Below are 144,179 nucleotides of genomic sequence, written 5' to 3'. Positions count from 1 at the left end.
GAAATATCTACACCGCTATCTCTATAAACATGGAAATATCTACACCACCATCTGTATGAACATGGAAATATCTACCCTGCTATCTCTATAAACGTGGAAATATCTACAATGCCATCTGTAAAAACATGGAAATACCTATACAGTCATGTGTATAAACATGGAAATATCTACAATGCCATCTGTATACACATGGAAATACCTACACGGCAATCTGAGTATAGATGGAAACGTCAACACCGCCATCTGTACACACATGGAAATATCTACACCGCTATCTGTATAAAGATGGAAATATCTACACTGCGGTCTGTATAAACGTGGAAATTTCTACACCGTGATCTGTATAAACGTGGAAATATTTACACTGCTATCTGTATAAACATGGAAATATCTACACCGTTATCTGTATAAATATGGAAATATCTACACCGCTATCTCTATAAACATGGAAATATCTACACCGCCATCTGTATAAACATGGAAATACCTACACAGTCATGTGTAGGAACATGGAAAAATCAACACTGCCATCTGTATAAACATGGAAATATCTACAGAGCCCTCTGTATAAATATGGAAATATCTGCATAGGCATCTGTATAAACATGCAAATATCTGCACCGCTATCTGTATAAACATGGTAATACCTACACCGCTGTCTCTATAAACATGGAATTATGTACACCGCTATGTGTATAAACATGGAAATATCTCCTCTGCTGTCTGTATAAACATGGAAATATCTACACCGTGATCTGTATAAACATGGAAATATCTACACCGCTGTGTGTATAAACATGGAAATATCAACACAGCTATATCTATAAACATGGAAATACCTACACCGACATCTGTATAAACATGGAAATACCTACACAACCATCTGTATATACATGGAAATATCTACACCGCTATCTGTATAAACATGGAAATATCTACACCGCCTTCTACATATCCATGGAAATATCTCCACCACCTTCTGTATAAACATGGAAATATCTACACGGTCATCTGTGTATAGATGGAAATATCAACACAGCAATCTCTATAAACATGGAAATACCTACACCGCCATCTGTATAAACATGGAAATACCTACAAATTCATCTGTGTAAACATGGAAATATCTACACTGCTATCTCTATAAACCTGGAAATATCTACACCGTGATCTGTATAAACATGGAAATATTTACACCGCTATCTGTATAAACATGGAAATATCTACACCGTTATCTGTATAAATATGGAAATATCTACACCGCTATCTCTATAAACATGGACATATCTACACCGCCATCTGTATAAACATGGAAATATCTACACTGCTATCTCTATAAACATGGAAATATCTACAATGCCATCTGTAAAAACATGGAAATACCTATACAGTCATCAGTATAAACATGTAAATATCTACACCACCATCTGTATAAACATGGAAATATCTAAAATGCCATCTGTATACACATGGAAATACCTACACAGCAATCTGTGTATAGATGGAAACATCAACACCGCCATCTGTACAAACATGGAAATATCTACACCGCTATCTGTATAAACATGGAAATATCTACACTGCGGTCTCTATAAACATGGAAATTTCTACACCGGTATCTCTATAAACATGGAAATATCTACACCCCGATCTGTATAAACATGGAAATATTTACACCGCTATCTGTATAAACATGGAAATACCTACACCACTGTCTCTATAAGCATGGAAATATGTACACCGCTATGTGTATAAACATGGAAATATCTCCACTGCTGTCTGTATAAACATGGAAATATCTACACCGCGATCTGTATAAACATGGAAATATCTACACCGCTATCTGTATAAACATGGAAATAACTACACAGCTATCTCTATAAACATGGAAATACCTACACCGCCATCTGTATAAACATGGAAATACCTACAAAGTCATCTGCATAAACATGGAAATATCTACACAGCCATCTGTATACACATGGAAATATCTACACAGCCATCTGTATATACATGGAAATATCTGCACCGCTATCTGTATAAACATGGAAATATCTACACCGCCTTCTACATATCCATGGAAATATCTGCGCCGCCTTCTGTATAAACATGGAAATATCTACACGGTCATCTGTGTATAGATGGAAATATCAACACCGCCATCTGTACAAACATGGAAATATCTGCACTGCTATCTGTATAAACATGGAAATATCTACACCGCGGTCTGTATAAACATGGAAATAGCTAAACCGCTATCTGTATAAACATGGAAATATCTACACTGTTATCTCTATAAACCTGGAAATATCTACACCGTGATCTGTATAAACATGGAAATATTTACACTGCTATCTGTATAAACATGGAAATATCTACACCGTTATCTGTATAAATATGGAAATATCTACACCGCTATCTCTATAAACATGGAAATATCTACACCACCATCTGTATAAACATGGAAATATCTACCCTGCTATCTCTATAAACGTGGAAATATCTACAATGCCATCTGTAAAAACATGGAAATACCTATACAGTCATGTGTATAAACATGGAAATATCTACAATGCCATCTGTATACACATGGAAATACCTACACGGCAATCTGAGTATAGATGGAAACGTCAACACCGCCATCTGTACACACATGGAAATATCTACACCGCTATCTTTATAAAGATGGAAATATCTACACTGCGGTCTGTATAAACGTGGAAATTTCTACACCGTGATCTGTATAAACGTGGAAATATTTACACTGCTATCTGTATAAACATGGAAATATCTACACCGTTATCTGTATAAATATGGAAATATCTACACCGCTATCTCTATAAACATGGAAATATCTACACCGCCATCTGTATAAACATGGAAATACCTACACAGTCATGTGTAGGAACATGGAAAAATCAACACTGCCATCTGTATAAACATGGAAATATCTACAGAGCCCTCTGTATAAATATGGAAATATCTGCATAGGCATCTGTATAAACATGCAAATATCTGCACCGCTATCTGTATAAACATGGTAATACCTACACCGCTGTCTCTATAAACATGGAATTATGTACACCGCTATGTGTATAAACATGGAAATATCTCCTCTGCTGTCTGTATAAACATGGAAATATCTACACCGCGATCTGTATAAACATGGAAATATCAACACCGCTGTGTGTATAAACATGGAAATATCAACACAGCTATCTCTATAAACATGGAAATACCTACACCGACATCTGTATAAACATGGAAATACCTACACAACCATCTGTATATACATGGAAATATCTACACCGCTATCTGTATAAACATGGAAATATCTACACCGCGGTCTGTATAAACCTGGAAATATCTACACTGCTATTTCTATAAACCTGGAAATATCTACACCGTGATCTGTATAAACATGGAAATATTTACACTGCTATCTGTATAAACATGGAAATATCTACACGGTTATCTGTGTATAGATGGAAATATCAACACCGCTATCTCTATAAACATGGAAATATCTACACTGCCATTTGTGTAAACATGGAAATATCTACACTGCTATCTCTATAAACATGGAAACATCTACAATGCCATCTGTAAAAACATGGAAATACCTATAAAGTCATATGTATAAACATGGAAATATCTACATCACCATCTGTATAAACATGGAAATATCTACAATGCCATCTGTATACACATGGAAATACCTACACGGCAATCTGTGTTTAGATGGAAACATCAACACCGCCATCTGTACAAACATGGAAATATCTACACTGCTATTTGTATAAACCTGGAAATATCTACACTGCGGTCTGTATAAACATGGAAATTTCTACACCGGTATCTGTATAAACATGGAAATATCTACACCACGATCTGTGTAAACATGGAAGTATTTACACCGCTATCTGTATAAACATGGAAATATCTACACCGCTATCTCTATAAACATGGAAGTATCTACAAAGCCATCTGTATATATATGGAAATACCTACACAGTCATGTGTAGGAACATGGAAAAATCTACACTGCCATCTGTATAAACATGGAAATATCTACAGAGCCCTCTGTATAAATATGGAAATATTTGCATAGGCATCTGTGTAAACATGGAAATATCTGCACCGCTATCTGCATAAACATGGAAATACCTACACCGCTGTCTCTACAAACATGGAAATATGTACACCGATATGTGTATAAACATGGAAATATCTCCACTGCTGTCTGTATAAACATGGAAATATCTACACCGTGATCTGTATAAACATGGAAATATTTACACCGCTATCTGTATAAACATGGAAATATCTACACAGCTATCTCTATAAACATGGAAATACATACACCGCCATCTGTATAAACATGGAAATACCTACAAAGTCATCTGCATAAACATGGAAATATCTACACAGCGATCTGTATACATATGGAAATACCTACACAGCCATCTGTATATACATGGAAATATCTACACCGCTATCTGTATAAACATGGAAATATCTACACCGCCTTCTACATATCCATGGAAATATCAGCGCCGCCTTCTGTATAAACATGGAAATATCTACACGGTCATCTGTGTATAGATGGAAATATCAACACCGCCATCTGTACAAATATGGAAATATCTGCACCGCTGTCTGTATAAACATGGAAATATCTACACCGCGGTCTGTATAAACATGGAAATAGCTAAACCGCTATCTGTATAAACATGGAAATATCTACACTGCTATCTTTATAAACCTGGAAGTATCTACAACGTGATCTGTATAAATATGGAAATATCTACACCGCTATCTCTATAAACATGGAAATATCTACACCGCCATCTGTATAAACATGGAAATATCTACACTGCTATCTCTATAAACATGGAAATATCTACAATGCCGTCTGTAAAAACATGGAAATACCTATACAGTCATCTGTATAAACATGGAAATATCTAAACCACCATCTGTATAAACATGGAAATATCTACAATGCCATCTGTATACCCATGGAAATACCTACACGGCAATCTGAGTATAGATGGAAACGTCAACACCGCCATCTGTACACACATGGAAATATCTACACCGCTATCTGTATAAAGATGGAAATATCTACACTGCGGTCTGTATAAACGTGGAAATTTCTACACCGTGATCTGTATAAACATGGAAATATTTACACTGCTATCTGTATAAACATGGAAATATCTACACCGTTATCTGTATAAATATGGAAATATCTACACCGCTATCTCTATAAACATGGAAATATCTACACCGCCATCTGTATAAACATGGAAATACCTACACAGTCATGTGTAGGAACATGGAAAAATCTACACTGCCATCTGGATAAACATGGAAATATCTACAGAGCCCTCTGTATAAATATGGAAATATGTGCATATGCATCTGTATAAACATGCAAATATCTGCACCGCTATCTGTATAAACATGGAAATACCTACACCACTGTCTCTATAAACATGGAATTATGTACACCGCTATGTGTATAAACATGGAAATATCTCCTCTGCTGTCTGTATAAACATGGAAATATCTACACCGCGATCTGTATAAACATGGAAATATCTACACCGCTATGTGTATAAACATGGAAATATCAACACAGCTATCTCTATAAACATGGAAATATCTACAATGCCATCTGTAAAAACATGGAAATACCTATACAGTCATGTGTATAAACATGGAAATATCTACAATGCCATCTGTATACACATGGAAATACCTACACGGCAATCTGAGTATAGATGGAAACGTCAACACCGCCATCTGTACACACATGGAAATATCTACACCGCTATCTGTATAAAGATGGAAATATCTACACTGCGGTCTGTATAAACGTGGAAATTTCTACACCGCCATCTGTATAAACATGGAAATACCTACACAGTCATGTGTAGGAACATGGAAAAATCAACACTGCCATCTGTATAAACATGGAAATATCTACAGAGCCCTCTGTATAAATATGGAAATATCTGCATAGGCATCTGTATAAACATGCAAATATCTGCACCGCTATCTGTATAAACATGGTAATACCTACACCGCTGTCTCTATAAACATGGAATTATGTACACCGCTATGTGTATAAACATGGAAATATCTCCTCTGCTGTCTGTATAAACATGGAAATATCTACACCGCGATCTGTATAAACATGGAAATATCTACACCGCTGTGTGTATAAACATGGAAATATCAACACAGCTATCTCTATAAACATGGAAATACCTACACCGACATCTGTATAAACATGGAAATACCTACACAACCATCTGTATATACATGGAAATATCTACACCGCTATCTGTATAAACATGGAAATATCTACACCGCGGTCTGTATAAACCTGGAAATATCTACACTGCTATTTCTATAAACCTGGAAATATCTACACCGTGATCTGTATAAACATGGAAATATTTACACTGCTATCTGTATAAACATGGAAATATCTACACGGTGATCCGTGTATAGATGGAAATATCAACACCGCTATCTCTATAAACATGGAAATATCTACAATGCCATCTGTAAAAACATGGAAATACCTATAAAGTCATAAGTATAAACATGGAAATATGTACATCACCATCTGTATAAACATGGAAATATCTACAATGCCATCTGTATACACATGGAAATACCTACACGGCAATCTGTGTTTAGATGGAAACATCAACACCGCCATCTGTACAAACATGGAAATATCTACACTGCTATTTGTATAAACATGGAAATATCTACACTGCGGTCTGTATAAACATGGAAATTTCTACACCCGTATCTGTATAAACATGGAAATATCTACACCACGATCTGTGTAAACATGGAAGTATTTACACCGCTATCTGTATAAACATGGAAATATCTACACCGCTATCTCTATAAACATGGAAATATCTACAAAGCCATCTGTATATATATGGAAATACCTACACAGTCATGTGTAGGAACATGGAAAAATCTACACTGCCATCTGTATAAACATGGAAATATCTACAGAGCCCTCTGTATAAATATGGAAATATTTGCATAGGCATCTGTGTAAACATGGAAATATCTGCACCGCTATCTGCATAAACATGGAAATACCTACACCGCTGTCTCTATAAACATGGAAATATGTACACCGCTATGTGTATAAACATGGAAATATCTCCACTGCTGTCTGTATAAACATGGAAATATCTACACCGCGATCTGTATAAACATGGAAATATTTACACCGCTATCTGTATAAACATGGAAATATCTACACAGCTATCTCTATAAACATGGAAATACATACTCCGCCATCTGTATAAACATGGAAATACCTACAAAGTCATCTACATAAACATGGAAATATCTACACAGCCATCTGTATACATATGGAAATACCTACACAGCCATCTGTATATACATGGAAATATCTACACCGCTATCTGCATAAACATGGAAATATCTACACCGCCTTCTACATATCTATGGAAATATCTGCGCCGCCTTCTGTATAAACATGGAAATATCTACACGGTCATCTGTGTATAGATGGAAATATCAACACCGCCATCTGTATAAACATGGAAATAGCTAAACCGCTATCTGTATAAACATGGAAATATCTACACTGCTATCTTTATAAACCTGGAAGTATCTACAACGTGATCTGTATAAATATGGAAATATCTACACCGCTATCTCTATAAACATGGAAATATCTACACCACCATCTGTATAAACATGGAAATATCTACACTGCTATCTCTATAAACATGGAAATATCTACAATGCCGTCTGTAAAAACATGGAAATACCTATACAGTCATCTGTATAAACATGGAAATATCTACACCACCATCTGTATAAACATGGAAATATCTACAATGCCATCTGTATACCCATGGAAATACCTACACGGCAATCTGAGTATAGATGGAAACGTCAACACCGCCATCTGTACACACATGGAAATATCTACACCGCTATCTGTATAAAGATGGAAATATCTACACTGCGGTCTGTATAAACGTGGAAATTTCTACACCGTGATCTGTATAAACGTGGAAATATTTACACTGCTATCTGTATAAACATGGAAATATCCACACCGTTATCTGTATAAATATGGAAATATCTACACCGCTATCTCTATAAACATGGAAATATCTACACCGCCATCTGTATAAACATGGAAATACCTACACAGACATGTGTAGGAACATGGAAAAATCTACACTGCCATCTGGATAAACATGGAAATATCTACAGAGCCCTCTGTATAAATATGGAAATATGTGCATATGCATCTGTATAAACATGCAAATATCTGCACCGCTATCTGTATAAACATGGAAATACCTACACCACTGTCTCTATAAACATGGAATTATGTACACCGCTATGTGTATAAACATGGAAATATCTCCTCTGCTGTCTGTATAAACATGGAAATATCTACACCGCGATCTGTATAAACATGGAAATATCTACACCGCTATGTGTATAAACATGGAAATATCAACACAGCTATCTCTATAAACATGGAAATATCTACACCGACATCTGTATAAACATGGAAATATCTACACTGCTATCTCTATAAACATGGAAATATCTATAATGCCATCTGTATACACATGGAAATACCTATACAGTCATCTGTATAAACATGGAAATATCTACACCACTATCTGTATAAACATGGAAATATCTACAATGCCATCTGTATACACATGGAAATACCTACACGGCAATCTGTGTATAGACGGAAACATCAACACCGCCATCTCTACAAACATGGAAATATCTACACCGCTATCTGTATAAACATGGAAATATCTACACCACGATCTGTAAAATCATGGAAATATTTACACCGCTATCTGTATAAACATGGACATTTCTACACCACGATCTGTATAAACATGGAAATATTTACACCGCTATCTGTATAAACATGGAAATATCTACACCGCTATCTCTATAAACATGGAAATATCTACAAAGCCATCTGTATAAACATGGGAATACCTACACAGTCATGTGTAGGAACATGGAAAAATCTACACTGCCATCTGTATAAACATGGAAATATCTACAGAACCCTCTGTATAAATATGGAAATATCTGCATAGGCATCTGTATAAACATGGAAATATCTGCACCGCTATCTGTATAAACATGGAAATACCTACACCGCTGTCTCTATAAACATGGAAATATGTACACCGCTATGTGTATAAACATGGAAATATCTCCACTGCTGTCTGTATAAACATGGAAATATCTACACCGCGATCTGTATAAACATGGAAATATCTACACCGCTATCTGTATAAACATGGAAATATCTACACAGCTATCTCTATAAACATGGAAATACCTACACCGCCATCTGTATAAACATGGAAATATCTACACAGGTATCTGTATAAACATGGAAATACCTACACTGCCATCTGTATAAACATGGAAACACCTACAAAGTCATCTGTATAAACATGTAAATATCTACACTGCTATCTGTATAAACATGGAAATATCTACACAGCCATCTGTATATACATGGAAATATCTACACCGCTATCCGTATAAACATGGAAATATCTACACCGCCTTCTACATATCCATGGAAATATCTGCACCACCTTCTGTATAAACATGGAAATATCTACACGGTCATCTGTGTATAGATGGAAATATCAACACCGCCATCTGTACAAACATGGAAATACCTGCACCGCTATCTGTATAAACATGGAAATATCTGCACCGCGGTCTGTATAAATATGGAAATAGCTAAACCGCTATCTGTATAAACATGGAAATATCTACACCGATATCTGTATAAATATGGAAATATCTACATCTCTATCTCTATAAACATGGAAATATCTACACCGCCATCTGTATAAACATGGAAATATCTACACTGCTATGTCTATAAACATGGAAATATCTACAATGCCATCTGCAAAAACATGGAAATACCTATACAGTCATCTGTATAAACATGGAAATATCTACACCACCATCTGTATAAACATGGAAATATCTACAATGCCATCTGTATACACATGGAAATACCTACACGGCAATCTGTGTATAGATGGAAACATCAACACCGCCACCTGTACAAACATGGAAATATCTACACCGCTATCTGTATAAACATGGAAATATCTACACTGCGGTCTTTATAAACATGGAAATTTCTAAACCGGTATCTGTATAAACATGGAAATATCTACACCACGATCTGTATAATCATGGAAATATTTACACAGCTATCTGTATAAACATGGAAATTTCTACACCACGATCTGTATAAACATGGAAATTTTTACACCGCTATCTGTATAAACATGGAAATAGCTAAACCGCAATCTGTATAAACATGGAAATATCTACACTGCTATCTCTATAAACCTGGAAATATCTACACCGTGATCTGTATAAACATGGAAATATTTACGCTGCTGTCTGTATAAACATGGAAATATCTACACCGTTATCTGTATAAATATGGAAATATCTACACCGCTATCTCTATAAACATGGAAATATCTACACCGCCATCTGTATGAACATGGAAATATCTACACTGCTATCTCTATAATATGGAAATATCTACAATGCCATCTGGAAAAACATGGAAATACCTATACAGTCATCTGTATAAACGTGGAAATATCTACACAACCATCTGTATAAACGTGGAAATATCTACAATGCCATCTGTATACACATGGAAATACCTACACGGCAATCTGTGTATAGATGGAAACATCAACACCGCCATGTGTACAAACATGGAAATATCTAAACCGCTATCTGTATAAACATGGAAATATCTACACTGCGGTCTGTATAAACATGGAAATTTCTACACCGGTATCTGTATAAACATGGAAATATCTACACCACGATCTGTATAAACATGGAAATATTTACACCGCTCTCTGTATAAACATGGAAATATCTACACCGCTATCTCTATAAACATGGAAATATCTACAAGGCCATCTGTATAAACATGGAAATACCTACACAGTCATGTGTAGGAACATGGAAAAATATACACTGCCATCTGTATAAACATGGAAATATCTACAGAGCCCTCTGTATAAATATGGAAATATCTGCATAGGCATCTGTATAAACATGGAAATACCTGCACCGCTATCTGTATAAACATGGAAATAACTACACCGCTGTCTCTATAAACATGGAAGTATGTACACCGCTATGTGTATAAACATGGAAATATCTCCACTGCTGTCCGTTTAAACATGGAAATATCTACACCGCGATCTGTATAAACATGGAAATATCTACACCGCTATCTGCATAAACATGGAAATATCTACACAGCTATCTCTATATACATGGAAATACCTACACCGCCATCTGTATAAACATGGAAATACCTACAAAGTCATCTGTATAAACATGGAAATACTACACAGCCATCTGTATACACATGGAAATATCTACACAGCCATTTGTATATACATGGAAATATCTACACCGCTATCTGTATAAACATGGAAATATCTACACCGCCTTCTACATATCCATGGAAATATCTCCGCCGCCTTCTGTATAAACATGGAAATATCTACACGGTCATCTGTGTATAGATGGAAATATCAACACCGCCATCTGTACAAACATGGAAATATCTGCACCGCTATCTGTATAAACATGAAATTATCTACACCGCGGTCTGTATAAACATGAAAATAGCTAAACCGCAATCTGTATAAACATGGAAATATCTACACTGCTATCTCTATAAACCTGGAAATATCTACACCGTGATCTGCATAAACATGGAAATATTTACACTGCTATCTGTATAAACATGGAAATATCTACACCGTTATCTGTATAAATATGGAAATATCTACACCGCTATCTGTATAAACATGGAAATATCTACACCGCCATCTGCATAAACATGGAAATATCTACACTGCTATCTCTATAAACATGGAAACAGCTACAATGCCATCTGGAAAAACATGGAAATACCTATACAGTCATCTGTAAAAACATGGAAATATCTACACCACCATCTGTATAAACATGGAAATATCTACAATGCCATCTGTATACACATGGAAATACCTACACGGCAATCTGTGTATAGATGGAAACATCAACACCGCCATCTGTACAAACATGGAAATATCTAAACCGCTATCTGTATAAACATGGAAATATCTACACTGCGGTCTGTATAAACATGGAAATTTCTACACCGGTATCTGTATAAACATGGAAATATCTACACCACTATCTGTATAACATGGAAATATCTACACTGCTATCTGCATAAACATGGAAATATCTACACATCTATCTCTATAAACATGGAAATACCTACACCGCCATCTGTATAAACATGGAAATATCTACACCGCCTTCTACATATCCATGGAAATATCTGCGCCGCCTTCTGTATAAACATGGAAATATCTACACGGTCATCTGTGTACAGATGGAAATATCAACACCGCCATCTGTACAAACATGGAAATATCTGCACCTCTATCTGTATACACATGGAAATACCTACACGGCAATCTGTGTATAGATGGAAACATCAACACCGCCATCTGTACAAACATGGAAATATCTACACCGCTACCAGAATAAACATGGAAATATCTACACTGCGGTCTGTATAAACATGGAAATTTCTACACCGGTATCTGTATAAACATGGAAATATCTACACCACGATCTGTTTAAACATGGAAATATTTACAGCCCTATCTGTATAAACATGGAAATACTTACACCGCTGTCTCTATAAACATGGAAATATGTACACCGTATGTGTATAAACATGGAAATATCTCCACTGCTGTCTGTATAAACATGGAAATATCTACACTGCGATATGTATAAACATGGAAATATCTACACCGTTATCTGTATAAATATGAAAATATCTACAACGCTATCTCTATAAACATGGAAATATCTACACCGCCATCTGTATAAACAAGGAAATATCTACACTGCTATCTCTATAAACATGGAAATATGTACAATGTGATCTGTAAAAACTTGGAAATACCTATACAGTCATCTGTATAAACATGGAAATATCTACACCACCATCTGTATAAACATGGAAATATCTACAATGCCATCTGTATACACATGGAAATACCTACACGGCAATCTGTGTATAGATGGAAACAACAACACCTCCATCTGTACAAACATGGAAATATCTACACCGCTATCTGTATAAACATGGAAATATCTACACTGCGGTCTGTATAAACATGGGAATTTCTACACCGGTATCTGTATAAACATGGAAATATCTACACCACGATCTGTATAAACATGGAAATATTTACACCGCTATCTCTATAAACATGGAAATATCTACACAGCCATCTGTAGAAACATGGAAATACCTACACAGTCACGTGTAGGAACATGGAAAAATCTACACTGCCATCTGTATAAACATGGAAATATCTACAGAGCCCTCTGTGTAAATATGGAAATATCTGCATAGGCATCTGTATAAACATGGAAATATCTGCACCGCTATCTGTATAAACTTGGAAATACGTACACCGCTGTCTCTATAAACATGGAAATATGTACACCGCTCTGTGTATAAACATGGAAATAGCTCCACTGCTGTCTGTATAAACATGGAAATATCTACACTGCAATCTGTATAAACATGGAAATATCTACAACGCTATCTGTATAAACATGGAAATATCTACACAGCTATCTCTATAAACATGGAAACACCTACACCGCCATCTGTATAAACATGGAAATACCTACAAAGTCATCTGTATAAACACGGAAATATCTACACAGCCATCCGTATAAACATGGAAATATCTACACAGCCATCTGTATATACATGGAAATATCTACACCGCTATCTGTATAAACATGGAAATATCTACACCTCCTTCTACATATCCATGGAAACATCTGCACCGCCTTCTGTATAAACATGGAAATATCTACACGGTCATCTGTCTATAGATGGAAATATCAACACCGCCATCTGTACAAATATGGAAATATCTGCACCGCTATCTGTATAAACATGGAAATATCTACACCACGGTCTGTATAAACATGGAAATAGCTAAACCGCAATCTGTATAAACATGGAAATATCTACACTGCTATCTCTATAAACCTGGAAATATCTACACCGTGATCTGTATAAACATGGATATATTTACATTGCTATCTGTATAAACATGGAAATACCTACACAGTCATGTGTAGGAACATGGAAAAATCAACACTGCCATCTGTATAAACATGGAAATATCTACAGAGCCCTCTGTATAAATATGGAAATATCTGCATAGGCATCTGTATAAACATGCAAATATCTGCACCGCTATCTGTATAAACATGGAAATACCTACACCGCTGTCTCTATAAACATGGAATTATGTACACCCCTATGTGTATAAACATGGAAATATCTCCTCTGCTGTCTGTAGAAACATGGAAATATCTACACCGCGATCTGTATAAACATGGAAATATCTACACCGCTATGTGTATAAACATGGATATATCAACACAGCTATCTCTATAAACATGGAAATACCTACACCGCCGTCTGTATAAACATGGAAATGCCTACAAAGTCATCTGTATAAACATGGAAATATCTGCACAGCCATCTGTATAAACATCGAAATACCTACACAACCATATGTATATACATGGAAATATCTACACCGCTATCTGTATAAACATGGAAATATCTACACCGCCTTCTACATATCCATGGAAATATCTCCACCACCTTCTGTATAAACATGGAAATATCTACACCACGATCTGTATAAACATGGAAATATTTACACCGCTATCTGTATAAACATGGAAATATCTACACTGCTATCTCTATAAACATGGAAATATCTACAAAGCCATCTGTATAAACATGGAAATACCAACACTGTCATGTGTAGGAACATGGAAAAATCAACACTGCCATCTGTATAAACATGGAAATATCTAAAGAGCCCTCTGTATAAATATGGAAATATCTGCATAGGCATCTGTATAAACATGCAAATATCTGCACCGCTATCTGCATAAACATGGAAATACCTACACCGCTGTCTCTATAAACATGGAATTATGTACACCGCTATGTGTATAAACATGGAAATATCTCCTCTGCTGTCTCTATAAACATGGAAATATCTGCACCGCTATCTGTATAAACATGGAAATATCTACACCGCGGTCTGTATAAACATGAAAATAGCTAAACCGCAATCTGTATAAACCTGGAAATATCTACACCATGATCTGCATAAACATGGAAATATTTACACTGCTATCTGTATAAACATGGAAATATCTACACCGTTATCTGTATAAATATGGAAATATCTACACCGCTATCTGTATAAACATGGAAATATCTACACTGCCATCTGCATAAACATGGAAATATCTACACTGCTATCTCTATAAACATGGAAACAGCTACAATGCCATCTGGAAAAACATGGAAATACCTATACAGTCATCTGTAAAAACATGGAAATATCTACACCACCATCTGTATAAACATGGAAATATCTACAATGCCATCTGTATACACATGGAAATACCTACACGGCAATCTGTGTATAGATGGAAACATCAACACCGCCATCTGTACAAACATGGAAATATCTAAACCGCTATCTGTATAAACATGGAAATATCTACACTGCGGTCTGTATAAACATGGAAATTTCTACAACGGTATCTGTATTAACATGGAAATATCTACACCACGATCTGTATAAACATGGAAATATCTACACCGCTATCTGCATAAACATGGAAATATCTACACAGCTATCTCTATAAACATGGAAATACCTACACCGCCATCTGTATAAACATGGAAATATCTACACCGCCTTCTACATATCCGTGGAAATATCTGCGCCGCCTTCTGTATAAACATGGAAATATCCACACGGTCATCTGTGTACAGATGGAAATATCAACACCGCCATCTATACAAACATGGAAATATCTGCACCTCTATCTGTATACACATGGAAATACCTACACGGCAATCTGTGTATAGATGGAAACATCAACACCGCCATGTGTACAAACATGGAAATATCTACACCACCATCTGTATAAACATGGAAATATCTACAGTGCCATCTGTATACACATGGAAATACCTACACGGCAATCTGTGTATAGATGGAAACATCAACACCGCCATCAGTACACACATGGAAATATCTAAACCGCTATCTGAATAAACATGGAAATATCTACACTGCGGTCTGTATAAACATGGAAATTTCTACACCGGTATCTGTATAAACATGGAAATACCTACACCACGATCTGTATATACATGGAAATATTTACACCTCTATCTGTATAAACATGGAAATACCTACACTGCTGTCTCTATAAACATGGAAATATGTACACCGCTATGTGTATAAACATGGAAATATCTCCACTGCTGTCTGTATAAACATGGAAATATCTACACCGCGATCTGTATAAACTTGGAAATATCTACACTGCTATCTGTATAAACATGGAAATACCTACACAGCTATCTCTATAAACATGGAAATACCTACACCGCCATCTGTATAAACATGGAAATACCTACAAAGTCATATGTATAATCATGGAAATATCTACACAGCCATCTGTATAAACATAGAAATATCTACACAGCCATCTGTATATACATGGAAATATCTACACCGCTATCTGTATAAACATGGAAATATCTACACCGCCTTCTACATATCCATGGAAATATCTGCGCTGCCTTCTGTATTAACATGGAAATATCTACACGGTCATCTGTGTATAGGTGGAAATATCAACACCGCCATCTGTACAAACATGGAAATATCTGCACCGATATCTGTATAAACATGGAAATATCTACACCGCGGTCTGTATAAACATGGTAATAGCTAAACCACTATCTGTATAAACATGGAAATATCTACACTGCTATCTCTATAAACCTGGACATATCTACACCGTGCTCTGTATAAACATGGAAATATTTACACTACTATCTGTATAAACATGGAAATATTTACACCGTTATCTGTATAAATATGGAAATACCTCCACCGCTATCTCTATAAACATGGAAATATCTACACCGCCATCTGTATAAACATGGAAATATCTACACTGCTATCTCTATAAACATGGAAATATCTACAATGCCATCTGTAAAAACATGGAAATAGTTATACAGTCATCTGTATAAACATGGAAATAACTACACCACCATCTGTATAAACATGGAAATATCTACAGTGCCATCTTTATACACATGGAAATACCTACACGGCAATCTGTGTATAGATGGAAACATCAACACCGCCATCTGTACAAACATGGAAATATCTACACCGCTACATGTATAAACATGGAAATATCTACACTGCGGTCTGTATAAACATGGAAATTTCTACACCGGTATCTGTATAAACATGGAAATATCTACACCACGATCTGTATAAACATGGAAGTATTTACACCGCTATCTGTATAAACATGGAAATATCTACACCGCTATCTCTATAAACATGGAAATATCTACAAAGCCATCTGTATAAACATGGAAATACCTACACAGTCATGTGTAGGAACATGGAAAAATATACACTGCCATCTGTATAAACATGGAAATATCTACAGAGCCCTCTGTATAAATATGGAAATATCTGCATAGGCATCTGTGTAAACATGGAAATATCTGCACCGCTATCTGTATAAACATTGAAATACCTACACCGCTGTCTGTATAAACATGGAAATATGTACACCGCTATGTGTATAAACATGGAAATATCTCCACTGCTGTCTGTATAAACATGGAAATATCTGCACCGCTATCTGTATAAACATGGAAATATCTACACTGCGGACTGTATAAACATGGAAATAGCTAAACCGCTATCTGTATAAACATGGAAATATCTACACTGCTATCTCTATAAACCTGGAAATATCTACACCGTGATCTGTATAAACATGGAAATATTTACACTGCTATCTCTATAAACATGGAAATATCTACAAAGCCATCTGTAAAAACATGGAAATACCTACACAGTCATGTGTAGATACATGGAAAAATCAACACTGCCATCTGTATAAACATGGAAATATCTACACCGCTATCTGTATAAACATGGAAATATCTACACTGCGGTCTGTATAAACATGGAAATTTCTACACCGGTATCTGTATAAACATGGAAATATCTACACCGCTATCTGTATAAACATGGAAATATCTACACCGCCTTCTACATATCCATGGAAATATCTGCGCCGCCTTCTGTATATACATGGAAATATCTACACGGTCATCTGTGTATAGATGGAAATATCAACACCGCCATCTGTACAAACATGGAAATATCTGCACCGCTATCTGTATAAACATGGAAATATCTACACCGCGGTCTGTATAAACATGGAAATATCTAAAACGCTATCTGTATAAACATGGAAATATCTACACTGCTATCTCTATAAACCTGGAAATATCTACACCGTAATCTGTATAAACATGGAAATATTTACATTCCTATCTGTGTAAACATGGAAATATCTACACCGTTATCTGTATAAACATGGAAATTTCTACACCGCTATCTCTATAAACATGGAAATATCTACACCGCCATCTGTATAAACATGGAAATATCTACACTGCTATCTCTATAAACATGGAAATATCTACAATGCCATCTGTAAAAACATGGAAATACCAATACAGTCATCTGTATAAACATGGAAATATCTACACCACCATCTGTATAAACATGGAAATATCTACAAGGCCATCTGTAAACACATGGAAACACCTACACGGCAATCTGTGTATAGATGGAAACATCAACACCGCCATCTGTACAAACATGGAAATATCTACAAATCCATCTGTATAAACATGGAAATACCTACACAGTCATGTGGAGGAACATGGAAAAATCTACACTGCCATCTGTACATACATGGAAATATCTACAGATCCCTCTGTATAAATATGGAAATATCTGCATAGGCATCTGTATAAACATGCAAATATCTGCACCGCTATCTGTATAAACATGGAAATACCAACACCGCTGTCTCTATAAACAAGGAAATATGTACACCGCTATATATATAAACATGTAAATATCTCCACTGCTGTCTGTATAAACATGGAAATATCTACACCACGATCTGAATAAACATGGAAATATCTACACCGCTATCTGTATAAACATGGAAATATCTACACAGCTATCTCTATATACATGGAAATACCTACACCGCCATCTGTATAAACATGGAAATACCTACAAAGTCATCTGTATAAACATGGAAATATCTACACAGCCATCTGTATAAACATGGAAATATCTACACAGCCATCTGTATATACTTGCAAATATCTACACAGCCATCTGTATATACATGGAAATATCTACACTGCTATCTGTATAAACATGGAAGTATCAACACCGCCTCCTACATATCCATGGAAATATCGGCGCCGCCTTCTGTATAAACATGGAAATATCTACAAGGTCATCTGTGTATAGATGGAAATATCAACACCGCCATCTGTACAAACATGGAAATATCTGCACCGCTATCTGTATAAACATGGAAATATCTACACCGCGGTCTGTAAAAACATGGAAATAGCTAAACCGCTATCTGTATAAACATGGAAATATCTACACTGTTATCTCTATAAACCTGGAAATATCTACACCGTGATCTGTATAAACATGGAAATATTTACACTGCTATCTGTATAAACATGGAAATATCTACACCGTTATCTGTATAAATATGGAAATATCTACACCGCTATCTCTATAAACATGGAAATATCTACACCGCCATCTGTATAAACATGGAAATATCTACACTGCTATCTCTATAAACATGGAAATATCTACAATGCCATCTGCAAAAAAATGAAAATACCTATACACTCATCTGTATAAACATGGAAATATCTTCAATGCCATCTGCAAAAAAATGAAAATACCTATACACTCATCTGTATAAACATGGAAATATCTACACCACCATCTGTATAAACATGGAAATATCTACAATGCCATCTGTATACACATGGAAATACCTACACGGCAATCTGTGTATAGATGGAAACATCAACACCGCCATCTGTACAAACATGGAAATATCTACAACGCTACCTGAATAAACATGGAAATATCTACACAGCGGTCAGTATAAACATGGAAATTTCTACACCGGTATCTGTATAAACATGGAAATATCTACACCACGATCTGTATAAACATGGAAATATTTACACCGCTATCTGTAGAAACATGGAAATATCTACACCGCTATCTCTATAAACATGGAAATATCTAAAAAGCCATCTGTATAAACATAGAAATACCTACACAGTCATGTGTAGGAACATGGAAAAATCTACACTGCCATCTGTATAAACATGGAAATATCCACAGAGCCCTCTGTATAAATATGGAAATATCTGCATAGGCATCTGTATTAACATGCAAATATCTGCACCGCTATCTGTATAAACATGGAAATACCTACACCGCTGTCTCTATAAACATGGAAGTATGTACACCGCTATGTGTATAAACATGGAAATATCTCCACTGCTGTCTGTATAAACATGGAAATATCTACACCGCGATCTGTATAAATATGGAAATATCTACACCGCTATGTGTATAAACATGGAAATATCTACACAGCTATCTCTATAAACATGGAAATACCTACACTGCCGTCTGTATAAACATGGAAATACCTACAAAGTCATCTGTATAAACATGGAAATATCTACACAGCCATCTGTATAATCATGGAAATATCTACACAACCATCTGTATATACATGGACATATTTACATCGCTATCTGTATAAACATGGAAATATCTACACCGCCTTCTACATATCCATGGAAATATCTGCACCACCTTCTGTATAAACATGGAAATATCTACACGGTCATCTGTGTATAGATGGAAATATCAACACCGCCATCTGTACAAACATGGAAATATCTGCACCGCTATCTGTATAAACATGGAAATATCTACAACGCGGTCTGTATAAACATGGAAATAGTTAAACCTCTGTCTGCATAAACATGGAAATATCTACACTGCTATCTCTATAAACCTGGAAATATCTACACCGTGATCTGTATAAACATGGAAATATTTACAATGCTATCTGTATAAACATGGAAATATCTACACCGTTATCTGTATAAATATGGAAATATCTACACCGCTATCTCTATAAACATGGACATATCTACACCGCCATCTGTATAAACATGGAAATATCTACACTGCTATCTCTATAAACATGGAAATATCTACAATGCCATCTGTAAAAACATGGAAATACCTATACAGTCATCTGTATAAACATGTAAATATCTACACCACCATCTGTATAAACATGGAAATATCTACAATGCCATCTGTATACACATGGAAATACCTACACAGCAATCTGTGTATAGATGGAAACATCAACACCGCCATCTGTACAAACATGGAAATATCTACACCGCTATCTGCATAAACATGGAAATATCTACACTGCGGTCTCTATAAACATGGAAATTTCTACACCGGTATCTGTATAAACATGGAAATATCTACACCCCGATCTGTATAAACATGGAAATATTTACACCGCTATCTGTATAAACCTGGAAATACCTACACCACTGTCTCTATAAGCATGGAAATATGTACACCGCTATGTGTATAAACATGGAAATATCTCCACTGCTGTCTGTATAAACATGGAAATTTCTACACCGCGATCTGTATAAACATGGAAATATCTACACCGCTATCTGTATAAACATGGAAATATCTACACAGCTATCTCTATAAACATGGAAATACCTACACCGCCATCTGTATAAACATGGAAATACCTACAAAGTCATCTGCATAAACATGGAAATATCTACACAGCCATCTGTATACACATGGAAATATCTACACAGCCATCTGTATATACATGGAAATATCTGCACCGCTATCTGTATAAACATGGAAATATCTACACCGCCTTCTACATATCCATGGAAATATCTGCGCCGCCTTCTGTATAAACATGGAAATATCTACACGGTAATCTGTGTATAGATGGAAATATCAACACCGCCATCTGTACAAACATGGAAATATCTGCACTGCTATCTGTATAAACATGGAAATATCTACACCGCGGTCTGTATAAACATGGAAATAGCTAAACCGCTATCTGTATAAACATGGAAATATCTACACTGTTATCTCTATAAACCTGGAAATATCTACACCGTGATCTGTATAAACATGGAAATATTTACACTGCTATCTCTATAAACATGGAAATATCTACACCACCATCTGTATAAACATGGAAATATCTACCCAGCTATCTCTGTAAACGTGGAAATATCTACAATGCCATCTGTAAAAACATGGAAATACCTATACAGTCATGTGTATAAACATGGAAATATCTACAACACCATCTGTATAAACATGGAAATATCTACAATGCCATCTGTATACACATGGAAATACCTACACGGCAATCTGTGTATAGATGGAAACATCAACACCGCCATCTGTACAAACATGGAAATATCTACACCACTATCTGTATAAACATGGAAATACCTACACTGCTATCTCTATAAACCTGGAAGTATCTACACCGTGATCTGTATAAACATGGAAATATCTACACCGTTATCTGTATAAATATGGAAATATCTACACCGCTATCTCTATAAACATGGAAATATCTACAAAGCCATCTGTATAAACATGGAAATACCTACACAGTCATGTGTAGGAACATGGAAAAATCAACACTGCCATCTGTATAAACATGGAAATATCTACAGAGCCCTCTGTATAAATATGGAAATATCTGCATAGGCATCTGTATAAACATGCAAATATCTGCACCGCTATCTGTATAAACATGGAAATACCTACACCGCTGTCTCTATAAACATGGAATTATGTACACCACTATGTGTATAAACATGGAAATATCTCCTCTGCTGTCTGTATAAACATGGAAATATCTACACCCCTATGTGTATAAACATGGAAATATCAACACAGCTATCTCTATAAACATGGAAATACCTACACCGCCATCTGTATAAACATGGAAATACCTACAAAGTCATCTGTATAAACATGGAAATATCTGCACAGCCATCTGTATAAACATGGAAATATTTACACTGCTATCTGTATAAACATGGAAATATCTACACCGTTATCTGTATAAATATGGAAATATCTACACCGCTATCTCTGTAAACATGGAAATATCTACACCGCCATCTGTATAAACATGGAAATATCTACACTGCTATCTCTATAAACATGGAAATATCTACAATGCCATCTGTAAAAAGATGGAAATACCTATACAGTCATCTGTATAAACATGGAAATATCTACACCGCCATCTGTATAAACATGGAAATATCTACAATGCCATCTGTATAAACATGGAAATACCTACACGGCAATCTGAGTATAGATGGAAACATCAACACCGCCATCTGTACACACATGGAAATATCTACACCGCTATCTGTATAAAGATGGAAATATGTACACTGCGGTCTGTATAAACGTGGAAATTTCTACACCGTGATCTGTATAAACATGGAAATATTTACACTGCTATCTGTATAAACATGGAAATATCTACACGGTTATCTGTGTATAGATGGAAATATCAACACCGCTATCTCTATAAACATGGAAATATCTACACCGCCATTTGTATAAACATGGATATATCTACACTGCTATCTCTATAAACATGGAAATATCTACACCACGATCTGTATAAACATGGAAGTATGTACACCGCTATCTGTATAAACATGGAAATATCTACACCGCTATCTCTATAAACATGGAAATATCTACAAAGCCATCTGTATATATATGGAAATACCTACACAGTCATGTGTAGGAACATGGAAAAATCTACACTGCCATCTGTATAAACATGGAAATATCTACAGAGCCCTCTGTATAAATATGGAAATATTTGCATAGGCATCTGGGTAAACATGGAAATATCTGCACCGCTATCTGCATAAACATGGAAATACCTACACCGCTGTCTCTATAAACATGGAAATATGTACACCATGATAGGTATAAACATGGAAATATCTACAATGCCATCTGTATACACATGGAAATACCTACACGGCAATCTGTGTATAGATGGAAACATCAACACCGCCATCTGTACAAACATGGAAATATCTACACCGCTATCTGTATAAACATGGAAATATTTACACCGCTATCTGTATAAACATGGAAATATCTACACCGCTATCTCTATAAACATGGAAATATCTACAAAGCCATCTGTAGAAACATGGAAATACCTACACAGTCATGTGTAGGAACATGGAAAAATATACACTGCCATCTGTATAAACATGGAAATATCTACAGAGCCCTCTGTGTAAATATGGAAATATCTGCATAGGCATCTGTATAAACATGGAAATATCTGCACCGCTATCTGTATAAACATGGAAATACGTACACTGCTGTCTCTATAAACATGGAAATATGTACACCGCTATGTGTATAAACATGGAAATAGCTCCACTGCTGTCTGTAGAAACATGGAAATATCTACACCGCGATCTGTATAAACATGGAAATATCTACAATGCTATCTGTATAAACATGGAAATATCTACACAGCTATCTCTATAAACATGGAAACACCTACACCGCCATCTGTATAAACATGGAAATACCTACAAAGTCATCTGTATAAACATGGAAATATCTACACAGCCATCCGTATAAACATGGAAATATCTACACAGCTATCTGTATAAACATGGAAATATCTACACCGCCTTCTACATATCCATGGAAACATCTGCGCCGCCTTCTGTATAAACATGGAAATATCTACACGGTCATCTGTGTATAGATGGAAATATCAACACCGCCATCTGTACAAACATGGAAATATCTGCACCGCTATCTGTATAAACATGGAAATATCTACACCGCGGTCTGCATAAACATGGAAATAGCTAAACCGCAATCTGTATAAACCTGGAATTATCTACACTGCTATCTCTATAAACCTGGAAATATCTACACCGTGATCTGTATAAACATGGAAATATTTACACTGCTATCTGTATAAACATGGACATATCTACACCGTTATCTGTATAAATATGGAAATATCTACACCGCTATCTGTATAAACATAGAAATATCTACACCACCATCTGTATAAACATGGAAATATCTACACTGCTATCTCTATAAACATGGAAATAGCTACAATGCCATCTGGAAAAACATGGAAATACCTATACAGTCATCTGTATAAACATGGAAATATCTACACCACCATCTGTATAAACATGGAAATATCTACAATGCCATGTGTATACACATGGAAATGCCTACTCGGCAATCTGTGTATAGATGGAAACATCAACACCGCCATGTGTACAAACATGGAAATATCTAAACCGCTATCTGTATAAACATGGAAATATCTACACTGCGGTCTGTATAAACATGGAAATTTTTACACCGGTATCTGTATAAACATGGAAATATCTACACCACGATCTGTATAAACATGGAAATATTTACACCGCTCTCTGTATAAACATGGAAATATCTACACCGCTATCTCTATAAACATGGAAATATCTACAAGGCCATCTGTATAAACATGGAAATACCTACACAGTCATGTGTAGGAACATGGAAAAATCTACACTGCCATCTGTATAAACATCGAAATATCTACAGAGCCCTCTGTATAAATATGGAAATATCTGCATAGGCATCTGTATAAACATGGAAATACCTGCACCGCTATCTGTATAAACATGGAAATACCTACACCGCTGTCTCTATAAACATGGAAGTATGTACAACTCTATGTGTATAAACATGGAAATATCTCCACTGCTGTCTGTATAAACATGGAAATATCTACACCGTGATCTGTATAAACATGGAAATATCTACACCGCTATCTGTATAAACATGGAAATATCTACACAGCTATCTCTATATACATGGAAATACCTACACCGCCATCTGTATAAACATGGAAATACCTACCAAGTCATCTGTATAAACATGGAAATATCTACACAGCCATCTGTATATACATGGAAATATCTACACCGCTATCTGTATAAACATGGAAATATCTACACCGCCTTCTACATATCCATGGAAATATCTGCGCCGCCTTCTGTATAAACATGGAAATATCTACACGGTCATCTGTGTATAGATGGAAATATCAACACCGCCATCTGTACAAACATGGAAATATCTGCACCGCTATCTGTATAAACATGGAAATATCTACACCGCGGACTGTATAAACATGGAAATAGCTAAACCGCTATCTCTATAAACATGGAAATATCTACACTGCTATCTCTATAAACCTGGAAATATCTACACCGTGATCTGTATAAACATGGAAATATTTACACTTCTATCTGTATAAACGTGGAAATATCTACACCGTGATCTGTATAAATATGGAAATATCTACACCGCTATCTCTATAAACATGGAAATATATACACCGCCGTCTGTATAAACATGGAAATATCTACAATGCTATCTCTATAAACATGGAAATATCTACAATGCCATCTGTAAAAACATGGAACTACCTATACAGACATCTGTATAAACATGGAAATATCTACACCACCATCTGTATAAACATGGAAATATCTACAATGCCATCTGTATACACATGGAAATACCTACAAGGCAATCTGTGTATAGATGGAAACATCAACACCGCCATCTGTACAAACATGGAAATATCTACACCGCTATCTGTATAAACATGGAAATATCTACACTGCGGTGTGTGTAAACATGGAAATTTCTTCAACGGTATCTGTATGAACATGGAAATATCTACACCGCGATCTTTATAAACATTGAAATATTTACACCGCTATCTGTATAAACATGGAAATCCCTACACCGCTGCCTCTATAAACATGGAAATATGTAAACCGCTATGTGTATAAACATGGAAATATCCCCACTGCTGTCTGTATAAACATGGAAATATCTACACCGCGGTTTGTATAAACATGGAAATATCTACACCGCTATCTGTATAAACATGGAAATACCTTTAGAGCTATCTCTATAAACATGGAAATACCTACACCGCCATCTGTATAAACATGGAAATACCTACAAAGTCATCTGTATAAACATGGAAATATCTACACAGCCATCTGTATACACATGGAAATATCTACACAGCCATCTGTATATACATGGAAATATCTACACCGCTATCTGTATAAATATGGAAATATCTACACCGCCTTCTACATATCCATGGAAATATCTGCGCCGCCTTCTGTATAAACCTGGAAATATCTACACGGTCATCTGTGTATAGATGGAAATATCAACACCGCCATCTGTACAAACATGGAAATATCTGCACTGCTATCTGTATAAACATGGAAATATCTACACCGCGGACTGTATAAACATGGAAATAGCTAAACCGCTATCTCTATAAACATGGAAATATCTACACTGCTATCTCTATAAACCTGGAAATATCTACACCGTGATCTGTATAAACATGGAAATATTTACACTTCTATCTGTATAAACGTGGAAATATCTGCACCGTGATCTGTATAAATATGGAAATATCTACACCGCTATCTCTATAAACATGGAAATATATACACCGCCGTCTGTATAAACATGGAAATATCTACAATGCTATCTCTATAAACATGGAAATATCTACAATGCCATCTGTAAAAAAATGGAAATACCTATACAGACATCTGTATAAACATGGAAATATCTACACCACCATCTGTATAAACATGGAAATATCTACAATGCCATCTGTATACACATGGAAATACCTACAAGGCAATCTGTGTATGGATGGAAACATCAACACCGCCATCTGTACAAACATGGAAATATCTACACCGCTATCTGTATAAACATGGAAATATCTACACTGCGGTCTGTGTAAACATGGAAATTTCTTCAACGGTATCTGTATGAACATGGAAATATCTACACCGCGATCTTTATAAACATTGAAATATTTACACCGCTATCTGTATAAACATGGAAATCCCTACACCGCTGCCTCTATAAACATGGAAATATGTAAACCGCTATGTGTATAAACATGGAAATATCCCCACTGCTGTCTGTATAAACATGGAAATATCAACACCGCGGTTTGAATAAACATGGAAATATCTACACCGCTATCTGTATAAACATGGAAATACCTTTAGAGCTATCTCTATAAACATGGAAATACCTACACCGCCATCTGTATAAACATGGAAATACCTACAAAGTCATCTGTATAAACATGGAAATATCTACATAGCCATCTGTATACACATGGAAATATCTACACAGCCATCTGTATATACATGGAAATATCTACACCGCTATCTGTATAAACATGGAAATATCTACACCGCCTTCTACATATCCATGGAAATATCTGCACCGCCTTCTGTATAAACATGGAAATATCTACACGGTCATCTGTGTTTAGAGGGAAATATCAACACCGCCATCTGTACAAACATGGAAATATCCTCACAGCTCTCTGTATAAACATGGAAATATCTACACCGCGGTATGTATAAACATGGAAATAGCTAAACCGCTATCTGTATAAACATGGAAATATCTACACTGATTTCTCTATAAACCTGGAAATATCTACACCGTGATCTGTATAAACATGGAAATATTTACACTGCTATCTGTATAAACATGGAAATATCTATACCGTTATCTGTATAAATATGGAAATATCTACACCGCTATCTCTATAAACATGGAAATATCTACACCGCCATCTTTATAAACATGGAAATATCTACACTGCTATCTCTATAAACATGGAAATAGCTACAATGCCATCTGGAAAAACATGGAAATACCTATACAGTCATCTGTATAAACATGGAAATATCTACACCACCATCTGTATAAACATGGAAATATCTACAATGCCATCTGTATACACATGGAAATACCTACACGGCAATCTGTGTACAGTTGGAAACATCTAAAATGCCATCTGTATACACATGGAAATAGCTACACGGCAATCTGTGTATAGATGGAAACATCAACACCGCTATCTGTACAAACATGGAAATATCTACACCACTATCTGTATAAACATGGAAGTATCTACACTGCGGTCTGTATAAACATGGAAATTTCTACACCGGTATCTGTATAAACTTGGAAATATCTACACCACGATCTGTATAAACATGGAAATATTTACACTGCTATCTGTATAAACATGGAAATATCTACCCCGTTATCTGTATAAATATGGAAATATCTACACCGCTATCTCTATAAACATGGAAATACCTACACCGCCATCTGTATAAACATGGAAATACCTACACTGCTGTCTCTATAAACATGGAAATATGTACACCGCTATGTGTATAAACATGGAAATATCTCCACTGCTGTCTGTATAAACATGGAAATATCTACACCACGATATGTATAAACATGGAAATATCTACACCGTGATCTGTATAAACATGGAAATATTTACACTGCCATCTGTAAAAACATGGAAATATCTACACAGTCATCTGAATAAACATGGAAATATCTACACCACCATCTGTATAAACATGGAAATAGCTACAATACCATCTGTATACACATGAAAATATCTACACAGACATCCGTATAAATATGGAAATATCTACACCGCCATCTGTATAAACATGGAAATATCTACACTGCCATCAGTAGAAAGATGGAAATAACTACACCGCTATCTCTATAAATATGGAAATATCTACACCGCCATCTCTATAAACATGTAAATATCTACACTGCCATCTCCATAAGGATGGAAGTATCTTCTTCGCCATGTGTATAAACACGGAAATATATACACCACCATCTGTGTAAACATGGAAATATCTAGACCGCTATCTATATAAACATGGAAATATCTACACCGCCATCTGCATATCCATGGAAATATCTACACCGCCATCTGTATAAACATGGAAATATGTACACGGCCATCTGAGTATAGATGGAAATATCAACACCGCCATATGTACAAACATGGAAATATCTACACCGCTATCTCTATAAACTTGGAAATATCTACACCGCCATCTCCATAAATATGAAAATATCTGCACTGCCATCTGTGAAAACATGATAATACCTCTACTGTCATCTGTATAAACATGGAAATATCTACAATGCCGTCTGTATATACATGGAAATATCTACACAGCCATCTGTATAAACATGTAAATATCTACACTGCTATCTCTATAAACATGGAAATATCTACACCGTCACCTCTATAAACATGAAAATATCTACTCTGCCATCTCCATAAACATGGAACTAACTACTCCGCCATCTGTATAAACATGGAAACATCTACACCGCCATCTGTGTGAACATGGAAATATCTACAATGCCATCTGTATAAAGATATAAATATCTGCACCGCAAGCTGTATAAACATGGAGATATCTACATCACTATCTTTATAAACGTGGAAATACCAACAGCGCTATCGGTATAAACATGGAAATGCCTACAACGCCATCTATATAAACATGGAAATACCTACACCGCTATCTCTATAAACATGGAAATATCCACACCGCCATCTTCATATCCATGGAAATATCTACAACGCCATACGTATAAAATTGGAAATATCTACACGGCAATCTGTGTACAGATGGAAATATCAACACCGCAATCTGTACAAACATGGAAATATCTACACCGCTATCTGAATAAACATAGAAATACCTAAACTGCAGTCTGTATAAACATGGAAATATCTACACCGGTATCTGTATAAACATGGAAATAGCTACACCGCGATCTGTATAAACATGGAAATATTTACACCGCTATATGTATAAACCTGGAAATATCTACACTGCTATCTCTATAAATATGGAAATATCTACACCACCATCTGTATAAACATGGAAATAACTACACAGTCATGTATAGGAACATGGAAATATCTACACCACCGTTAGTATAAAGATGGAAATATCTACAACGTTATCTGTATAAACATGGACATATCTATACAGTGATCTGTATAAACATGGAAATATGAACAGCACTCTCTGAATAAAGATGGAAATATCTACACCGCTACCTGTATAAACATGGAAATATCCACACCACTATCTGTATAAAGTTGGAAATATTTACACCGCTATCTCTATAAACATGGAAATATCTACACCGCTATCTCTATAAACATGGAAATATCTACACCGCTATCTCTATAAACATGGAAATATCTACACCGTCATCTGTATTAACATGGAAATATCTACACAGTCATCTGTATAAACCTGGAAATATCTACACTGTCATCTTTATAAACATGGAAATATCTACAGAGAACTCTGTATAAACATGGAAATATCTGCACAGCCATCTGTATAAACATGGAAGTATCTACACCGCTATCTGTATAAACATGGAAATATCTACACCGCTATGTGTATTAACATGGAAATATCTCCATTGCTATCTGTATAAACATGGACATAACTCCATCGCAATCTATATAAACATGAAAATATCTACACCGCTATCTCTATAAACATGGAAATATCTACAATGCCATCTGTACAAACATGGAAATAACTACACAGTTATCTGTGGAAACATGGAAATATCTACACCGGTATCCCAATAAACATGGAAATAACTACACCGCTATCTCTATAAACATGGAAATATCTACACTGCTATCTCCATCAACATGGAAATACATACACCGCCATCTCTTTAAAAATGGAGATATCTACAACGCCATTTACATAAACAAGAAAATATCTACACTGCCATCTATATAAACATGGAAATATCTACACCGCTATCTGTATAAAGATGGATATATCTACACCATTATCTGTAAAACCTGGCAATATCTACACCGCTCTCTGTATAAACCTGGAAATATCTACACCGATATCTGTATAAACAAGGAAATATCTACACCGCCATCTGTATATTCATGGAAATACCTACACCGCTGTCTGTATAAATATGGAAATATTCACACTGCTATCTCTGTAAACATGGAAATACCTACACTGATTTCTCTTTAAACATGGAAATATCTACACCGCCGTCTTCAGAAACATGGATGTATCTACACCGCCATCTGTATAAACATGGAAATATCTACACCACTAACTGTATAAACATGGAAATATCTTCAATGCCATCTGTATAAACATGGAAATATCTACACTGCCATCTGTATAAAGATGGAAATATCAACACCGCAATCTGTATAAATATGGAAATACCTACACCGCTACATCTATAGACATGTAAATATCTACACCGCTATCGGTATAAACATGGAAATACCTACACCGCCATCTGTATAAACATGGAAATACCTACACTGCTGTCTCTATAAACATGGAAATATGTACACCGCTATGTGTATAAACATGGAAATATCTCCACTGCTGTCTGTATAAACATGGAAATATCTACACCACGATATGTATAAACATGGAAATATCTACACCGTGATCTGTATAAACATGGAAATATTTACACTGCCATCTGTAAAAACATGGAAATATCTACACAGTCATCTGAATAAACATGGAAATATCTACACCACCATCTGTATAAACATGGAAATAGCTACAATACCATCTGTATACACATGAAAATATCTACACAGACATCCGTATAAATATGGAAATATCTACACCGCCATCTGTATAAACATGGAAATATCTACACTGCCATCAGTAGAAAGATGGAAATAACTACACCGCTATCTCTATAAATATGGAAATATCTACACCGCCATCTCTATAAACATGTAAATATCTACACTGCCATCTCCATAAGGATGGAAGTATCTTCTTCGCCATGTGTATAAACACGGAAATATATACACCACCATCTGTGTAAACATGGAAATATCTAGACCGCTATCTATATAAACATGGAAATATCTACACCGCCATCTGCATATCCATGGAAATATCTACACCGCCATCTGTATAAACATGAAATATGTACACGGCCATCTGAGTATAGATGGAAATATCAACACCGCCATATGTACAAACATGGAAATATCTACACCGCTATCTCTATAAACTTGGAAATATCTACACCGCCATCTCCATAAATATGAAAATATCTGCACTGCCATCTGTGAAAACATGATAATACCTCTACTGTCATCTGTATAAACATGGAAATATCTACAATGCCGTCTGTATATACATGGAAATATCTACACAGCCATCTGTATAAACATGTAAATATCTACACTGCTATCTCTATAAACATGGAAATATCTACACCGTCACCTCTATAAACATGAAAATATCTACTCTGCCATCTCCATAAACATGGAACTAACTACTCCGCCATCTGTATAAACATGGAAACATCTACACCGCCATCTGTGTGAACATGGAAATATCTACAATGCCATCTGTATAAAGATATAAATATCTGCACCGCAAGCTGTATAAACATGGAGATATCTACATCACTTTCTGTATAAACGTGGAAATACCAACAGCGCTATCGGTATAAACATGGAAATATCTACAACGCCATCTATATAAACATGGAAATACCTACACCGCTATCTCTATAAACATGGAAATATCCACACCGCCATCTTCATATCCATGGAAATATCTACAACGCCATACGTATAAAATTGGAAATATCTACACGGCAATCTGTGTACAGATGGAAATATCAACACCGCAATCTGTACAAACATGGAAATATCTACACCGCTATCTGAATAAACATAGAAATACCTAAACTGCAGTCTGTATAAACATGGAAATATCTACACCGGTATCTGTATAAACATGGAAATAGCTACACCGCGATCTGTATAAACATGGAAATATTTACACCGCTATATGTATAAACCTGGAAATATCTACACTGCTATCTCTATAAATATGGAAATATCTACACCACCATCTGTATAAACATGGAAATAACTACACAGTCATGTATAGGAACATGGAAATATCTACACCACCGTTAGTATAAAGATGGAAATATCTACAACGTTATCTGTATAAACATGGATATATCTATACAGTGATCTGTATAAACATGGAAATATGAACAGCACTCTCTGAATAAAGATGGAAATATCTACACCGCTACCTGTATAAACATGGAAATATCCACACCACTATCTGTATAAAGATGGAAATATTTACACCGCTATCTCTATAAACATGGAAATATCTACACCGCTATCTCTATAAACATGGAAATATCTACACCGCTATCTCTATAAACATGGAAATATCTACACCGTCATCTGTATTAACATGGAAATATCTACACAGTCATCTGTATAAACCTGGAAATATCTACACTGTCATCTTTATAAACATGGAAATATCTACAGAGAACTCTGTATAAACATGGAAATATCTGCACAGCCATCTGTATAAACATGGAAGTATCTACACCGCTATCTGTATAAACATGGAAATATCTACACCGCTATGTGTATTAACATGGAAATATCTCCATTGCTATCTGTATAAACATGGACATAACTCCATCGCAATCTATATAAACATGAAAATATCTACACCGCTATCTCTATAAACATGGAAATATCTACAATGCCATCTGTACAAACATGGAAATAACTACACAGTTATCTGTGGAAACATGGAAATATCTACACCGGTATCCCAATAAACATGGAAATAACTACACCGCTATCTCTATAAACATGGAAATATCTACACTGCTATCTCCATCAACATGGAAATACATACACCGCCATCTCTTTAAAAATGGAGATATCTACAACGCCATTTACATAAACAAGAAAATATCTACACTGCCATCTATATAAACATGGAAATATCTACACCGCTATCTGTATAAAGATGGATATATCTACACCATTATCTGTAAAACCTGGCAATATCTACACCGCTCTCTGTATAAACCTGGAAATATCTACACCGATATCTGTATAAACAAGGAAATATCTACACCGCCATCTGTATATTCATGGAAATACCTACACCGCTGTCTGTATAAATATGGAAATATTCACACTGCTATCTCTGTAAACATGGAAATACCTACACTGATTTCTCTTTAAACATGGAAATATCTACACCGCCGTCTTCAGAAACATGGATGTATCTACACCGCCATCTGTATAAACATGGAAATATCTACACCACTAACTGTATAAACATGGAAATATCTTCAATGCCATCTGTATAAACATGGAAATATCTACACTGCCATCTGTATAAAGATGGAAATATCAACACTGCAATCTGTATAAATATGGAAATACCTACACCGCTACATCTATAGACATGTAAATATCTACACCGCTATCTGTATAAACATGGAAATACCTACATTGCCATCTGTATAAACATGGAAATATCTACACTGCCGTCTGTAGAAAGATGGAAATATCTACAATGCGAGCTGTATACACATGGAAATATCTACACCGCTATGTGTATAAACATGGAAATACCAACACCGTTATCTGTATAAACATGGAAATATCTACACCGTTATCTCTATAAACATGAAAATACTTACACCACCATCTCTATAAGCATGGAAATATTTACACCGCTATCTCTATAAACATAGAAATAACTACACCGCCATCCCTATAAACATGGAAATATCTACACCGCCATCTGCATAAACATGGAAATATCTACACTGACATCTGTAGAAAGATGGAAATACCTACAAAGTGATCTGTATAAACATGGGAATTTCTACACCGCTACCTGTATAAACATGGAAATACCTACACCGCTATCTGTATCAACATGGAAATAACTACACCGCAATCTGTATAAACATGGAAATATCTACAATGCTATCTCTGTAAACATGGAAATATCTACACAGCTTTCTGTGTAAACTTGGAAATATCTACACCGCTATCTGTGTAAATTTGGCAATACTTACAACAAAATCTGTGCAAAGATGGAAATATCTACACCGCTTTCTCTGTAAACATGGAAATATCTACACCGCTATCTGTATAAACATGGAAATATCTACACTGCCATCTGTATAAACATGGAAATATCTACAGCGCCATCTGTTTAAACATGGAAATATCTACACTGCCATCAGTACTCACATGGAAATATCTACACAGCCATCTGTATAAACATGGAAATATCTCCATCGCTATCTGTATAAACAGGGAAATATCTCCACCGCTATCTGTATAAACATGGAAATATCTACACCGCTATCTGTATAAACATGGAAATATCTACACAGCTATCTGTATAAACATGGAAATATATACAATGCTATCTGTGTTAACATGGAAATATCTACACAGCTATCTGTGTAAACTTGGAAATATCTACCCAGCTATCTGTGTAAAATTGGAAATACCTACACAGCATTCTGTGCGAAGATGGAAATATCTACACCGCTATCACTGTAAACATGGAAATATCTACACCTCTATCTGTATAAACATGGAAATATCTATACCGCAGTCTCTATAAACATGGAAATATCTCCACCGCTATCTGTATAAACATGAAAATATCTACACCGCTATCTGTATAATCATGGACATATCTACACCGCAATCTGTATAAACATGGAAATATCTACCACGCTATGTGTGTAAACATGGAATTATCTACACAGCTATCTGTGTAAACTTGGAAATATCTACACCGCTATCTGCGTAAACATGGAAGTGTGTACACGGCAATCTGTGCAAAGATGGAAATATCTACACCGCTATCTCTGTAAACATGGAAATATCTACACCGCTACCTGTATAAACATGGAAATATCTACACGGCTGTCTGTTTAAATAAGGAAATATCTACACCGCCATCTGTAGAAACATGGAAATATCTACTACGAAATCTGTATAAACATGGAAATACCTACACCGCTATGTGTATAAATATGGAAATATCTACACCACTATCTCTATAAACATGGAAATACCTACACCGCTTTCTCTATAAACATGAAAATATCTACACTGCTATCTCTATATACATGGAAATATCTACACCTCCATCTCTATAAACATGAAAATATCTACACCGCCATCTTCAAAAACATGGATGTATCTACACCGCTATCTGTATAATCATGGAAATATCTACACCACTATCTTTATAAACATGGAAATATCTTCACTGCCATCTGTATAAACATGGAAATATCTACACCGCCATCTGTATAAAGATGGAAATATCTACACCGCAATATGTATAAATATGGATATAACTTCACCGCTATCTCTATAGACAAGGAAATATCTACACCGCTCTCTGTATAAACATGGAAATATCTACACTGCCATCTGTATAAACATGGAAATATCTACACCGCGAGCTCTATAAACATGGAAATATCTACACCGCTATCTGTATAAACATGGAAATACCAACACCGTTATCTGTATAAACATGGAAATATCTACTGCGCTATCTCTATAAACATGAAAATACTTACACCACCATCTCTATAAACATGGAGATATTTACACTGCTATCTCTATAAACATAGAAATATCTACACCGCCATCTCTATAAACATGGAAATATCTACACCGCCATCTGCATAAACATGGAAATATCTACACAGACATCTGTATAAACATGGAAATATCTACATTGCCCTCTGTATAAACTTGGAAATATCTACCCTGACATCTGTAGAAACATGGAAATGTCTACAAAGCGATCTGTATAAACATGGGAATTTCTACACCGCTACCTGTATAAACTTGGAAATATCTACACCGCTGTCTGTATCAACATGGAAATAATTACACCGCAATCTGTATAAACATGGAAATATCTACAATGCTATCTCTGTAAACATGGAAATATCTACACAGATATCTGTGTAAACTTGGAAATATCTACACCGCTTTCTGTGTAAATTTGGCAATACCTACACCGCAATCTGTGCTAAGATGAAATTCCTACACCGCTATCTCTGTAAACATGGAAATGTCTACACCGCTATCTGTATAAACATGGAAATATCTATACCGTAGTCTCTATAAACATGGAAATATCTCCACCGCTATCTGTATAAACATGAAAATACCTACACCGCTATCTGTATAAACATGGACATATCTACACCACAATCTGTATAAACTTGGAAATATTTACAACGCTATGTGTGTAAACATGGAAATAACTACACAGCTATCTGCGTAAACATGGAAATATCTACACGGCAATCTGTGCAACGATGGAAATAACTACACCGCTATCTCTGGAAACATGGAAATATCTACACCGCTACCTGTATAAACATGGAAATATCTACACCGCTGTCTGTATAAACAAGGAAATATCTACACCGCCATCTGTAGAAACATTGCAATATCTACACCGCAATTTGTATAAACATGGAAATACCTACACCGCTATCTGTACAAATATGGAAATATCTACACCGCTATCTCTATAAACATGGAAATACCTACACCGCTTTCTCTATAAACATGGAAATATCTACACTGCAATCTCCATATACATGGAAATATCTACACCGCCATCTGTATAAACATGAAAATATCTACAACGCCATCTTCAGAAACATGGATGTATCTACACCGCCATCTGTATAAACATGGAAATATCTACACCACTATCTGTATAAACATGGAAATATCTTCATGGCTATCTGTATAAACATGGAAATATCTACACCGCCATTTGTATAAACATGGAAATATCTACACCGACATCTGTACACACATGGAAATACCTACACAGCCATCTGTATAAACATGGAAATATCTACACCGCTATCTCTATAAACAATGAAATATCTACACCGCTATCTGTATAAACAGGGAAATATCTCCACCGCTATCTGTATAAACATGGAAATATCTACACCGCTATCTGTATAAACATGGAAATCTCTACACAGCTATCTCTATAAACATGGAAATATCTACAACGCTATCTGCGTAAACATGGAAATATCTACACAGCTATCTGTGTAAACTTGGAAATATCTACACAGCTATCTGTAAAAATGGAAATATCAACACAGCAATCTGTGAAAAGATGGAAATATCTACACTGCTATCTCTGTAAACATGGAAATATCTACACCGCTATCTGTATAAACTTGGAAATATCTATACCGCTGTGTCTATAAACATGGAAATATCTCCACCGCTATCTGTATAAACATGGAAATATCTACACTGCAATCTGTATAAACATGGAAATATCTACAATGCCATCTGTATACACATGGAAATACCTACACAGCAATCTGTGTATAGATGGAAACAACAACACCGACATCTGTACAAACATGGAAATATCTACACTGCTATCTCTATAAACATGGAAATATCTACACTGCGGTCTGTATAAACATGGAAATATCTACACCGGTATCTGTATAAACATGGAAATATCTACACCACGATCTGTATAAACATGGAAATATTTACACCGCTATCTGTAAAAACATGGAAATATCTGCACCGCTATCTCTATAAACATGGAAATATCTACAAAGCCATCTGTATAAACATGGAAATACCTACACAGTCATGTGGAGGAACATGGAAATATCTACACTGCCATCTGTATAAACATGGAAATATCTACAGAGCCCTCTGAATAAATATGGAAATATCTGCATAGGCATCTGTATAAACATAGAAATATCTGCACCGCTATCAGTATAAACATGGAAATACCTACACCGCTGTCTCTATGAACATGGAAATATGTACACCGCTATGTGCATAATCATGGAAATATCTCCACTGCTGTCTGTATAAACATGGAAATATCTCCACCGTTATCTGTATAAAGTTGGAAATATCTACAGCGCCATCTCTATAAACATTGAAATATCTACACTGCCATCTGTAAAAACATGGAAATATCTACACAGTCATTTGAATAAACATGGAAATATCTACACCACCATCTGTATAAACATGGAAATACCTACAATACCGTCTGTATACCCATGGAAATATCTACACAGACATCTGTGTAAATATGGAAATATCTACACCGCCATCTGTATAAACATGGAAATATCTACACTGCCATCTGTAGAAAGATGGAAATATCTACACCGCTATCTCTTTAAACATGAAAATATCTACACTGCCATCTCCATAAAGATGGAAGTATCTACTCCGCCATGGGTATAAACACGGAAATATCCACACCACCATCTGTGTAAACATGGAAATATCTACACCTCCTTCTGCATATCCATGGAAATATGTACGCCGCCATCTGTATAAACATGGAAATATCTACATGGCCATCTGTGTATAGATGGAAATATCAACACCGCCATCTGTACAAACATGGAAATATCTACACCGCTATCTCTATAAACATGGAATTATCTGCACTGCCTTCTGTAAAAACATGGAAATACCTATACAGTGTTGTGTATAAATATGGAAATATCTACAATGCCATCTGTATACACATGGAAATATCTACACAGCCATCTGTATAAACATGTAAATATCTACACTGCTATCTCAATAAACATGGAAATAACTACACCGCCATCTCTATAAACATGAAAATATCTACACTGCCATCTCCATAAACATGGAACTATCTACTCCGCCATCTGTATAAACATGGAAACATCTACACCGCCATCTATGTGAATAAGGAAATATCTACAATGCCATCTGTATAAAGACATAAATATCTGCACAGCGAGCTGTATAAACATGGAAATATCTACATCGCTGTCTGTATAAACATGGAAATATCTACAACGCCATCTACATAAACACGGAAATATCTACACCGCTTTGTCTATAAATATGGAAATACCTACACTGCTATCTCTATAAACATGGAAATATCCACACCGCCATCTGCATATCCATGAAAATATCTACAACGCCATCTCTATAAAGATGGAAATATCTACACGGCAATCTGTGTACAGATGGAAATATCAACACCGCCATCTGTACAAACATGGAAATATCTACACCGGTATCTGTATAAACATAGAAATATCTACACTGCAGTCTGTATAAACATGGAAATATCTACACCGGTATCTGTATGAACATGGAAATATCTACACCACGATCTGTATAAACATGGAAATATTTACACCGCTATATGTATAAACCTGTAAATATCTACACTGCTATCTCTATAAATATGGAAATATCTACACCGCCATCTGTATAAACATGGAAATAACTACACAGTCATGTGTAGGAACATTGAAATATCTACACCACCGTTTGTATAAACATGGAAATATCTACACAGTGATCTGTATAAACATGGAAATATTTACAGCACTCTCTGAATAAAGATGGAAATACCTACACCGCTATATGTAAAAACATGGAAATATCTACACCACTATCTGTATAAATATAGAAATATTTACACCACTATCTCTATAAACATGGAAATATCTACACCGCTATCTCTATAAACATGGAAATACCTACACCCCCATCTGTATAAACATGGAAATATCTACACAGTCAACTGTATAAACCTGGAAATATCTACACTGTCATCTATATAAGCATGGACATATCTACAGAGAACTCTGAATAAACATGGAAATATCGGCGCAGCCATCTGTATAAACATGGAAATATCTACACCGCTATCTCAATAAACATGGAAATATCTACACTGCTATGTGTATTAACGTGGAAATATCTCCATTGCTATCTGTATAAACATGGACATAGCTCCACCGCAAACTTTATAAACATGAAAATATCTACACCGCTATCTCTATAAACATGGAAATATCTACACCACGATCTGTATAAAAATGGAAATATCTACATTGCTATGTGTATAAACATGGAAATATCTACACCGCTAACTGTATAAACATGCAAATATCTACACCGAGATCTGTATAAATATGGAAATATCTACACCGCTTTCTCTATACACATGGAAATGTCTATACCGCTATCTGTTTAAACATGGAAATATCTACAAGGCTAACTCTATAAATATGGAAATACCTAAACCGCCTTCTGTATAAACATGGAAATAACAACACAGTCATCTGTATAAACATGGAAATATCTACAACACGATCTGTATAAACATGGAAATATCTCCACTGCTTTCTGTATAAACATAGAAACATCTACACCGCTATCTTCATAAACATGGAAATACCTACACCGCTATCTGTATAAACATGCAAATATCTACAACGGTATCTGTGTAAACTTGGAAATATGTACACCGCTATCTGTGTAAACATTGAAATATCTACACTGTTAACTGAGTAAAGATGGAAATATCTACACAGCAATCTGTGCAAAGGTGGAAATATCTACACCGCTGTCTTTGTAAAGTAGGAAATATCTACACCGCAATCTGTGCAAAGATGAAAATATCTACACCGCTTTCTGTGTAAACATGGTAATATCTACACCACTCTCTGTATAAACATGGAAATATCTACACTGCTATCTGTATAAACATGGAAATATCTACAACGCCATCTGTAAAAACGTGGAAATATCGACACCACCATGTGAATAAACATGGAAATAACTACACCGCTAACACTATAAACATGGAAATATCTACACCGTTAGCTCTATAAGCATGGAAATATGTACACCGCTATCTGTATAAACAAGGAAATAACTCCACTGCTATTTGTATAAACATTGAAACATGTACACAGCTATATCTATAAACATGGCATTATCTACACCGCTATCTGTTTAAACATGGAAATGTCTACAATGCTATCTGTGTAAACATGGAAATATCTACACCGTTATCTGTGTAAACATGGAAATATCTGCACCACAATCTGTGCAAAGATGGAAATATATACAATGCTATCTCTATAAACATGGAAATATCTGCACCGCTATCTGTATAAACATGGAAATATCTAAACCGCTATCTCTATAATCATGGAAATATCTACACCGCCATTTGTAGAAACATGGAAATATCTACACAGTCATCTGTATATACATGGAAATATCTACAACACCATCTCTATAGACATGGAAATATCTACAACACCATCTCTATAATCATGGAAATACTTACACCGCCATCTGTAGAAACATGGAAATAACTACACGGCCATCCGTATAAAGATGGAAATATCTACACTGCGAGCTGTATAAACATGGAAATATCTACACCACTATCTGTATATACATACAAATATCTACACCACTGTCAGTATAAACATGGAAATAACTACATCGCCTTCTGAATAAACAGAGAAATATCTGCACCGCTATCTGTATAAATATGGAAATATCTACACCGCTATCTCCATAAACATGGAAATATCTACACCACGATCTGTAAAAACATGGAAATATCTCCACCGCTATCTGTATAAACATGGAAAAATCTACACCGCTATCTGTACGAACATGGAATTATCTACACCGCTGTCTGTATAAACATGGAAAAATCTACAACAATATCTGTGTAAACATGGAAATATCTACACAGCTATCTGTGTAAACATTGAAAGTTCTACACCGCTATCTGTATAAACATGGAAACATATACACCACGATCTGTACAAAAATGGAAATATCTACACCGCCATCTGTATAAACATGAAATTATCTTCACCGCCCTCTGTATAAACTTAGAAATACTTACACTGCCATCTGTATAAACATGCAAATACCTACACAGTTGTCTGTATAAACATGGAAACATCTACACCACTATCTGTGTAAACATGGAAATATCTACACCGCAATCTGTGTAAACATGGAAATATACACACCGCTATCTTTGTAAAGATGGAAATATCAACACCGCAATCTGTGCAAAGATGGAAATATCTAAACCGCTATCTGTGTAAACATGGTAATATCTACACCACTGTCTGTATAAACATGGAAATATCCACACCGCTATCTGTATATACATGGAAATAACTACGCCGCCATCTGTAAAAACATGGAAATATCTACACCGCAATCTGTATAAACATGGAAATAGCTACACAATCATCTGTATAAACATGGTGACATCTACACAGCTATCTGTATAGTCATGGATATATCTACACCGCTATCAGTATAAACATGGAAATACCTACAACGCTATCTGTGTAAATATGGAAATGTCTACACAGATATCTGTGAAAACATGGAAATATCTACACCGCTATTTTTGTAAAGATGGAAATAACTGCACCGCAATCTGTGCAAACATGGAAATATTTACACCGCTATCTCTATGAACATTGAAATATCTGCACCGCTATCTGTATAAACATGGAAATATCTACACCGCTATCTCTATAAACATGGAAATATCTACAATGCTCTCTGTATAAACACAAAAATATCTACAACACTATCAGTGTAAACATGGAAATATCTACACCATCTGTATAAACATGGAAATATCTACACCGCCATCTGAATAAACATGGAAATATCTACACCACTATCTGTATAAATATGGAAATATCTACACCGCTATCTCCATAAACATGGAAATATCTACACCACGATCTGTATAAACATGGAAATATCTCCACCGCTATCTGTATAAACATGGAAACATCTACACCACTATCTGTATAAACATGGAAATATCTACACCGCTGTCTCTATAAACATGGAAATATCTACAACACTATGTGTAAACATGGAAATATCTACACCGCTATCTGTGTAAACATGGAAACATATACACCACGATGAGCATAAAAATGGAAATATCTACACCGCCATGTGTATAAACATGAAAATATCTGCACCGGCATCTGTATAAACATAGAAATATCTACACTGTCATCTGTATAAATATGGAAATACCTACACAGTTATCTGTATAAACATGGAAACATCTACACCACTATCTGTGTAAACATGGAAATATCTACACCGCAATCTGTGTAAACATGGAAATATCTACACCGCAATCTGTGTAAACATGGAAATATCTACACCGCTATCTTTGTAAAGATGGAAATATCTACACCGCAATCTGTGCAAAGATGGAAATATCCAAACCGCTATCTGTGTAAACATGGTAATATCTACACCACTGTCTGTATAAACATGGAAACATCCACAATGCTATCTGTAATACATGGAAATATCTACGCCGCCATCTGTAAAAACATGGAAATATCTACACCGCAATCTGTATAAACAAGGAAATACCTACACAGTCATCTGTATAAACATGGTGACTTCTACACAGCTATCTGTATAGTCATGGAAATATCTACACTGCTATCAATATAAACATGGAAATATCTACAACGCTATCTGTGTAAACATGGAAATGTCTACACAGCTATCTGTGTAAACATGGAAATATCTACACCGATATTTGTGTAAAGATGGAAATAATTGCACCGCAATCTGTGCAAACATGGAAATATTTACAACGCTATCTCTATAAACATGGAAATATCTGCACCGGTATCTGTATAAACATGGTAATATCTACACCGCTATCTCTATAAACATGGAAATATCTACACCGCCATCTCTATAAACATGGAAATATCTACACTGCCATGTGTATACACATGGAAATAACAACACAGCCATCAGTATAAACTTGGAAACATCTGCACCGCTATCTGAATACACATGGAAATACCTACAACGCTATCACTATAAACATGGAAATATCTACGCCGCTATCTGCATAAACATGGAAATACCTACACTGCCATCGGTATAAACATGGAAATACCTGCACCGCGAGCTGAATAAACATGGAAATGTCTTCAACGCTATGTGTATAAACATGGAAATATCAACACCACTATCTGTATAAGCATGGAAATATGTACACCGCTATCTGAATAAACATGGAAATACCTGCACCACCATCTCTAAAAACATGGAATTATCTACACCGCTATCTCTATAAACATAGAAATATCTACCCCGCCATCTCTAGAAACAGGGAAATATCTACACCGCCATCTGCATAAACTTGGATATATCTACACCGTGATCTGTATAAATATGGAAACATCTACACCGCTATCTGTGTAAACATGGAAATATTTACACCGCTGTCTGTATAAACATGGAAATATCTACAACACTATCTGTGTAAACATGGAAATGTCTACACAGCTATCTGTGTAAACATGGAAATATCTACACCGCTCTCTGTATAAACATGTAAACATATACACCACGATCTGTATAAAAATGGAAATATCTATACCGCTCTCTGTAAAACATGGAAATATCTACACTGCTATCTGCATAAACATGGAAAAACCTACAATGCCGTCTGTATATACATGGAAATATCTACACCGTGAGCTGAACAAACATGTAAATGTCTACACCACTATGTGTATAAACATGGAAATATCAACACCACTATCTGTATAAACATGGAAATATCTACACCGCTATCTGAATAAACATGGAAATATCTACACCGCTATCTCTATAAACATGGAAATACCTACACCACCATCTCTATAAACATGGAAATAACTACACCGCTATCTCTATAAACATAGAAATATCTACACCGCCATCTCTATATACATGGAAATATCTACACCGCCATCTGCATAAACATGGAATTATCTACACCACGATCTGTATAAACATGGAAATATCTACACCTCTACCTGTATAAACATGCAAATATCTACACCGCTATCTGTATAAACATGAAAATATCTACACTGCTATCTGTATAAACTTGGAAATATCTACACCGCCATCTGTATAAAGATGGAAATATCTCCACGGCCATCTGTATAAACATGGAAAGATCTCCACCGCTATCTGTATAAACATGGAAATATCTAAAACACTCTCTGTATAAACATGGAAATAACTACAACACTATCTGTGTAAACATGGAAATATCTACACAGCTATCTGTGTAAACATGGAAATATGTACACCGCTATCTGTGTAAAGATGGAAATATCTACACCGCAATCTTTGCAAATATGGAAATATCTACACCGCTATCTCTGTAAACATGGAGATATCTAAACCGCTGTCTGTATAAACATGGAAATATCTACACCACTATCTGTATAAACGTGAAAATATCTACACCACTACCAGTATAAACATAGAAATATCTACACCACCATCTGTATAAACATGGAAATATCTACAACACCATGTGAATAAACATGGAAATACCTACAAAGCTATCTGTATAAATATGGAAATATCTACACCGCTATCTCCATAAACATGGAAATACCTACACCACGATCTGTATAAACATGGAAATATCTCCACCGCTATCTGTATAAACATGGAAACATCTACACCGCAATCTCTATAAACATGGAAATATCTACACCGCAATCTGTATAGACATGGTAATATCTATGCCGCCATCTCTATAAACATGAAAATATCTACACAGCCATCTCCATAAATATGAAAAAATCTACACTGCCATCTGTGGAAACATGGAAATTTCTACACCGCTATCTGTAGAAACATGGAAGTATCAACACCACTATCTGTATAAACATGGAAATATCTACAGCTCTATCTGTATAAACAGGGAAATATCTACACCACTATCTCTATAAACATGGAAATACATACACCGCCATCTCTATAAACATGGAATTATGTACAACGCTATCTCTGCATACCTTGAAATATCTACACCGCCATCTCTATGAACATTTAATTATATACACCGACATCAGCATAAACATGGAAATAACTTCACCGCCTTCTGTATAAACATGGAATTATCAGCACTGCCATCTCTATAAACATTGAAATACCTACACTGCCATCTGTAGAAAGACGGAAATATCTACACCGACATCTGCATAAACATGGAAATATCTACAACTCTATCTATATAAACATTTAAATATCCACACAGCTATCTGTAAAAATATGGAAATATCTACACCGCTATATCTATGAACATGGAAATGTCTAAACCGCTATCTTTATAAACATGGAAATATCTAAACCGCCATCTGTATAAACATGGAAATAACTACACAGTCATCTGTATAAACATGGAAATATCTACACCACTATATGTCTAAACATGGAAACATTTACACTGCCTTCTGTATAAACATGGAAATATCTACAAAGCCATCTCTATAAACATGGAAATATCTATACCGCTATCTGTTTAAACATGTAAATATCCACACCACCATCTGTGTAAACATGGAAATATCTACACCACGATCTATATAAACATGGAAATATCTCCACCGCTACCTGTATAAACATGGAAATATATACACCGCTATCTTTATAAATATGGAAATATATACACTGCTATCTCTATAACCATGGAAAAGTCTACACCGCTATCTGTATAAACATAGAAATATCTACATGGCTATCTCTACAAACATGGAAATATCTACACCACCATCTGTATAAACAAGGAAATACCTACACAGCCATCTGTATAAACATGGAAATATCTACACCACTATCTGTATCAACATGGAAATAACTTCACCGCTATCTGTATAGACATGGAAACATCTGCACCGCTATCTGCATAAACATGGAAATATGTACAACACTATCTGTATAAACATGGAAATATCTACACTGACATCTGTATTAACTTGCAAATATCTACACAGCAATATCTATAAACTTGGAAATACCTACACCACCATCTGTAAAAACATGGAAATATCTTCACAGTCATCTGTATAAACATGCAAATATCTACACCTCCATCTGTATACACATGGAAATATCTACACCGCCATCTGTATAAACATGGAAATATCTACACCGCTATCTCTATAAACATGGAAATACCTATACCGCTATCGGTATAAACATGGAAATATCTACACCGCTATCTGAATAAACATGGAAATATATACACCACGATTTGTATAAACTTGGAAATATCTCCACCGCTATCTGCATACTCATGGAAATATGTACACCGCTATCTTTATAAACATGGAAATATCTACCCCATTATCTGTATAAACATGGAAATTTCTACACCGCTATCTGTATAAACATGGAAATATCTACATCGCTATCTGTATAAACATGGAAATGTCTACACCGCTATCTCTATAAACATGGAAATATCTACACGGCTATCTTTATAAACATGGAAATATGTACACCGCTACCAGTATAAATATGGAAGTATCTACACCGCCATCTGAATAAACATGGAAATATTTTACACCGGTATCTCTATAAACATGGAAATATCTACACCACGATCTTTATTAACATGGAAATACATCCACCGCTATCTGTATAGACATGGAAACATCTTCACCGCTATCTGCATAAACATGGAAATATCTACACCGCTATCTGTATAAACCTGGAAATATCTACAACGCTATCTGTGTAAACATGGAAATATCTAAACAGCTATCTGTGTAAACATGGCAATATCTACACCGCTATCTCTGTAAAGATGGGAATATCTACACCGCAATCTGTGCAAAGATGGAAATATCTACAACGCTATCTCTATAAACATGGAAATATCTACACCACTATCTCTATAAACATGGAAATACCTACACTGCCATCTCTATAAACATGGAATGATCTACACTGCTATCTCTATAAACTTAGAAATATGTACACTGCCATCTCCATAAACAAGAAAATATCTACACCGCCATCAGCATAAACATGGAAATAACTACACCGCCGTCTGTATAAATATGGAATTAACTACACCGCCATCTCTATAAACATAGAAATATCTACACTGCCATCTGTAGAAAGATGGAAATATCTTCACTGAGATCTGCATAAACATGGTAATATCTACACCTCTACCTCTATAAACATGGAAATATCTACACAGCTATCTGTATAAATATGGAAATATCTACACAGCTATCTCTATGAACATGGAAATGTCTACACCGCTATTTGTATAAACACGGAACTATCTCCATGGCTATCTCTATAAACATAGAAATATCTACACCGCCATCTGTATAAACATGGAAATACCTACACAGTCATCTGTATAAACATGGAAATATCTACACCAGTATTTGTAAAAACATGGAATATTTACACGGCCATCGGTGTAAACACGGAAATATCTGCACAGCCATCCCTATAAACATGGAAATATCTACACTGCTATCTGTATAGACATGGAAATAGCCACACCGTTATCTGCATAAACATGGAAATAACTACATGGCTATCTCTATAAACTTGGAAATATCTACACAGCTATCTATATAAACAAGGAAATAACTACACCGCAATATGTATAAACAAGGAAATATCTACACCGCTATCTGTATAAATATGGATATATCTACACCGCTATCTCTATAAACATGGAAATGTCTACACAGCTATCTGTATAAACTTGGAAATATCTACATTACTATATCTATAAACATGGCAATATCTACACCGCCATCTGTATAAACATGGAAATACCTACACAGTCATCTGTATAAACATCGAAATATCTACACCGCTATCTCTATAAACATGGAAATACCTACACCGCAATTTGTATAAACATGGAAATATCTACACCGCTATCAGTATAAACACGGAAATATCTACACCACTATCTGTAAAAACATGGAAATATATACACTGCCATCTGTATAAACATGGAAAGAGCCACACCGGTATCTGTGTAATCATGGAAATATCTACACCAACATCTGAATAAACATGGAAACATCTACGCAGCTATCTGTACAAATATAGAAATAACTACACCTCTGTCTGTATAAATATGGAAATATCTACAGCGCTATCTCTATAAACATGGAAATTTCTACATCGCTATCTGTATAAACATGGAGATATCTACAAGGTTATCTATGTAAACATGGAAATATCTAAAGTGCCTTCTGTATAAACATGGAAATAACTACAGTGTCATCTGTATAAACATGGAAATGTCTACACCACCGTCTGTATAAACATGGAAATATCTACACTGCCATCTGTATAAACATGGAAATATTTACAAAGCCATCTATATAAAAATGGAAATATCTACACCGCTTTCTGTATGAACATGGAAATAGCCACTCCGAAATGTGTATAAACATGGAAATATCTACACCGCCATCTGTAAAAACATGGAAATATCTAAACGGTCATCTGTATAAACATGGAAATATCCACACCGCCATCTGTATACACATGGAAATGTACACAGCACTATCTGTATAAACATGGGAAAATCTACATCGCTATCTGTATAAACATGGAAATATTTCCACCGCTATCTGTATGAACATGGAAATATCTAAACTGACATCTGTATAAACATGGAAATATCTACACCGCTATCAGTATAAATATGGAACTATCTACAACGCCATCTCTATAAACATGGAAATATCTACAACACCATCTGTATAAACTTGGAAATATCTACACCGCCATCTCTATAAATATAGAAATATCTACACCGCTACCTGTATAAATATAGAAATATCTACAACACTGTCTGTGTAAACATGGGAATACCTTCACAGTTATCTGTGTAAAGATGGAAATATATTCTCCGCAATATGCGCAAATATGGAAATATCTACACCGCTATCTCTATAAACATGGGAATATCTATACCGCTATCTGTATATACATGGAAATATCTACACTGCTGTCTGTATAAACATGGAAATACCTACATCGCTATGTGTGTAAACATGGAATTATCTGCACCACTATCTCTATAAACACAGAAATATCTAAAACGACATCTGTATAAACATGGAAATATCTACACCGCCATCAGCATAAACATGGAAATAACTATACCGCCATCTGTATAAACATGGAAATATCTACACTGCCATCTCTATAAACTTAGAAACATCTACACTGGCATCTGAGAAAGATGGAAATATCTGCACCGAGATCTTCATAAACATGGAAATATCCACAACTTTACCTGTATAAACATGGAAATATCTTCACCACTATCTCTATAAACATGGAAATATCTACACTGCCATCTGCATAAACATGGAAATATCTACACTGCCATGTCTAAACACATGGAAATAACTACACCGCTATCTGTATAAGCATGGAAATATCTACACCGCTATCTTTATAAACAAGGAAATATCTACACCGCTGTCTGTATAAACATGGGAATATCTACAACAATATCTGTGTAAACATGGAAATAGCTACACAGCTCTCTGTGTCAACATGGAAATATGTACACCGCTATCTGTGAAAGATGAAAACATGTAAACCGCAATCTGTGCAAATATCAAAATATCTACACCGCTATATCCGTAAACATGGAAATATCTACCACGTTATGTGTATAAACATGGAAAATCTACACCACTATCTGTATAAACATGGAAATATCTACACCACGATCTCTATAAACATGGAAATGTCTACACCGCTATCTGCATATACATGGAAATATCTACACCGCTATCTGTATAAACTTGGAAATACCTACTCTGCTATCTCTATAAATATTGAAATAGCTACAACGCTGTCTCTATAAACATGGAAATGCCTACACCGCTATCTTTATAAACATGGAAATATCTACATGGCTATCTCTATAAACATGGAAATATCAACACCACTATCTGTATAAACATGGAAATATCTACACTGCCATCTGTATAAAGATGGAAGTATCTACATGGCGAGCTGTATAAACATGGAAATATCTACACCGCTATCTGTATAAACATGGAAATACCAACACCGCTGTCTGTATGAACATGGAAATATCTACACCGCTATCTGTATAAACATGAAAATATCTACACTGTTATCTCTATAAACTTGGAAATATCTACTCCGCCATCTATATAAACATGCAAATCTCTACACAGTCATCTGTGTAAACATGGAAATATCTACACCGCTATCTCTATAAACATGGAAATACCAACACTGCTGTCTCTATAAAGATGAAAATATCTGCACCACAATCTCTATAAACATGGAAATATCTACACCGCCATGTCTATAAACATGAAAACATCTACACCACCATCTACAGAAATATGGAACTATTTACACCGCCATCTGTATAAACATGGAAATATTGACACCACTATCTGTATAAACATGGAAATATCTACACGGCCATGTGTATAAAGATGAAAATATCTACAACACGAGCTGTATAAACATGGAAATATCTACACCGCTATCTGTATAAACATGGAAATACCATCACCGTTATCTGTATAAACATTGAAATATCTTCACCGCTATCTGTATAAAGATGGAAATATCTACAACGCTATCTGTGTAAACATGGAAATATCTTCACAGCTATCTGTGTAAACTTGGAAATATCTACACAGCTATCTGTGCAAAGATGGAAATATCTACACCGCTATCTCTGTAAACATGGAAATATCTACACCGCTATCTCTATAAACATGGAAATAACTATACCGCTATCTGTATAAACATGGAAATACCAACACCGATATCTGTATAAACATGGAAATATCTACAGAGCTATCTGTATAAATGCGGAAATATCTTCACGACTATCTCTATAAAGATAGAAATACCTACACCGTCATCTCTATACACATGGAAATATCTACACCGGTATCTCTATAAACATAGAAATATATACACAGCCATCTCTATATACATGGAAATATCTACACCGCCATCTGCATGAACATGGAAATATCTACACCGCTAACTATATAAACATGGAAATATGTACACAGCTATCTGTGTTAACTTGGAAATATCTACATAGCTATCTGTGTTTAGATGGAAAAATCTACACCACAATCAGAGGAAAGATGCAAATATCTACACCGCTCTCTCTGTAAACATGGAAATATCTGCACCACTATCTGCATAAACATGGAAATGTGTACACCACCATCTGTATAAAGACGGAAATATCTACATCGCGAGCTGTATAAACTTGGAAATATCTACACCGCAATCTGTATAAACTTGGAAGTATCTACACCGCTATCTGTATAAACGTGGAAATATCTACAATGCTATCTGTATAAACGTGGAAATATCTACATCGATATTGGTATGAACGTGAAAATATCTCCACCGCTATCTGTATAAACATGGACATATCTACACTGCTATCTGTATGAACATGGAAATATCTACAACGCTATGTGTACAAACATGGAAATATCTATACTGTTATCTCTATAAGCATGGAAATATCTACACCGCCATCTGTATAAACATGCAAACATCTACACATTCATCTGTATAAACATGGAAATATCTGCACCACCATATCTATAAACATGGAAATATCTAAATTGCCATCTGTATACACATGGAAAAAACTACAAAGCCATCTGAAGAAACGTGGAAGTATTTACACCGCTATCTGTATAAACATGGAAATATCTACACAGCTATCTCTATAAACATGGAAATAACTACACCGCCATCTGTATAAACATGGAAATTCCTACAAAGTCATCTGTATAAACATGGAAACATCTACAGAGCCATCTGTATAAACATGGAAATATCTACACAGCCATCTGTATATACATGGAAATATCTACACCGCTATCTGTATAAACATGGAAATAACTACACCGCTATTTGTATAAAAAAGAAAATATCTACACCGTGATCTGTATAAACATGGAAGTATCTACACCGCTATTTGTATAAACAAGGAAATATCTACACCGCTGTCTGTATAAGCATGGAAATAACTACACCGCTATTTGTATAAACAAGGAAATATCTACACCGTGATCTGTATAAACATGGAAATAACTACACCGCTGTTTGTATAAACAGGGAAATATCTACACCGCCATCTGTTTAAACATGGAAATATATACACAGACATCTGTTTATACATGGAAATATCTACACCGCTATCTGTATAAACATGCTAATAACTACACCGCTATCTGTATAAATGTGGAAGTATTTGCACCGCTATCCCTATAAACATGGTAATATCAACACCGTGATCTGTATAAACATGGAAATAACTACACCATGACCTGTATAAAGATGGAAATATCTACACCGCGATCTGTATAAACATGGAAATATCTACACCGCTATCTGTATAAACATGGAAATATCTACACCGCCATCTCTATATACATGGAAATATCTACACCCCTATCTGTATGAACATGGAAATATCCACACCACTATGTCTATAAACATGGAAAAATCAACACCACTATCTCTATGAACGTGGAAATATCTACACCGCCATCTCTATGAACATGGAAATATCTACACCGCGATCAGTATAAACGTGGAAATATCTACACCGAGATCTGTATAAACATGGAAATATCTCCACTGCTATCTCTATAAACTTCCTAATATCTACACCGCCATCTGTATAAACATGGAAATACTTACAAAGTTATCGGTATAAACATGGAAATATCTACACCGCCATCTGTATAAACATGGAAATATCTACACAGCCATGTGTATATACATGGAAATATCTACACCGCTATCTATATAAACATGGAAATAACTACACTGCTATCTGTGTAAACATGGAAATATTTACACCGCCATCTACATATCCATGGAAATATCTGCGCCGCCATCTGTATAAACATGGAAATATCTGCACGGTCATCTGTGTATAGATGGAAATATCAACAACGCCATCTGTACAAACATGGAAAAATCTGCACCGCTATCTGTAAAAACATGGAAATATCTACACCGTGATCTGTATAAACATGGAAATATTTACACCGCTATCTGTATAAACATGGAAATTTCTACACCGTTATCTGTATAAATATGGAAATATCTACACCGCTATCTCTATAAACATGGAAATATCTACACCGCCATCTGTATAAACATGGAAATACCTATACAGTCATCTGTGTAAACATGGAAATACCTACACCACCATCTGTATAAACATGGCAATATCTACAATGCCATCTCTATACACATGGAAATACCTACACGGCAATCTGTGTATAGATGGAAACATCACCGCCATCTGTACAAAGTTGGAAATATCTACACTGCTATCTCTATAAACATGGAAATAACTACACTGCGGTCTGTATAAACATGGAAATATCTACACCGTTATCTCTATAAACATGGAAATAACTACACCACGATCTGTATAAACATGGCAATATATACACCGCTATCTGTATAAACATGGAAATATCTGCACTGCTATCTCTATACACATGGAAATATCTACAAAGCCATCTGTATAAACATGGGAATACCTACACAGTCATGTGTAGGAACATGGAAATATCTACACAGCCATCTGTATAAACATAGAAATATCTAAACAGCCCTCTGTATAAATATGGAGTTATCTGCCTAGGCATCTGAATAAACATGGAAATATCTGCACCGCTATCTGTATAAACATGGAAATACCTACACCGCTGTCTGTATAAACATGGAAATATGTACACCGTTATGTGTATAAAAATGGAAATATCTCCACTGCTGTCTGTATAAACATGGAAATATCTCCACCGTTATCTGTATCAACATGGAAATATCTGCACTGCTATCTCTATAGACATGGAAATATCTACAGCGCCATCTCTATAAACATTGAAATATCTACACTGCCATCAGTAAAAACATGGAAATATCTACACAGTCATCTGAATAAACATGGAAATATCTACACCACCATCTGTATAAACATTGAAATACCTACAATACCATCTGTATACACATGGAAATATCTACACAGACATCTGTATAAATATGGAAATATCTACACCACCATCTGTGTAAACATGGGAATATCTACACTGCCATCTGTAGAAAGATGGAAATATCTACACCGCTATCTCTATAAATATGGAAATATCTACACCGCCATCTCTATAAACATGAAGATATCTACAATGCCATCTCCATAAAGATGGAACTATCTACTCCGCCATGTGTATAAACATGGAAATATCTACCCCACCATCTGTGTAAACATGGAAATATCTACACCGCTATCTGTATAAACACGGAAATAACTACACCGCCATCTGCATGTCCATGGAAATATCTATGCTGCCATCTGTATAAACATGGAAATATCTACATGGCCATCTGTGTATAGATGGAAATATCAACACCGCCATCTGTACAAACATGGAAATATCTACATCGCTATCTCTATAAACATGGAAATATCTGCACTGCCATCGGTAAAAACTTGGAAATACCTATACAGTTATCTGTATAAACATGGAAATATCTACAGTGCCATCTGTATACACATGGAAATATCTACAGAGCCTTCTGTATAAACATGTCAATATCTACACTGCTATCTCTATAAACATGGAAATATCTACACCGCCATCTCTATAAACATGAAAATATCTACACTGCCATCTCCATAATCATGGCACTAACTACTTCGCCATTTGTATAAACATGGAAACATCTACACCGCCATCTGTGTGAATAAGGAAATATCTACAATGCCATCTGTATAAAGATAAAAATATCTGCACCGCGAGCTGTATAAACATGGAAATATCTACATCGCTATCTGTATAAACGTGGAAATACCAACACCGCTATCGGTATAAACATGGAAATATCTACAACGCCATCTATATAAACATGGAAATATCTACACCGCTATGTCTATAAACTTGGAAATACCTACACCTCTATCTCTATAAACATGGAAATATCTACAGCGCTATCTGTATAAACATGGAAATATCTACACCGCTATCTGTATAAACATGGAAATATCTACACCGCGATCTGCATAAACATGGAAATATCTACACCGCGGTCTGCATAAACATGGAAATGTCTTCAACACGATCTGTATAAATATGGAAATATCTACACCGCTATCCGTATAAACATGGTAATATCTACACCACATCTATATAAACATGGAAATATCTACACCGCGATCTGTATAAACATGTAAATATCTACAATGCCATCTGTAGAAAGATGGAAATACCTACACCGCAATCTGTGTAAACATGGAAATATCTACACCGATGTCTGTAAAAACATGAAAATATCTACACCGTTATCTGTACAAACATGGAAATATCTTCACCGCGATCTGTATAAACATGGAAATATCTACAGCGCCATCTCTATAAACATTGAAATATCTACACTGCCGTCTGTAAAAACATGGATATATCTACACAGTCATCTGAATAAACATGGAAACATCTACACCACCATCTGTATAAACATGGAAATACCTGCAATACCATCTGTATACACATGGAAATATCTACACAGACATCTGTATAAATATGGAAATATCTACACCGCCATCTTTATAAACATGGAAATATCTACACTGCCATCTGTAGAAAGATGGAAATATCTACACCGCTATCTATATAAATATGGAAATATCTACACCGCCATCTCTATAAACATGAAAATATCTAAACTGCCATCTCCATAAAGATGGAAGTATCTACTCCGCCATGTGTATAAACACGGAAATATCTACACCACCATCTGTGTAAACATGGAAATATCTACACCGCTGTCTGTATAAACATGGAAATATCTACACCGCCATCTGCATGTCCATGGAAATATCTACGCTTCCATCTGTATAAACATGGAAATATCTACACGGCCATCTGTGTATAGATGGAAATATCAACACCGCCATCTGTACAAACATGGAAATATCTACACCGCTATCTCTATAAACATGGAAATATCTGCACTGCCATCTGTAAAAACATGGAAATACCTATTCAGTCATCTGTATAAACATGGAAATATCTACAATGCCATCTGTATACACATGGAAATATCTACACAGCCATCTGTATAAACATGTAAATATCTACACCGCTATCTCTATAAACATGGAAATATCTACACCGCCATCTCTATAAACATGAAAAGATCTACACTGCCATCTCCATAAACATGGAACTAACTACTCCGCCATCTGTATAAACATGGAAACACCTACACCGCCATCTGTGTGAATAAGGAAATATCTACAATGCCATCTGTATAAAGATATAAATATCTGTACCGCGAGCTGTATAAACATGGAAATACGTACATCGCTATCTGTATAAACGTGGAAATACCAACACCGCTATCGGTATAAACATGGAAATATTTACAACGCCATCTATGTAAACATGGAAATATCTACACCGCTATGTCTATAAACATGGAAATATCTACACCGCTATGTCTATAAACATGGAAATACTTACACCGCTATCTCTATAAACATGGAAACATCTACACCGCTATCTGTATAAACATGGAAATATCTACACCGCGATCTGTATAAACATGGAAATATCTACACCACGATCCGTATCAACATGGAAATATCTTCACCACGATCTGTATAAACATTGAAATATCTACACTGCTATCTGTATAAACATGGTAATATCTACACCACCATCTATATAAACATGGAAATATCTACACCGCCATCTTTATAAACCTGGAAATATCTACAATGCCATCTGTAGAAAGATGGAAATATCTACACCGCAATCTGTGTAAACATGGAAATATCTACACCGATATCGGGAAAAACATGGAAATATCTACACCGCTATCTGTATAAACATGGAAATATCTACACCGTGATCTGTATAAACATGGAAATATCTACACCGCTATCTGTATAAACATGGAAAAATCTACATCGCTATCTTTATAAACATTGAAATAACTACACAACTATCTCTATAAACATGGAAATATCTACACCGCCATCTGTACAAACATGGAAATACCTACAAAGTCATCTGTATAAACATGGAAATACCTACACAGCCATCTGTATAAACATGGAAATATCTACTCAGTCATCTGTATATACATGGAAATAACTACACCGCTATCTATATAAACTTGGAAATAACTACACCGCTATTTGTATAAACAAGGAAATATCTACACCGTGATCTGTATAAACATGGAAATATCTACACCGCCATCTCTATAAACACGGAAATATCTACAGCCTATCTGCATAAACATGGAAATATCCACACCGCTATCTCTATAAACATGGAAAAATCAACACCGCTATCTCTATGAACATGGAAATATCTACACCGCCATCTCTATAAACATGGAAATATCTACACCACCATCAGTATAAACATGGAAATATCTACACCGCTATCTGTATAAACATGGAAATATCTCCACTGCTATCTCTATAAACATCGAAATATCTTCACCGCCATCTGTATAAACATGGAAATACTTACAAAGTTATCTGTATAAACATGGAAATATCTACACCGCCATCTGTATAAACATGGAAATATCTACACAGCCATGGGTATATACATGGAAATATGTACACCGCTATCTATAAATACATGGAAATATCTACACCGCTATCTGTATAAACATGGAAATATCTACACCGCCATCTACATATCCATGGAAATATCTGCGCCGCCATCTGTATAAACATGGAAATATCTACACGGTCATCTGTGTATAGATGGAAATATCAACACCGCCATCTGTACAAACATGGAAATATCTGCACCGCAATCTGTATAAACATGGAAATATCTACACCGCGGTCTGCATAAACATGGAAATATCTAAACCGCTATCTGTATAAACATGGAAATATCTACACCACTATCTCTATAAATATGGAAATATCTACACCGTGATCTGTATAAACATGGAAATATTTACACAGCTATCTGTATAAACATGGAAATATCTACAACGTTATCTGTATAAACATGGAAATACCTACAACGCCATCTGTGGAAACATGGAAATATCTACACCACCATCTGTATAAACATGGAAATATCTACAATGCCATCTGTATACACATGGAAATACCTACACGGTAATCGGTGTATAGATGGAAACATCAACAACGCCATCTGTACAGACTTGGAAATATCTACACTGCGGTCTGTATAAACATGGAAATATCTACACCACGATCTGTATAAAACATGGAAATCTTTACACCGCTATCTGTATAAACATAGAAATTTCTACACCGTTATCTGTATAAATATGGAAATATCTACACCGCTATCTCTATAAACATGGAAATACCTTTACGGTCATCTGTGTAAACATGGAATTATCTACACCACCATCTGTATAAACATGGAAATATCTACAATGCCATCTGTATACACATGGAAATAACTACACGGCAATCGGTTTATAGATGGAAACATCAACACCGCCATCTGTACAAACATGGAAATATCTACACTGCTATCTCTATAAACATGGAAATATCTACACTGTGATCTGTATAAACATGGAAATATCTACAACGGTATCTGTATAAACATGGAAATATCTACACCACGATCTGTATAAACATGGAAATATATACACCGCTATCTGTATAAACATGGAAATAACTACACCGCCATCTGCATGTCCATGGAAATAACTACACCGCCATCTGTATAAACATGGAAATATCTATCCCTGCATCTGCATAAACATGGAAATATCTACACTGCGATGTAGACACATGGAAATATCTACACAGCCATCTGTATAAACATGGAAATATCTGCACTGCTACCTCTATAAACATGGAAATACCTACAATGCAATCTGTATGAACATGGAAATATCTACATCGCTCTCTGTGTAAACATGGAAATATGACGACCGCAATCTGTTTAAATATGGAAATACCTACACCGCTATCTGTATAAAAATGGAAATATCTACAGAGTCAACTGTATATACATGGAAATATCTACTCCACCATCTCTATAAACATGGAAAAACTACACTGCCATCTCTGTAAACATAGAAATATCTACACAATCGTCTGTGTATGCATGGAAATATCAACTCCACCTTCTCTATAAACAGGAAAATATCTACACTGCCATCTGTATACACATGGAAATGGCTACAGAGCCATCAGTATAAACATGGAAACATCTTCACCGCTATCTCTATACACATGGAAATACCTACACTGCAATCTGTATAAACATGGAAATATCTACACCACAAACTCTATAAACATGGAAATATCTACACCGCCATCCCTAAAAACATGAAAATATCTACACCGCCATCTCCATAAACATGGAACTATCTGCACCGCCATCTGTGTAAACGTGGAAATATCTACACTGCCGTCTGTATAAAGATGGAAATATCTGCACCCCGTGCTGTATAAACATGGAAATATCTGCACTGCTATCTGTATAAACAGGGAAATTCCAACACCAATATCTGTATAAACTTGGAAATATCTACACCACGATCTGTAAAAACACGGAAATATTTACAAGTCTCTCTGTATAAACATGGAAATAAATACACTGCTATCTGTATAAACATGGAAATATCTACACCGCCCTCTGAATAAACATGGAAATATCTACACTGCTATCTCTATCAATATGGAAAAATATACACTGCTATCTCTATAAACATGGAAATATCTATGCCGCCATCTGTATAAACATGGAAATATCTGCACCACCATCTCAATAAACATGAAAATATCTAGACTGCCATCTGTATAAACATGGAAATATGTACACAGCAATCTACATAAACATGGAAATAAATACACCGCTATCTCTATAAACATGGAAATATCTACACCGCCATCTGTATAAAGATGGAAATAGCTACACCGCCATCTGTATAAAGATGGAAATAACTACACTGCAATCTCTATAAATATGGAAATACCTACACCACTACCTGTATAGACATGTAAATATCTACACCGCTATCTATATAAACATGGAAATATCTACACTGCCATCTGTATAAAGATGGAAATATCTACACCGCGAGCTGTATAAACATGGAAATATCTACACCGCTACCTGTATTGACATGTAAATATCTACACCGCTATCTATATAAACATGGAAATATCTACACTGCCATCTGTATAAAGATGGAAATATCTACACCGCGAGCTGTATAAACATGGAAATATCTACACCGCAATCTGTATAAACATGGAAATACCTACAATGATATCTCTGTAAACATGGAAATATCTACAGAGCTATCTGTGTAAACTTGGAAATATCTACACCGCTATCTGTGTAAATTTGGCAATACTTACACCGCAATCTGTGCAAAGATGGAAATATCTACACCGCTATCTCTGTAAACATGGAAATATCTACACCGCTATCTGTATAAACAGGGAAATATCTACACTGCCATCTGTACACACATGGAAATATCTACACAGTCATCTGTATAAACATGGAAATATCTACACCACTATCTGTATAAACATGGAAAAATCTTCACTGCTGTCTGTATAAAGATGGAAATATCTGCAGTGCGAGTTGTATAAACATGGAAATATCTACACCGCTATCTGTATAAACATGGAAGTACCTACAACGCCATCTCTATAAATATGGAAATATCTACACCGCCATGTGTACACACATAGAAAAATCTACACAGCCATCTGTATAAACATGGAAATATCTACACCGCTATCTCTATAAACATGGAAATATCTACACCGCTATCTGTATAAACATGGAAATATCTACATCGCTATCTGTATAAACAGGGAAATATCTCCACCGCTATCTGTATAGACATGGAAATATCTACACCGCTATCAGTATAAACATGGAAATATCTACCACGCTATGTGTGTTAACATGGAAATATCTACACAGATATCTGTGTAAACTTGGAAATATCTACACAGCTATCTGCGTAAACATGGAAATATCTACACAGCAATCTGTGCAAAGATGAAAATATCTACACCGCTATCTCTGTAAACATGGAAATACCTACACCGCTACCTTTATAAACAGGGAAATATCTACACCGCTGTCTGTATAAACAAGGAAATATCTACACCGCCATCTGTAGAAACATGGAAATATCTACACCACAATCTGTATAAACATGGAAAAACCTACACCGCTATCTGTATAAATATGGAAATATCTACACCGCTATCTCTATAAACATGGAAATACCTACACCGCTTTCTCTATCAACATGGAAATATCTACACAGCCGTCTCTAAAAACATGGAAATATCTACACTGCTATCGGTATAAACATGGAAATAGCCACACCGCTATCTGTATAAACATGGAAATATCTACACCGCCATCTGTATAAACATGGAAATATCTCCACCGCTATCTGTATAAACATGGAAATATCTACATAGCTATCTGTATAAACATGAAAATATTTCCACCGCTATAGGTATAAACATGGAAATGTCTACACCGCTATCTTTATAAACATGGAAATACCTACACCGCTATCTGTATAAACATGGAAAATCTACAACACTGTCTGTATAAACATGGAAATATCTGCACTGCCATCTGTAAAAACATGGAAATATCTACACAGTCATCTGTATAAACATGGAAATATCTACATCTCCATCTGTATAAACATGGAAATATCTTCAATGCCATCTGTATAAACATGGAAATATCTACACTGCCATCTGTATAAACATGGAAATATCTACACAGCTATCTATATAAACAAGGAAATACTTACACCGCAATCTGTATATACACGGAAATATCGACACCGTTATCTGTATAAACATGGAATATCTACACCGCTATTTGTATAAATATGGAAATATCTACACTGCTATCTGTATAAATATGGAAATATCTACACCGCTATCTCTATATACATGAAATTGTCTACACCTCTATCTGTATAAACATGGAAATAACTACACCGCTATCTGTATAAATCTGCAAATATCTACACCGCAATCTGTATAAACATGGAAATAACTACACTGCTATCTGTATAAACATGGAAATCACTACACCGCTATCTGTATAAACTTGGAAATATCTACACCGCCATCTGCATAAAGATGGAAATATCTCCACCGCTATCTATAGAAACATGGAAATATCTACCACGCTATCTGTATAAACATGGAAATATCTACATCGCTATATGAATAAACATGGATATATCTCCACCGCTATCTCTATAAACATGGATATATCTACACCACTATCTTTATAAACATGGAAATATCTACACCGCTCTCGGTATAAACATAGAAATATCTACAAAGCTATCTGTATAAACATGGAAATATCTACACCGCTATCTGTATATACATGGAAATATCTACACCGCTATCTGTATAAACATGGAAATATCTACACCGCTATCTGTATAAATATAGAAATATCTATACAGGTATCTCTATAAACATGGAAATGTTTACACCGCTATCTGCATAAACATGGAAATATCTACATGGCTATCTCTATAAACTTGGAAATATCTACAGAGCTATCTATATAAACAAGGAAATAACTACACAGCAATCTGTATAAACATGGAAATATCTACACTGCTATCTCTTTAAACATGGAAATGTCTACACAGCTATCTGTATAAACATGGAAATATCTACATGGCTATGTCTATAAACATGGAAATATCTACACCGCCATCTGCATAAACATGGAAATACCTACACAGTCATCTGTATAAACATTGAAATATCCACACCGCTATCTATATAAACATGGAAATACCTACACCGCAATTTGTGTAAACATGGAAATATCTACACCGCTATAAGTATAAACATGTAAATATCTACACCACTATCTGTAAAAACATGGAATATATACACTGCCATCTGTATAAACATGGAAATAGCCACACCGCTATCTGTGTAATCATGGAAATATCTACACCAACATCTGAATAAACATGGAAGCATCTACACAGCTATCTGTACAAATATGGAAATAACTACACCGCTATCTGTATAAATATGGAAATATCTACAGTGCTATCTCTATAAACACGGAAATTTCTACATCGCTATCTGTATAAACATGGAGATATCTACACGGTTATCTATGTAAACTTGGAAATATCTCAAGTGCCTTCTGTATAAACATGGAAATAACTACACAGCTGTCTGTGTAAACATTGAAATATGTACACCCCAATCTGTGTGAGGATGGAAATATCTACACCGCAATCTGTGTAAACCACTATCTCTATAAACATGGTAATATCCACACCACTGTCTTTATAAACATGGAAATATCTACACTGCCATCTGTATAAACATGGAAATATCTACAAAGCCATCTATATAAAAATGGAAATATCTACACCGCTTTCTGTATGAACATGGAAATAGCCACACCGAAATCTGTATAAACATGGAAATATCTACACCGCAATCTGTAAAAACATGGAAATATCTAAACGGTCATCTGTATAAACATGGAACTATCCACTCTGCCCTCTGTATACACATGGAAATGTACACAGCACTATCTGTATAAACATGGGAAAATCTACATCACTATCTCTATAAACATGGAAATATCTCCGCCGCTATCTGTATGAACATGGAAATATCTACATCGCCATCTGTATAAACATGGAAATACCTACACCGCTATCAGTATAAACATGGAAATATCAACACCGCTATCTTTATAAACATGGAAATATCTACACCGCCGTCTATATAAACATGGAATTATCTACACCGCCATCTCTATAAATATAGAAATATCTACACCGCTACCTGTATAAACATGGAAATATCTACAACACTATCTGTGTAAACATGGGAATACCTTCACAGTTATCTGTGTAAACATGGAAATATGTACACCGCTATCTGTGTAAAGATGGAAATATCTTCTCCGCAATATGCGCAAATATGGAAATATCTACACCGCTATGTCTGTAAACATGGGAATATCTATACCGCTATCTGTATACACATGGAAATCTCTACACTGCTGTCTGTATAAACATGGAAATACCTACATCGCTATGTGTATATACATGGAATTATCTACACCGCTATCTCTATAAACATAGAAATATCTAAAACGACATCTGTATAAACATGGAAATATCTACAACGCCATCAGCATAAACATGGAAATAACTACACCGCCATCTGTATAAACATGGAAATATCTACACTGCCATCTCTATAAACATAGAAACGTCTACACTGTCATCTGTAGAAAGAAGGTAATATCTGCACCGAGATCTTCATAAACATGGAAATATCCACACCTCTACCTGTATAAACATGAAAATATCTTCACCACTATCTGTATAAACTTGGAAATATCTACACTGCCATCTGTATATACATGGAAATAGCTACACTGCCATCTGTAAACACATGGAAATACCTACACCGCTATCTGTATAAGCATGGAAATATCTACACCGCTATCTTTATAAACATGGAAATATCTACACCACTATCTTTATAAACATGGGAATATCCACAACAATATCTGTGTAAACATTGAAATATCTACACAGCTCTCTGTGTCAACATGGAAAAATGTACACCGCTATCTGTGAAAGATGAAAACATGTAAACCGCAATCTGTGCAAATATCAAAATATCTACACTGCTATATCTGTAAACATGGAAATATCTACCCCGTTATGTGTATAAACATGGAAATATCTACACCGCTATCTGTATAAACATGGAAATATCTACACCACGATCTCTATAAACATGGAAATGTCTACACCGCTATCTGCATATACATGGAATTATCTACACTGCTATCTGTATAAACTTGGCAATATCTACTCTGCTATCTCTATAAATATTGAAATACCTACAACGCTGTCTCTATAAACATGGAAATGCCTACACCGCTATCTTTATAAAGATGGAAATATCTACATGGCTATCTCTATAAACATGGAAATATCTACACCGCCATCTGTATAAACATGGAAATACCTACACAGTCATCTGTATAAACATGGAAACGTCTACACCACTATCTGTATAAACATGGAAATATCTACACTGCCATCTGTATAAACATGGAAATATCTTCACCGCTATCTGTATAAACATGGAAATATCTACATCGCTATATGAATAAACATGGATATATCTCCACCGCTATCTCTATAAACATGGATATATCTACACCACTATCTTTATAAACATGGAAATATCTACACCGCTCTCGGTATAAACATAGAAATATCTACAAAGCTATCTGTATAAACATGGAAATATCTACACCGCTATCTGTATATACATGGAAATATCTACACCGCTATCTGTATAAACATGGAAATATCTACACCGCTATCTGTATAAATATAGAAATATCTATACAGGTATCTCTATAAACATGGAAATGTTTACACCGCTATCTGCATAAACATGGAAATATCTACATGGCTATCTCTATAAACTTGGAAATATCTACAGAGCTATCTATATAAACAAGGAAATAACTACACAGCAATCTGTATAAACATGGAAATATCTACACTGCTATCTCTTTAAACATGGAAATGTCTACACAGCTATCTGTATAAACATGGAAATATCTACATGGCTATGTCTATAAACATGGAAATATCTACACCGCCATCTGCATAAACATGGAAATACCTACACAGTCATCTGTATAAACATTGAAATATCCACACCGCTATCTATATAAACATGGAAATACCTACACCGCAATTTGTGTAAACATGGAAATATCTACACCGCTATAAGTATAAACATGTAAATATCTACACCACTATCTGTAAAAACATGGAATATATACACTGCCATCTGTATAAACATGGAAATAGCCACACCGCTATCTGTGTAATCATGGAAATATCTACACCAACATCTGAATAAACATGGAAGCATCTACACAGCTATCTGTACAAATATGGAAATAACTACACCGCTATCTGTATAAATATGGAAATATCTACAGTGCTATCTCTATAAACACGGAAATTTCTACATCGCTATCTGTATAAACATGGAGATATCTACACGGTTATCTATGTAAACTTGGAAATATCTCAAGTGCCTTCTGTATAAACATGGAAATAACTACACAGCTGTCTGTGTAAACATTGAAATATGTACACCCCAATCTGTGTGAGGATGGAAATATCTACACCGCAATCTGTGTAAACCACTATCTCTATAAACATGGTAATATCCACACCACTGTCTTTATAAACATGGAAATATCTACACTGCCATCTGTATAAACATGGAAATATCTACAAAGCCATCTATATAAAAATGGAAATATCTACACCGCTTTCTGTATGAACATGGAAATAGCCACACCGAAATCTGTATAAACATGGAAATATCTACACCGCAATCTGTAAAAACATGGAAATATCTAAACGGTCATCTGTATAAACATGGAACTATCCACTCTGCCCTCTGTATACACATGGAAATGTACACAGCACTATCTGTATAAACATGGGAAAATCTACATCACTATCTCTATAAACATGGAAATATCTCCGCCGCTATCTGTATGAACATGGAAATATCTACATCGCCATCTGTATAAACATGGAAATACCTACACCGCTATCAGTATAAACATGGAAATATCAACACCGCTATCTTTATAAACATGGAAATATCTACACCGCCGTCTATATAAACATGGAATTATCTACACCGCCATCTCTATAAATATAGAAATATCTACACCGCTACCTGTATAAACATGGAAATATCTACAACACTATCTGTGTAAACATGGGAATACCTTCACAGTTATCTGTGTAAACATGGAAATATGTACACCGCTATCTGTGTAAAGATGGAAATATCTTCTCCGCAATATGCGCAAATATGGAAATATCTACACCGCTATGTCTGTAAACATGGGAATATCTATACCGCTATCTGTATACACATGGAAATCTCTACACTGCTGTCTGTATAAACATGGAAATACCTACATCGCTATGTGTATATACATGGAATTATCTACACCGCTATCTCTATAAACATAGAAATATCTAAAACGACATCTGTATAAACATGGAAATATCTACAACGCCATCAGCATAAACATGGAAATAACTACACCGCCATCTGTATAAACATGGAAATATCTACACTGCCATCTCTATAAACATAGAAACGTCTACACTGTCATCTGTAGAAAGAAGGTAATATCTGCACCGAGATCTTCATAAACATGGAAATATCCACACCTCTACCTGTATAAACATGAAAATATCTTCACCACTATCTGTATAAACTTGGAAATATCTACACTGCCATCTGTATATACATGGAAATAGCTACACTGCCATCTGTAAACACATGGAAATACCTACACCGCTATCTGTATAAGCATGGAAATATCTACACCGCTATCTTTATAAACATGGAAATATCTACACCACTATCTTTATAAACATGGGAATATCCACAACAATATCTGTGTAAACATTGAAATATCTACACAGCTCTCTGTGTCAACATGGAAAAATGTACACCGCTATCTGTGAAAGATGAAAACATGTAAACCGCAATCTGTGCAAATATCAAAATATCTACACTGCTATATCTGTAAACATGGAAATATCTACCCCGTTATGTGTATAAACATGGAAATATCTACACCGCTATCTGTATAAACATGGAAATATCTACACCACGATCTCTATAAACATGGAAATGTCTACACCGCTATCTGCATATACATGGAATTATCTACACTGCTATCTGTATAAACTTGGCAATATCTACTCTGCTATCTCTATAAATATTGAAATACCTACAACGCTGTCTCTATAAACATGGAAATATCTACACCGCTATCTGTATAAACATGGAAATATCTACACAGCTATCTCAATAAACATGGAAACAGCTACACTGCTATCTGTATAAACATAGAAATAGCGACACCGCTATCTGTATAAACATGGAAATATCTACACCACCATCTGTAAAAACATGAAGATATCTACACAGTCATCTGTATAAACTTGGAAATATCTACACCTCCATCTGTATAAACATGGAAATATCTACACTGCCATCTGTATACACATGGAAATATCTACACAGCCTTCTGTATAAACATGGTAATATGTACACCGCTATCTGTATAAACATGGACATATCTACACCGTTATCTTTATAAACTTGAAAATATCTACACCGCCTTGTGTATAAACATGGAAATATACCCACCGTTATCTGTATAAACATGGAAATATCTCCAATGCTATCTCTATAAACATGGAAATATCTACACCGCTAACTGAATAAACATGGAAATATCTCCACCGCTATCTGTATAAACATGGAAATATCTACACCGCTATGTGTATAAACATGGGAATATCTACATCGCTATCTGAATGAACATGGAAATATCCCCAGCGCTATCTCTATAAACATGGAAATATCTACACCGCTATCTTTGTAAACATGGAAATATCTACACCGCTACCTGTATAAACATTGTAATATCTACAACACTATCTGTGTAAACCTGGGAATATCTTCACAGTTATCTGTGTAAACATGGAAATATGTACATCGCTATCTGTGTAAAGATGGAAATATCTTCACCGCAATATGCGCAAATATGGAAATATCTACACCACTATCTCTGTAAACATGGAAATATCTACACCGCTATCTGTATAAGCATGGAAATATCTACACTGCTCTCTGTATAAACATTGAAATACCTACACCGCTATATTCACAAACATGGAATTATCTACATCGCTATCTCTATAAACATAGAAATAACTTAAACGCCATCTCCATAAAGATGGAAATATCTACAACGCCATCAGCATAAACTTGGAAATAACTACACCGCCATCTGTATAAACATGGAAATATCTACACCGCCGTCTCTATAAACATAGAAACATCTACACTCTCATCTGTAGAAAGATGGAAATATCTGCACCGAGATCTTCATAAACATGGAAATATCTACACCTCTACCTGTATAAACATGGAAATATCTACACCACTATCTGTATAAACATGGAAATATCTACACTGCCATCTGTATAAACATGGAAATATCTACTCAGCCATCTCTATAAACATGGAAATATCTACAGAACTATCTGTATAAACATGAAATATCCACACCGCTATATCTATAAACAAGGAAAAATCAACACGGCTATCTCTATGAACATGGAAATATCTGCACCGGTATGTGTATAAACATGGAAATATCTACACTACGATCTGTATAAACATGGAAATATTTACTCCGCTATCTGTATGAACCTGGAAATATCTACACTGCTATCTCTATAAATATGGAAATAACTACACCGCCATCTGTATAAACATGGAAATAACTACACGTCATGTGTAGGAACATGGAAATATCTACACCACCGTTTGTATAAAGATGGAAATATCTACAACGTTATCTGTATAAACATGGAAATATCTACACAGTGATCTGTATAAACATGGAAATATGTACAGCACTCTCTGAATAAAGTTGGAAATATCTACACTGCCATCTGTAAAAACATGCAAATATCTACACCACTATCTCTATAAATATGGAAATATTTACACCGCTATCTCAATAAACATGGAAATGTCTACACCGCTATCTCTATAAACATGGAAATATCTACACTGCCATCTGTATTAACATGGAAATATATACACAGTCATCTGTATAAACCTGGAAATATCTACAATGTCATCAATATAAACATGGAAATATCTACAGAGAACTCTGTATAAACATGGAAATATCCACACAGCCATCTGTATAAACATGGAAATATCTACACCGCTATCTGTATAAACATGGAAATATCTACACCGCTATGTGTATTAACGTGGAAATATCTCCATTTCTATCTGTGTAAACACGGACATATCTCCACCGCTATCTGAATAAACATGAAAATATCTACACCGCTATCTCTATAAACATGGAAATATCTACACTGCCATCTGTACATAGAAATGTCTACAATGTCATCTGTAGAAATATGGAAATATCTACACCGCAATCTCTATAAACATGGAAATTACACCGCTATCTCTATAAACATGGAAATATCTACAACGCTATCTCCATCAACATGGAAATATATACACCGCCATCTCTTTAAACATGGAGATATCTACAATGCCATCTACATAAACAAGAAAATATCTACATTGCCATCTATATAAACATGGAAATATCTACACCGCCATCTTTATAAATATGGAAATGTCTACACTGCCATTTGTAGAAAGATGGAAATATCTACAACGCCATCTGTATAAACGTGGAAATATCTTCACCGCTATCTGTATAAACATGGAAATATCTACATCGCAATCTGTATAAACATGGAAATACCTACACCGCTATCTGTATAAATATGAAATATCAAAACCACTATCTCTTTTAAAATGGAAATATCTACACTGCTATCTGTATAAACATGGAAATATCCTCACTGCTATCTCTATGAACATGGATATATCTACACCGCTATCTCAGTGAACAAGGAAATATCTAGACCGCCATCTCTATAAACTTGGAAATATCTACACCGACATCTGTATAAACATGGAAATATCTACACCACTATCTGCATAAACATGGAACTATCAACACAGCGATCTGTATACACATGGAAGTATCTACACCACGATCTGTATAAACATGGAAATATCTTCACCACGATCTGTATAAACATGGAAATTTCTACACCACTATCTATATAAACATGGTAATATCTACACCACCATCTCCATAAACATGGAAATATCTACACCGCCATCTGTGTAAACATGGAAATATCTACAATGCCATCTGTAGAAAGATGGAAATATCTACACTGCAATCTGTGTAAACATGGAAATAACTACAGCAATATCTGTAAAAACATGGAAATATCTACACCGCTATCTGTATAAACATGGAAATAACTACACCGTGATCTGTATAAACATGGAAATATCTACACCGCGATCTGTATAAACATGGAAATGTCTACACCGCTATCTGTACAAACATGGGAATATCTTCACAGCTATCTCTATAAACATGGAAATATCAACACCGCCATCTGTATAAACATGGAAATACCTACAAATTCATCTGTATAAACATGAAAATATCTACACAGCCATCTGTATAAACATGGAAATATCTACACAGCCATCCGTATATACATGGAAATATCTACATCGCTATCTGTATAAACATGGAAATAACTACACCAATATTGGAATAAGCAAGGAAATATCTACACCGTGATATGTATAAACATGGAAATATCTACACCGCTATGTGTATAAACAAGGTAATATCTACACCGCTATCTGTATAAACATGGAAATAACTACACCGCTATTTGTATAAACAAGGAAATATCTACACCGTGATCTGTATAAACATGGAAATAACTACACCGCTATTTGTATAAACAAGAAATATCTACACGGCCATCTGTTTAAACATGGAAATATATACACAGACATCTGTTTATACATGGAAATATCTACACCGCTATCTGTATAAACATGCTAATAACTACACCGATATCTGCATAAATGTGGAAATATTTGCACCGCTATCCCTATAAACATGGTAATATCAACAACGCGATCTGTATAAACATGGAAATATCTACACCATGATCTGTATAAACATGGAAATATCTACACCGCGATCTGTATAAACATGGAAATATCTACACCGTGATCTGTATAAACATGGAAATATCTACACCACGATCTGTATAAACATGGAAATATCTACACCGCTATCTGTATAAACATGGAGATATCTACACCGCGATCTGTATAAACATGGAAATATCTACACCACAATCTGTATAAACATGGAAATATCTACACAGCCGTCTGTATATACATGAAAATATCTACACCGCTATCTGTAAAAACATGTTAATAAATACACCGCTATTTGTATGAACAAGGAAATATCTACACCACAATCTGTTTAAACACGGAAATATCTACACAGACATCTGTTTATACATGGAAATATCTACACCGCTATCTGTATAAACATGTTAATAACTACACCGCTATCTGTATAAATGTGGAAATATTTGCACCGCTATCCCTATAAACATGGTAATATCAACACCGCGATCTGTATAAACATGGAAATATCTTCACCATGATCTGTATAAACATGGAAATACCTACAAAGTCATCTGTATAAACATGGAAATATCTACAAAGCCATCTGTATAAACGTGGAAATATCTACACAGCCATCTGTGTATACATGGAAATATCTACACCGCTATCTGTATCAACATGGAAATAACTACACCGCTATTTGTATAAACAAGGAAATATCTACACCGTGATCTGTATAAACATGGAAATATCTTCACCGCCATCTCTATAAACACGGAAATACCTACACCCCTATCTGTATAGACATGGAAATATCCACACCGCTATCTCTATAAACATGGAAAAATCAACACCGCTATCTCTATAGACATCGAAATATCTACACCGCCATCTGTATAAACATGGAAATACTTACAAAATTATGTGTATAAACATGGAAATATCTACACCGCCATCTGTATAAACATGGAAATATCTACACAGCCATGTGTATATACATGGAAGTATCTACACTGCTATCTATATAAACATGGAAATAACTACACGTCTATTTGTATAAACATGGAAATATCTCCACTGCTATCTCTATAAACATCGAAATATCTGCACCGCCATCTGTATAAACATGGAAATACTTACAAAGTTATCTGTATAAACATGGAAATAACTACACCGCCATCTGTATAAACATGGAAATAACTACACAGCCATGTGTACATACATGGAAATATCTTCACCGCTCTCTATATAAACATGGAAATAACTACACCGCTATCTGTATATACATGGAAATATCTACACCGCCATCTACATATCCATAGAAATATCTGCGCTGCCATCTGTATAAACATGGAAATATCTACAATGCCATCTGTGTATAGATGGAAATATCAACACCGCCATCTGTACAAACATGGAAATATCTGCACCGCTATCTGTAAAAACATGGAAATATCTACACCGCTATCTGTATAAACATGAAAATATATACACCGCTATCTCTATAAACATGGAAATATCTACACCGTGATCTGTATAAACATGGAAATATTTACACCGGTATCTGTATAGACATGGAAATTTCTACACCGTTATCTGTATAAATATGGAAATATCTACACCGCTATCTCTATAAACACGGAAATATCTACACTGCTATCTCTATAAACATGGAAATATCTACAATGCCATCTGTAAAAACATGGAAATACCTATACAGTCATCTGTATAAACATGGAAATATCTACACCACCATCTGTATAAACATGGAAATATCTACAATGCCATCTGTATACACATGGAAATACCTACAGGGCAATCTGTGTATAGATGGAAACATCAACACCGCCATCTGTAGAAACATGGAAAAACCTACACCGCTATCTGTATAAACATGGAAATATCTACACTGCGGTCTGTATAAACATGGAAATTTCTACACCGGTATCTGTATAAACATGGAAATATATACACCGCTATCTCTATAAACATGGAAATATCTACACCGTGATCTGTAAACATGGAAATATTTACACCGATATCTGTATAAACATGGAAATTTCTACACCGTTATCTGTATAAATATGGAAATATCTACACCGCCATCTCTATAAACATGGAAATATCTGCACCGCCATCTTTAAAAACATGGAAATATCTACACACTCATCTGTATAAACATGGAAATATCTACACCATCATCTGTATAAACATGGAAATATCTTCACTGCCAGGAGCTCAAGAGCAGCCTGGGCAATACAGCAAGGCCTCATCTCTACAAAAAAATTAGAAATATTAGCTGGCCATGGTCGTGTGCACCTGTAGTCCCAGCTTCTTGGGAGGCTGAGGTGGGAGGATCTACGGAGCCCAGGATTTTAAGGCTGCAGTGAGCTTGGATAACGACTGCACTCCAACCTGGATGACAGAACAAGAACCTGTTTCAAAAAAGAAAAGAGAAAAAAAAACCTAAAAACTAAAAACTGGATGTAGTTTGCTAGTAACTAAACAGCAAATTAATTGTAACATGCTTACATATCAATGATGTCTTTCTTCTTTCATCATAAACCTGCTCACTTAGAAGCTGCTGAAGTCCATGGTAGTGACAGGTACATGTCTGCATCCTTGTCCTGACCTGCATCTTCTTTGATTGTCCCCATCTGTGTCTCCGACTGGCACTGCCGAACCGTCTTGCTACCTGATCAATGTTGTACTGAACCGGACTGCTAACTGATCCATGTTGTCGAGCTCACTGCACAAAGCTGTTCTTACAAGGTAGATTTCTGCCTGGAATAGCCATACTTACACTGTTTATATTCCTTACTCCTGACCCATCCAACGCAGCACAAGTTCTATTTATTGCCATAGAAACATAGGTCATTTGGAAACACCTCCTTCATTTCTATGGAATGTTCAAACATTTCTGACATTTTGGACTCTGTTCTAGCCTCTTGTTAAATATATCCAGAAAAGAGACAAAGCTTTATGGGGGGGCTATATGCACACATATGCTATAGAATAAGCTATCTAAATGCTTCAAAATACTTTCCATCTGTCACCGCACCTTAATAGGTACACAGAAATTAAGTATGTGTATATCTGTCTGTATAGATACGTATAAATATATATCCCCAAAACAAAAACTCATTCTCTTACTTATACATAGGTAGAATATAGGTGAATATACATATACATTTATAGGTAGAACAAAAAAACCCTCAGCCTCTTTAGGGCCATGTGTTTTCTCTGAGTAATTGTCACAATTAATTAAAATACATGTGTATGCCTTTTTAGATAAATTTCATCAGACCAGTTTCTGTCTGGTTGGAAAATAATAACTGCCTATTTGCTAAGTGCCCCTGCCCCCATACTATGTTCCAGTCAACTAAAGACCTCTGGCAATCATATATTTACAACTCAGCAAGATTAAACAATTTATTGTTATTTATGACATCCAAGCTGTATCTTCTGTATTATATTCCACATTAGCATCTGTCACTTTACATTTGAGAGATCCTGTCCAAAAAATGATTATGCCTCCTAACCAAACATTCAGCAGGGCTGCAGGAACAGGCCCCCTGAACAAACATCCTGCCAAAGTACTTTAAAGCACCGTGAGCTGCCACAGCTGTGCATTTTCAGATGACTCAGCAGATTAGCGTGGAGTCTCTTAGCCTCTGCTTGGTCTGTTCCTTTCAGTGATCTCTCACATGGCCCAGTCCATTCGGTTTGAAAATCCTCATGAAATGAGCAGATTATGATCTGGCTTCAGTAGAGGGCCATGGGGTCGGCATGGAGGGGAGAGGGTTTGCTCTTAACACAGCCTGAGCCTCAGAAAGGTTTCAGATGGAAAAGCATGGCACTGACTCAGCTCATGCTTAACAGGAAATAATGCACAGACCACACCAAAAAAGCCCTTTATGTTGTGTGAAAGTCTATGCCGGAGCAGCTGCTGCCACCTCATGTACTGTGATAGAGTGTGCATGTGTGTGTTTGTGTGTGCATGAGTGTGAGTATGCACACAAATGTGTGCTGGGAGTGGGAGGAGATCACACCTTCCACAGTCGCCACCTCAGCCTTAGCTAGCAGCGTGGAGAATTGCCAAAAGTCAAGAGGAAGCTGCACCAAAGCAACTGTGATCACCACATCAGCAGGCGCTTTCTGGTTAGTAAAGCTACTGGGACTGAAAAACACACACGATCTCGTCCTTCTTTTATTTTAATCAGAGCAAAATATTTTTATAATAATTGTGTTATATGAATAAATAATTCATAATGCTGTAACCCATTATCACATTCAATCCTCCCAACAACCCTAGAAGATATGTAGACAAGTATTATTACTTTCCCTATTTTTATAAATGAGGAAATAAACCCCAGGAGGCTAGGCGACTTCCCCACGGTCATAGAAGTTGCAAACAGTAGTATCATGATTCAAATCCAAAGCTTCTCCTTTTGTCTTTATCATTTTAATTTTGAAGGTAATGCATATGCATGTATGATCTTTTAAATCCAGAGATGTATATGGAATAGATAGGAAAAGGGACTCTCCTTCCCCATTATACACCCCCTCCACCCAAGCTATATACACTGTTGACTAGAGTATGTCCTTTCAATCCTATTTTCTATGCCTACATTATATACAGAAAAGCAGGATTACGTTACACACAATATTCCAGTCATTGCTGTTTTTCACCAACAAGCTATCATTCACATCTTTTTCAGACTACATATAAATTTATATCCTTTATTTTAGTGGTGTATATTGTGCAGTTGTGTCATAAATTATGTACCTGTTCTCTGTTGAACATATAGATTTTTTCTGAGTTTTTCCTTAGCAAAATGCTGCAGTGAGTACCCTTGTACACAGATGTTTGTACATTTGTTCTAGAAAAATCTACAGTAAAGATTCTTAGATTAAGAGATTCCCAGGTTATTAGAAAACTACTCTATTAATTTAGATATATACTTCCAAATTGCCTGACCAAAAAGTTATGTCAATTTAACTTCTATGAACAGTATACAAACATGACAATTTTCCATCACCTACACCAACTCTGGGTAATTTCATCTTTTTTACAAGTTGATGGATTGTTTTAATTTATATTTCTCTGGTTATTAATAAGGTTGGCCACCTGTTCATGTCTTATTATTGATGATATTTGTATTGAATTGTTTGAATTTTCTTGATTTCAGAAAACGTTTTACATGTCATAGATATTAAATATTTGTTGTAAAACTCTCCTTCCAGTATTGTGTATGTGTTTGGTCAAGTAGAATAAACTCTCGTCCTCTGATTTCAGATTCCTTTCTCTTTCCATTAGAAATCCCTAAATGTAAAACTACATATTGATAGCTAAAAACCAGGATGTTTACTAGAGAAAAAGAATACAAAGGCAATAATTAAATATTATATTTATACAAAATACCTACTAGTACAAACTTAAAAAGAGAAAGTAAAAGTCAAATGCTTCTACGACTTCAGACTAAGAAAAAGAACTTTTGAGGTCGAATGTTCCTGAAATTTTTCTTTTCATACAACTACGGACATGACTTCAAAAGTTGATGTGACTAAAAAATGTAAGATATGAAAGATATTTGAAGACTCAGAGAAGGTGGATTTTCATTTTAACAAGTCACATATATATTCTAGATATCCTCTTATTCGTAACTAAGAGAGTCAAATCAGATGAAAGAATCTAAAAATTTCCCTTTGACTGTGTTAAGTAGAAGTAGTAGAGACATATTGGCCAAATCTTGAGTGTTTGCAAATTGACTCTTAAGGCTATAGGCTGGCACAGGTCATTGAAGCCCTAGCTTTTTATCTTTAATTTTAAAATCCCCAAACAATTTATACTAATTTTTCTTGTCCATTATTTCCAAATAATCTTGTTTAAAGGTTATTACAGTGCTTGCTCATGTTACTGTTGTCTAACAGAAGGGTATCCGGGGCCTTAAAACTGAGAGGGTTAGGATTAATGATTCCAATACCTATGCTTGGACATCTCCAAAAGTGGCTTCCAACTTCTTGTCCTCAAGTCTGTATAGAAACTAGCAAACTTCCAGAGTTCACAAAAGGCTCAAAGAGAACAGATGTTTTATAGAAAATTCTTAGAGCAAGTTTCACGCATAATGTTGCTGATGCGTGTCTGCCTTTTCAATAAACATCACTATGCTTTATCACAAGATTTAATAAAGCAGCTTAGTTAAAAATGCCATCTGGGTCTCTGGACACATTAAACAAAGCTTAAAATAACCACCCCAGCAACTGGGAGGACCCTGCTGTTCTCATAATCTGTCCCACTCCTTTTACTTCCCCATAAAGAGAGTGAATGAAGACCACAGACTAAAAGCATCCAGAAGGAACTGACACAAACAGGGAGATAGATGGAGCCAAGGGCTCCTGTAAGTTTGCTATTGCTCACATAATAGATTTGCTAATTCCACAACCTGCGGATGGTGATTAAGAACGGGAAGCAGAAAGAGGGAAGAGAGAATCATAGAAGGGCTCATTCAAGTTTTCTAATGTATCACAAACCTGTCCTCCCTAATGTCTGGATCATAGCAGCCCATTCCATTCACCTATTCTCTAGTGAACTCCAATAGAAAATACAAAGCCATCACCACCCAGTTCTTTCTCCCTTCTAGAGATGAGATATTAGCCACCCAATCCCAGATTCTCAGATCCATTCCAGGAAAGAAGCCCTAGGTATTGAAGCACAGCTTTCCCTCCCTCCCTTCTTTCTTCCACCCCAAGATTTGTTCCCCAGATAGTTCTAGTAAATGCAAAACCAAGTATATTCTCATTCTTTAGAGCAACCAGCTTTTCATGGCCAACTGGAATCAAACACAACCTGCACAAACATCTATCTGGAGGACACTCCCAAGGCTCCTACTGAGCCAGCCTTCTGCATACCACTGCATTTCAGCTTCCTAGTTCACAAGACACTGAGACATTCTTGAATTCTGCAAGGTGCACTGTGTGTTAATATCTTGGCTGCTCATCATGTGACCAATAAAGGGCATGACTAGTCAACAAATAAATTTTCTCTTGGCTAAAACTTGCAACAAAACTGTAAGCTGTTTACCAAGGGGCCCACTACAGGTTATATTCAATATATACAGTCAAATCCTAACTATCTGAGATATATTCAGTTGACCATACACCTTTATATTTCAGTAAAAGGTCTTTACATTTCCCAGTGCTATCGATGTTACAAAGTGCTTTCATATGCAGTGCTTCATCTGATTTCCAGGATAATTAAATGATCCTGTCATACCTGATTTTTAGATGAGGAAACAAGTGGTTTCTGGGTATTTCAAGAAGCTAACGCATCTGCCCTCCAACTTGTATGTGAAAACCAAAAACAAAATTCCAAGGCCCTTCAACCATCTGAATGGACTTTGACTCTTTTGGTCAATATATGGCAGAGCTAGGAAAAGAAGGTGAGTCTTCCAGCTGCTGATACAGGGTTTTTTCTGCCATACTCCATTACCTCCAAGGCTAAAGTCAAAAGAGGGTGTGGTTATCACATGAAATAATCTGGTTTGGATTTCCCAAATGTGTATGTAGTATTTGGGGATTTACCTTAATTTAACCTACAGTTCTTTTGGGTTGTAACAGTCTGACTCCATTTTTGAAAACAAAACAAAATCGATTTTAAATGCTGAATTATAGATCTTTGCTGTCCAGTATGGTAGCTACTAACCACTTATGGTTATTTGCATTTCTATTTTAATTAATTAAAATTCAGTAAAATGCAAAATTCAGTTCTTCAGTTGCTCTAGCCACATTTCAAGTGTTACAGTAGTCACATATGGCTAGTGGCTGGGACAATGCAGATTATAGAACAGTTCCAACATCAAAGAAACTTCTATTGAACAGTGCTATTATATAATGTCATCTCCAGAGAAAGAAGACTTTAGAAAAAGTCAGAAACGGCCGGGTGCAGTGGCTCACACGTGTAATCCCAGCACTTTGGGAGGCCAAGGCAGGCAGATCCCTTGAGGTCAGGAGTTCAAGACCAGCCTGGTCAACATGGTGAAACCCCGTCTCTAGTAAAAATACAAAAAATTAGCTAGGCGTGGTGGTGCATGCCTGTAATCACAGCTACTCAGGAGGCCGAGTTGGGAGAATCACTGGAACCCAGGAGACAGAAGTTGTAGTGAGCCAAGATTGTGCCACTGCACTCTAGCCTGGGTGACAGAGCAAGACTCCATCTCAAAAAAAAAAAAAAAAAGAAAGAAAAAGAAAAAGTCAGAAACATCTTGAGGCAGGCATAGTGCTGTCATCTGTCCAATATTGAAGATGATTTAAGAATAAGAAAGAAGAAGAGAACAAAGAAGAGAAAAAGAAGTTGCCTTAGGTGTACCTACCCAGAAAAGGACAAGGGCATTCCTGTAGTCATTGTGTTGTATTTTAGCTCTTAAACTTTTTAAGAGATTAGAATAATTTGACACATAGAAGATCTAAACCACTGAAGAGGCTCTGAAGCAGATAAAAGTAGAAAGAAAATAAAAAACTAATTAGGTACAAACTAAGCTTAACCACAATTCGTTTAAACGATACTATTTACTCTTCACATGATTGGTTTTTCTTTTGCTTTATAGTATGACATAGTTTATATCTTTAAAGGGGAATTAAAATATTTCTGGGAATTTTTAAAAGTAAGTTCACACAGCCACATAAAAACTACAGAAACAGATAAAACCTATCTTCTCATTTATTCCCTAATCCATTCAAATTAAATATAAAAATCCAAGCAGCCACAGTGATATTCAAAAAAGCAAAAGTGAGACAAAACAAAATTCATTTGTCACCTGTGGAGGTAGTTAGCTCACCTAATCTTCACTCCAAACACCAGTAATTTTAAAAGACAGAAATAAACATATGTTCTGCCTTCCCGGAAGGAACTATGTTTCAGGGTAGCCAAATAACCCAGTTGTGAAGAAAATGGTCTGCTTATAGAAAAATGCCAGCTAAAACATGTCGATAGAATTAGAGAATTAGAAATTCACCATTTGGAAACCCCTAATGAAATAATCAACTCAAGCAAGGATCATTAATAAATGCTAAAACAATCAAGTAACTATTGATACAGAATATAACTGAATATACACATGGTACAAAGTTCACGTCACAGACTACTGGCTTGACCCAAGGGGGAATATAGCAGAGGAGATAGGCAGTGATCACCCTAACCTTGCGATCATCTCACCATCACTAATGATGGGATGTGAATACACATTATTGCCTATGAAATAGTCTTTAAAAAAAGAAGTTGAACCTGAATCTAACTAAACCTTGCAATGGGCTGAACGTGTATGTATTCCCAAAATTAATATGTTGACATCCTAACCCCAAAGGTGCTGGTATTAAAAGGTGGGGCCTTTAGGGGGTCATTAGATCATAAGGACAGAGGCTTCATGATTGGAATTAGTGCCCTTATAAAAGAGGCCCCAGAGAGCTAGCTAGTCTCTCCCACTATGTGAGGGCCCAGCAAGAAAGCCAATCTATGAACCAGAAAGTTGGTCCTAACCAGATATCAAAACCACATGCTCCTTGATTTTAAACTTGCTAGCCTCTAGGACTGTGAGAAATAAATTTCTGTTCTTTATAAGTCATCCAGTTTTTGGTATTTTGTTATAGCAGGCCTAAAAGCCTTTAGAACTAACTTCCAGTTAACCAGGAAAAAAACAGAGTGAAAAGTTAAATGACACCATAAAAAGCAACCAGAAAATTCCAGAAGGGGAAATATTCTACAGGACAACTGACTAGTTTTTCAACAAGTCAATTTCACTCAATAAATACATAAACAAAGAGTATGTGTATTTTCCAGGTTAAAACAGTCTTGAGCTAAATAATCAAATGCAATGTGTGTCCCTTGATTAGAAGAAACTAATTTGAACAAACCAGCCACAAAAGATATTTCAGGGAGACCAAGCTGGAAGGATCACTTGAGGCCAGGAGTTTGAGACCAGCCTGGGCAACGTAGTAAGACCTCCATCTCTACAAAAACAATAAATTAGCTGGGCATGGTGGTGTGCACCTCTAGTCCTAGCTACTCAGGAAGCTGAGGCAGGAAGATCACTTGAGCCCAGGAGTTTGAGGCTGCAATGAGCTATGATTGTTTCACTGCACTTCAGGCTGTGTGAAAGAGCAAGACTTTGTCTCAAAAAATAAAAGGACATTTCATAATAATTGAGGAAATCTGAATGTGGACTGGGTAATAAATGATATAAAAAAGCCATTTTTTATTTTGTTTGAAAAGATGATTTTGTAACTATACAGGAAAATGTTCTTATTTTTTTAGAAATCTGTACTAAAGAATTTAGGGGTAAAATATCATTTTCTTTAATAGACTTTCAAACACAAGCAAAAAATAGTCATGACACAAATATAGCAAAATGTTTACAATCTATGTTCTATGCTTGCCTGTGAGTGCCATTAATCTCATCTCTCTGCTTTTCTGAAAGTTTGAAAATTTCAAAGTTTTATAATAAATTTTTTTACATCCCATAATTTTATAATAATTTTTTTTAAAGTTTGAAGCAAATCAACAACTATAGCTTCAAAAATATCCTGACCCACAATAAACATTGAACAGGGTATATTTCTCCCATTTCCTAAAAAAGTTGGCCCAGGAAGGAGTATGAGAGCTGCCATAGCTCTCCCAAGGCTCATTATTCTCCATCACTCCATGGGAAATCCCAAAATAAATTTTTTAAAAAGTTGTTTAAATTTATAATGTTTTTGATTCTATAATAATTTTATAATAAAATAATTGTAAAATGTTTTTGATTTTATAATTTATAAAAATTTTTATACATGTTTATGTTTGAAATGTCTATTTCAAACTTTATGAGATATTAAAATATAAGTAATATAGTTCATCATTTTAGAAATGCCATGCTTTTCTTCTCCAGCAATTACATAATCAAAGAGTAACTGTAGTTTTTCCTAGAACATTGCTTTTTAGGCTGGGCATGGTGGTTCATGACACTTTAGGAGGCCAAGGCAGGCAGATCTCTTGAGATCAGGAGTTTGAGACTAGACTGGGCAACACAGAGAAACCCTATGAGTAGTAAAAACACAAAAATCAGCTGTGCGTAGTGGCGTGCACCTATAGCCCCAGCTACTCAGGAGGCTGAGGTGGGAAGATCACCTGAATCTGGGGAGGTCAAGGCTACAGTGAGCCAAGACTGTACCATTGCACTCCAGCCTGGGCAACAAAGTGAGACCCTGTGTCAAAAAAAAATGAAATTTAATTGAAAAAAAGAAAATTGCTTTGTAAAATTAACTTTTTCAATCAAAACCAAGATTTTTCAGATATAGAGAATGCAGCCCACTGGTCAAATTTGTCAGTTCAAAGAGAAAAAATTCTAGTTTCCTATTTTTCTAGCCTGCTTATGATTATCCAATAGGATATCAAAAAAGACCAAAGCCTTTGGGATCCATGTTCAGTATTCCTGAGTCTAACTCAGGATGCCAAATCAGGAGACAAGCACATTCTCATCAATTTTCAATCATTCGAGACCAATTTTGCTTATAATTATCCAGTTCTTTTAGACCACCTTTCTCCTGAAGCCAGCCTTATGGCTATTCACTTCACTTTAGCATAAGCCACCAAGAAGGTGAACAAAATGAGGAAACGATTGGTTAAAGTTGGCGTTTGAAATTCTGAAACATGTCCACCATTCCCTTCACCCATGCCCGCCCCTCTTAGAAGTAGTACTTTCAGATTATTTAAGAGTCGATGCTTCTATGTGGATTTTGTCATCTGTCCTTTATAACAGCTAGTGCATTTAATTTGACTCTATTTTAAGCATATATTGACCTATGCTAATTATCTGTTAAAATAAATTCCACTCTTAGAGTTAATAAAGTGTGTTTGTCATGGAAGACCCATTGAAGTAAGAAGCTGAGGAGCCCTTATGGTAAAGTGGGACAAGAAATAATAAGACATAATAATTTTCCCATGCAAATCAACAACCGTAGCTTCAAAAATATCCTGACCCACAACAAGTATTGGACAGGCCATGTTTCTCTCACTCCCTAAAAAATTGGCTCGGGAAGGAGTATGAGAGCTCCCATAGCTCTCCCAAGGCTCATTATTCTCCATCACTCCACAGGAACAGCCTGTCAGAGAAGAGTGAAAGACCATTTGTCAACCTCTCTTCAACTCCCTGATTCTAGCCAAACTTCATCAATCTCAAGTGAGGAGCCAGAGAGAAATCAAACCCCATATATCCAGCATCATTGTCTACTGGAGTCAAAAATCACAATTCCACTACCCACCCCAACACCACTGGCCCTGTTTCTCCCAATTGCTTTTTATTGTGTTTTTTAAAAAATCCTCTTTCCCTAACCCTGCAACACCGAGAAGGAGGAATTATAGTAGATAAATATGAAGCATGGAGATCCTTTAAAAATGTTTTTAATAATAAATGAGAAAATGAAAAGGAAAGGGTTGGGAAGGAAGGAGGGAATACAAATGCCAGGGAAATGTTCAGTTTTGCTTTTAAAGATGTTAACACTCATTTATACATCTGCAAGACACTCCCCTTAAAGAAAAGTTCTATGAGTGTGGGTCTGGTTGCATGAATAAGGATAAAATTACCTTTTTAGACGATGTTTCCCACATATCATTCAGAGACCCCTGAAGTTAGGTATCCCTCTTGTAGATGTCCTTGAGATGCTGCTGGACCTGGGAAAGAGGAAACTGGGATACGGGTCTATGCCAAAAGGTGCTTCTAGTTATAGGACAGAGAGGAAAGGGGCAGAGGGAGAAAAACCCGAAGTCTGAGAATCTGGATTGCAGAAGACTACCGAGGTCGTGGGAGAAGGGAGAGAAAACAAGGATGAAAAGCGAAAGGGGAAGAGGCATGAAATGTTGTCAAATGTCAAAAGGCATTTGGAGAGAAGTTGGGAATTGCATTAAGAAAACCACTGCAAATCTCGTTTCAGACCATTTAGAGATATGCCCCCTGGGAACTGCGAGCTCAGGCTGTTTAGCATCAAACAAATGGATCCACTCCATCCCTACCCTAATTAAATAAATCATTCAGTAATTCCACTGGGTTAAAGAACCAAAATATTAAAAACCTTCAGGACCTACTCTTGCCAAATATGTCAGGGATCGTGTGTGTGTGTGTGTGTGTGTGTGTGTGTGTTCTGAGACACCACTACTGTTAAATAGGCAGAGCTAAGACTTAGGGGACTGGCAGATTATTGCAAAAAGGGCACGGGGAAGAGGGACTATGTTGTGAGCCTGGGAAAGAAGTTTGTGTGGGGACTGTGGGCAGTGAACGCGTTGGGAACAATATGGAAAACTGGGAGCTGCCTTGGAATCTACAGGGCCGGGTAAGAGAATGTCCGAAAGAAAAATGAGCAGGTGCGGGATGTGTGCAGAGTCGGAGAAGAGTCCAGGGCACCCGGAGTGGCTCCAGGAACGACGGACACCCCTCAAGGCTTTTGGGGGCGGTGGGTACTAATAGAACCCAGTGTCCGGGGTGCGCCGGGGAGGCTGCGAGCTTGGCGGGAGTGGGGCGCTGGAGGGTGAGGACGCCGGAGTGAGGAAGCAAAGCCTGGACCGGGCAGGGGCCTCCCACCTGGGCCCGGAGGCAGCAGGGGGACAAGGGCTAGGAGAGGGCATGGCGGCAGCATGGCGGGAAGCGAGGGGCATCCGGACACTCACCCCGTTGGCCGCAGCCATCTGCCCCATGATCTCGATGGCCGTCCTGCTAAAGTACCTGCCGTCGCTGCCCACCACCGTGGTGCAGCCCCGGCGGTCGCTCAGGTCAATGGATGATAGCACGCTCTGGATGAATTTGCGCAGGTAGTTGCGCTGTCCCTCGAAGAGGCCGGTAGGTCGCCGCAGACCCCCGCAGCCGGCCGGCCGCCGGTCCTCGTAGGGCGCGGTGGGCACTGTCAGCACCGGGATGGGGCTCCCCTCCGTGGCGCCTCCTGGCCGGTCCTGCTGAGGCTTCCGGGGCTGGAGGCAATCTGCAGCCTGCCGGGGGCCTCCGCCCACCTGGCCGCGCACCGGGACTCCGCCTCGCGCCCAGGCCCCCTCTCCGGCAGGTCGGCACCCTGCGCCCTGCACCCGCCCGCCTGGGGACTGCCCGCCCCTCCTCTCCGTGCGGCTGCTCGCTGACTCCCTCGGCGGAGATTGCTTCTGCCTTCCTGTAAAGTTTTCTCCCGCCCACCTTCTCCGCTGCCAGACCACCCGAGGTGTCCTCAGTTTCTCCCCAAGTTGGACTCACTTTCGGGGTGTCCCAAAAGCCTGATTCCAGGGCCTGCTAGCCCGACCCCGGTGACGCCTGCACCCGCGCCTGGCCCCAGCCTTCACGCGCGATCGCCGCCCTCCGGGGCACACCCTCCGCCAGAAAACATCCAGCGGGTGGCGAGACTTTGGGCAGAGTCCGGGTTCCTCTCCGGCGCCAGGCCCGTCTCCCTGTCTCCCTGGGAGTGCGCAGCCTACACGCACCAGTTTCTCTTTAGAACAAGCACGGGGAGGGATTTGGGAGGGGGCTGAAACCTTTTGCCATCAGCGAACAGCCTCAGCCAAAAATAACCCTGGAAAGGCGAGCTAAGAATGGTTATCTCCTGCCAGCGCTGAAATCGGAGGCTGGGCGCTGCATGTGGGGTGTGTGTGTGTGTGTGTGTGTGTGTGTGTGTGTGTGTGTGTGTGTACCCTCCCACCCCGACCATTTGTTGAAGGGAATCACCACTGTCAGACTTCAATCCAACAGGACCCACTCGAGCCATCCACACTTTCCCCAGCCTCCTCCAAAACAGCACACTTTCCGGTATGGACAATTCTTTTTTTTTTTTTTCACTTGTTTGTTTGTTGTGGTGGTTGCAACAGCAGCAACACAGACGACACATATTTCCCTATTCTTCTCGCCCTTCTCACCCTCCCTACCCAGCTCCTGCCTTAGAAACAGGCTTGGCCTACACTGTATCTGTCCACACTGCCTGAACTCTTCCCTGAATTAATCGTTTTCAATAGGAGGGGGCTAAATCCCTTATTAATGCCCTACCAGGAGTGAATGAATAAAGCCAAGTTAAAGGGGAACTGGGTACCACATACTGTGCTAGTTTCCTTTGCAAGTATCCTTTCATTCTGCTGGAGCTAAAGATGTTCTGCCTCCTCTCCATAAAACGCACCCAAACTCCAAAACCAGGAAATTCTCCATAGAAAATAGGAGTGAAGAGAGACAAGACTAACAGGATAAACCGCAAAGCAGGAAGAAAGTTTTGTCTCCCATTTCGCTCAAGGAATTTTTGGACCCACCAAGGCTACTGTCCAGAAAGATCCTGCTGCTTCTCCTTCCCCAAATATTGTCCACTTCCTGAGAGTACGGCGGACTCGCCGCAGGCTTATAAAGTGTTTGGTCACAGTAAGACAACTGTGAGTAATAACACACATTGTATACTGTTTTGCAATTGATAAAAGGCTTTGCATCTGTTTTTTCTTTGGAGGCTGAAGAAAAGAATAATGGTATTCACGCAGTTCCCATTTTACAGATGAAAACAAGAGGACTTTTTCTCTGAAGTCAGGAAAGTGGTTACAATGGTACTTTCTGCCTGTCCGAATTATGTATTGCCCCTCCCCTTTCTATTAATAACATTGAAGTGTGATGGGACAACCACTGAAGCTGTCAGTTGAAACCTGCTGGGACTTTTTAGCCATTCTCTTCAACATAAAGAATGGGTGTTTTTGGAGGGGGTGAGAGGAATGGGGAAATGTTGTCAAAGAGTACAATGTTTTAGTTGAGACAGGAAGAATACATTTTGTTGAGATCTACAGCACAGCATGGTGACTGTAGTTTACAATGAAGTATTGTGTATTTCAAAATTGCTAAGACAATAAATTTCAAATGTTCTCACCACAAAAAGATAGGTTTTGAGGTGATGAACCTATTAATTCTCTGGATTTAATTATTCCACAATGTATACATATATCATAACATCACATTATACCTCCGTAAATACATACAATTTTAATTTGTCAATTAACATATTTTTAAAAGAATAGTGTGGCCAGTTGGGGAGGTTTTTTTTTTTTCCTCTAGTCTCTAGTCAGTCTCCAAGATCCCATTCCCCATAAAATTCCTGTCACCCAGGTGGAGTGCAGTGGCACAATCATGGCTCACTGCACCCTCTCCCTCTTGGGCTCAAGCGATCCTCCCGCCTACAGGTACATGCCACCACGCCCAGCTAATTTTTGTAGCTTTTGTAGACATGGGGTTTCACCATGTTGCCTAGGCTGGTCTCGAACTCCTCAGCTCAATCAATCTGCCCACTTTAACCTCCCACAGTGCTGGGATTACAGGTGAGAGCCACCAAGCCCAACCCATAAAGTTCCTAACTTTTTATCTCCCTGGGAGTGCACAGCCTACACACACCAGTTTCTCTTTAGAACATACTTAAGAGTCTTGGCTTAGCATCCAACAGACAGAACTTTAACACTTCTACGGATCTGTGCACCTGTCTATGGTGTGGGGTTTTTAAGATCTCTTTCTAATGACACTTTATTTTGCAAAGCAGGACAGTTTCATTCCCAGAAGAGCAGGTATGGTAAATCTTTTGTTCCAGTAATGAAGAAAATGATCCAAACCCTAAGCCTCAGAGAAGCCCAGAAACCCTCCAGGCCTCCATCTCTCTGCTCCTAGCACCTGCCTCTCTCTTGACATCAACATCATTCTCCCCTCTCACAGCCCAGCTCCTTCCACAGACCCAGGGATTAGGCACCAGCACCTCAGACTAGATTTTAGAGAATTACCATTCAAGAGGCAATCCTCTTCCCTTGGTTCCAATTTCAAGGTTCTCAAAGACTGGAACAGGGCTAGTTTGAGGCAATGTGCCCCATCACATAGCCAGAAAGAACATTACAGTGAAAAGGAAAACAATTCTTCCAAAGTAAGGGGGTGCTGATCCCCAGAGGGAGGACAGATGGGCAAACAAACAGTAACCGGGCCACCACATGCTTCACACTCACTGATCAAGGACTTCTAAAACCACTTTTCTTTTCTCTGAATTTATATAGGATTTTGTATCACTCATAAAGGAATGTCTTATAGGCTGATAACACCTTTCTATTCATGCTTACACTTAACGTTTAGGCTAGGATAATTTCCTAATCTCAGTGTCCTCACTATAAGATGGGAATTATTATAATCCCTACCTCATAAATTGTTGGAAGGATTAAAATACTTAGTAAAGTGCCTGACTAATAGAAAGGCATTCAATAAATGTTAGCTATTCATGGTGTCATCATCATTATATTTACCATTATTACTAATCTCCTGTATTGCAAGAATTATAGTTTATATTTTTGTAGACCATCACTGTAGCTAAAGGGTCTTTGGGCCATAGGTGATATTCCATAAAGGTTGGTTAAATTGATCTGTGGTTTTTGACTATGGAAACTCAGAACTCCCTCAAAATGTACAAAACAGATTTACCTGCTAAATAAATCTCTTCAAAGCTGACCCCAGGTTTGATTGAATTAATTCCAATGAATTTGTCACAATGATGGAGAAAGGAAACTTAGAGGGCCCCACAGTTGTTTGCTGGTAAAATGAGAAGTTTGGATTAGATCAATGTTTCCCAAAATATTTTCCTCAGAATGTTAGTGCCCCTCGAATCCTGCACAAAGCAAGAGTTTCATGACCAAGTAGCTTCTAAAACTCCTGTACACTCTACTCCCATTCTTCACAATGCACACTTTCATATTAAAAGTTCTGAGAGGTCCTCAACAGAAGACATCACTTAACTTTTTTTTTTTTTTAAAGACAGATTCTCACTCTGTCACCCAGGCTGGAGTACAGTGGCCACCACTCCTGGCCTAAAAATTTTTTAACCTGGTGCTTCCCAATCTAAACTCACAGGGACCAGTTTTCTTAATGAAAGAGAATCAGACTAACATGTAACCATAGCTGGTGACACTCCCCTGCCCCATTCCTTGTATGTCCTCAGTGGACTAGGTCAGGAATAAATAAATTTTCCTGATTCTCAAGGGCTGGTCACTCCTTTGCACTGAGCTCAAAGCTTCTCTGTAGCATGGGTCACAATGAATGGTAGCCCTGATAGCCTAGAGTAGCCTTTCAGCCTTCTCTGAGCCTCTAAAGACTGAGGATCCTTGGCATGAAATGGAGCAACTGATATACCCTTGCTTCCCCTGGGGACTCTCTTGCTCTCAAAAAGGCATCAGCCATCATCTCCATCTAGAGAATATACTAGCTGACTCAGCTTGACCAGCCTGTACCAAAATGAGAATCTGGGTAAAATAAGCATGAAACACTTCATTCCTTGTAGATTCACAAAACATATTAGCATATTAAAGACTATGAAGTTCTGCAGGAAAAAAACCTATTTAACTTTAATCCAACATTGCCAAGTTTTATTTGACCATGGAAGATTTTTCCAAAACACTTACAAACAGATCAAGGACATTAATCTTTCATGAAACACTAGATCCCCAGGGTCCTCTCCAGCTACATCATTCTGTGATTTTCTTTTTTATTTATGATGCATTAAAAGATTAATCTCTATCAGACTTCCATTTAGAAATTCACCAGAATGTGCAAAGGCAGCAGGTAAAATTGCTGAAGGGTATTATAAAAATACCCTCCAGTGATTTTTGAAACTTAAACTGAAATATTTATATAACTATATATTTCAGTTTGTATATATATATATATATGTATATACACACATATATATGTGTGTATATATATTGGTGTATGTATATCTATATCTATGTATATATGGCATTATATCCATTTTACAGATGCAGAAACTGAGCTTTAGAGGGGGTGAGCAATTGGTCCAAAGACACACAGCACACAGGTAGTCATTGATAAAGGTAAAAACAAGAGTTGAAGCCTGAGGTGTAAGGACACAGAGACAAGTACACAAATGTTTACAAGTTACACATATGACACGTGCCTTTAACATGAATTTCTTGAACATTCATTTAGAGGCCTTACAATGAAGACATCAGAGTGGCAGCAAGTTCTGTTGGAATCAGGGGAGCGTGTTCTTCTATAATCCCCTGGCTAACAGGAAAGCACACTGATTTGGCCCATGGTAGTTATACACTCCCATTGAGTCAGGGGCCACTTCTATGCACACAGGAGGTGCTAAAAATATGCTGTTGACTCATTGCCTCTAAGAGCAGAAGAAATGCCAAAAGTATAGGACAAGAGGCAGAAAAGCACACGGAAAAATGTCGTAGGGCAGTCCTCTGAGGAAGTGTTAGATCCCTTTGAAATCTGTCCAAACACTTTCTTGTGCTGGGGAAAGTCAATTACATATTTCAAGCAACCCCACATGTCATACGAGTATCTTGTACGTGTTTGTGTACTCGTGTCTGTGAACTTACATCTCAGACTTCAACTTCTCGCTCCCCACCCTTATCAATGACTGCCTGCATGGCCTTGGGCAAGTTGCTTTCCCTCTTCAAAGCTCAGTTTCTGCATCTATAAAATGGACATAATGCTACCTACCTCATGGGGTTAGTGATCACATTTAAGGAGCTAATATGTGGAAATTGCTTACACAGTACCTATCACATAATAAGGGTTTAATAAGTGTTTGATGTAATTGTTTTGATTATTACTACTATTACTAAAATAATAATTACTACAATAATAATGATTCTTATTCTCTATATTAGTATTATCTTTGAAAATGGGCATGGATTATGTCTATGTAACACTTTTGGCACAATATCTAGCATTATATCACACACAAATTAGAGAATTCATGTTATTAAGGATGAAAAAATATTTTTACTGACCCTTCAATTCTTCGTAAGTAACTGCAAAAGAAGCCATTATCCCAACACATGAAATAAAAAAGAAAATTCAGTTCCTCTGGAGTTTGTTTTTGGAGGTAGCCACAGGATACCTAAATTTTTTTTCTTTTCAGAGAGACCGAGGGGCTCACTAGGTTGACCAGGCTGGTCTTGAACTCCTGGTCTCAAGCCATCCTCCCACCTCAGCCTCCCAAAGTGCTGGGATTATATGCATGAGCCACCACATCCAGCCTACCTAAAATATTGAATGCTGTTAATAAATCTCCTGAGGCCAGCATAAGAAGGTGATGGGCAAAACTAATGCAGGTATGTTTTTCTGGCTTTTTCATGTATTGGGCCAAACTTTGAAAAGCACTTACTATTAATGGCTAACTTGCAAAATTTGTGATTTATTAAAAGCAGATTTTAATTGTTTTACCTAAAAATAATAGGCCTCTGATCTGCCAAAGATGAAGATTTAATTTCTAGGTGTTCCCCACAATACCTAGAAACATCAGTGGAATCGATTATTAAACACTTTAGAACTATTCTCATCAAAGTTCTTTAATATATAATACAGCAAAAGAAAAGTTTCTTTTCTAAAGGCTTCTCTATACTTTTTTTAATAGTTGAATTTCATTTCTGAAGGCTCCTAAAAAGAATAGAATTTAGATCTTTATTAAAGAGGAAATATATTTTCCATGTTTAATTTAAATTACATTCCATCAGTTATTTGCAATCTTAGCCTACACAGAATTTTTTTTTTGGTAGTTTTTATGTTTGGCTTTAGGAGGGGATTCCCAATAATCTCTATATAAATATTTCTAATCTCTATATAAATATTTTAACATTTCAATGTAAATTAGTTTTTTAAAGCTATTTTATCCATAAAAATAATGAATTTGCATGGCTGAGGGTGAAATAATATGTTACCAGGACCCCTCAGTTTTAGGGGTTGTGAGTAGATCCCATCTTCATGTTCCTCCAGCCCAGCCCAAGCCTGGCTCAGGGCCTCCTCCCCCATTTGCCAGGAACCACCATCCCCAGGGATTCTATGTGCCCTGCCTGACCAGTGTTCTCCATCAGAGTTTACCAATCTTTTGTTCATTCCCTCAGAGCACAGCTAAGCAAGAGTACACTAATTTGAAAATTAACTCAAGCAAATAGAGGAACAATATCCCCAACACATTGCATTTTAACATAGGGTTTCCTGGACACACTGTTTCAACCCAAGAGTTGGGCTAATAGTAGGAGTTCCATCTGCTAGAATACGGCTGTCAGCTTCAGAGGGAAATTCATGAACGTCTTCGTAGTTTGTTTTTACGTTTCACTTGGCACTGTTTCTAAAATTTCCTCTGAAGCCAAAAAATAAGTTATTTCCCAGCACACTGGGCACTTTTCATTTATCATTGGATTGATTTTTGTAACTTGCAGTAGGAGCTGAAATCGACCAGTGGGTTCTTATCCAACAGACAGCAGCAAAACTCTTTGTGTATCTGCGTTCCTTTCAACAAGCGTGACTTCCTCAATGGCATCATTCGTGAGCGTAACACAGAGCTCAGCAATAACGTTTCTTCACTAACCCTACCAGGTATCCAACATAGGATGTTACTTCCTTTCACTGTTTTCCGACTCCTGGCAGATATTAATCATTGGGATTTGGGAACAAGGAAATAGAATTTCTGAGAATGCTTGGGAATTCCCAAATTCATATGATTTTCATAACACTTCACTTACAAGTTTTTGAAAAATAATAAGTGACTATAATAACAAGCAAATAGTCGTTTTTTTCTGTAACAGGATTATATGAAAAGTTTTAGTAGTCTTCTGTTTTAAAGAGATATGATAACAAATGATGATTTATTATTATTATGAGCCAACATATTGTAACAAGATTATAAAATCCAATAGCATTAATAGAGAAAACATTAAAAAGAAATGAATGTTATCACAAAATAAATGCTAAGGAAAAGTCCTTTAAAGATTGAAAGGTAACACCACAAATACTTAATGCTTTAATCGTTGTTTACATCACATTGTTATACAAGGCATCAATCATCCCCTCCAATACCATTTAAATAACATAACATTCTGATCTCCTGGCAAGATGAATAGCACTAGAAAGAAGCAACTGTCAAAATTGCCGATTTAAGGGTATATTTTGTTTCTAAAACTTGGCATTTCTTAGAAAACCTCTCATAGGATTTGTAAAACATATACTATGCCTAGGAACACATTAATATTTATTTGCAGAAATGGTTCACTGTTAGCAGTGGACAAGGCCATGAACACACACTTGTAACACAGCAACAGATACAAGAAAGTCTGACTGAGGCTCCTTTACTGCTCCTGTCCTGTTCACCTTAACTTTCATCTCCACATGTCAGTGCTTCCTCATCTTGCTTGACTTGAAGTCAGTGCATTTCTTCAAGCCAGTAAGTTCTCTATACTGACTATTAAGCTGTAATTTTCACAGGAAAATTAGAATGTTCCTTCCCATTTTCCTAATTTCTCAACTGATTTTTCTCAGAATTCAGAATCCATAAATATTGAAATGCCAGGAGAGAATTTCCAAATGGAAATGCTGTTCCCTTCGTCCATTTTCAGAAGAAACCGTAGGATAGTGTTATCCTTCTCTTCTCCAATTTTTTTTTCCCTGCAAACTTATGGTTATCACCTCTTTAAGTGAGTAGCTCACAATTTTGCCTCCCCTGCAAATGGTCCCAAAACAGTGAAGTGGGTCCTCTTTAGCTGTGTCTTTAGTACATAATCCTGCATTTCTGACCATATGCAGGGAGTGTGACCCAGGGAAGGATCCCTGACTCAATGGGATTTCTCTTGCTGTCTCTAGAATTTGAACACCAGAACCCAGACGTACAGAGGCTGGGAGCCATCGTGGTGTGCTATATTGATGACGGCAGCAGTGGGTGGTGTGGGGGCTGTTAATTGACAGCTACCTGTTGCTGACATCCCAGGAACTGCCTGAACATCCTCTTTCCCAGTCATAAGATATCTAAGATTCTGCAGTATTCTTCATTAAATCCTAGCATGGTTTAAGCTAGCCAGAATTAGGTTCTGTTGCTTTCAATCAACAGAACCTTAGCTAATACATTGTTATTTCCTGGTCTTTGTTCCTTTAATTTTCCAGGAAAAGAAGGGAAAATGGCTTACTGGTTTTAAAAAGAGACAAGGGACAACATACCATTTATGCAAAATTTAGAAGCACTCAAAGGAAACTCTGGAAAGTTCCTGAGACATATATATGTAGGATCAGCATACAACTTGAACAGTGTATCTAGACCATGGTTGCCACGGTTGCCTTGACACAATGAACATCTGTATCAAGATCATATTTTCTTGGTGGGACAGAGAGAAGCACAAGGCGGGACTCACATTTACAGTAATCCTTGTTTTCCAGGAACCATACAACCCAGTTTGTCCAGAGCTGTTCATCTTAAGTTTGTTATCCCACCATAATTATAAATAGAACCTCCTTTTTCTCTCAAGAATATACCACTTTGGATGATAATTTCTGTGACTACCCATTAAGAATATTTAATAACTATAGAAAACTGCTTCTCTATATTTTTTGTATGTTTGAAACATTTTATAACAGAAATATCTTTAAAGTTATCACCTACACAGAATATAGCTGCCAAATGCTCCTACTCTGCTATTCTAACCATGAATCCCTCTGGGGCCCCTTCCTCCTACGGCGCTTGTAAGGATGAAATGAAATAAGCTCTATGAAGTGCCCAACAGTGACCAACACTGAATAAAATACAGCCACCATAGGTGGCCTTCCCTTATGTTCACCAAACTCCTGATAAGTTATTCGGTGATGTTTTAATCTTAATATTTTATGTAGATTATACATTCATCTGATTCAAAATGCAAAAGGTACAAAAGCGTATACAGTTAAAAGTTTCCCAACCCACTACCATTTATCTCCCTGGAGGCAACTGTTTCCAGATTTTTGAATATCCTTAAAGAATATCATATGTATGGAAAAGAAAGATTATATATTTATATGCATCTGTGTATGCATTTTCCTATGAGAGGCTCACAAAGTCTCCTTGAAGAGATATCATTATTACAAATACCCCTCAATTTACAATGGGGTTATATTCCAATAAACTTATGAAAATATTGTAAGCTGAAAATGCATTTAATACACTTAACCTACTAAACATCATAGCTTAGCTCGGCCTACCTTAAACACTCACATTAACCTACAGTTAGGCAAAATCATCTAACAGAAAGCCCATTTTATAATAAAGTGGGCTTTGAATATCTCGTGTAATATAATGAATACTGCACTGAAAGTGGAAAACAGAATGGTTGTATGAGTACTCAAAGTACAGCTTCTGCTGAATGTGTATTGCTTTCAAACTATCTTAAAGTTGAAAAATCATAAGTCAAAATATTCTAAGTCAGGGATTGTTTGTACTTCTACTTTACATGATGAAATTGAGCCTTGAAAAGATTAAGTGACTCGCCCAAGGTCACACTGGCAGTTAAATAGTGAAACTTGGATCCAAATTGTTCAGTCACTACATGTATTGTCTTGAAATTTGAAAAAGAGGAAGAGGAATTAAACTACTAAATTGAAGGACTATTTTAGGCATAGAAGAAGCAGATGCCTTCATGTCCAAGTGATTGTGAAAAGCCCACTTGCCCCAAAATATGTCTCCTGGTCATATGAAATTCCACCATTTCAGATTTTTACCTGGGGATTTAGAGTAATCTGCTGTTTTCCTAGAGCTCCCCTAAAATAGAAATAGAAAATTTTGGAAGGCTAAATATATGCTAACATTGGAAAACTGATTTTCTCCCCTTCGTAAGGCAAGGTACTGAAGGAGGGGGCCCTACGGGCCGTGCAGGGACATCCTGGAGGCATGGGGAGAAGAAACTGAAAGGCAAGTTTGTAAGGAACAAAGAATACCGATCTCAGGATTCTCCCTTGAACCTGCCCTAACTTTGTTCAAATAGACTTAGCCACTGACCTGCTGTCAAAAGACCACAGCCAATCTGACTTGTTTTCAATATAATGATGAATATTGATTTGGTCCCTTCATCCAACATCCTCAGCTGGATCTTTTTTGACCAAGGATATACATTACTAGGTGAGTACAGGCAGTTAATTCTTCCACACGGGACTTCGGAGTTTCTGAGTTAACCAGAATCACCCACCTTAACATCTGCCAGTTTATACCCCAAGTCCTGACCAGTGCCCCCTACCTGCTATGCCTCATGTTTTCAATAGAGCATAAAATCAGAAATGAAAGATGAAACATCATAGCCAATATCACAGAAATACAAAGGATCCTAAGAAACTGCTAGGTATAATTACACACTAACTAATTGGATCATCTAGAAGAAATGGATAAATTCCCAGACACATAAAACCTACCAAGATTGACTCATGAAGAAATTTAAAAATCTGAACAGACTAATAGCAAGCAAGGAGGTTGAATCCGTAAGAAAATGTCTCCTATCAATGAAAAACCCAAAACCAGATGGCTTCCCAGATTAATTCTACCAAATATTTTAAGAAGAACTAATACCAGTCCTCCTCAAACTCTTCCAAAAAGCTGAAGTGGAGGGAATACTTCCAAACTCATCTGACAGGGCCAGCATTACCCTGATTCCAAAGCCAGACAAGAACACTACAAGAAAGGAAAATGACAGGCCAATATCCTTGATCTACATAGATGCAAAAATCCTCAACAAAATCCTAGCAAACCAAATTCAATAGCACATTGAAAGAATCATTCACCATGATCATGTCATGGTTCAACATAAGCAAATCAATACATATAATATACCATATTAGAAAAATAAAGGATAGAAACTCTATGGCCATCACAATAGATATAGAAAAAGTTTTTGACAAAATTCGAAACCCTTTCATGGTGAAAAAAAAAAACACCCAACAGATCACGTATTGAGGGACTGTATCCCAACAAAATAAAGGCCATATATGACAAACCCATAGCTAATACCATGATCAATGGTGAAAAGTTGAAACTTTTCCTCTACCATCAGGAACAAGACAAGGATGCCCACAGACACCACTTCTCAGGGTAATTAGGCAAAAGAAAGAAATAAAAGGCATCCTAATAGGAAAGGAAGAAGTGAAACTGTCTCTACTGACGGCATGATCTTGTTATATATAGAAAACCCTACAAACTTCACTAAAAAAAGGTTAGAACTCAACACAAAGAAGGGAACAATAGACACTGGGGGACTCCAAAGGTGGGAGGGAAGGATGGTGGGAGCAAGGGTTGAAAAACTACCTATCGATTACTATGCTCACTGCTTGGGTGGTGGGATCATTAGAAGCCCAAACCTCAGCACCATGCAATATACCTGTTTAAGAAACCTGTACATCTACCCTCCTGACTCTAAAATGAAACATACAATATTTAAAAAACAAAAACAAATAAATAAAATTTGAAATCTGTTAGAACTGAACTGATAGGTGAAATCAGTAAAGTTGTAGGATACAAAATCAACAGATAGAGCCTTGAACACAGCAACATCAAGCTGTCTGACACGAAAGTCTCAGGGGTAAGAAAACCTCTATATGAACTCAGAAACAATGAGCTAAGTTGTGTTTATGTCTGAAAGGATGTTAAGAACTTCATTCATGTTACATCAGAGCCAACAGAAAGAACCAACAGGAAACCTGTACCCAACAAACAGAAATGACAAGATGAAGGGAAAGCAGAGGTAAGGGCTTACCTTAGAAAGGGCAAGTGATTAGCTCAATATACAATACAATGTTTGCTCCTGAGCCAAAAATTTGTACAATAATTTGGACATTACTTGCACAACCAGAAAAATCAGCCACTCATTAGGAAAATGTGTTTCTGTAGAAGTCTTAGGACTCAGCTATCTATAATAACATGAAAAGACAATATTTTCATCCAAAATGAGTATTTTTGTTTGTCTTGGCTTGTTATTCTAACGTCAACAGCCTCTAAATAAACTGTTGAAGTACATGATATAACCACCTCTTTCTCCATCTTTCCCATTGCTCCCATAGGGCTTCAGTTGTGCAATTTCACCATTAGCAAAGCTTTTTGCTGAAATCTGGCTTTTCAAAGGGAGAGTATCCAGAAACAGAAGATGCTGATCTGGGAGGCTCTTCCTAATAGAACTGCTGCTTCAGTTTAACTTGAAAAAGCCCACACCCAGTTCCTAATGACAAACATCTGAACACCGGGTCTTCCCCTGAGCAAGACCATGCTATGCCTCCTGCTCGCTCTGTTGTATAAGCAACCCACAGATTGCTCCCTGTGAAGAGGAGCCTGCCAGGGGAGCAGCATTCCACCAGACCCTGATTTAGCAAGATATTTCCATATCATTCCCCCAACCAGCTGGAAGTCCTCCACTGCTCTTGTGTAAAAATCTAACTCATCTCACTGAATTTCCTGATTTAAAAGTCTAATTCATTTCACCAAAAGTGTGACAGAAGGAAACCAAGTACACCATCTCTCTCTTACCAAACCAAAGCTATTGCATGTGCATTCTGGGGGGAAAACATGGTCCAAATATGTTATGGAGGGGGTGCCAGCCCAGTGTCATCCTCTTACTATTGCCATAGGATCTTGGCTGATGGCATCAGAGGAAAAACAAGTTTATCGATTACTTTCAACCATTAAGCTCACTCCTCCATGAAAAATATGTCACAAGTCCAATGTCTCTTATTAAAATAAGCACTGCAAAATATAAAGGAGTCACAGTTTTAAAATGGGACACACGTTCTCTAAGCGGTGAACCACGTTAGAGGTGCACTGTTTACAATGTATAAAGTCCCCTGGAGCCAGGGTTAGGAAGCGCATCTGTTCTTTGATGTTCTGGGATGAAGGAGAAAGGAAAATGTGCTGCCAGAAGTGAGTGGGAAGGAGCCCATGAGATAAAGGAAGTAAATCCATTTGCTGATTGCAATAATAATGGTAATACACGAAGCTATACATACATACATACATACATACATACATACATACATACATACATGCAAATTTTCACATTTTTTTAAAAAAAGAACTTAAGGCTTCCACTCATGTAATCAGCCCTTATGAACTCTCCTGATTAGCTGCAAGGAAAATCTTCCTTTCTCCTCTTTCTTGCACCATCCTGGGCTCCCTTTTGGCTTGTTTTTTTTTTTTTAACTTATAAACGAACAGCTCATATTCTGAAGTTTGTAGTCCCCTCCCGCCCCCTCTCTCTCTATACGGCTCATTTACATTGGCAGCTGTCGTGCTGCTGGGCATCCTCAAACCCACAAGTTTCCCTTTAATGTTTGAGCAGACAAACATGATCATGCACTAGGCATCACTGTGCCTCTCAAAATGCTTTTTTGTTTTTTTTATTGCATCTGAGAGAAATCTCAAGGTTGCAAACCTGGAGTCAGAATTGTCTCCATGTGTCTCAGTGGGAAGAGTATCGTGTGAAGGAACAAGTTGATTCTACTAATCAAAAGGATTTTTTTTGATATCAGGTCAACCTCCGAATGAATTTATATTACCGAGTGGAGGGTCACATGAAGAAAATGGTCAAACAGCACCACCTAGAGCAAGAGCTGAGAAGTGCAGTGGAGCCGGGCTGTGTCAGGAAAGAAAAGCAAGCTGGGGCCTGGCTCAGCGCTCTCCCCTCTGCTCCTGTCTGCATGGAAAGATTAGGATGACAGTGGCAGGAAGCCTGTGCACCTAGTATGCATCACTTGAAGGGAACACACAGATTCCAGTAAAGAGTTGGAAGGAAATGTTAATACCAGGCTCTGCTAAACAATATCAAATGAGTCCTAGATGAGGCAAGCGACTTTCATCAAAGTTTCTTGATACCTGAAAAGACAGCCCAGGGGATCCTGCGCTACATGTGGTGTATGTAAATTAAGCGGGTTTTTTTCCCCTTTGTAATCAAGGCTCATACACAAACAAAATCACACTTTAGAAATGGCCTATTTCAACTTGTAACTAGCTTGCTTTCAGGGGCTCCAGGTCAAAATGAAATAGAGCACAAAGACGCTTTCTCCTTAGGGATCATACACAAATTCACTCTGTCCGTTTCTTTCCCACATGGAGCAACAAAGCCGTCAGACCTCTCCATCCACACATCGGGTCCTTCCTGATTAAAGTGAGATAAATCACAGCCCTCTCTCTCCAGATGGCAGGCGACAAGAGGGGGATGCTTGCCTCAAGAAGTCCTCCCCATCCCTCTGCATTCATGCAAGCCCGAGCGGAGAGATGCAAGAAATTACGGATGCATTTTAATTCCCCAGACCCTGCAATTAAAAATGGAAATTTTTTGGCCACGCCTGTTGGCTCACGCCTGTAATCCCAGCACTTTCAGAGGCCGAGGTCGGCAGATCACCTGGGGTCAGGAGTTCGAGACCAGCCTGGCCAACATGGTGAAACCCTGTCTCTACTAAAAATACAAAAATTAGCTAGGAATGGTGGTGGGGGCCTTTAGTCCCAGCTACTCGGGAGGATGAGGCAGGAGAATCACTTGAACCCGGGAGGCAAAGTTTGCAGTGAGCCAAGATCGCACCACTGCACTCCACTCTGGGTGACAAAGCAAGACTTCATCTCAAAAAATGTTTTTAAAAAATGGAAGTGTTGTTCTTTCATTTGTAAATGTGTTTTGGTAAAAGAGGGGCAGTTTAAGCAACCCTTTCTATTGTCTACATTGTTAAAATTCATCCGACATGGACTCTTGACTCTGTTTTGCCTGGGCAGACCCAATTCAAGCATTTACAACAGCTATAACCTCCTCAAATCAAAAAGAGGAATCAGCATTATTGCTAAGTTCAAATAAGGTCTTGTTTTATTTCATTTTTATTTTTGAATGCAGCCATTTCTCCATGTGCTGTCATCAGGTAAGATTGTCAGTCCTGATTAGGTAAAGGTATTATTACAAAATGCAATTCTTAAAAATTCAGTGTCTAACTACACTTTTAATAAGCCTTTCCCCCTCCCCTATGTATTCTCCCTTAGACACCCCTTCTCAAATTTCAAATCACAGAAACTAAAATATGATGCCTAAAGAGAGCCTAGCCACTGCCCAGTCCTCTAATTTGATGAGTGGGAGTACTGAAGCCCAGAGGAGGTCAAGTAATTTGTTCCCAATGTCTTAGATAAGAAGAAAATGACCAGCTGGGAAATCCCACTCATGTCAAGGCAGAGGCACAGGGCCAGAGACTGTGGTTGAATTGTGCCACACTCCTACATCCTTCTTTAGGAATCACAGAACATTCCTGTGTTGAGTCGGAGTCACTGACTTCCTTTTCAGGCTGATTGAGTTCTGTCCTTACAGGCTGCGACAAGAAGTTTTGGTATTATGCTACACCAAGACCATTTATCTAGTTCAAGAAATGCACAGTCCTTAGAGCCCAGCAACTTTCCCCATGTCCAGTAAATGTAGCTTCTCCATTAGAAGCTGTCAGAATGGAGCCTTCTGGCTCATCTTGATTTTGATTTGTGCAAGAATGAATGGTTGTGCTAAGACAGCTTTCCTAGCTGATAGTGAGCAAAACTTTTTTCTCATAATCTATAAAAAATATTAAATTAGAAGCATAGAGTTTATTTCATGACTTTTATCTTCCTTCAATTTTCTTGTGGGCATAAATGATTTGTTTTTATCCTGCCTGCCCCCCAATCCCTTTTCCAAGAGACTAAAAGAGTATCTAGTGCAAAGTGGAGACTCAAATATTTTTTAATAAACAGTGATCCCAGCCACCCAGTGCATGTTGCCAAATGCCAACCCCATAAATAATCAAACACATCATCTCATTCAGCCAATCAAAATCAAGTGCTACCTATTTTTTTAAGTTTTCATAGCCCTTGGGCATCTGCTTTCTCAGCATTTCCCAAACTTGAGTCTTTCTCATCCTGCCTTCCTAATTTTGATCTGTCAATTACCTCTACTATTATTTATTTCATATATTTTTAAATAGACCCACTTTTGAAACTTAAATACACGCCTTTTAAAAGGAAGCTTTCTTACTACTATACATCAAAAGCCATTATTACTTGTTCTAAGTACTCATAACAACATGGTCACAACTATTAAAATTTACTAATGTGCATCCACATACTCTCTAAATTCATGGAGCATCTGCACACACTTTAAGAAACAATTCTGCATTACTCACTCAATTTTCTTGACATCCTTCTGAGGCAGGACAAACCTTGGGCCCAAAGAATTGAGGTAGGAGTCCAAGCAAGTTGCCAGCCACATAAAGGCAAACCTTGGCTCAGAAGTCAGGACTACCAGCCCCTAGGTTATGGTTCATGCTCTTTCCTCTGCTCTCCAGAACCTCCTATCTCCAAGTGTAGTTAGCAGCCCAGATGCAGCAGCATCCTCTAGAGACTTGTTAAAAATGCAGAAGCTCAGGCTCCACCCCAGGCCTATGCAGACTGAATCTGCATTTTAACAAGGTCCAGGTAATTCACGTGCACATTAAGTTTGAAAAGGCCTGGTCTAGATCAGCGGTTCTCTAACTTAGCAGCACATTAGAACCATCTGTAGCGACTTTAAAAATACCAGTGCCTGGGCTTCACCTCCCAGAGAATCTGACTTAAGTGTCTGGGGTTTGCCCTGAGTCTAGGTATTTTTAAAAACTCCTCAGCTTATACAAAGCTGGCAGGGCCGGGCACAGTGGCTCATGCCTATAATCCCAGCAGTTCGTGAGGCCAAAGTGGGCAGATTGCTTGAGTCCAGGAGTTTGAGATTAGCCTGGGCTAAAACCCCATCCCTACAAAAAAAAAATACAAAAAGTAGTTGGGCATGGTGGTGGCACATACCTGTAGTCCCGGCTACTCAGGAGGCTGAGTCCTCACTTCAACCCAGGAGGTCACGGTCTGGTCAACAGAGCAAGACCCTGTATCAAAACAAACAAACAAGCAAACAAAAAATGCTAGCAGCTTACCAGCTAGGGAGGCCTGTAGAGGCAAGTTTTCCAAATGGGGCTACATTAGTTGTTCCAGAACTTTAGCTGCATCAAAACCACCTGGATGGCTTGTTCAGCTACAGAGGGTCTGGCCATGCCCCTAGAGTTTCCAGCTGAGGGTCTGGAATGAGGCCCGGTGATTTGCATTTCTAACAATCTCCAGGTGATGCTGATGCTGTGGGTCCAGGGACCACATTTTGAGAATCTATGCTAAATGAATCGGAGAAGACCAAAGCTCAAACTTATTCCAAGAACTTTTCAAGGCCCACCTGCAAGTTGTAGTGGAAGTAAGCATCTAAGGGTGCAAAAAAGTTTCACTGTAGACTAAGGCCTTTTACCTGAGCTCTCAAATGTTCACATTTCTCTTATCAACCTAAATAACAAACAGAGAGAGGCTCTCCACAAGAAAAAGATATTCGTTTGGAAACAGAGCCTTGCAATAGAAACAGGCAAGCCAGAGTAAACTATATGCATATTCACGGAGGTAAAGGAAGACAAAAGAAAAAATGAGGAAGATTATATGATCATTTGGAAATGATTATCCTTGGCTACAAAGATCAATAACAAAGGTGATGCCAGGCCCAGGTTGGACAGGCAGTTGTTGGGCAAATATCCTTCAGAAGCATTGTTGAGTGCAAAGTTGCAATGGGCTTTGTGCAAGATTGTGTTTTTTGCAGTCTTCTGTGATAAGTTTTTGTTATCAGGCATACATGCCCAAGAATTCTTTATTGCATGGCCTTCCCTGGCTCTATTTGTCAGGGTTTTGGTTAGGGGAGGGGTATTTTTAACACTCTCAATGTAAAAAATGCCATAAGGTAGGTACCCCAATTGCTTGTTTCGTCTTCATAAAATAACTTTTCCACCCGAACAAAGTCTACACATAAATTGTAAAAATACCCTGGCATGCAGTCCCTGGAAAAGTCTGGAGTCATTCTCGGGGTTCCCACCCAGGTGGGCAAGCGTAGCCACCACAGATAAACACAAAGTAGGGGTCCCCGCTGGGGTTCAGCGGCAGGCAGTGGCCCTGGTTCTGATATTTGGCTGAAAACACAGCTCCTCTTTGTCACCCTCAGGACATTTCAGCTATTTCCTAGATAATAATCTCACTTCACCCTGCACAAAACAGGCACATGATCATGTCACTCTGACCTGGTTTGAGTCCAAGGAGAATTTTGTTTTTAAAATAATTTAGGTTAGTAGTTAAAATATGAACTTTGGGCCAGGAGTGGTGGCCCATGCCTATAATCCCAGCACTTCGTGAGGCCAAAGTGGGCAGATTGCTTGAGTCCAGGAGTTTGAGACTAGCCTGGGCTAAAACCCCATCCCTACAAAAAAAAAAATACAAAAAGTAGTTGGGCATGGTGGTGGCACATACCTGTAGTCCCGGCTACTCAGGAGGCTGAGTCCTCGCTTGAACCCAGGAGGTCACGGTCTGGTCAACAGAGCAAGACCCTGTATCAAAACAAAGAAACAAACAAACAAAAAATGCTAGCAGCTTACCAGCTAGGGAGGCCTGTAGAGGCAAGTTTTCCAAATGGGGCTACATTAGTTGTTCCAGAACTTTAGCTGCATCAAAACCACCTGGATGGCTTGTTCAGCTACAGAGGGTCTGGCCATGCCCCTAGAGTTTCCAGCTGAGGGTCTGGAATGAGGCCCGATGATTTGCATTTCTAACAATCTCCAGGTGATGCTGATGCTGTGGGTCCAGGGACCACATTTTGAGAATCTATGCTAAATGAATCGGAGAAGACCAAAGCTCAAACTTATTCCAAGAACTTTTCAAGGCTCACCTGCAAGTTGTAGTGGAAGTAAGCATCTAAGGGTGCAAAAAAGTTTCACTGTAGACTAAGGCCTTTTACCTGAGCTCTCAAATGTTCACATTTCTCTTATCAACCTAAATAACAAACAGAGAGAGGCTCTCCACAAGAAAAAGATATTCGTTTGGAAACAGAGCCTTGCAATAGAAACAGGCAAGCCAGAGTAAACTATATGCATATTCACGGAGGTAAAGGAAGACAAAAGAAAAAATGAGGAAGATTATATGATCATTTGGAAATGACTATCCTTGGCTACAAAGATCAATAACAAAGGTGATGCCAGGCACAGGTTGGACAGGCAGTTGTTGGGCAAATATCCTTCAAAAGCATTGTTGTGTGCAAAGTTGCAATGGGCTTTGTGCAAGATTGTGTTTTTTGCAGTCTTCTGTGATAAGTTTTTGTTATCAGGCATACAAGCCCAAGAATCCTTTATTGCATGGCCTTTCCTGGCTCTATAAGTCAGGGTTTTGGTTAGGGTAGGGGTATTTTTAACACTCTCAATGTAAAAAATGACATAAGGTAGGTAACCCAATGACTTGTTTGGTCTTCATAAAATAACTTTTCATAAAATCTCAGTAAACGTGGAAATATCTACACCGCTATCTCTGTAAATGTGTAAACATTTACAACGCTATCTGTATAAACATGGAACTATTTACACCGCCGTCTCTATAAACATGGAAATATCTACACCGCTATCTCTATAAACATGGAAATATCTACACCGCTATCTCTATAAACATGGAAATATCTACACCGCTATCTGTATAAACATGGAAATATCTACACTGCTGTCTCTATAAACAAGGAAATATCTACACCTCTATCTGTATAAACATGGAAATATCTACACCACTGTCTCTATAAACATGGAAATATCTACAATGCTGTCCCTATAAACACGCAAATATCTACATCACTGTCTCTATAAACATGGAAATATCTACACCGCTATCTCTATGAACATGGAAATATCTACACCGCTGTCTCTAGAAACATGGAAATATCTACAACGCTATCTCTATGAACATGGAAATATATACACCGCTATCTCTAAAAACATGGAAATATCTACACCGCTATCTCTAGAAACGTGGGAACATCTACACCGCTAACTCTATAAACCTGGAAATATCTACACCGCTATAAGTATAAATATGGAAATATCTACACCGCTATCTGCATAAACATGGAAATATCTACACCGCTATCTCTATAAACATGGAAATACTTACACCGCTATCTGTATAAACATGGAAATATTTACAAAGCTATCTCTCTAAACATGGAAATATCTACACCGCTATCTCTATAAACATGGAAATATCTACACCACTATCTGTAAAACATGGAAACATCTACACCGCTGTCTGTATAAACATGGAAATATATACACGGCTATCTGTTTAAACATGGAAATATCTACACCACTGACTGTATAAACATGGAAATATCTACACCGCTATCTGTATAAACATGGAAATATCTACACTGCTGTCTCTATAAACATGGAAATATCTACACTGCTATCTGTAGCAACATGGAAATATCTACACCGCTATCTCTATAAACCTGGAAATATCTACACCGTTATCTGTATTAACGTGGAAATACCTACACGGCTATCTGTATACACGTGGAAATATCTACATCGCTATCTCTACAAACCTGGAAATATCTACACCGCTATCTGTATAAACATGGAAATATCTACACCGGTATGTGTATAAACGTGGAAATATCTGCACCGCTATGTGTATAAACTTGGAAATTTCTACACCACAATCTGTATAAAAGTGGAAATATCTTCACCGCTATCTGTGTAAACGTGGAAATATCTACACCGCTATCTCTATAAACGGGGAAATATCTACACCGCTATCTGTATAAACGTGGGAATATCTACACCGCTATCCCTATAAACGTGTAAACATTTACACGGCTATGTGTATTAACATGGAAATATTTACACAGCTATCTCTAAAAACATGGAAATACCTACACCGCTATGTCTATAAGCATGAAAATATTTACACCGCTATATGTATAATCATGGAAATATTTACACCGCTATCTGTAAAAACTTGGAAATATTTACACCGCTATGTCTATAAAAATGGAAATATCTACACCGCTATCTCCATAAACATGAAAATACACTGTTGTTTGTATGAACATGAAAATATCTACACTGCTATCTCTATGAATATAGATATATCTGCATTGCTGTCTGTATAAACATGGAAATATCTACACAGCTATCTGTATAAACATGGAAATATCTACACCGCTATCTGTATAAACATGGAAATATCTACACGGAAAGCTGTATAAACATGGAAATAACTAGACAGTCATCTCTATAAAGATGGAAATATCTCTACCGCTATCTGTATAAACATGGAAATACCCACACCGCTATCTGTATAAACATGGATATACCCACAACGCTATCTGTATAAAAATGGAAATATCTGCACCGATATCTTTATAAACATGGAAATATCGGCAACTCTATCTGTGTAAACATAGAAATATCTACACGGCTATTTGTGTAACCATGGAAATATCTGCACTGCCATCTGTATAAAGACGGAAATATCTACACCGCGAGCTTTATAAACATGGAAATATCTACACCGCTATCTGTATAAACATGGAAACACCAACACCGTTATCTGTATAAACATGAAAATATCTACACCGCTATCTCTATAAACATGAAAATACACAACCATCTCTATAAGTATGGAAATATTTACACCGCTATCTCTATAAACATAGAAATATCTACACCGCCATCCCTATAAACATGGAAATATCTACACCGCCATCTGCATAAACATGGAAATATTTACACAGACATATGTATAAACATGGAAATATCTACACTGCCATCTGTATAAACTTGGAAATATCTACACTGACATCTGTAGAAAGATGGAAATGTCTACAAAGCGATCAGTACAAACATGGGAATTTCTACACTGCTACCTGTATAAACATGGAAATATCTACACCACTATCGGTATCAACATGGAAATAACTACACAGCAATCTCTATAAACATGGAAATATCTACAAAGCTATCTCTGTAAACATGGAAATATCTACACAGTTTTCTGTGTAAACTTGGAAATACCTACACCGCTATCTGTGTAAATTTAGCAATAACTACACCGCAATCTGTGCAAAGATGGAAATATCTACACCGCTATCTCTGTAAACATGGAAATATCTACACCGCTATCTGTATATACATGGAAATATCTACACTGCCATCTGTATAAACATGGAAATATCTACAGCGCCATCTGTATAAACATGGAAATATATACACTGCCATCTGTACACACATGGAAATATCTACACAGCCATCTGTATAAACATGGAAATATCTACACCGCTATCTCTATAAACATGGAAATATCTACACCGCTATCTGTATAAACATGGAAATATTTACAGCGCTATCTGTATAAACAGGGAAATATCTCCACCGCTATCTGTATAAACATGGAAAAACTACACCGCTATCTGTATAAACATGGAAATATCTACACCGCTATCTGTATAAACATGGAAATATATACAATGCTGTCTGTGTAAACATGAAAATATCTACACAGCTATCTGTGTAAACTTGGAAATATCTACACAGCTATCTGTGTAAAAATGGAAATATCTACACAGCAATCTGTGCAAAGATGGAAATATCTACACTGCTATCTCTGTAAACATGGAAATATCTACACCGCTATCTGTATAAACATGGAAATATCTATACCGCAGTCTCTATAAACATGGAAATACCTCCACCGCTATCAGTATAAACATGAAAATATCTACACCGCTATCTGTATAATCATGGACATATCTACACCGCAATCTGTATAAACATGGAAATATCTGCCACGGTATGTGTGTAAACATGGAAATATGTACACAGATATCTGTGTAAACTTGGAAATATCTACACAGCTATCTGCGTAAACATGGAAATATCTACACGGCAATCTGTGCAAAGATGGAAATAACTACATCGCTATCTCTGTAAACTTGGAAATATCTACACCGCTAACTGTATAAAAATGGAAATATCTACACCGCTGTCTGTATAAACAAAGAAATATTTACACCGCCATCTGTAGAAACATGGAAATATCTACACCACAATCTGAATAAACATGGAAATACCTACACCGCTATCTGTATAAATATGGAAATATCTACACCGCTATCTCTATAAACATGGAAATACCTACACCGCTTTCTCTATAAACATGAAAATATCTACACTGCTATCTGTATATACATGGAAATATCTACACCTCCATCTCTATAAACATAAAAATATCTACACCGCCATCTTCAGAAACATGGATGTATCTACACCGCCATCTGTATAAACATGGAAATATCTACACCACTATCCGTATAAACATGGAAATATCTACACCACTATCCGTATAAACATGGAAATATCTTCACTGCCATCTGTATAAACATGGAAATATCTACACCGGCATCTATATAAAGGTGGAAATATCTACACCGCAACATTTATAAATATGGAAATAACTACACCGCTATCTCTATAGACATGGAAATAACTACACCGCTATATGTATAAATATGGAAATATCTACACTGCCATCTGTATAAAGATGGAAATATCTACACCGCGAGCTGTATAAACATGGAAATATCTACACCGCTATCTGTATAAACATGGAAATACCAACACCGCTATCTGTATAAACATGGAAATATCTACACCGCTATCTCTATAAACATGAAAATACTTACACCACCATCTCTATAAACATGGAAATATTTACACCGCTATCTCTATAAACTTAGAAATAACTATACCGCCATCTCTATGAACATGGAAATATCTACAGCGCTATCTGCATAAACATGGAAATATCTACACAGACATCTGCATAAACATGGAAATATCTACACCGCCATCTCTATAAACATGAAAATATCTACACCGCCATCTTCAGAAACATGGATGTATCTACACCGCCATCTGTATAAACATGGAAATATCTACACCACTATCTCTATGAACATGGAAATATATTCACTGCCATCTGTATAAACATGGAAATATCTACACCGCCATCAGTGTAAAGTTGGAAATATCTACACCGCAATCTGTATAAATATGGAAATACCTACACCGCTATCTCTATAGACATGGAAATATCTACACCGATATCTGTATAACCATGGAAATATCTACACTGCCATCTGTATACAGATGGAAATATCTACACCGCTATCTGTATAAACATGGAAATACCAACACCGCTATCTGTATAAACATGGAAATATCAACACCGCTATCTCTATAAACATGAAAATACTTACACCACCATCTCTATAAACATGGAAATATTTACACCGCTATCTCTATAAACTTAGAAATAACTATACCAACAACTCTATGAACATGGAAATATCTACAGCGCTATCGGCATAAACATGGAAATATCTACACAGACATCTGCATAAACATGGAAATATCTACACAGCCATCTCTATAAACATGAAAATATCTACACCGCCATATTCAGAAACATGGATATATCTACACCGCCATCTGTATAAACATGGAAATATCTACACCACTATCTCTATGAACATGAAAATATCTTCACTGCCATCTGTATAAACATGGAATTATCTACACCGCCATCAGTATAAAGTTGGAAATATCTACACCGCAATCTGTATAAATATGGAAATACCTACACTGCTATCTCTATAGACATGGAAATAACTACACCGCTATCTGTATAACCATGGAAATATCTACACTGCCATCTGTATAAAGATGGAAATATCTACACCGCTATCTGTATAAACATGGAAATACCAACACCGCTATCTGTATAAACATGGAAATATCTACACCGCTATCTCTATAAACATGAAAATACTTACACCACCATCTCTATAAACATGGAGATATTTACACCGCTATCTCTATAAACTTAGAAATAACTATACCGCCATCTCTATGAACATGGAAATATCTACAGCGCTATCTGCATAAACATGGAAATATCTACAAAGACATCTGCATAAACATGGAAATATCTACACCGCCATCTGTATAAACATGAAAATATCTACACCGCCATCTTCAGAAACATGGATGTATCTACACCGCCATCTGTATAAACATGGAAATATCTACACCACTATCTCTATGAACATGGAAATATCTTCACTGCCATCTGTATAAACATGGAAATATCTACACCGCCATCAGTATAAAGTTGGAAATATCTACACCGCAATCTGTATAAATATGCAAATACCTACAACGCTATCTCTATAGACATGGAAATATCTACACCGCTATCTGTATAACCATGGAAATATCTACACTGCCATCTGTATAAAGATGGAAATATCTACACCGCGAGCTGTATAAACATGGAAACATCTACACAGCTATCTGTATAAACATGGAAATACCAACACCGTTATCTGTGTAAAGATGGAAATATCTACACCGCTATCTCTATAAACATGAAAATACTTACACCACCATCTCTATAAACATGGAGATATTTACACCGATATCTCTATAAACATAGAAATAACTACACCGCCATCTCTATAAAAATGAAAATATCTACACCGCCATCTGCATAAACATGGAAATATGTACACAGACATCTGTATAAACATGGAAATATCTACACTGCCATCTGTACAAACTTGGAAATATCTACACTGACATCTTTAGAAAGATGGAAATGTCTACAAAGCGATCTGTATCAACATGGGAATTTCTACACCGCTACCTGTATAAACATGAAAATATCTACACCGCTATCTGTATCAACATGGAAATAACTACACCGCAATCTGTATAAACATGGAAATATCCACAATGCTATCTCTGTAAACATGGAAATATCTACACAGCTATCTGTGTAAACTTGGAAATATCTACACCGCTATTTGTGTAAATTTGGCAATACCTACACCGCAATCTGTGCAAAGATGGAAATGTCTACACCGCTATCTCTGTAAACATGGAAATATCTACACCGATATCTGTATAAACATGGAAATATCTACACTGCCATCTGTATAAACATGGAAATACCTACACCGCTTTCTCTATAAACATGAAAATATCTACACTGCTATCTCTTTATACATGGAAATATCTACACCGCCATCTCTATAAACATGGAAATATCTACACCCCTATCTGTATAAACATGGAAATACCCTCACTGCCATCTTTATAAACAAGGAAATATCTACACCACCATCTGTATAAAGATGGAAATATCTACACCACAATCTGTATTAATATGGAAATAACTTCACCGCTATCTCTATAGACATGGAAATATCTACACCGCTATCTGTATAAACATGGATATATCTACACTGCAATCTGTATAAAGATGGAAATATCTACACCGCGAGCTGTATAAACATGGAAATATCTACACCGCCATCTGTATAAACATGGAAATACCAACACCGCTATTTGTATAAACATGGAAATATCTACACCGCCATCACTATAAACATGAAAATGTCTACACCGCCATCTTCAGAAACATGGATGTATCTACACCGCCATCTGAATAAACGTGGAAATATCTACACCACTATCTGTATAAACATGGAAATACCTTCACCACCATCTGTATAAACATGGAAATATCTACACCGCCATCTGTATAAAGATGGAAATATCTACACCTCAATCTGTATAAATATGGAAATACCTACACCGCTATCTCTATAGAGATGGAAATATCTACACCGCTATATGTATAAACATGGAAATATCTACGCTGCCATCTGTATAAAGATGGAAATATCTACACCGCAAGCTGTATAAACATGGAAATATCTACACCGATATCTGTATAAACATGGAAATAACAACACCGTTATCTGTATAAACACGGAAATATCTACACCGCTATCTGTATAAACATGAAAAACTTACACCACCATCTCTATAAACATGGAGATATTTACACCGCTCTCTCTATAAACATAGAAATAACTACACCGCCATCTCTATAAACGTAGAAATATCTACACCGCCATCTGAAATAACATGGAAATACCTACACAGACATCTGTATAAACTTGGAAATATCTACACTGACTTCTGTAGAAAAATGGAAATGTCTACAAAGCGATCTGTATAAACATGGGAATTTCTACACCGCTACCTGTATAAACATGGAAATATCTACACCGCTATCTGTATCAACATGGAAATAACAACACCGCAATCTGTATAAACACGGAAATATCTACAATGTTATCTCTGTAAACATGGAAATATCTACACAGCTATCTGTGTAAACTTGGAAATATCTACACCGGTATCTGTGTAAATTTGGCAATACCTACACCGCAATCTGTGCAAAGATGGAAATACCTACAACGCTATCTCTGTAAACATGGAAATATCTACACCGATATCTGTATAAACATGAAAATATCTACACTGCCATCTGTAAAAACATGGAAATATCTACACCACCATCTGTACCCACATGGAAACATCTACACAGCCAGCTGTATAAACATGGAAATATCTACACTGCTATCTCTATAAAAATGGAAATATCTACACCGCTATCTGTACAAACATGGAAATATCTACATCGCAATCTGTATAAACAGGGATATACCTCCACCGCTATCTGTATAAACATGGAAATATCTACACCGCTATCTGTATAAACATGGAAATATCTACACAGCTATCTGTGTAAACTTGGAAATATCTACAAGGCTATCTGTGTAAAAATGGAAATATCTACACAGCAATGTGTGCAAAGATGGAAATATCTACACTGCTATCTCTGTAAACATGGAAATATCTACACCGCTATCTGTATAAACATGGAAATATCTATACCGCAGTCTCTACAAACATGGAAATATCTCCACCGCTATCTGTATAAACATGAAAATATCTACACCGCTTTGTGTATAAACATAGACATATCTACACCGCAATCTGTATAAACATGGAAATATCTACAACGCTATGTGTGTAAACATGGAAATACCTACACAGCTATCTGTGTAAACTTGGGAATATCTACACAGCTACCTGCGTAAACATGGAAATATCTACACGGCAATCTGTGCAAAGATGGAAATAACTACACCGCCATCTCTGTAAACATGGAAATATCTACACCGCTACCTGTATAAACATGGAAATATCTGCACCGCTGTCTGTATAAACAAGGAAATATCTACACCGCCATCTGTAGAAACATGGAAATATCAACACCGCAATCTGTATAAACCTGGAAATACCTACACCGCTATCTGTATAAATATGGAAATATCTACACCGCTATCTCTATAAACATGGAAATACCTACACCGCTTTCTCTATAAACATGGAAATATCTACACTGCAATCTCTATATTCATGGAAATATCTACACCGCCATCTTCAGAAACATGGATGTATCTACACCGCCATCTGTATAAACTTGGAAATATCTACACCACTATCTGTATTAACATGGAAATATCTTCAATTCTATCTGTATAAACATGGAAATATCTACACCGCCATCTGTATAAAGATGGAAATATCTACACCGCTATCTGCATAAACATGGAAATATCTACACCGCTAACTCTATAAACATGGAAATATCTTCACCGTGATCTGTATAAACATGGAAATATTTACACCGCTATCTGTATAAACATGGAAATTTCTACACCGTTATCTGTATAAATATGGAAATATCTACACCGCTATCTCTATAAACATGGAAATATCTACACTGCCATCTGTATAAACATGGAAATACCTATACAGTCATCGGAGTAAACTTGGAAAAATCTACACCACCAACTGAATAAACATGGAAATATCTACAATGCCATCTGTATACACATGGAAATACCTACACGGCAATCTGTGTATAGATGGAAACATCAACACCGCCATCTGTACAAACATGGAAATATCTACTCTGCTATCTCTATAAACATGGAAATATCTACACTGCGGTCTGTATAAACATGGAAATATCTACACCGGTATCTGTATAAACATGGAAATATCTACACCACGATCTGTATAAACATGGAAATATATACACCGCTATCTGTATAAACATGGAAATATCTGCACGGCTATCTCCATAAACATCGAAATATCTACAAAGCCATCTGTATAAACATGGAAATACCTACACAGTCATGTGTAGGAACATGTAAATATCTACACTGCCATCTGTATAAACATAGAAATATCTACACAGCCCTCTGTGTAAATATGGAAATATCTGCATAGACATCTGTGTAAACATGGAAATATCTTCACCGCTATCTGCATAAACATGGAAATACCTACACCGCTGTCTCTATAAACATGGAAATATGTACACCGCTATGTGTATAAACATGGAAATATCTCCACTGCTGTCTGTATAAACATGGAATTATCTCCACCGTTATCTGTTTAAACAAGGAAATATCTACAGCGCCTTCTCTATTAACTTTGAAATATCTACACTGCCATCTGTTAAAACATGGTAATATCTACACAGTCATCTGAATAAACATGGAAATATCTACACCGCAATCTGTATAAACATGGAAATATCTACACCGCTATCTGTATAAATATGAAATATCTAAACCGCGATCTCCATAAAAATGGAAATATCTACACTGCTATCTGTATAAACATGGAAATATCCTCACTGCTATCTCTATGAACATGGATATATCTACACCGCTATCTCTATAAACATGGAAATATCTACACCGCCATCTATATAAACATGGAAATATCTACACCGCCATCTGTATAAACATGGAAATATCTACAGCGCTATCTGTATAAACATGGAAATATCTACACCGCTATCTGTATAAACATGGAAATATCTACACCGCGATCTGTATAAACATGGAAATATCTACAACGTGATCTATATAAACATGGAAATATCTACAACACCTTCTCTATAAACATGGAAATATCTACACCCCTATCTGTATAAACATGGAAATATCCACACAGCTATCTCTATAAACATGGAAAAATCAACACCGCTATCTCTATGAACATGGAAATATCTACACCGCCATCTCTATAAACATGGAAATATCTACACCGCGATCAGTATAAACATGGAAATACCTACACCGCCATCTCTATAAACATGGAAATATCTACACCGCGATCAGTATAAACATGGAAATATCTACACCGCCATCTGTATTAACATGGAAATACTTACAAAGTTATCTGTATAAACATGGAAACATCTACACCGCCATCTGTACAAACATGGAAATATCTACACAGCCATGTGTATATACATGGAAACATCTACACCGCTATCTATATAAACATGGAAATAACTACACCGCTATCTGTATAAACATGGAAATATCTCCACTGCTATCTCTATAAACATCGAAATATCTACACCGCCATCTGTATAAACATGGATATACCTACAAAGTTATGTGTATAAACATGGAAATATCTACACCGCCATCTTTATAAACATGGAAATATCTACACAGCCATGTGTACATACATGGAAATATCTACACCGCTCCCTATAAAAACATGGAAATAACTACACCGCTATTTCTATATACATGGAAATATCTACACCGCCATCTACATATCCATAGAAATATCTGCGCCGCCATCTGTATAAACATGGAAATATCTACAAGGTCATCTGTGTATAGATGGAAATATCAACACCGGCATCTGTACAAACATGGAAATATCTTAACCGCGGTCTGCATAAACATGGAAATATCTACACCGCTATCTGTATAAACATGGAAATATCTACACCGCTATCTCTGTAAACATGGAAATATCTATAACGTGATCTGTATAAACATGGAAATATTTAAACCGCTATCTCTATAAACATGGAAATTTCTACACCGTTATCTGTATAAATATGGAAATATCTACACCGCTATCTCTATAAACATGGAAATATCTTCACCGCCATCTGTATAAACATGGAAATACCTATAGAGTCATCTGTGTAAACATGGAAATATCTACAATGCCATCTGTATACACATGGAAATACCTACACGGCAATCTGTGTATACATGGAAACATCAACATCGCCATCTGTACAAACATGGAAATATCTACACTGCTATCTCTATAAACATGGAAATATCTACACTGCGGTCTGTATAAACATGGAAATACCTACACCGGTATCTGTATAAACATGGAAATATCTACAACACGATCTGTATAAACATGAAAATACCTACACCGCCAACTGCAACCATGGAAATATCTACGCAGCCATCTGTATAAACATGGAAATATCTACACGGCCATCTGTTTATAGATGGAAATATCAACACCACAATCTGTACAAACATGGAAATATCTACACCGCTATCTCTAAAAACATGGAAATATCTGCACTGCCATCTGTAAAACATGGAAATACCTATACACTCATCTGTATAAACATGGAAATATCTACAATGCCATCTGTATACACATGGAAATATCTACACAGCCATCTGTATAAACATGTAAATATCTACACTGCTATCTCTATAAACATGGAAATATCTACACCGCCATCTCTATAAACATGAAAATATCTACACGGCCATCTCCATAACCATGGACCTAACTACTCCGCCATCTGTATAACCGTGGAAACATCTACACCGCCATCTGTGTGAATAAGGAAATATCTACAATGCCATCTGTATAAAGATATAAATAACTGCACCGCTATCTCTATAAACATGGAAATACCTACACCGCTATCTGTATAAACATGGAAATATCTACACCGCTATCTGTATAAACATGGAAATATCTACACCGCTATCTGTATAAACATGGAAATATCTACACCGCTATCTGTATAAACATGGAAATATCTACACCGTTATCTGTATAAACATAGAAATATCTACACCGCGATCTGTATAAACATGGAATTACCTACACCGCGATCTGTATAAACATGTATATATCTACACTGCAATCTGTATAAACATGGAAATATCTACAACGCTATGTGTTTAGACAGGGAAATATCTACACAACTATCTGTGTAAACTTGGAAATAGCTACACAGCTATCTGCGTAAACATGGAAATATCTACACGGCCATCTGTGCAAAGATGGAAATATCTACACTGCTATCTCTGTAAACATGGAAATATCTACACCGCTACCTGTATAAAAATGGAAATATCTACACCGCTGTCTGTATAAACAAGGAAATATCTACACCGCCATCTGTAGAAACATGGAAATATCTACACCGCAATCTGTATAAACATGGAAATACCTACACCACTTTCTCTATAAACATGGAAATATCTACACTGCAATCTCTATATACATGGAAATATCTACACCGCCATCTCTATAAACATGAAAATATCTACACCGCCATCTTCAGAAACATGGATGTATCTACACCGCTATCTGTATAAACTTGGAAATATCTACACCACTATCTGTATAAACATGGAAGTAGCAACACCGCTATCAGTATAAATGTGGAAATATCTACACCGCTATATCTATAAACATGAATATACTTACACCATCATCTCTATAAACATGAAAATATTTACAACGCAATCTCTATAAACATAGAAATAACTACACCGCCATCTCTATAAACATGGAAATATCTACACCGCCATCTGCATAAACATGGAAATATCTACACAGACATCTGTGTAAACTTGGAAATATCTACACTGACATCTGTAGAAAGATGGAAACATCTACATAGCGATCTGTATAAACATGGGAATTTCTACACCGCTACCTGTATAAACATGGAAATATCTACACCGCTATCTGTATCAACATGGAAATAACTTCACCGCAGTCAGTATAAACATGGAAATATCTACACAGCAATCTGTGCAAAGATCGAAATATCTACACCACAGTCTCTATAAACATGGAAATATCTACACCGCTATCTGTATAAACATGGAAATAACTACACCGCTATCTGTATAAACATGGAAATTTTTACACCGCTATCTGTATAAACATGGAAATATCTCCACCGCTATCTTAATAAACACGGAAATACCTACACCGGTATCTTTGAAAACATGGAAATACCTACACTGCCATCTCTATAAACAATGAAATACCTACAGCGCTATCTGTGTAAACATAGAACTATCTACACAGTTATCTGTGTAAACTTGGAAATATCTACACCGCAATCTGTGTAAGCATGGAAATATCTACAACGCTATCTGTGTAAACATGGAAATATTTAAAACGCTATCTTTGTAAACAGGGAAATAACTACACAGCTATCTGTAAAACTTGGAAATATCTACACCACTATCTGTATAACCCTGAAAATATCTACACCGCTATCTGTATCAACATGTAAATAACTACACCGCTATCTGTATAAACATGGAAATATCTACAATGATATCTCTGTAAACATGGAAATATCGACACAGGTATCTGTGTAAACTTGGAAATATCTACACCGCTATCTGTGTAAAGTTTGCAATGTCTACACCGGAATCTGTGCAAAGATGGAAATATCTTTACCGCTATATCTGTAAACATGGAAATATCTACTCCGCTATATGTATAAACATGGAAATATCTACACTGCCATCTATACACACATGAAAATATCTACACCGCTATCTGTATAAACAAGGAAATATCTACACCGCCATCCTTAGAAACATGGAAATATCTACACCGCCATCTGTATAAACATGGAAATACCTACACCACTACCTGTATAAATATGGAAATGTCTACACCGCTACCTCTATAAACATGGAAATACCTACATCACTTGCACTATAAACATGGAAATATCTAAACCGCAATCTCTGTAAACATGGAAATATCTGCACCAGCATCTATGTAAACATGAGAATATCTACACTGCCATATACAGAAAGATGGCTGTATCTACACCGCCATCTGTATAAACATGGAAATATCTACACCACTATCTGTATAAAGATGGAAATATTTAAACTGCTATCTCTATGAACATGGAAATATCTACACCGCTATCTGTATAAACATGGAAATATCTACACCGCCATCTCTATTAACATGGAAATATCTACACAGTCATCTGTATAAACCTGGAAATATCTACACTGTCATCTATATAAACATGGAAATATCTACAGAGTACTCTGTATAAACATGGAAATATCGGCACAGCAATCTGTATAAACATGGAAATATCTCCACCGCAATCTCTATAAACATGGAAAATCTACACCGCTATATCTATAAACATGGAAATATCTACACTGCCATCTGCACACACATGGAAATATCTACAAAGCCATCTGTAGAAACATGGAAATATCTACACAGCCATCTGTATATACATGGAAATATCTACACCGCTATCTGTATAAACATGGAAATATCTACACCGCTATTTGTATAAACAAGGAAATATCTTCACCGCCATCAGTTTAAACATGGAAATATATACACAGACATCTGTTTATACATGGAAATATCTACACCGCTATCTGTATAAACATGCTAATAACTACACCACTATCTGTGTAAATGTGGAAATATTTGCACCTCTGTCCCTATAAACATGGTAATATCAACACCGTGATCTCTATAAACATGGAAATATCTACACCATGATCTGTATAAACATGGAAATATCTACACCGCGATCTGTATAAACATGGAAATATCTACACCGCGATCTGTATAAACCAGGAAATATCTACACAGCTATCTCTATAAACATGGAAATATCTACACCGCCATCTGTATAAACATGGAAATACCTACAATGTCATCTGTATAAACATGGAATGTCTACAAAGCCTTCTGTATACACATGGAAATATCTACACAGCCATCTGTATATACATGGAAATATCTACACCGCTATCTCTATAAACATGGAAATATCTACACCACTATCTGTAAAACATGGAAACATCTACACCGCTGTCTGTATAAACATGGAAATATATACACGGCTATCTGTTTAAACATGGAAATATCTACACCACTGACTGTATAAACATGGAAATATCTACACCGCTATCTGTATAAACATGGAAATATCTACACCGCTATCTCTATAAACATGGAAATATCTACACCGCTATCTCTATAAACATGGAAATATCTACACCGCTATCTGTATAAACATGGAAATATCTACACTGCTGTCTCTATAAACAAGGAAATATCTACACCTCTATCTGTATAAACATGGAAATATCTACACCACTGTCTCTATAAACATGGAAATATCTACAATGCTGTCCCTATAAACACGCAAATATCTACATCACTGTCTCTATAAACATGGAAATATCTACACCGCTATCTCTATGAACATGGAAATATCTACACCGCTGTCTCTAGAAACATGGAAATATCTACAACGCTATCTCTATGAACATGGAAATATATACACCGCTATCTCTAAAAACATGGAAATATCTACACCGCTATCTCTAGAAACGTGGGAACATCTACACCGCTAACTCTATAAACCTGGAAATATCTACACCGCTATAAGTATAAATATGGAAATATCTACACCGCTATCTGCATAAACATGGAAATATCTACACCGCTATCTCTATAAACATGGAAATACTTACACCGCTATCTGTATAAACATGGAAATATTTACAAAGCTATCTCTCTAAACATGGAAATATCTACACCGCTATCTCTATAAACATGGAAATATCTACACCACTATCTGTAAAACATGGAAACATCTACACCGCTGTCTGTATAAACATGGAAATATATACACGGCTATCTGTTTAAACATGGAAATATCTACACCACTGACTGTATAAACATGGAAATATCTACACCGCTATCTGTATAAACATGGAAATATCTACACTGCTGTCTCTATAAACATGGAAATATCTACACTGCTATCTGTAGCAACATGGAAATATCTACACCGCTATCTCTATAAACCTGGAAATATCTACACCGTTATCTGTATTAACGTGGAAATACCTACACGGCTATCTGTATACACGTGGAAATATCTACATCGCTATCTCTACAAACCTGGAAATATCTACACCGCTATCTGTATAAACATGGAAATATCTACACCGGTATGTGTATAAACGTGGAAATATCTGCACCGCTATGTGTATAAACTTGGAAATTTCTACACCACAATCTGTATAAAAGTGGAAATATCTTCACCGCTATCTGTGTAAACGTGGAAATATCTACACCGCTATCTCTATAAACGGGGAAATATCTACACCGCTATCTGTATAAACGTGGGAATATCTACACCGCTATCCCTATAAACGTGTAAACATTTACACGGCTATGTGTATTAACATGGAAATATTTACACAGCTATCTCTAAAAACATGGAAATACCTACACCGCTATGTCTATAAGCATGAAAATATTTACACCGCTATATGTATAATCATGGAAATATTTACACCGCTATCTGTAAAAACTTGGAAATATTTACACCGCTATGTCTATAAAAATGGAAATATCTACACCGCTATCTCCATAAACATGAAAATACACTGTTGTTTGTATGAACATGAAAATATCTACACTGCTATCTCTATGAATATAGATATATCTGCATTGCTGTCTGTATAAACATGGAAATATCTACACAGCTATCTGTATAAACATGGAAATATCTACACCGCTATCTGTATAAACATGGAAATATCTACACGGAAAGCTGTATAAACATGGAAATAACTAGACAGTCATCTCTATAAAGATGGAAATATCTCTACCGCTATCTGTATAAACATGGAAATACCCACACCGCTATCTGTATAAACATGGATATACCCACAACGCTATCTGTATAAAAATGGAAATATCTGCACCGATATCTTTATAAACATGGAAATATCGGCAACTCTATCTGTGTAAACATAGAAATATCTACACGGCTATTTGTGTAACCATGGAAATATCTGCACTGCCATCTGTATAAAGACGGAAATATCTACACCGCGAGCTTTATAAACATGGAAATATCTACACCGCTATCTGTATAAACATGGAAACACCAACACCGTTATCTGTATAAACATGAAAATATCTACACCGCTATCTCTATAAACATGAAAATACACAACCATCTCTATAAGTATGGAAATATTTACACCGCTATCTCTATAAACATAGAAATATCTACACCGCCATCCCTATAAACATGGAAATATCTACACCGCCATCTGCATAAACATGGAAATATTTACACAGACATATGTATAAACATGGAAATATCTACACTGCCATCTGTATAAACTTGGAAATATCTACACTGACATCTGTAGAAAGATGGAAATGTCTACAAAGCGATCAGTACAAACATGGGAATTTCTACACTGCTACCTGTATAAACATGGAAATATCTACACCACTATCGGTATCAACATGGAAATAACTACACAGCAATCTCTATAAACATGGAAATATCTACAAAGCTATCTCTGTAAACATGGAAATATCTACACAGTTTTCTGTGTAAACTTGGAAATACCTACACCGCTATCTGTGTAAATTTAGCAATAACTACACCGCAATCTGTGCAAAGATGGAAATATCTACACCGCTATCTCTGTAAACATGGAAATATCTACACCGCTATCTGTATATACATGGAAATATCTACACTGCCATCTGTATAAACATGGAAATATCTACAGCGCCATCTGTATAAACATGGAAATATATACACTGCCATCTGTACACACATGGAAATATCTACACAGCCATCTGTATAAACATGGAAATATCTACACCGCTATCTCTATAAACATGGAAATATCTACACCGCTATCTGTATAAACATGGAAATATTTACAGCGCTATCTGTATAAACAGGGAAATATCTCCACCGCTATCTGTATAAACATGGAAAAACTACACCGCTATCTGTATAAACATGGAAATATCTACACCGCTATCTGTATAAACATGGAAATATATACAATGCTGTCTGTGTAAACATGAAAATATCTACACAGCTATCTGTGTAAACTTGGAAATATCTACACAGCTATCTGTGTAAAAATGGAAATATCTACACAGCAATCTGTGCAAAGATGGAAATATCTACACTGCTATCTCTGTAAACATGGAAATATCTACACCGCTATCTGTATAAACATGGAAATATCTATACCGCAGTCTCTATAAACATGGAAATACCTCCACCGCTATCAGTATAAACATGAAAATATCTACACCGCTATCTGTATAATCATGGACATATCTACACCGCAATCTGTATAAACATGGAAATATCTGCCACGGTATGTGTGTAAACATGGAAATATGTACACAGATATGTGTGTAAACTTGGAAATATCTACACAGCTATCTGCGTAAACATGGAAATATCTACACGGCAATCTGTGCAAAGATGGAAATAACTACATCGCTATCTCTGTAAACTTGGAAATATCTACACCGCTAACTGTATAAAAATGGAAATATCTACACCGCTGTCTGTATAAACAAAGAAATATTTACACCGCCATCTGTAGAAACATGGAAATATCTACACCACAATCTGAATAAACATGGAAATACCTACACCGCTATCTGTATAAATATGGAAATATCTACACCGCTATCTCTATAAACATGGAAATACCTACACCGCTTTCTCTATAAACATGAAAATATCTACACTGCTATCTGTATATACATGGAAATATCTACACCTCCATCTCTATAAACATAAAAATATCTACACCGCCATCTTCAGAAACATGGATGTATCTACACCGCCATCTGTATAAACATGGAAATATCTACACCACTATCCGTATAAACATGGAAATATCTACACCACTATCCGTATAAACATGGAAATATCTTCACTGCCATCTGTATAAACATGGAAATATCTACACCGGCATCTATATAAAGGTGGAAATATCTACACCGCAACATTTATAAATATGGAAATAACTACACCGCTATCTCTATAGACATGGAAATAACTACACCGCTATATGTATAAATATGGAAATATCTACACTGCCATCTGTATAAAGATGGAAATATCTACACCGCGAGCTGTATAAACATGGAAATATCTACACCGCTATCTGTATAAACATGGAAATACCAACACCGCTATCTGTATAAACATGGAAATATCTACACCGCTATCTCTATAAACATGAAAATACTTACACCACCATCTCTATAAACATGGAAATATTTACACCGCTATCTCTATAAACTTAGAAATAACTATACCGCCATCTCTATGAACATGGAAATATCTACAGCGCTATCTGCATAAACATGGAAATATCTACACAGACATCTGCATAAACATGGAAATATCTACACCGCCATCTCTATAAACATGAAAATATCTACACCGCCATCTTCAGAAACATGGATGTATCTACACCGCCATCTGTATAAACATGGAAATATCTACACCACTATCTCTATGAACATGGAAATATATTCACTGCCATCTGTATAAACATGGAAATATCTACACCGCCATCAGTGTAAAGTTGGAAATATCTACACCGCAATCTGTATAAATATGGAAATACCTACACCGCTATCTCTATAGACATGGAAATATCTACACCGATATCTGTATAACCATGGAAATATCTACACTGCCATCTGTATACAGATGGAAATATCTACACCGCTATCTGTATAAACATGGAAATACCAACACCGCTATCTGTATAAACATGGAAATATCAACACCGCTATCTCTATAAACATGAAAATACTTACACCACCATCTCTATAAACATGGAAATATTTACACCGCTATCTCTATAAACTTAGAAATAACTATACCAACAACTCTATGAACATGGAAATATCTACAGCGCTATCGGCATAAACATGGAAATATCTACACAGACATCTGCATAAACATGGAAATATCTACACAGCCATCTCTATAAACATGAAAATATCTACACCGCCATATTCAGAAACATGGATATATCTACACCGCCATCTGTATAAACATGGAAATATCTACACCACTATCTCTATGAACATGAAAATATCTTCACTGCCATCTGTATAAACATGGAATTATCTACACCGCCATCAGTATAAAGTTGGAAATATCTACACCGCAATCTGTATAAATATGGAAATACCTACACTGCTATCTCTATAGACATGGAAATAACTACACCGCTATCTGTATAACCATGGAAATATCTACACTGCCATCTGTATAAAGATGGAAATATCTACACCGCTATCTGTATAAACATGGAAATACCAACACCGCTATCTGTATAAACATGGAAATATCTACACCGCTATCTCTATAAACATGAAAATACTTACACCACCATCTCTATAAACATGGAGATATTTACACCGCTATCTCTATAAACTTAGAAATAACTATACCGCCATCTCTATGAACATGGAAATATCTACAGCGCTATCTGCATAAACATGGAAATATCTACAAAGACATCTGCATAAACATGGAAATATCTACACCGCCATCTGTATAAACATGAAAATATCTACACCGCCATCTTCAGAAACATGGATGTATCTACACCGCCATCTGTATAAACATGGAAATATCTACACCACTATCTCTATGAACATGGAAATATCTTCACTGCCATCTGTATAAACATGGAAATATCTACACCGCCATCAGTATAAAGTTGGAAATATCTACACCGCAATCTGTATAAATATGCAAATACCTACAACGCTATCTCTATAGACATGGAAATATCTACACCGCTATCTGTATAACCATGGAAATATCTACACTGCCATCTGTATAAAGATGGAAATATCTACACCGCGAGCTGTATAAACATGGAAACATCTACACAGCTATCTGTATAAACATGGAAATACCAACACCGTTATCTGTGTAAAGATGGAAATATCTACACCGCTATCTCTATAAACATGAAAATACTTACACCACCATCTCTATAAACATGGAGATATTTACACCGATATCTCTATAAACATAGAAATAACTACACCGCCATCTCTATAAAAATGAAAATATCTACACCGCCATCTGCATAAACATGGAAATATGTACACAGACATCTGTATAAACATGGAAATATCTACACTGCCATCTGTACAAACTTGGAAATATCTACACTGACATCTTTAGAAAGATGGAAATGTCTACAAAGCGATCTGTATCAACATGGGAATTTCTACACCGCTACCTGTATAAACATGAAAATATCTACACCGCTATCTGTATCAACATGGAAATAACTACACCGCAATCTGTATAAACATGGAAATATCCACAATGCTATCTCTGTAAACATGGAAATATCTACACAGCTATCTGTGTAAACTTGGAAATATCTACACCGCTATTTGTGTAAATTTGGCAATACCTACACCGCAATCTGTGCAAAGATGGAAATGTCTACACCGCTATCTCTGTAAACATGGAAATATCTACACCGATATCTGTATAAACATGGAAATATCTACACTGCCATCTGTATAAACATGGAAATACCTACACCGCTTTCTCTATAAACATGAAAATATCTACACTGCTATCTCTTTATACATGGAAATATCTACACCGCCATCTCTATAAACATGGAAATATCTACACCCCTATCTGTATAAACATGGAAATACCCTCACTGCCATCTTTATAAACAAGGAAATATCTACACCACCATCTGTATAAAGATGGAAATATCTACACCACAATCTGTATTAATATGGAAATAACTTCACCGCTATCTCTATAGACATGGAAATATCTACACCGCTATCTGTATAAACATGGATATATCTACACTGCAATCTGTATAAAGATGGAAATATCTACACCGCGAGCTGTATAAACATGGAAATATCTACACCGCCATCTGTATAAACATGGAAATACCAACACCGCTATTTGTATAAACATGGAAATATCTACACCGCCATCACTATAAACATGAAAATGTCTACACCGCCATCTTCAGAAACATGGATGTATCTACACCGCCATCTGAATAAACGTGGAAATATCTACACCACTATCTGTATAAACATGGAAATACCTTCACCACCATCTGTATAAACATGGAAATATCTACACCGCCATCTGTATAAAGATGGAAATATCTACACCTCAATCTGTATAAATATGGAAATACCTACACCGCTATCTCTATAGAGATGGAAATATCTACACCGCTATATGTATAAACATGGAAATATCTACGCTGCCATCTGTATAAAGATGGAAATATCTACACCGCAAGCTGTATAAACATGGAAATATCTACACCGATATCTGTATAAACATGGAAATAACAACACCGTTATCTGTATAAACACGGAAATATCTACACCGCTATCTGTATAAACATGAAAAACTTACACCACCATCTCTATAAACATGGAGATATTTACACCGCTCTCTCTATAAACATAGAAATAACTACACCGCCATCTCTATAAACGTAGAAATATCTACACCGCCATCTGAAATAACATGGAAATACCTACACAGACATCTGTATAAACTTGGAAATATCTACACTGACTTCTGTAGAAAAATGGAAATGTCTACAAAGCGATCTGTATAAACATGGGAATTTCTACACCGCTACCTGTATAAACATGGAAATATCTACACCGCTATCTGTATCAACATGGAAATAACAACACCGCAATCTGTATAAACACGGAAATATCTACAATGTTATCTCTGTAAACATGGAAATATCTACACAGCTATCTGTGTAAACTTGGAAATATCTACACCGGTATCTGTGTAAATTTGGCAATACCTACACCGCAATCTGTGCAAAGATGGAAATACCTACAACGCTATCTCTGTAAACATGGAAATATCTACACCGATATCTGTATAAACATGAAAATATCTACACTGCCATCTGTAAAAACATGGAAATATCTACACCACCATCTGTACCCACATGGAAACATCTACACAGCCAGCTGTATAAACATGGAAATATCTACACTGCTATCTCTATAAAAATGGAAATATCTACACCGCTATCTGTACAAACATGGAAATATCTACATCGCAATCTGTATAAACAGGGATATACCTCCACCGCTATCTGTATAAACATGGAAATATCTACACCGCTATCTGTATAAACATGGAAATATCTACACAGCTATCTGTGTAAACTTGGAAATATCTACAAGGCTATCTGTGTAAAAATGGAAATATCTACACAGCAATGTGTGCAAAGATGGAAATATCTACACTGCTATCTCTGTAAACATGGAAATATCTACACCGCTATCTGTATAAACATGGAAATATCTATACCGCAGTCTCTACAAACATGGAAATATCTCCACCGCTATCTGTATAAACATGAAAATATCTACACCGCTTTGTGTATAAACATAGACATATCTACACCGCAATCTGTATAAACATGGAAATATCTACAACGCTATGTGTGTAAACATGGAAATACCTACACAGCTATCTGTGTAAACTTGGGAATATCTACACAGCTACCTGCGTAAACATGGAAATATCTACACGGCAATCTGTGCAAAGATGGAAATAACTACACCGCCATCTCTGTAAACATGGAAATATCTACACCGCTACCTGTATAAACATGGAAATATCTGCACCGCTGTCTGTATAAACAAGGAAATATCTACACCGCCATCTGTAGAAACATGGAAATATCAACACCGCAATCTGTATAAACCTGGAAATACCTACACCGCTATCTGTATAAATATGGAAATATCTACACCGCTATCTCTATAAACATGGAAATACCTACACCGCTTTCTCTATAAACATGGAAATATCTACACTGCAATCTCTATATTCATGGAAATATCTACACCGCCATCTTCAGAAACATGGATGTATCTACACCGCCATCTGTATAAACTTGGAAATATCTACACCACTATCTGTATTAACATGGAAATATCTTCAATTCTATCTGTATAAACATGGAAATATCTACACCGCCATCTGTATAAAGATGGAAATATCTACACCGCTATCTGCATAAACATGGAAATATCTACACCGCTAACTCTATAAACATGGAAATATCTTCACCGTGATCTGTATAAACATGGAAATATTTACACCGCTATCTGTATAAACATGGAAATTTCTACACCGTTATCTGTATAAATATGGAAATATCTACACCGCTATCTCTATAAACATGGAAATATCTACACTGCCATCTGTATAAACATGGAAATACCTATACAGTCATCGGAGTAAACTTGGAAAAATCTACACCACCAACTGAATAAACATGGAAATATCTACAATGCCATCTGTATACACATGGAAATACCTACACGGCAATCTGTGTATAGATGGAAACATCAACACCGCCATCTGTACAAACATGGAAATATCTACTCTGCTATCTCTATAAACATGGAAATATCTACACTGCGGTCTGTATAAACATGGAAATATCTACACCGGTATCTGTATAAACATGGAAATATCTACACCACGATCTGTATAAACATGGAAATATATACACCGCTATCTGTATAAACATGGAAATATCTGCACGGCTATCTCCATAAACATCGAAATATCTACAAAGCCATCTGTATAAACATGGAAATACCTACACAGTCATGTGTAGGAACATGTAAATATCTACACTGCCATCTGTATAAACATAGAAATATCTACACAGCCCTCTGTGTAAATATGGAAATATCTGCATAGACATCTGTGTAAACATGGAAATATCTTCACCGCTATCTGCATAAACATGGAAATACCTACACCGCTGTCTCTATAAACATGGAAATATGTACACCGCTATGTGTATAAACATGGAAATATCTCCACTGCTGTCTGTATAAACATGGAATTATCTCCACCGTTATCTGTTTAAACAAGGAAATATCTACAGCGCCTTCTCTATTAACTTTGAAATATCTACACTGCCATCTGTTAAAACATGGTAATATCTACACAGTCATCTGAATAAACATGGAAATATCTACACCGCAATCTGTATAAACATGGAAATATCTACACCGCTATCTGTATAAATATGAAATATCTAAACCGCGATCTCCATAAAAATGGAAATATCTACACTGCTATCTGTATAAACATGGAAATATCCTCACTGCTATCTCTATGAACATGGATATATCTACACCGCTATCTCTATAAACATGGAAATATCTACACCGCCATCTATATAAACATGGAAATATCTACACCGCCATCTGTATAAACATGGAAATATCTACAGCGCTATCTGTATAAACATGGAAATATCTACACCGCTATCTGTATAAACATGGAAATATCTACACCGCGATCTGTATAAACATGGAAATATCTACAACGTGATCTATATAAACATGGAAATATCTACAACACCTTCTCTATAAACATGGAAATATCTACACCCCTATCTGTATAAACATGGAAATATCCACACAGCTATCTCTATAAACATGGAAAAATCAACACCGCTATCTCTATGAACATGGAAATATCTACACCGCCATCTCTATAAACATGGAAATATCTACACCGCGATCAGTATAAACATGGAAATACCTACACCGCCATCTCTATAAACATGGAAATATCTACACCGCGATCAGTATAAACATGGAAATATCTACACCGCCATCTGTATTAACATGGAAATACTTACAAAGTTATCTGTATAAACATGGAAACATCTACACCGCCATCTGTACAAACATGGAAATATCTACACAGCCATGTGTATATACATGGAAACATCTACACCGCTATCTATATAAACATGGAAATAACTACACCGCTATCTGTATAAACATGGAAATATCTCCACTGCTATCTCTATAAACATCGAAATATCTACACCGCCATCTGTATAAACATGGATATACCTACAAAGTTATGTGTATAAACATGGAAATATCTACACCGCCATCTTTATAAACATGGAAATATCTACACAGCCATGTGTACATACATGGAAATATCTACACCGCTCCCTATAAAAACATGGAAATAACTACACCGCTATTTCTATATACATGGAAATATCTACACCGCCATCTACATATCCATAGAAATATCTGCGCCGCCATCTGTATAAACATGGAAATATCTACAAGGTCATCTGTGTATAGATGGAAATATCAACACCGGCATCTGTACAAACATGGAAATATCTTAACCGCGGTCTGCATAAACATGGAAATATCTACACCGCTATCTGTATAAACATGGAAATATCTACACCGCTATCTCTGTAAACATGGAAATATCTATAACGTGATCTGTATAAACATGGAAATATTTAAACCGCTATCTCTATAAACATGGAAATTTCTACACCGTTATCTGTATAAATATGGAAATATCTACACCGCTATCTCTATAAACATGGAAATATCTTCACCGCCATCTGTATAAACATGGAAATACCTATAGAGTCATCTGTGTAAACATGGAAATATCTACAATGCCATCTGTATACACATGGAAATACCTACACGGCAATCTGTGTATACATGGAAACATCAACATCGCCATCTGTACAAACATGGAAATATCTACACTGCTATCTCTATAAACATGGAAATATCTACACTGCGGTCTGTATAAACATGGAAATACCTACACCGGTATCTGTATAAACATGGAAATATCTACAACACGATCTGTATAAACATGAAAATACCTACACCGCCAACTGCAACCATGGAAATATCTACGCAGCCATCTGTATAAACATGGAAATATCTACACGGCCATCTGTTTATAGATGGAAATATCAACACCACAATCTGTACAAACATGGAAATATCTACACCGCTATCTCTAAAAACATGGAAATATCTGCACTGCCATCTGTAAAACATGGAAATACCTATACACTCATCTGTATAAACATGGAAATATCTACAATGCCATCTGTATACACATGGAAATATCTACACAGCCATCTGTATAAACATGTAAATATCTACACTGCTATCTCTATAAACATGGAAATATCTACACCGCCATCTCTATAAACATGAAAATATCTACACGGCCATCTCCATAACCATGGACCTAACTACTCCGCCATCTGTATAACCGTGGAAACATCTACACCGCCATCTGTGTGAATAAGGAAATATCTACAATGCCATCTGTATAAAGATATAAATAACTGCACCGCTATCTCTATAAACATGGAAATACCTACACCGCTATCTGTATAAACATGGAAATATCTACACCGCTATCTGTATAAACATGGAAATATCTACACCGCTATCTGTATAAACATGGAAATATCTACACCGCTATCTGTATAAACATGGAAATATCTACACCGTTATCTGTATAAACATAGAAATATCTACACCGCGATCTGTATAAACATGGAATTACCTACACCGCGATCTGTATAAACATGTATATATCTACACTGCAATCTGTATAAACATGGAAATATCTACAACGCTATGTGTTTAGACAGGGAAATATCTACACAACTATCTGTGTAAACTTGGAAATAGCTACACAGCTATCTGCGTAAACATGGAAATATCTACACGGCCATCTGTGCAAAGATGGAAATATCTACACTGCTATCTCTGTAAACATGGAAATATCTACACCGCTACCTGTATAAAAATGGAAATATCTACACCGCTGTCTGTATAAACAAGGAAATATCTACACCGCCATCTGTAGAAACATGGAAATATCTACACCGCAATCTGTATAAACATGGAAATACCTACACCACTTTCTCTATAAACATGGAAATATCTACACTGCAATCTCTATATACATGGAAATATCTACACCGCCATCTCTATAAACATGAAAATATCTACACCGCCATCTTCAGAAACATGGATGTATCTACACCGCTATCTGTATAAACTTGGAAATATCTACACCACTATCTGTATAAACATGGAAGTAGCAACACCGCTATCAGTATAAATGTGGAAATATCTACACCGCTATATCTATAAACATGAATATACTTACACCATCATCTCTATAAACATGAAAATATTTACAACGCAATCTCTATAAACATAGAAATAACTACACCGCCATCTCTATAAACATGGAAATATCTACACCGCCATCTGCATAAACATGGAAATATCTACACAGACATCTGTGTAAACTTGGAAATATCTACACTGACATCTGTAGAAAGATGGAAACATCTACATAGCGATCTGTATAAACATGGGAATTTCTACACCGCTACCTGTATAAACATGGAAATATCTACACCGCTATCTGTATCAACATGGAAATAACTTCACCGCAGTCAGTATAAACATGGAAATATCTACACAGCAATCTGTGCAAAGATCGAAATATCTACACCACAGTCTCTATAAACATGGAAATATCTACACCGCTATCTGTATAAACATGGAAATAACTACACCGCTATCTGTATAAACATGGAAATTTTTACACCGCTATCTGTATAAACATGGAAATATCTCCACCGCTATCTTAATAAACACGGAAATACCTACACCGGTATCTTTGAAAACATGGAAATACCTACACTGCCATCTCTATAAACAATGAAATACCTACAGCGCTATCTGTGTAAACATAGAACTATCTACACAGTTATCTGTGTAAACTTGGAAATATCTACACCGCAATCTGTGTAAGCATGGAAATATCTACAACGCTATCTGTGTAAACATGGAAATATTTAAAACGCTATCTTTGTAAACAGGGAAATAACTACACAGCTATCTGTAAAACTTGGAAATATCTACACCACTATCTGTATAACCCTGAAAATATCTACACCGCTATCTGTATCAACATGTAAATAACTACACCGCTATCTGTATAAACATGGAAATATCTACAATGATATCTCTGTAAACATGGAAATATCGACACAGGTATCTGTGTAAACTTGGAAATATCTACACCGCTATCTGTGTAAAGTTTGCAATGTCTACACCGGAATCTGTGCAAAGATGGAAATATCTTTACCGCTATATCTGTAAACATGGAAATATCTACTCCGCTATATGTATAAACATGGAAATATCTACACTGCCATCTATACACACATGAAAATATCTACACCGCTATCTGTATAAACAAGGAAATATCTACACCGCCATCCTTAGAAACATGGAAATATCTACACCGCCATCTGTATAAACATGGAAATACCTACACCACTACCTGTATAAATATGGAAATGTCTACACCGCTACCTCTATAAACATGGAAATACCTACATCACTTGCACTATAAACATGGAAATATCTAAACCGCAATCTCTGTAAACATGGAAATATCTGCACCAGCATCTATGTAAACATGAGAATATCTACACTGCCATATACAGAAAGATGGCTGTATCTACACCGCCATCTGTATAAACATGGAAATATCTACACCACTATCTGTATAAAGATGGAAATATTTAAACTGCTATCTCTATGAACATGGAAATATCTACACCGCTATCTGTATAAACATGGAAATATCTACACCGCCATCTCTATTAACATGGAAATATCTACACAGTCATCTGTATAAACCTGGAAATATCTACACTGTCATCTATATAAACATGGAAATATCTACAGAGTACTCTGTATAAACATGGAAATATCGGCACAGCAATCTGTATAAACATGGAAATATCTCCACCGCAATCTCTATAAACATGGAAAATCTACACCGCTATATCTATAAACATGGAAATATCTACACTGCCATCTGCACACACATGGAAATATCTACAAAGCCATCTGTAGAAACATGGAAATATCTACACAGCCATCTGTATATACATGGAAATATCTACACCGCTATCTGTATAAACATGGAAATATCTACACCGCTATTTGTATAAACAAGGAAATATCTTCACCGCCATCAGTTTAAACATGGAAATATATACACAGACATCTGTTTATACATGGAAATATCTACACCGCTATCTGTATAAACATGCTAATAACTACACCACTATCTGTGTAAATGTGGAAATATTTGCACCTCTGTCCCTATAAACATGGTAATATCAACACCGTGATCTCTATAAACATGGAAATATCTACACCATGATCTGTATAAACATGGAAATATCTACACCGCGATCTGTATAAACATGGAAATATCTACACCGCGATCTGTATAAACCAGGAAATATCTACACAGCTATCTCTATAAACATGGAAATATCTACACCGCCATCTGTATAAACATGGAAATACCTACAATGTCATCTGTATAAACATGGAATGTCTACAAAGCCTTCTGTATACACATGGAAATATCTACACAGCCATCTGTATATACATGGAAATATCTACACCGCTATCTCTATAAACATGGAAATATCTACACCACTATCTGTAAAACATGGAAACATCTACACCGCTGTCTGTATAAACATGGAAATATATACACGGCTATCTGTTTAAACATGGAAATATCTACACCACTGACTGTATAAACATGGAAATATCTACACCGCTATCTGTATAAACATGGAAATATCTACACTGCTGTCTCTATAAACATGGAAATATCTACACTGCTATCTGTAGCAACATGGAAATATCTACACCGCTATCTCTATAAACCTGGAAATATCTACACCGTTATCTGTATTAACGTGGAAATACCTACACGGCTATCTGTATACACGTGGAAATATCTACATCGCTATCTCTACAAACCTGGAAATATCTACACCGCTATCTGTATAAACATGGAAATATCTACACCGGTATGTGTATAAACGTGGAAATATCTGCACCGCTATGTGTATAAACTTGGAAATTTCTACACCACAATCTGTATAAAAGTGGAAATATCTTCACCGCTATCTCTGTAAACGTGGAAATATCTACACCGCTATCTCTATAAACGGGGAAATATCTACACCGCTATCTGTATAAACGTGGGAATATCTACACCGCTATCCCTATAAACGTGTAAACATTTACACGGCTATGTGTATTAACATGGAAATATTTACACAGCTATCTCTAAAAACATGGAAATACCTACACCGCTATGTCTATAAGCATGAAAATATTTACACCGCTATATGTATAATCATGGAAATATTTACACCGCTATCTGTAAAAACTTGGAAATATTTACACCGCTATGTCTATAAAAATGGAAATATCTACACCGCTATCTCCATAAACATGAAAATACACTGTTGTTTGTATGAACATGAAAATATCTACACTGCTATCTCTATGAATATAGATATATCTGCATTGCTGTCTGTATAAACATGGAAATATCTACACAGCTATCTGTATAAACATGGAAATATCTACACCGCTATCTGTATAAACATGGAAATATCTACACGGAAAGCTGTATAAACATGGAAATAACTAGACAGTCATCTCTATAAAGATGGAAATATCTCTACCGCTATCTGTATAAACATGGAAATACCCACACCGCTATCTGTATAAACATGGATATACCCACAACGCTATCTGTATAAAAATGGAAATATCTGCACCGATATCTTTATAAACATGGAAATATCGGCAACTCTATCTGTGTAAACATAGAAATATCTACACGGCTATTTGTGTAACCATGGAAATATCTGCACTGCCATCTGTATAAAGACGGAAATATCTACACCGCGAGCTTTATAAACATGGAAATATCTACACCGCTATCTGTATAAACATGGAAACACCAACACCGTTATCTGTATAAACATGAAAATATCTACACCGCTATCTCTATAAACATGAAAATACACAACCATCTCTATAAGTATGGAAATATTTACACCGCTATCTCTATAAACATAGAAATATCTACACCGCCATCCCTATAAACATGGAAATATCTACACCGCCATCTGCATAAACATGGAAATATTTACACAGACATATGTATAAACATGGAAATATCTACACTGCCATCTGTATAAACTTGGAAATATCTACACTGACATCTGTAGAAAGATGGAAATGTCTACAAAGCGATCAGTACAAACATGGGAATTTCTACACTGCTACCTGTATAAACATGGAAATATCTACACCACTATCGGTATCAACATGGAAATAACTACACAGCAATCTCTATAAACATGGAAATATCTACAAAGCTATCTCTGTAAACATGGAAATATCTACACAGTTTTCTGTGTAAACTTGGAAATACCTACACCGCTATCTGTGTAAATTTAGCAATAACTACACCGCAATCTGTGCAAAGATGGAAATATCTACACCGCTATCTCTGTAAACATGGAAATATCTACACCGCTATCTGTATATACATGGAAATATCTACACTGCCATCTGTATAAACATGGAAATATCTACAGCGCCATCTGTATAAACATGGAAATATATACACTGCCATCTGTACACACATGGAAATATCTACACAGCCATCTGTATAAACATGGAAATATCTACACCGCTATCTCTATAAACATGGAAATATCTACACCGCTATCTGTATAAACATGGAAATATTTACAGCGCTATCTGTATAAACAGGGAAATATCTCCACCGCTATCTGTATAAACATGGAAAAACTACACCGCTATCTGTATAAACATGGAAATATCTACACCGCTATCTGTATAAACATGGAAATATATACAATGCTGTCTGTGTAAACATGAAAATATCTACACAGCTATCTGTGTAAACTTGGAAATATCTACACAGCTATCTGTGTAAAAATGGAAATATCTACACAGCAATCTGTGCAAAGATGGAAATATCTACACTGCTATCTCTGTAAACATGGAAATATCTACACCGCTATCTGTATAAACATGGAAATATCTATACCGCAGTCTCTATAAACATGGAAATACCTCCACCGCTATCAGTATAAACATGAAAATATCTACACCGCTATCTGTATAATCATGGACATATCTACACCGCAATCTGTATAAACATGGAAATATCTGCCACGGTATGTGTGTAAACATGGAAATATGTACACAGATATCTGTGTAAACTTGGAAATATCTACACAGCTATCTGCGTAAACATGGAAATATCTACACGGCAATCTGTGCAAAGATGGAAATAACTACATCGCTATCTCTGTAAACTTGGAAATATCTACACCGCTAACTGTATAAAAATGGAAATATCTACACCGCTGTCTGTATAAACAAAGAAATATTTACACCGCCATCTGTAGAAACATGGAAATATCTACACCACAATCTGAATAAACATGGAAATACCTACACCGCTATCTGTATAAATATGGAAATATCTACACCGCTATCTCTATAAACATGGAAATACCTACACCGCTTTCTCTATAAACATGAAAATATCTACACTGCTATCTGTATATACATGGAAATATCTACACCTCCATCTCTATAAACATAAAAATATCTACACCGCCATCTTCAGAAACATGGATGTATCTACACCGCCATCTGTATAAACATGGAAATATCTACACCACTATCCGTATAAACATGGAAATATCTACACCACTATCCGTATAAACATGGAAATATCTTCACTGCCATCTGTATAAACATGGAAATATCTACACCGGCATCTATATAAAGGTGGAAATATCTACACCGCAACATTTATAAATATGGAAATAACTACACCGCTATCTCTATAGACATGGAAATAACTACACCGCTATATGTATAAATATGGAAATATCTACACTGCCATCTGTATAAAGATGGAAATATCTACACCGCGAGCTGTATAAACATGGAAATATCTACACCGCTATCTGTATAAACATGGAAATACCAACACCGCTATCTGTATAAACATGGAAATATCTACACCGCTATCTCTATAAACATGAAAATACTTACACCACCATCTCTATAAACATGGAAATATTTACACCGCTATCTCTATAAACTTAGAAATAACTATACCGCCATCTCTATGAACATGGAAATATCTACAGCGCTATCTGCATAAACATGGAAATATCTACACAGACATCTGCATAAACATGGAAATATCTACACCGCCATCTCTATAAACATGAAAATATCTACACCGCCATCTTCAGAAACATGGATGTATCTACACCGCCATCTGTATAAACATGGAAATATCTACACCACTATCTCTATGAACATGGAAATATATTCACTGCCATCTGTATAAACATGGAAATATCTACACCGCCATCAGTGTAAAGTTGGAAATATCTACACCGCAATCTGTATAAATATGGAAATACCTACACCGCTATCTCTATAGACATGGAAATATCTACACCGATATCTGTATAACCATGGAAATATCTACACTGCCATCTGTATACAGATGGAAATATCTACACCGCTATCTGTATAAACATGGAAATACCAACACCGCTATCTGTATAAACATGGAAATATCAACACCGCTATCTCTATAAACATGAAAATACTTACACCACCATCTCTATAAACATGGAAATATTTACACCGCTATCTCTATAAACTTAGAAATAACTATACCAACAACTCTATGAACATGGAAATATCTACAGCGCTATCGGCATAAACATGGAAATATCTACACAGACATCTGCATAAACATGGAAATATCTACACAGCCATCTCTATAAACATGAAAATATCTACACCGCCATATTCAGAAACATGGATATATCTACACCGCCATCTGTATAAACATGGAAATATCTACACCACTATCTCTATGAACATGAAAATATCTTCACTGCCATCTGTATAAACATGGAATTATCTACACCGCCATCAGTATAAAGTTGGAA

This window comes from Pan troglodytes, chromosome 22 (genome assembly GCF_028858775.2).
Source record: "Pan troglodytes isolate AG18354 chromosome 22, NHGRI_mPanTro3-v2.0_pri, whole genome shotgun sequence".
NCBI lineage: Eukaryota > Metazoa > Chordata > Mammalia > Primates > Hominidae > Pan > Pan troglodytes.
Note: the sequence above shows the minus strand (reverse complement) of the source record.